Source organism: Podarcis erhardii, assembly GCF_964252035.2.
Source record: "Podarcis erhardii genome assembly, chromosome: 2".
Lineage (NCBI taxonomy): Eukaryota > Metazoa > Chordata > Lepidosauria > Squamata > Lacertidae > Podarcis > Podarcis erhardii.
The window spans coordinates 10,022,100-10,158,780 of NC_138498.1; the positions used below are offsets into that span (position 1 = coordinate 10,022,100).

The 136,681-nt window shown below is 45.7% G+C and overlaps 1 protein-coding gene and 1 long non-coding RNA gene across 6 annotated transcripts; one reads left to right on the forward strand and one right to left on the reverse strand.

Annotated features, from left to right (window-relative positions):
* Positions 1–4,352: 4,352 nt before the first annotated feature.
* On the reverse strand, positions 4,353–104,209 carry COL2A1 (collagen type II alpha 1 chain). 5 transcript variants are annotated; one of them, XM_081848922.1, is made up of 54 exons: positions 103,946–104,209; positions 99,238–99,444; positions 96,689–96,705; positions 95,873–95,905; positions 95,728–95,760; positions 95,577–95,630; positions 92,849–92,950; positions 88,196–88,273; positions 84,601–84,645; positions 84,428–84,481; positions 78,682–78,735; positions 77,030–77,083; positions 75,194–75,247; positions 75,044–75,097; positions 73,531–73,575; positions 72,552–72,605; positions 67,131–67,175; positions 66,677–66,730; positions 62,886–62,984; positions 58,613–58,657; positions 58,331–58,429; positions 55,067–55,120; positions 51,106–51,213; positions 49,146–49,199; positions 47,697–47,795; positions 44,568–44,621; positions 43,464–43,562; positions 42,551–42,604; positions 41,552–41,605; positions 38,883–38,936; positions 37,084–37,137; positions 36,431–36,475; positions 34,403–34,501; positions 30,434–30,541; positions 30,174–30,227; positions 29,614–29,667; positions 28,942–28,995; positions 26,769–26,822; positions 26,541–26,648; positions 25,562–25,615; positions 22,234–22,287; positions 19,265–19,426; positions 19,055–19,162; positions 17,071–17,178; positions 15,565–15,618; positions 14,543–14,650; positions 13,341–13,394; positions 12,232–12,339; positions 11,431–11,484; positions 10,736–10,843; positions 8,780–9,068; positions 7,576–7,763; positions 6,349–6,591; positions 4,353–5,018 (listed from the first exon to the last, which is right to left on the reverse strand). In XM_081848922.1, the coding sequence occupies exons 1-54, from the start codon at positions 104,190–104,192 to the stop codon at positions 4,872–4,874; spliced, it is 4,626 nt and encodes a 1,541-aa protein (XP_081705048.1). In that variant the 5' UTR covers positions 104,193–104,209; the 3' UTR covers positions 4,353–4,871. The 5 variants fall into 5 exon arrangements, with proteins under 5 accessions (XP_081705048.1, XP_081705047.1, XP_081705050.1 ...); XM_081848921.1 differs by having other exon boundaries at positions 99,235–99,444; XM_081848924.1 differs by lacking the exon at positions 103,946–104,209 and adding an exon at positions 103,386–103,755.
* Positions 13,403–15,282, forward strand: LOC309334643. Its single transcript, XR_014153221.1, has 2 exons — positions 13,403–13,569; positions 15,073–15,282. It is a non-coding gene; the product is annotated as an uncharacterized lncRNA (long non-coding RNA).
* Positions 104,210–136,681: the final 32,472 nt, after the last annotated feature.

The following is a 136,681-nucleotide window of genomic DNA, read 5'->3' on the forward strand; positions in this document are numbered from 1 at the left end:
TTTGGAGGAGGAAAATAAGAAAAGAAATATTCTGAATCTCAGAAGCCAGAACAGCAAGAGGGATCGCTGTGCAGTGAAAGCAGCAATCCCTCTTGATGTTCTGGCTTCTGGAATAGCTGCGCAGCCTGCATTCGCTCCATAAGACGCACACACATTTCCCCTTACTTTTTAGGAGGGAAAAAGTGAGTCTTATAGAGCAAAAAATACGGTAATTTGTTGAAGATGTAGGCAGACCTTTGAATTGTTCAGAGCTCTTTGCCAGATGGAATGGAAAGGCAGATGCATTTTCAGCTTATAAGGAGAGGAAAGATAGGCCCAAGTTAATAACTGAAAGTACAGCCTTTGTTTTGATCAAGAGTTAGAGCCAAAGCACTTGTACAGTTCACAACGATCGGCCTCCATAAAACAGCATAGTTGGGTGAAAGAAACAGCTAAGCATCCTTTTTGTAGTCTGTTGCAAAAGCTTGGAGTAGAGGTAGCCCTGCAGATGTTGTTTGCCTTTATCTCAGATCATTCCCAGCCAGCATGGCCAGTGGTCAAGGATAATGGGACTTCCAGCATCTAGAAGGCAGCACATTGGGGATTCAGTGGTCACTGAATCCTGAACCTTAAGGGGTGAGCAGTTGCCAAGATATACTGTGCTCACTTGCTGATAAGAATTTTGCTGGCATGTTTGTTGACATCTGACTGTCCTCCTTCCAGACATTTTGTTTTGCTTGCTTTTTTGTCCAGAAGAGGGCAACAAAGATGAGGAGCATGGCAGGAGACCAATTCCATGGTGGAAAGATTGAAGGAGCTGGTTGTGGTTTAATCTGGGGATAGAATGGTTAAGAGCCACAGCCATCTTCACATACTTGAAGGGCTGTTGCATGGAGTCTGTCAATGGCATGTTGCTCCAGAGGCTATCACCCAAACCATCGGGTTGGTATTACAAGGACTTAGGCTAAAAATTAGGTCTTTCCCAACTGTCTGAGCTGTAAAAACAGCTGGCTTCCTAAAAAAGACAACTGAGAAGGATTTATGCTCTGAGTCTTAGTTTGACCTTCTGGGGAACCTCCGCTAACACTAGCTTGGAATTAGCACTGCCTGTGAGCCTGATGCTTTGCTGCCATACCTGCACTTTTCCCAAGAATCTTACGAAATCATAAGCCAAAAACATCTTCTCTTTCAAATGAACAAGTTGGTGGATTCTCCTTCATTAGGGTTCTTCTCCCCCCCCCCTTTCCCTTTTGTCATTTCATAGTACTGTTGGGTTTGATCTAGAGAAGAGTAAGTTGAAATGTATGGCAGTATTTCAGATAGTCCTCCTGACTGTCTTTTAAAAAAGAAATTAGAAGGAGCTGCCAGTTACCTATTCATACTGCTGGTGCACATCGAGTCTGACTGATGAGTTCTCCAGTATCACAGTCAAAGGCCCTTAGATGCTTTTAAAGCAGAGTTGCCAGGGACCCAAAAGGTATTTCTCTGGACTGCCCATTTATTAACCTGTTGCCTTCTATGGTACCCTTTGCCATTCACTTCAGTTGAGGGATTGTTCCACTATCATATACTTCTCCTTGTGCCTGCACAGCTGTTACTGCCATTGAAGTGAATGGTGACTTATTCACACACAGTTGTGTAACCAGAGCGTACACAGTGTCCTAAACTGGAATGTTCTCTTATTCCATAAATTATAATGATATTTTTTAGAAGAAAGACTTTGGGAGCTACGAAATGGTAATAACTGGTGATAACTGGCAGAATGCGTCCTGTTGCCAATTTCGTTGTTTTTCTTCGTAAATGAATGTTTAGATATTTACTGAAAATAATTTTGTTAAAATCTTTGGATCTGGGGGAGGTAGGTAGTTTTCACAAGAGACATGTTTTGAAGTTTTTCATTCGGTTTACAAATAAACCAAGTTGCAAGGACAGTTAATTCTGTGATTCTGCTGATCTCTCAAGGAAATTGCTTAGCCAAGGTTGAAGACTGTGAGTTTTCAAAAACAGGTCGTGGGAGAACGCATTGTTTAAAGTTGAAAACCACAAAGGTTTTAAATTTTTTCTTTCAGAAAACTTGCACCATCACTTGGAAGCCTTATGCCATTGCTCAGTGTAGACCCATGATGGGAAGTCTGTGGCCTTTTGCCTATTTTAGTCTCAGACTCCCATCAGTCCTTGCCAGCATGACCAATGGTCAGAGATGAGTGTTATAGTCTCAGCTGGGGTGGGCTCAGTTGCTCACCACCCAGAGTATATACAATACTTGGCTACCTCAGTATAAGCCAGCTTTTTATCTACATACGTGCCCTCTTGAAGGAAAAGCCCACCTTTTCCTGGTTATCTTGAAATATTGTGGCCTTTGATGTTACTGGTTTTCTTGTAAGGTGCTTTGATCTTAGGCAAAGGAAAAGCTGTTTATTAGGCTCAGGCATAGTTACTTGCCTGGTTGGTTGCGACAAGTAAAAAATCATTTCTGGGTGACCAAGCAAGAGACTTTTAGAAAAGTTGGCTTGGTGTTTTCGGTTTCACTTTAAGTTAATAATGCTTTCTAACATAGTTTTGTGTGGCTGCAGAGCTTTTTCCCCATACCTGTCCCCCCTGGCCATGAGGTTGCAGGGCAGGTTATAATTTATTTATTTTTTAAATGCAGTCAAATCAGTGATTAAAACAAATCAGTGAACAAAATGTGGCTGTCAATTTTGGGGATTTACAACTCAAAACTTGCAAGCCTGCTAGGGTTGTAGTCAACCTACTAGCTCTCTGTGTGAAGGGACCTGCTTCTGCTTTCACAACAAGACTCCACCTCCCATCCTCCTGTGCACCCCATAAATCTCTTCTGGGGGTTCAGCCAACCATCTGGGGCAGATTGGTGGTGGCAGAGGAGACAACGGAGTGGTGGCAGTGGGAAGAAAGACCAATTGCACAAAAGGAAGTAGTTCCACTTGTGCAGTTACTTATTTGTATACTCTGTCCCGATGAATATTTGCTGTCCTGGGCTCCTTCAGGAAGAAGGGTGGAAAATTTGCCGAGTTAATAATAATGTAATGCACTGCTGTCCTATACATCTGCTAGGAAGTAAGCCCGTTTTTAATTCAATAGGCCTTACTCCTAAGTAAGCATGTATACTAGGATTGCAGCCTTAAATGAAGTTAGAGCACAATCCAGTCAAAGTAAAGGACTTGTATGTACGAAGGAAATTTTGTGTCTGAACTTAAATATCTCTCACTGAAATCAACAGAAGTTAAGAGTGCTTCAATTGGGCTTCTGCTTCAATCTTTAAATGTGGAGAAATGAATATTACCATTGAGAGAGTGAAGGAAAGCTGCCGCCAATGTTACTGTGCTCTTACCTCTTTGTAAGGTAAGAAGAATTATCTTGATTCAAAAACACAAAAGACTAAAATCCCCTTCCCCCCCCCTTTTTAAAAGAAATTCTGGTCTTTTCTGCTTTTCTTGGAAATGTTTCTCCAGGGAAGATAAACATTGTGTAATAAAGATTACCTCAGGGTGAAAATTAATACACACGGACCAACTTCAACAAAGATTTTCTTTATTTGGAATAGGAAAAGCATTCTACCTTGAGTGCAAGGGTGGGTGGGTGGGAGCAGAAATTAAGGAAAGCACCTGGTATTGATGGTGATGGGGGTGATCAGGATAGATTATGGGGTGTGTGATGTTGTGGGCCTGACTGTGTTTTAGTCATTTTACATTCCTTAGTTTTTAAAGAACAACAACCTGCTCTTGTTTGCTCCTTTCTCTTGATTTACTAACTCTGAAAGTAGACAAATCGAAGCAGAAGAGGTGGTAAGAGAGAGAATGTCAAAGTGGGACCAACTTTACAAAAAGGTTGTAACTGCATGTCAGTCCCAGAAATATAAAATAGGTAAGAAGCTATCCTTTATTAGGCCAACAGAGCTCTGTGTAACTCAAAAGTGTACTTATGCTTACAATCAGCCAAAGCTGGCTAACAAAAGATAGTTTCATCTACTCAAAAAAAAGAAAGAAGAGGAATTGGTAAAGTCAGCCAAGTCTCACTTATACAAGGGAGTTGAAGGGAGAAGCAATGTGTCTGAGAGCTGTAGTTCAGAAAGGCACCAGGTTGTTGAAGGCGGTCTTAAGCACCATGTGTTTCTGTGGGAAGGGGTGGTAGTCCCCAAACTTGCACCTCATCTCTTTTGTGGCTGGCGGTGAGATCATACTGACAAATGTTTCCTTAGTGTGAGGTAGCTTAAAAACCAGGGACGTTTGAGAGTTGACCCTATGACTTCCTTCATTTTGTAAAGAGGGAGTAGAGAGAGTAGATGAGGCTTGGTAGAATTCAGAACGGTGGACAGAAGCAAAAATAGTAAGAAAAACAACAAAAATCAGATCAACTTGTACTTTCCAACGAAGGTTTTTTTATAATCAATTGATGTTAAAAAATACAGACTTGTTTTACAATAATAATAGCACCATTTTTAGTATTATACACAGTAATCTTGCTTGTGATACACACCCAGGGTTGGATGGATGGGTGGGGGGGAAAGAATTGGCTACAACCTGTTATTTTGGGGCATCAGCACCTTGGAGCATGCTAGTTAGCTTCCAAGAAAGGTCTTACAGGAAGACAATAAATAAATAATACCATTATTTGTTGTTCCTTTTTTTTCCTTTTTCTCCTTTGCTTGCTTTCATGGTCTGCCCAAGTGATGGTTGCTTCGGAAACTGACAGAGTCCAAAATGTAAGCGTGGGGAACGGATGGAATTTTGGGAAGGGAAGAAGGTTTGGTTCAACTCTTCAGTGCAGAAAGTCCTACAAGGTGATTTGGGGAGCACTTGGGTTCCTTGGGTTGGTTTTGTATGGTAATGGACTGGTTTTTTAAAAAAATATTAATTTTCGAAACTTTTTTTTCTTTACAAGAAGCACACCGGGCCAATGTCAACACCAAATTCTTGATCAGCTCCGCCAATGTCCATAGGTGCAATGTCAATGATGGGCAGGCGTGAGGTCTTCTGAGAACGGTATTCAATGATTGTCTTCCCCCATTTACCAGTGTGTTTCTGGAATGGAAAGAAAAAACCCGCAAAAGAATGCATTATTTTAAGTGCCACAAGATCCCCAGCTGGGATCAGTTGCTGGGGGTGGCTGCCTGGAACAAATCAAAGTTCTGGAAAGCAGGGCAGGATTAACCATGGTACTAAACATACTAAAGCAGAAGAGCTTTTACTGTGCTGCTGTTATCTGGGGAATCTTAAGATCTGCATTCTGTCCTGCTCAGGTTGCTTTGCAACTTTGGAAGCTAGTACTAACAACCCACAGGGGGTGGCGCTGTGGTCTAAACCACAGAGCCTAGGCCTTGCCGATCGGAAGGTCGGTAGATCGAACCCCCGCAACGGGGTGAGTTCCCATTGTTTGGTTCCAACTCCTGCCCACCTAGCAGTTCGAAAGCACGTAAAGTGCAAGTAGATAAATAGGTACCGCTCTGGTGGGAACAGCGTTTCTGTGCACTGCTCTGGTTCGCCAGAAGTGGCTTAGTCATGCTGGCCACATGACCCGGAATCTGTCTGCAGACAAATGCTGGCTCTCTCGGCCTATAGAGTGAGATGAGTGCGCAATCCCAGAGTCGTCTGTGACTGGACCTAACGGTCAGGGGTAACTTTACCTTTACTAACAACCCACACGCTCATGGCCATTAGAAAGGATCACATCTGATTTCATGTGCCATGAGCAGAAGCTGAAATTGTGGATGGGGGTGCAGAATGCCAGCTTCAGCATGAGTAGACAGTGGCTGCCAGCATACACATCAACCAACTAAAGGAAGCAGAATGATCCTCTGAATCTGTTTTGAGATTCCTACGACTCTTGAGCATAATGGTGGTTTTCTTGCTACAGCCATGTCTCCTCTGTGTGTGTCTAATTTTAAAACACCCATATCCTGTCTACTTTGAGAAGTGCCGCACTATGGCTGATTTCAAGGGGGCGGGGCAGGGAGAGAGAATCACGGTCTCTTTGATCACTTCTGTGAAACAAGATCAGCAAATGATGTGGGATTTAGTGAAGCAAAAAAGCAACCCCGTGGGACTGGCTCCAGGGGTCTCTTAACACTGCTCTCACCCAACAGTGCCCTCCCAAATAGTGGCAATAGGGCCAAACAAAGGATTTTGTGGGTCCCACTCAGGCTAGGGCCGCACTTTTCAATCTAGCTGGTTTCTCACATTAAATGGAAATATTCCTGACAGTTTTCTCTGCTGATCCTCTCATTATGGTCGGACTGGGCCTTGGCAAGTGCCCAGCCTGGCTGGCTGCTACCGTCAGCCGCCATAGTTCTGTGCCTTTAAACCCAGCAACGTCGTATTGCTGTGGCAGCCCCAGCAAACCCCTCAAACTTACCGTGCAGCCATCCTGCAAGGCGCTATATGTGAACCTGCTATTGCCCTCGGCTCTGATCTCCACGTCGTTGGATCCCTGTATCAGGAGAGCTTTCTTAAGGTTCCCAGAAGCCTCGTCCATGTAGGCAATGCTGTTCTTGCAGTGGTAGGTGATATTTTGAGAGCCTTCAGTAGACAAGAGGCGCAGGAAGGTCATCTGGATGTTGGCTGTGTTAGGAGCCAGGTTCTCATCTCCGTAGCTAAACTGGAAAGGGACCAAGAAGACAGAGGTTGAGAGACACCTTTCTTAGAAAGACCGCAGAAAGCAAAAACACATACCGTATTTTTTGCTCTATAAGACGCACCAGACCATAAGACGCGCCTAGTTTTTGGAGGAGGAAAACAAGAAAAAAAATATTCTGAATCTCAGAAGCCAGAACAACAAGAGGGATCGCTGCGCAGCGAAAGCAGCAATTCCTCTTGCTGTTCTGGCTTCTGGGATAGCTGCGCAGCCTGCATTCACTCCATAAGACGCACACACATTTCCCCTTACTTTTTAGGAGGGAAAAAGCGAGTCTTATAGAGCAAAAAATACAGTACCTCTGTAGATTGTGAGTTTCCCTTGGGCCTGCCAATACCTCCCCCCTGTCTCACAGTGACCCTACTTTGGCTACTGTCCTGTCTGCACTCACCAGCTGAGTTTGCTATCAGGGTGATGCCTCTGAATATCAGCCATCATGGTTGGGTTTATCATTCCCAAATTTGTCTAAATCTTTTAAAAAGCAATCTAAGCGAGTGGTAATCAACGAAATGTAATTGCTGTGAACTCTAAAGTCTCCCTGTTTCCTTTCTGCTGCCTGGTCACAACACTCAGTGTCGCTTGATTTCTTCTCATTTCTCCCAAAGTTAGAGAATAAGCTTCACATAGACATTTCAAAGACAAGAATAGTGAGGTGTAAGTATAAAAACAGAGGGTCAGCGTAACGATTAATGGGCAAACGGAAAATTAAGTGGCAAGGTGAACATTCCATAAGTGCAAGGAGAATATTCTCCCTGTTCTGGGTTTCTCTCCCCACTGCAACTTTTCAGAGCAGATTCAGAGAATGGCATAGTACGTCTGTGTGTGTGTGTAATCCTGTTATGCTAGCACCAAGCCTTGCACGAATGCAACTGTTTGCACGGGTTCACATTGGATTTGCATGCCTTGGATGAAATATCAAAAGCGTTTATTCTAGCTTGGCCCACTTACGTGGAAACCTCCATTGATTGTCTCTCCAAACCAGATGTGCTTCTTGTCTTTGCTCTTGCTTGTCCACCAGTTCTTCTTGGGAATGCTGCTAGGCTTGGGGTAAACACAGCTCTCTCCCGTCTCCATATTGCAGAAAACCTTTATGGCATCCAAGGTGCAACCCTGGTTGGGATCAATCCAATAGTCGCCTGCAAAATTAAGAAAGAAGCAGCTGGTACGGTGTTTTTCCTCTTTCTCTCTCTCATCACACCGCTGTTCTGTGCTGCTGGGTCTTAGTCACTGACTTCCTGCAGTGACCCCACCCCCCAATCCCTTAGGTGGCATGTGCACATCAGAAGCTTACGCAATTATAATATCTACAGGAGAATGGAATTTATTAGTGTCAGGTTGCAAATGGAAAGTTAACTACGTGTTAAAATATAATTGCAAAATGAGGCTAAACAAGTCACACAGTAATCCTGCTCTGGAAATTATGAGGATTGGAAGTGCAATTCTTTGAACTTTAAAGCCTCTGCAAACGGTAGGTTGTTAAAACATTATTCAGGCAATTTTCATTCTGAAATACTGATCAACAAACATATGATCTAAAACCTTTGTTTACTTTATTAGGATGCAATAACATGAATATCACACACACACACCCCAATTTAGTTACTATGGTCCGATGTGTTTAATGAAACACATTATATATTTTGACAGGAGCTTAAACTCTCTGAGGTTTTGTTAATGACTTTGGGTCAGAAAAAAGGTTGTGAATTGGGTGCCCAAGGGAAGGGGTGGGTGGGTGGGTGTCCCTGTGGCTTCCACAGAGAGAGGAAATGTATCCACAGTCAGCTGTGTAGATTGTACAGGCCACTTTCATGCCTTCTGCTGTGTGGATGAGGCTATGTTTCCCATGTGTTTTGGTGGCAGGAATCAGAAGTGCTGAAACACTAGCCTCAGTCCCTGTAGATGCTCTGGGTTAAGGTTACCAGACGTCCCCGTTTCCCGGGGACAGTCCCCGGATTTACAAATCAGTCCCCCGACAAAATCCATCCATTTAGTAGGAAGTTGAAAAGTGTCCCCGGATTTGTTTTTAAAAAATCTGGTAACCTTACTCTGGGTGGTGAGACGCAGAGACCTCTCTGGGATTGTTATGCTGCAGAATAGGAAGTGAGGCTCCTGAGCCCAAAACCCAGGCAGTGGCAAGCCCCAATACACTCACCGCTCTTCCATTCAGGGTGGCAGAGTTTTAGGTCACGGCAGGTACGAGCTGGGTTCTTCCTACTGCCCTCGGGGCTCCGGATGCTTTCGATCTGGTTGTTGAGCGACTTCAGGGTGGCATCGACCTCGGCATCATGCTGCCTCAGGTTGCTAGAAGCCTGGTCGGATCGCATGTAGCGCATGGGATCGGGGCCTTTCTCCGTCTGACCCAGGCCGGCAAAGGCGGACATGTCAATGCCGGGTCCGGGTGGGCCAGGAGGACCAGGGGGTCCGGGGTTTCCAGGAGGACCCTACAGGGTTAAAGGAAAGTAGACAGCCCTGAAATGCTTGCTGTTGGACGAAAGCAGCCCCCTGCTGTATGGTAGGTGCATTGATGGAGGTAGCCCATCACCTGGGCCCTCACGTTCCATTTTCTTTCACTGACATGGGACTAAGTTGAACCGATAGGACCTACAGTTTAAGTTCCAGAATGTCCCACTCTTGGGCAAGAGGGGCTGAATCAGACATCTCTTTCATGCTTTCCAGCTCCGTAGTACATCTGCTGCTGGAAGATGACTTAACAGAAGCTATCATACTTGCTGAGACATCAGCAAAGACTTCACCTTGCCGACAAAGGTCCGTATAGTTAAAGCTATGGTTTTCCCAGTAGTGATGTAGGGAAGTGAGAGCTGGACCATAAAGAAGGCTGATCGCCGAAGAATTGATGCCTTTGAATTATGGCGCTGGAGGAGACTCTTGAGAGTCCCATGGACTGCAAGAAGATCAAACCTATCCATTCTGAAGGAAATCAGCCCTGAGTGCTCACTGGAAGGACAGATCCTGAAGCTGAGGCTCCAATACTTTGGCCACCTCATGAGAAGATTGAGGGCACAAGGAGAAGGGGACAACAGAGGACAAGATGGTTGGACAGTGTTCTCAAAGCTACCAGCATGAGTTTGACCAAACTGAGGGAGGCAGTGGAAGACAGGAGTGCCTGGCGTGCTCTGGTCCAGGGGGTCACGAAGAGTCGGACACGACTAAACGACTAAACATCATCATCATCATACTTGCTGCTGTTTTGGAGATGGATTATATGGTTTAGATCAGTGTTTCTCAAGCTTGAGTCTCCAGTGGTTTTTGGACTACAGCTCCCATCACCCATAGCTAGCAGGACCAATGGTCAGGGATGATGGGAACTGTAGTCCCAAAGCAGCCACAGACCCAAGTTTCGGAAACCTTAGTTTAGATGTTATTTTATGGTGCTCTTCCGTAAACTGCTCTGTTGTTTTTAAAGGAGAGTGGTATATATTTGATGATAATAATTCTCATTGATTTCAAATATTTAATTCGATGTGCTGGGCTGTACATGAGATCCAGCTCATAGAACCCCATGCAATTCCCACAGGGAGGCAAAGCACAGTCCTTCCGTAGCACAGAGAGCTGTAGTCCACCCTCAAAAGGAGAACAGTTTGAGCCACTGATTAATACCTAGGCAAGCTCCACGGAGGCAGTCAAACCAGCTGCGTAAAGGGCACAAGGGCGGGGGACTGCCTAGACACAGGGTGTTTTAGGTGCAGTTTGCAACAGGGTATTTCATTGGCGCTAGCAGTTTCTGAGCTCTGGGCACAGTCCTGCGCCTAAGATTTCAGATTAAAACTGTGGAGTGGAAGGAAAGGAGGACCTTTTTTTTGCCTCCTCACTTCCAGCCACACTCTGAAGACTGGAGAAGAGACCCTCTTAAGAATATTAGGAAGGTGGGCAGGGGAAGGACTAGACCACGTGAAAAATGAGCATAATATTTTTGCTGCAGTTCATTCATTTTCAGCTTTGAATTGTTATAAAAAATCAAGCCGAGACATTCCATCGTTGCGCCCATAACCTTAAGGTGACATTTAGCTCCTAGCTTTCATATCTTAGTTTCTAACACTGGGGGTGCAGCTTCTTGTACTTCATTTATGCCATTCCTTCAGTCACTTACAGCTTGGCCGGTTTCTCCACTACGACCACGGGGACCGGGAGGGCCAATGGGGCCAGGCATTCCGTTAGAGCCATCTTTGCCAGAGGGGCCAACTGGACCTGGGGGACCCTAGGAGAGAGGCAATGTGCATGAGTTAACACCAGGCTGCCCATGAACATTAGCAAGTACTGGGATGGGCTTCTTAAAAGAACCATATAGTAAATTCTACAAGTGGTAGTATTGCAGTGCAGTAGAATTGTTTCTGACACTGTCCCCCAGATCCCACACTGCGTATGACATTTACCATATAATCGACCAAGAACCTTCTTCAGTTATCAGCCATGTACGCACTCTGACAACATTTCAAAACCCACCAGGCCAAAACAAATGTCCATATCAACACAAAAAAGCAGAGTTCCTCAGATTTCTGATCACTAAAATTTCTTTGTAATACAAAAATACTGAAGATCAGTCTTCTCCCTCTTAAAGTTCTCTCCTCCAAATACATTAATTTCTCCCCAAATCAGCTGGCACCCAGAAATTGGGGCCTGGAATTCTGTGTATAACAATCCCACATCTGCCAGCTGAAAAAACTGAGCAACACACAAGACAGTGAATAAGGTTAATGTACACAGCAGAGTCTAGCATCCAGCCACAACACTCCATGGTCTTTGACCAAAGAAAGGAGCTCTTCTTATCAGGGAGATTGGACTTACCCTGGGACCAGAAGGACCAGCTGGACCTGATGCACCTTGATCGCCAGAAGGACCCTATGGAAAAAGGTGAGGGGGCGGAAGAAAGCAAAGCCATAGTTACATACCAGGCATGTAACAGCCTCTCTGCAGAAGGGCCTAAAGAGTTTAGGAGTTGTAGAGAATGGCTTCAAGGACATTCCATGCCAGAATTATTTTCTACCTCCTTAAGTTTTTACTTTACTGCTTTATCTTCAACTGTATGCTGCATTTAACCAACTAGTAAAGGTAAAGGGACCCCTGACCATTAGGTCCAGTCGTGGCCGACTCTGGGGTTGCAGCACTCATCTCGCTTTATTGGCCGAGGGAGCCAGTGTACAGCTTCCGGATCATGTGGCCAGCATGACTAAGCCGCTTCTGGCGAACCAGAGCAGCGCACATACGCCGTTTACCCTCCCGCTGGAGCGGTACCTATTTATCTACTTGCACTTTGATGTGCTTTCGAACTGCTAGGTTGGCAGGAGCAGGGACCGAGCAACGGGAGCTCACCCCGTTGCAGGGATTCGAACCGCCGAGCTTCTGATCGGCAAGTCCTAGGCTCTGTGGTTTAACCCACAGCGCCACCCGCCCAGGGATAAATACCCAGGGAAGTTAATAAATAAACATATACTAATTAGACAGGCATCCCTGCAGGGAGAAATTGATTCACATCCCTGCTGCAGCAGATAGGCTCAAACCCAAAACTCCCCTGAGCCCATGACAAGCCTAGAACAGAACACCATGGACCGAATTCAACTCTGTAAAGATACAGAAACCAAAACTTACGGGAGGCCCAGGAAGACCCTGCAGGCCAGTGAATCCCCTGTGACCCTTCAGACCTCTCTCTCCTGCCTCACCAGCTTCACCCTTGTCACCACGAGGACCTTGTGGACCCTAGGAGGAGAGAACACAAGCGGCATTCAGGGCAAGAGAGTCATGCGCAAAGTCTGGCAACATAGTACAGGGTGGAGATGCTGCCTGCAGATCTGAACACAGCGTCCCTCCTGGCAGCCCTACACTTGGCCAACATCTCTCGACCCTGTTGCTATGTTTTGATGTCACAAAGGGCCTCTGTTTCTCCTGCAAGTGACCTGGCTTCAAGGTCCTATGCTGGCAAGGCCCTCTATGACGTCAGAGGGCCTGAGGGGGACACATTCCCTGTGACTGCCTATAACTCATTTGCCTAGTGTATTGTGCAAGACCTGAGGCAGCAGCTGACCAGTTAGCGGAAACCAGTTAATTTCTGGTTCTGAATCCATGAGCATCTTTGAGCTGAAACAGAGTGCAGTTACACCATGGGATTAAGAACTACGCCCGTGCAGATGAACTGGTTGATTTTAGAACCTTTATGCGGAAACAGACATATAACACTCGGCACTTTGAAGGGGTGTGTGTGTCGGGAAGTGGCACTGACTAATTACAGAGAAAGATGTTCTCCGTTGCTCTCTGGTGGAGGCAGTAAATAAAGCAGAAGTCCCCAGGGCTTTTACCTGTCCCTTAGGGCTGCAATTGCAAGGATGACTATGCTTTCTTTCTGGAAAGCAGAGGAAACCCTCACAGTACTGTAGCTAGGACCCTCTTCAGGGAAGGTGGGCAAAGTACTCCTGTGACTACTACAAGTAAGAGGCAACTGCTCCTGAATGACCACACACAAGAGTACTTATTGCTCTTTGCCTCTGGGTCAGATGAATACAACATTTTTGTTCAAATGGCAGGTGGTCGTGTTCTAAGAGCCAGAACTTCAAGCACTCATTCATTGTGTCAAAAGCACAAATTGGAAGGAAGCTTTCCTCTTTTGGATGTACACAGTAGTGACTCGGGGGATGCTCAGTAAATGCAACAGCCTCTATTGGGAGCCCAGGAAAAATGAAAGTGGGTAAAGGAGAAATACTCACGGGCATGCCACGTGCCCCTGCAGGACCAGCAGGACCCATTGGACCTTGAGCACCCTGGAGAAAGATGAAAACAAAAATTATAAGCTGACTGGCCACCCTCTCCCTCCATGCTAAGATGAGATCAGAGGCCACAGCTCTCCGTGTTGACCAAGAGGATTCGAATCTAGTACGGTACAGCTGTGCTCAGGGCTCTCCTTCAAGGCCTGACCCAAACCACACAGCAGCTGAGGTATGGATATTTGTAGCAGAAAGTCCCGCTAGATGGGAAAGGGTTGAGAAGTGCCTTCCTCATTCTTCTACTTATGCACTGTAAACCATTCAAAGGGGGAGGGATTACATGTGACTGAGCACAACATGCTGTTTGGCCCAAGCTAAGTAGCTGGATAGCTCAGCTGGTTAGAGTGCGGTGTCGGTAATACTAAGGTTGCAGGTTTGATCCCCATACGGGATAGCTGTATATTCCTGAATTTCAGGGGGTTGGACTAGATGATCCCTGAGGTCCTTTTCAACTCTGTGATTCTAAGTTTGGCCCAAACTGGGAAATCCTGTAGATTCTAAATATTCTGGAAGGATAAAAAGGTAAAGGACAGATAAGTTCAGTCGCAAACGACTCTGGGGTTGTGGCACTCATCTCACTTTACTGGCCGAGGGAGCCGACGTTTGTCTGCAGTCAGTTTTTCCGGGTCATGTGGCCAGCATGACTAAGCAGCTTCTGGCGAAACCAGAGCAGCGCATGGAAATGTCTGGAAGGATAGGATTCAGCAAAGCCATAGGAAAGGGAAAACCATCTAGCAAGTCAGGGCAATTCAGTCAACCTCTTATAGCATTCCATTAAGAAGTCCCCTCTAGCCCAGCATTCTGTTCCAACCTTACGTTTCAGGAAGTTCACAAGCTATCATGGCTAATAGCAACCGGTGCACCAGTTCCCAACCTTGGGTCCTTAGATGTTGTTGGGCTACATATCCCATCATCCCTGAACACTGGCCATTCTGGCTGGGGATTATGAACACTGTAGTCCAACAACATCTGGGGACCCACCTAGTGCACGGTGTGTTTTTCTTTTCAGCCAATTATTTTTTATTGATTGTCCAAATTACAACAATTTTTTCACAAATAATTACAAATTAATACCAAATCAATACAATTTTAATTAAATGGCTTCCCGCTCGCCATCATGTAGGGCATGGTTACTGGATACTCACCGCTTCCCCTCTATCTCCTTGTTTACCAGTTGGACCAACAGGACCAGGAGAACCAGGTGGGCCGGGAGCTCCAGGACCACCAACAGCACCAGTCATACCACGATCACCCTATCGGGGGACAAAGCAGATGCATTAAATACCAAATACAGTGGTGCCTCGCAAGACGAAAATAATTCATTCCGCGAGTCTCTTCGTCTAGCGGTTTTTTCGTCTTGCGAAGCACGGCCATTAGCGGCTTAGCGGCTAAGCGGCTATTAGCGGCTTAGAAAAAGGGGGGGAAAGGGGGAAAAACTCGCAAGACTCGCAAGACGAAAACGTCTTGCAAAGCAAGCCCATAGGGAAATTCGTCTTGCGAAGCACCTCGAAAAACGGAAAACCCTTTCGTCTAGCGAGTTTTTCGTCTTGCGAGGCATTCGTCTTGCGGGGCACCACTGTATGTATATGAGATGTGGTGAGGGACAGCAACCCCATTGATGGGACATTCCCCCTCCTTTCTCTTTTTCCCCTGACTGGTTCCATGCTCTTAGAAGATATGGCAGGTGCTGGGGCTGAAGGAGCAATCTGAGAAGGATCTTGGAAGACTTTGGTGAAGAGGTGTGGGAAAACCTTTGGTTGAACAGCAAGGAACAGACTAACAAACAAGGCACTGCCCTAGGACATGGGGGTAGAGGGAGAGAGCAGCCTTTCTTCCAGCCTCCCAAAATGCATGTTATGTGGCTGGAATAAATTGTGTAAGTAAGGGTAATGTTAATGGCTTATTCCACCAAATGTTGCTGCGTTACTCAGATTTCAGGGAAAGAGGTGGAAGAGATGCATGAGAAAATTGTGGGGCTAAGAACAAGGAAGGTAAGGGCTAAGAACGTGGACAGAAAGATTAAACAGGTGAGCTGCTCCCACCTGGATTATGCCCTGAGATTATAACCACATGGCTTTATATTTTGTACTCAAGCGACACATGTTCCTTGAACAAATCATATTTAAATACAGCAGTGGTTAATGCTCCTTTGAGATGGGACACTCACCTTCACGCCAGGGGAACCATCTCTCCCTGGGGGACCATCTGAGCCAGGATTGCCCTGAGAATAAGAATGATAGGTGTTTATCCTTAGGAGCCAAGGAAGTGGCGCTTTGTGTCTTTCTGAGAAGGCATAGCCAACCGCCCCAAACAGTGAGTTGCATTTCCTAAAATCATTCCCGATTCACAACCTTGGCTTGACAAGCAGCCTTAGCCAATATACACTCATCGCAGTCATGTATGCCCCTCCTCCAAGGGACTTTGGAGACTGTTCCTTCTTGGAATCTACTTTTGCAGGAAACTGCTCCCAGCAAACTTGGGCATCAGGTTTAGCAGATCCTAGTCCAAGCATTTGAAAGAGCTCCTTCGCAGCTCCTCTTGCAAAACCAGCCCTCAAGCCAAGCCCAGGCACCACTGGCTGGCAAAGGTGAGGAGATGGTAACCCAGAACTGGAAGAAGAACTGCTTTCTTGAATTGCCGAGGAACCACCTTTCAGCACTCCCCAAATTCACCTCTTTTAATTACTGCTTATAAACTGTACCCCAAGTTGCAGTTACAATTAATTGCCCGTCACCTCTACCCCGTGGAATCCCACTTGCAGAAAAGCCCAGCCCACTATAGGCAGGAAGCAATCAGTTCCTTGAACGGCTGGTAACTTTTTTGGCAGATGCCAGCATTTTAATGCCAGCATTTTAGAAACACTGGGTTTGTTTTCAGGGAGCGGTGGGGTGTTAAGTGGAGGAAAATTACAACATGGATCGTAGCTTTAGATTCCTGATCAGCAACAAAGTTTTTGGAAGCCTACTTGGAGAAGAGAGGGGGGGTAATCTAAAGCTTATTTAATCACACCCCTCCCTGACCCCCAATGGGCTGCTGCTAAATATAGCCACCCCTTACCAACCTCAAAAGCAAAAGGGGTCCACATGTAAGAAAAATGTAGATTGTATCCCTTACAAGGCAGTTGATGACTTCTAAATGACATTAATGGCTATGATTTTAAAGTAATTCCCTCTAAAGGCCAAGAAGGAAATATGTTTAGGATCAGGGTTGAAGAATGATGCATGCACTCTTTAGAATATTCCTGGAAATGCATCGCTAAATTGAGGCTGCTGCAGCATAAATCAAAACCAACAATCACTGTAATGGGAAATGCTACAAATACAGTATTGGAAATGCCATCACATCAACCTTCTCTAACCCAGCGCTTCCATGCTAGACTACAATTCCCATCACCTCCTGACCATTCACTATGCCAACTGATGGGAGTTGGAGTCCAACAACATCTGCAGAGCAACAGGTTGGGAGAAGGCTGATTTAAAATATCATCAGGGTGTTTCATTTTTAAAAGTTTGTTCCACTCTGGGGCATTTAAAGAAAGTTTTCATCCCCCCACCCCCCACCCCGCCCCTCATCCTCTGGCCCTTGACATGTTTTGCTGTAGGAATGCAGTTTTAAAATAGGATATGTTACTCTTTTCCCCAGGCCACACATAAAACAAGTTGAGTACGCTCACCTCACGTCCAGGTTCGCCAGAGGGACCAGTCAGGCCTGGTGGACCAACTGGGCCAGGTGGGCCTCTGTCTCCAGGGCCACCGGGAGCTCCTTGTTTACCAGGCTCACCCTGAAAAGAAGAGGGTGGGAAGAAAATATCAGCTCAGGTAAAGAACAGGTACTTTGCTCAGAGCAGACCTGGCATTATTTTGACTGTCACCTAAAGGTAAAGGGACCCCTGACCATTGGGTCCAGTCGTGGCCGACTCTGCGGCGCTCATCTCGCTTTATTGGCCGAGGGAGCCGGCATACAGCTTCCGGGTCATGTGGCCAGCATGACTAAGCCGCTTCTGGCGAACCAGAGCAGCGCACGGAAATGCTGTTTACCTTCCCACTGGAGCGGTATCTATTTATCTACTTGCACTTGACGTGCTTTCAAACTGCTAGGTTGGCAGGAGCAGGGACCGGGCAACGGGAGCTCACCCTGTCGCGGGGATTCGAACCGCCAACCTTCTGATTGGCAAGCCCTAGGCTCAGTGGTTTAACCCACAGCGCCACCTGCGCTAGGCAAAGTGAAAAGGGAAGCCTCTGAGCCACGGGTGGGAAACCAGTGGCCCTCCACTTATTTTGGACTTCAGCTCCCATTATCCCTGACCATAGGTCACACTGACTGGGGCTGATGGGAAATGTAGTCCAAGGACCCTTGGATTTCAAGGTCACAGGTTTCCCATTCCTGCTCTATGCACCAGAGTGGAAACTTCAGTTTCACTCCACAATCCTAGGGGACTAGAATCCTGCTTATCACTTTAAAAGTTTCTGTGCACTGAACTCCCACAAAAATCCTGCAGAACTGTGTTTATGCCTGCACTAGAATCCTGCTATCTGAAATAATATAGTATATCAGGGAGTTTGTCTTACACGACTATGGGCTTATCCTCTTGTCCCACTGCTTTCGTCCAGGGAAAGCTGCTCTTTAGCGCTCAATCGAAGCAAATGGCAACTTGGATTTTCCACAGATTGCTGTTTGTTCCAGTTAAGAGCCGAAAGAGTGAGTTTTCCCTGGGAAAGGAGCGGGCCGAGGGGGAAACCGCTCAAACCCAGGCCTACAAAATGTGTGTCAAGTGCAAAGCAGATGGTCCACGTAGCGCAGTACGGCCAACCAGCAGCTCTCCATGATCTCAGGGTGTTTCCTATGGAGGCAATCTTAACTCCTTTAACTGGAGATGGTAGAGACTGGACTTTGGGAATCAGGTCTCTCTCTCTCTGCGGGTCTAGATCTTTCCGCCCCCCCCCCCCCCCGGTTTGGCGCCCAAACATCAATTTCCCCCCAAAACCTTTCCATTTTCATACTTGGTAAGCTAAAGAGACTTATTTGTGATGTCAACTGGTCATTTATGAATCTGTAAAACAAATTCTCCTAACACATTCGGCGTTTCAGAATATGGCAAAAATAAATAAATCCTACGGGATAACTGTGACTTTAAGGATGAATGGGAACCCTTTACAAAGTATTTGAAGACGCAACAAAGTGAACTGGACTCCTTGATAGGTTTTGAATAAACACCCACAATTTTTTACTGATAATAATTAGCTAAACAGTTGGAGGATCTATACAACTCTGTAACATGCAGAAAATAGCATTATTGGAGAAACCAAAGACTGGAACTGAGGGAAGTTGGGGGGTGGGGAGGGGGGAGGGGTTTTGTGGGGGGTGGGGGAGGAAAAATGGGGCGGGGGGAATAAGGATATGTTTTTGGAAAATATGTTTTGTTATAACTTTGAATAAAAAAAAAAAATCCTGATGCCGATTCTACAAAAGCCCAAGCACTCAGAATGCGATAATTTGCACCTCTGACAGGTTTTGTAGTTCTATCGCCGATGGATGGTGCTGAGGCCACAGGCTCAGTATATACTTGAGAACAGACACACATCTCCTCGTACTTCAAGCCCAAAAGTACTGCCTGCCCCTCCACATTTTTGCTAACTTAAGCTCCTCAGATCACTTACGGAAGGACCCGGCAGACCAGGGAAGCCTCTCTCACCGCGCTGACCAGGGAGACCAACGATCCCTCTCTGACCTGCCAAGCCTTGAGGTCCAGGTGGGCCGTCAGCACCCTGCAGGGGAAAGATAAAGACAGAGATGGGTGTTCATTTGCAAATGACAAAGCAGCAAGCCAGATCCATTGTACATGCAAAGAAGGCAAGAGGAATACATACAGGAGGACCATCTTCTCCCGATTCTCCCTTCTCGCCTGGGGGACCAGCAGGACCTTGCAAACCAGGATCACCAGCACGCCCTGTGGGGCCTGCGTCGCCACGAGCACCCTTGGGACCATCTTTACCAGGAGCACCGGGAGGTCCTGCAGAACCGGGATTGCCCTATGGGGAAAAGTATATAAAAATATATATATATACTTATATACAAATATATAAAAGGATGTCACATAGAGGAGGGAGAAAGGTTGTTTTCTGCTGCTCCAGAGAAGCGGACACGGAGCAATGGTTCCAAACTACAAGAAATAAGATTCCACCTAAACTTCCTGACAGTAAGAGCTGTTTGACAGTGGAATTTGCTGCCAAGGAGTGTGGTGGAGTCTCCTTCTTTGGAGGTCTTTTAGCAGAGGCTTGACAACCATATGTCAGGAGTGCTCTGATGGTGTTTCCTGCTTGGCAGGGGGTTGGACTCGATGGCCCTTGTGGTCTCTTCCAACTCTATGATTCTATGAAAAGGGAGAGCCAGTAAGATCCCCAGAGACTGATTCTCTGCATTAAAAGTTATACTGTTGAGAGAAAACATGAATCCACCTTATCTGCAAGTTGTTAGGCTTCAGGACACAATAAGATTCTTTTGGGTGCAACATGAACTGAGATAAAAGCTTCCCGTCAGCCTCCAGATTTACTTATACCTCCCCAAAGTTAAAAATCTCCCCAGAGGTTTACATTTTTGAAGATGTTCCATGAGACACTGCTTTTTCTTGCATTCATGGCAACTAAGGTTACCACCCATCCCTCAAAAAACGGGACTGTCCCATTTTGGGGCACAAAGTACCCTGTCCTGTTTGGGCCCCAATCTGTCCCCTTTTCAAAGTCATAAAAAGAAAAATAGGCATTTGTGTGCTCACCCAAACATGCTTATCTTGCATGCAACCAATATCAAAATGGCTTTGAAGTCATTTCATTCTGCACCAGGTAAAGTAATTTTTAGCCCCCCCCCCCAATTCCCCCAGACTTGTCCCTTATTTCACCTGACAAAGGTGGCAACCCTAATTACAATGTAGCCTGAATCCATGAGCAGGTTGGTCATCAATTTAATCAGAGAAATGTCCTGATGATCCCACCTGAAAGCATCTAAACCAGACACCTGGAGTGAAAAACAAACTCCAATTGCAGGAGATAAAATATCACATCAGTCATTTAAGACCGATTGAGTTGTCCTCCCCACCTGCCCCAGACTCATATTAAAGGAAGTGAAAGGAGAACTTAAATGCATTTTGTAAGCTCCTAGGGTTGAAGGTATTCAAGGTTAGAGCCCCACTGGTTGCTGTGCAAGTAGAAGTCAAGTGATTTAGAACTTGGCAGGTCCCAGATTGCGGGGAAAGGAGGCGCAGGAAAAAAGGCCTCTAACCAATTAATACAGGTCAGGTTCAAGGGACTATTTCCATAATTCCACCAGAAGTTTCTGAATTAGAAGGTTTTTGCAGCAGAACAGAAAAAAGAAATCTGAGGAATAAGAGCTGGACTAAACTCGAAGTTGGAACATTTGGGACATCCAGACTTTAAAAGGATCAAGAAACAGAATCTGAGTTATATTCTTAAATATAGAGGTCTGGATGGAAGAAGAATGATCTTTTCTGAGAGTTTCTCCGAGATTGGACTTTCTGAAATTAAAAGCTATCAAAAAGACGGCAAAGTGGACTCGAGAGAGAGTTAGACATGGACGTGGGACCTCCAGTCTGGCAGCAGACAGATGGATGGATTTTGGGGATCGAAACCGGGAAAGGGCGGGGGGGGGGGAGATTTGGAATCCAAAGGCTGTAAAACTACATTCTTTTTATTTTCTTTTTTTTATTTTCTCTTGTTGTGTGAGAAAAATAGGGGAATTCGTGGAAGGGAATTGGGGTCGATCTTAGGGAAGTATAAAAATATAAAGAGAAATGGTTAAATAAGATAAATTAATTTTGAATAAATGGGCTAATTATAATTATAACAAGGTTTTAAAATTTGGGGTAAGAATTTGTGGAATCAATCTAATGGATATGGAATACAAGAGGGGGAGGGGGGGGAAGTCCTGGAAAGATGTCAATGAAATTAAGTGTAAACTTTATCCTTTTCTTTCTTCTTTCTTTCCTTTTTTATTCTGGAAACTTTAATAAATATTATTTTTAAAAAAAAAAATATATTTCCATAATTCCAGGTGGAGTATCAAAAGCATCAGAGCTTGTAGGTGAAAAAACCAGACTTGTTAGGAGGTCCACTCAGGTTACTAGTCAGATCTTTGTTGTTTTTAACTAGGTAAAATAATAGACCATGGAAGAAGGAACTTTCATGTGACTTAAGTTTTAGGGCTTTTATCAAGGCAACCCAACAGAAGTGTTTGATGTTTCTACCCACCGGAGTCCTAATTCTGAGTAGGCTTGTACTGTAAATGTAAGTCTAACTGTTCAATAGGGCTTACTTCCACGTAAGTGGGTGACTGCAGCCTCAGTTTCTGCCACTTTTATATCCCTCTCCTGCGGGATTTTATATCAAGTTATCCCTTATTAGCTTCCATGTATTTATGATTTCCTCTCTTTTATTCCTAAAACAATTTATATAAACACATAAAGCACATTTTAAACACCATATATACACACACACGCACGCGCGCACACACACACACACACACACACACACACACACCATATATATATACAGTGTGTGTGTGTGTGTGTGTGTGTGTGGCCTTTGCCACATTTAACCTGAATCACCCCAACACTGTTGTCAGTCTACCCACTCTTATCTCCTAAATATTTTGTTTTATTCACAATCCCACTTGGTTCCTGCTTCAGGCTTTTAGCTACCTCTTTGGTAAAGACATAAATCTATTAAAAAACAAACAAACCTGAACACATTGAATACCTCTTTCTTGGTTGCCTATAATACAAATTTAAAACAAAATAAATGCCTTTCAATGACCAACAACTTACGTTAGGGCCTGGTGGTCCAACTCTTCCTGCTGCGCCAGGGAATCCAGTAGCACCCTAGGAAGAAATAAAAAGGATTATGAACAGAGCACCCAGGAACATTTGAGGCACCAGCGGGTGGTTAGGGAAACTGCAGGACCACCCACTTTATTTTCAGCCTGTTTCACTGAAGACTCAGTTATACAGCTGCAAATAAAAGGTTTCAAGTGTGTTTTAAGTGCAATATGCAATGTGACACCAGATGGCGATGGTGAGCTTTTTGGAGAATTCAATGTATTTTCATAAACGCTTTTTAAAAAAGCATTCCCCCCCCCCCCCCGAAGATTTTTTTAATATGTGTGTAGATTCCACCTAAAAAAGGTTTCAGTTTGGTGAAGTTTGGAAGGCATATAAGAAACCCTCTTTGGCTTTGAGAATTACCTGTTGAGGTCAAAAAAGAGGCCAGACTGAATGAGGGAGTCCTTCTATTTCCCCCCTGCTGCGTGTCAGTGCTGACCCTTCACTAAAACAAGGTCAGTACTGATTCCACCAGCTGACCATGCTCTCAAAGCCCAGCTCACCACACAACCATCTCTTGGGCCGATGTCTGTTCTAGATCGTGGTTGCCCACGGCACCCATAACATCCAAGCTTGTTAAAAGCATCAAGTGAGTTAGCTGGCCCACAGATGGGCAGGAGACTAGGCTGTACAGTGGTGCCTCGCAAGACGAAATTAATCCGTTCCGCGAGTCTCTTCGTCTTGCGGTTTTTTCGTCTTGCGAAGCACGGCTATTAGTGGCTTAGCGGCTATTAACGGCTTAGCGGCTTTAAGAAAAAGGAAACAAACTCGCAAGAACTCGCAAGACGTTTCGTCTTGCGAAGCAAGCCCATAGGGAAATTCGTCTTTCGGAACGACTCAAAAAACGGAAAACTCTTTCGTCTTGCGCGTTTTTCGTCTTGCGAGGCATTCGTCTTGCGGGGCACCACTGTAGATACTTTGCCTCTAATAAAGCAGTGCAAATCTTGATGGTTCCCTGGAAGACCCATTTATGAAAGAGCCCTTCCACTTTAGCTTCTCCACTTCTTGGCCATCATGAAAGAATAATCAAGTTTGAAAAGCCTTTCTGAAGACAGGAGCTAGCTTGGCTTAGACTGTGATCCTTGTGTTTTTTATATTATATTATTATTATTAACAACAACAACAACAACAACTTATTTATACCCCATCCATCTGGCTAGGCCTCCCCAGCCACTCTGGGCAGCTTCCAACAGAACATTAAAAACAATACAGCATCAAACATTAAAAATTTCCCTAAACAGGGCTGCCCTCAGATGGGTTTTAAAATTAAGATTGTTGTTTACAGGCATACCTCGGGTTGAAGTTGCTTCAGGTTGAGCGCTTTCGGGTTGCGCTCTGCGGTGACCCGGAAGTAATGGAATGCGTTACTTCTGGGTTTCGCCACTCGCGCAGGCGCAGACAGTCAAAATGACGTCACGCCCATGCGCAGAAGTGGTGAATCACGACCCGCGCATGTGCGGATGTGGGGACGCAGGTTGCGTTCGCTTCAGGATGCGAACGGGGCTCCGGAACGGATCCCGTTCGTATCCAGAGGTACTACTGTATTTCCTTGACATCTGATGGGAGGGCATTCCACAGCGCTGGCACCACTGAACAACAGAATAAGGTACTGTCTTACAGTGACAGTCTCCCCCAGTCTGTAGCCTTCCAAGTGTTGTTGGACTACAAGTTTTATCATCCCTGACCACTGGGCATGCTGGTTGGGGCTGATGGGAGTTGTAGTCCAACAGTATATGGAAGGCACTAGGTTGAAAAAGGCCAATCTTATACTAACTGGCAGTGGCTTCCCACGTTTCCCACCCAAGAAACTTAAGCAGAAGCAACAGAGGCTGAACCTATGACATTATGTAGACGAAGTATTTTTAATGTTTGTTGGAAGCTGCCCAGAGTGGCTGGGGAAACCCAGCAAGACGGGCAGGGTACAAATAATAAATTATTATTATTATTATTATTATTATTATTATTATTATTATTATTATTATTATTGCTATATGCGACACAACAGCCCAGGGCTGGCCCACCCATGAGGTGGGATGAACCAGCCGCCAAGGCGATACTGCTATGAGCTGTCTGACTACCCTGCTGACTCCCACATCAGTGCCAATTTCCAGCAATATCTTTCCAGAACCTGTCATTGATGCTGCCATTTTGCACCCCCACCAACCCAGGTGAGGATTGTGTGGTGGACCGGCACTTCCTGTTTTGCCTCAAGTAGGAAAACAGTGAGGTAAATTGCCCACAGCAGAGTGTGGAACCTTTTTTGCCTCGGGTCCACATTCCCAATTTTAACCCGGCCACTTTTCTCACACAGAAACACACCTCAACATCCCCTCCTGTGCACATACTTTTAAAAACACATCTTCTCTCGTTGAGTTGATGCGGCTCGTGAACAGAAAGTAGCTATGGCATAAGCACATGGGGAAGTTTTACAGTTACCAGATAAACTGAGGGAGGGTGGCAGGCTAAGGTTAATTGCCAGTAGTCTTTGGAGCAAAGCTACCATATTTACATGAATCTAGAGCTGGACCATAAAAAAGGCTGATCGCCAAAGAATTGATGCTTTTGAATTATGGTGCTGGAGGAGACTCTTGAGAGTCCCATGGACTGCAAGAAGATCAAACCTATCCATTCTGAAGGAAATCAGCCCTGAGTGCTCACTGGAAGGACAAATCCTGAAGCTGAGGCTCCAATACTTTGGCCACCTCATGAGAAGAGAAGACTGCCTGGAAAAGACCCTGATGTTGGGAAAGATGGAGGACACAAGAAGAAGGGGACGACAGAGGACGAGATGGTTGGACAGTGTTCTCGAAGCTTCCAGCATGAGTTTGACCAAACTGCAGGAGGCAGTGGAAGACAGGAGTGCCTGGCGTGCTCTGGTCCAGGGGGTCACGAAGAGTCGGACCCGACTAAACGACTAAACAATGACAACAACAATGCGCACTTCAGTTTTCAAGACCTTGAAACCCAGGAAGTGTTTGCTATGTCAGCGGCGTTTTACAAGCTTGCGATAGAATCTAATTTGCCATCAAATCTAATGTGCACCCTAATTTTCACGGCGTAATTTGGCCCAAAAAAGGTGCACATTACATTTGAGTAAATATGGTATTTATACGAGTGGCGTAATCACCGACTTCTGCTATCCAAGGTACTGAACAGGGTGATCTACAGGAGAAGCTTCAAGTCAAGTATGATTATTTTAAAAACTATCACAGCACAGTTATCAGAGGTGCCAGTAAAGGGAAGGAATAAAGCAAATTATCCATAAAATACTTACCGGAGGTCCCTGTGCACCACGTGCTCCTTTAGGACCAGTCACACCAGTTGGACCCTACAGAGACACAAAACAAAATCTGGATTAGGCAAAATCACTGAGCTTCTGCTAGAGATCTCTGTAGCACAGATCTGAAAGAAGCAACCAGCCTCCTTTCTGACAGACCTCTCCCTCATCTTTCAATGTTTACTCTCTGCCACTCTTTTGCACTATGTGAACTCACGTGTGCCACACAGAGCAAAATCTCTGCTTTACAGGGTTGGGTGTTCTTTGACTTTGTAAGAGTACATGAAAATAGGAGCAACGCCCCTGGCACATGAAAACATGCTACAGAAGCCATTCCTACCAGTTCTCGTGCAGGGCAACATGCCCTGGTTGTTTGTACCCCAGAAACTAGTATTCAGAAGTACACGTCCTCTGAACTTGGAGGTACCACAACCATTAGCTGTCTGGCAGACTCGTCCTCCGTGAATGTGTTTAATTCCAGTTGACTAAGTTGGGGGAGGGAGGTTAACATAGTAGACAGATAATATAAGGATGTATACAATTTTACAATATGCAGAAGTTAACATGGGTTGAGAAATCAGAGAGAGGAGCTGAGGGAAGTCTTAGGGGGGAGGGGGGAGGGTTTGTTGGGGAGGTGGGAGGGAAAAAATGGGGGGGATAATGAAGATGATTTGTTTTGACAATTTGTTATATTGAAATTGTTAATTTTTTTTAAGTTAGGGGAGGGACATAGCCCCATATGAATGACGTTCTATCCACCTTATGACTCTGCTCCAATACTTCCCTCATATGAACCTTAAGCCCCAATCTTCTTTCAACGAGGAGACAGGTCTCCTCCAGCATCTTAAAAAAAGCCCCCACCTGGCTCTTGCTAGTCACTGGCTACCATCCCAGGAGAGGAATCCTAGAACTGTAGAGTTGGAAGGGACCCCAGTGGCCATCTAGTCCCACCCCCTGCAGTGCAGGATTTACCAACCTGTGGGCCAGGAGCACCAGATGAACCTTGTGGGCCTGGGGCCCCAGCATCTCCCTTCTGTCCAGTTTCCCCTTGCTCGCCTTTAGCACCAGGTTGTCCATCAGCACCCTGTATTGGAGAGGGAGGCAAAAGCATCCATGGTGAGAGAGAGAGAGAGAGAGAGAGAGAGAGAGAGAGAGATGCAGGCCAATGGGAGGAAAGAGGTTTAAGAGTCTGAGAATTACTCACAGGAGGACCAGCGAATCCAGCAGGGCCGGGAGCACCAGGTTCACCACGGTCCCCCTGAAACAGAAACAGTCGTCAGCTGCGGAAAGAGTTGGAGATAAAGAAAACACCATCCACCAGTGGCGTAGCGTGGGTTGTCAGCACCCGGGGCAAGGCAAGTAATTTGCGCCCCCTAACCCTAACCCCCAGATGTTGCACCCAGTGTGGCCGGCCCCCCCTGCACCCCCCCCCACGCTACGCCACTGCCATCCACCCTGTCATGTGGATACCCTATGCCAGGTATGGCCAATACCTGCATTCTCAAAGTCAGTTTTATTCTCCAGGAACTAGTCTAGTCTAGTCTAGTCTAGTCTAGTCTAGTCTAGTCTAGGGCTGGAACTTCCCAGGCCTCTCAAACATAATGGTAAAGGTAAAGGGACCCCTGACCATTAGGTCCAGTCGTGGCCGACTCTGGGGTTGCGGCGCTCATCTCGCTTTATTGGCCGAGGGAGCCGGCGTACAGCTTCTGGGTCATGTGGCCAGCATGACTAAGCCGCTTCTGGCGAACCAGAGCAGCGCATGGAAACGCTGTTTACCTTCCCACCGGAGTGGTACCTATTGATCTACTTGCACTTTGACGTGCTTTTGAACTGCTAGGTTGGCAGGAGCTTGGACCGAGCAACGGGAGCTCACCCCGTCACGGGGATTCGAACCGCCGACCTTCTGATCGGCAAGTCCTAAGCTCTGTGGTTTAACCCACAGCGCCACCCGTGTCATAGTGATCTGTAATTAAGTCAGCATCACCCACTGGTAGAGGATTCCTTCCACCCAATGGGATGAGGTCATTAACTGGGAGCCTTAGGAACAAACATGCTCCCCAAGGCACCCAAGAGAGGATGGGGAGAAAAAATGACTGCTAGTGCCACTTTGAATATGAAATAGCTGATTTTCCTTATAAGTAGAACTGTGAACAGTGTCCCCTCCCCCGCCCAGTTCCACACCTTGATTAAGGTTTGCTAAGGTCACCAAAGAAATGGCTGGCCTGTAGGCAGGGCTGGATTTAGGTTTGATGAGGCCCTAAGCTACTGAAGGTAATGGGGCCCTTAAAATGTCCAGCTATCCTTTGTCAACAACCAATTGTTGCTGTTTTTTGTGCTGAATATATGCTATATGGTAATGTATGGACCTAATAGGTATCTAAAGCCATTTGCCACTGTAGCTGTATGTAGGTTTTATTTTATTTGTTTTTTATCTTATATTTTGGAAATGTAGTTCAGGTTTTTTTCCTTTACATTTTTTGGGGGCCACCCAAGAGAGTGGGGCCCTAAGCCATAGCTTGTTTAGCTTATACATAAATCCGGCACTGCCTGTAGCCCACCAACTCACATTCTCTGCCCAATGCAAACAGTCCCACAACCTTACATTGTTGGGGCACGAAGTTGGAGTCTGTCTTTTCTACACTTAGCATAGCGAGGCTCACACGTTCAAGTAATGAGAACTGTTTATGTCAAAGATGTAAGGTCAAAGATTCGTGAAATGTTAAGCGGCACTAATTCATAATTGCTCTATTTAAAGAAAATGTGACTCCAGCTAAGGACTGCTTTGCTAAATGCCGGTCAAAGCAACAAAGGTCCCTCTCTTGAGATGATATTCACACACCACAGCAGCACACAGTTATGGAAACAGCAAGAAATGTGCTTGTTTGCCCCTCTGTGCTACTGATAGAAGCTGAAGGAGACCACTATTAGGGTTTCAAAGATTTTATAGGCCAAGCTGAATCTTTCCCCATTCAGATAAAGGTAAAGGGACCCCTGACCATTAGGTCCAGTCATGGCCGACTCTGGGGCTGCGGCGCTCATCTCGCTTTACTGGCCGAGGGAGCCGGCGTACAGCTTCCGGGTCATGTGGCCAGCATGACTAAGCCACTTCTGGCGAACCAGAGCAGCGCATGGAAACGCCGTTTACCTTCCCACCGGAGTGGTACCTATTGATCTACTTGCACTTTGACGTGCTTTCGAACTGCTAGGTTGGCAGGAACAGGGACCGAGCAACAGGAGCTCACCCCACCGCGGGGATTCAAACCGCCGACCTTCTGATCAGCAAGTCCTAGGCTCTGTGGTTTAACCCACAGTGCCACCTGCGTTCCCCTCATTCAGATACCCTTCTATAAAAGAATTCATAATTGTATCAAACTTACGGGGCCACCACGGGCACCTGCAGCACCAGCTGGGCCAGGGGGGCCAGATTCACCCTGGTGGAATTAAAAAAAGAGAAAAAGGTGAGGCAGTGGAGTCTCCAGTTCATAGCTCAAATCTTGCATAAATAGAAGATCAAGGATTTTATAACTTCCACATTTTTCTCAAACCAAATTGGTGCAATTATCTTCTTTTTGTTTGTTTGTTTTTAAAAACTTTTTCTTATTTTGAAATACAGTTCTTAGATTTTTTTTAAAAAAGGATAAAAATATGTATTTTAAGATTAAAATGCATACAAAATGTACATTTTTTTGGATCAAGTATGTAGGAAAAATGCATATTTTCTGAATATCTGTTTTAAAATGTAGCTTCCTTCATGCTTTGCAGATCAGTGAAGAAATTCAACAAAACAGAATTAGGAATAGAGGTGAATGAAACGCCATGGACCAGAAATAGACTGATCCATCGTGAAACGCATTAAAATATGCTAGAAGCAACAACAGACAGGAAATCACCATTAAACCATTTTTAGTCTGTAGTGAAATACGCCCATTTTTGACACAAAATGTGGAACAGGCTGTTACTGAGACAAATATACCTACAAGACTTAGAAACCACCTCTGCCTGCTGCGTAGCCTAACCAAGGACAACTCGTTTGCAAAAGACTTTCTTACCTTCTCTCCATTGGCGCCAGCAGGGCCAGGAGGACCAATGGGACCAGTCAAACCCTGGCAAAGGGGAAAAAAAGAATTAGGTGTGCTGGTGAAAAGCATCCCATTTGTATCAAAGGCATCCCTGCTTTACTAGCAGTTTCAGAACTGAGACATTAGCACAGAGTTTCCTAAAAATGGGGCACAAACGTTCCCCCCACTCTTTCTGAAGCTCATAGAAGATGGGGCTGGATGCACTTTCGGAAGAGTAGCCGGGAACGCCTGACACTTATTCATCAGTACTGTTTTTCTTACCTTGACAGCTTGAGAATATTCTGTGGTTAGGTCTTTGACCTAAACTGTATTTTGGCCTTGCCAAGTTTTCAGAGGCTCAGCTCTAACCAAAAGCCCACTCTTGCCTTGATCACAGTTCCCCAACGGTCAAGTCATTTCCCTCTCTTCTATAGAGGAGGTACTGTAGGTAATTTCCCAGTAGATGTGTTTTCCCCCACCAACAACCTCTTAATTGACTAAACCGGTTGCTTGATGTCTTAAGAAAGGAAAAAGCTAAGTTGGCCACTTACTCTGCCGCCATCTTTGCCAGGAGCACCTTCTGGTCCCTTCTCACCAATATCACCCTGTTGGAGGACAGCAGAAGGAAAGACGGTAAGTAGGTGGCAATTCTGAGAACCCTCTTTGTTTATGATAATTGCCCCAGAGTGAAAAGATTAAAAAAGTGATTTTCAATTCCACCCGGCTAATTGGCAGGTGGCAACCAATCCCTGATAAAACAGCCCTTCAAGTATTCCATGAAGAAGAGGAGGAGAAGAAGGTGACGACTTACCCTGTCTCCCTTTGGTCCAGAAATACCTGCAGCTCCTCTCTCACCAGGCATTCCCTGAAGACCTGGGGGGCCTTGTGCTCCAACGGCACCAGCAGGACCAGTTGCGCCCTGGAAAAGAAAAATAAGGCTCACCATTAAAGCTTGGCAATAGTTCCAAATATCTTCCAAACTCGGTTTGAAATCCGTATCATGGTATCGGTTTCATAATTTTTGACCTGGTAATATATGGCAAGTCATGGTGTGTGGGTGTGTGTGGCAATATTCCCATATATTTTCCAAGCTCGGTTTGACATCCGTATCGTGGTATCGATTCATAATTTTTGACCTGGCAATATATGGCAAGTCATGGTGTGTGGGTGTTTTGTGCAAAAATCAAATGCGGGGAAAACCATGAAGCCACCCAGTGCTGCTCTCAATTCCTGCAGCACCTGTTAACTCTGCTGGCTCAGCTTTCCTCTGTCTCCTGAAGAAGGCAGTGACTTACAAGAGCAGGTACTGGCAAAATTCACAATGTAGGAAAAAACATGAAGCCAGTCAATGCCTCTACATAAGTTAAAGGGACCCCTGACCATTAGGTCCAGTCGTGACCAACTCTGGGCTTGCGGCGCTCATCTCACTTTACTGGCCGTGGGAGCCGGTGTACAGCTTCCGGGTCATGTGGCCAGCATGACTAAGCCACTTCTGGCAAACCAGAGCAGTGCACGGAAACGCCGCTTACCTTCCCACCGGAGCGGTACCTATTTATCTACTTGCACTTTGAGGTGCTTTCGAACTGCTAGGTTGGCAGGAGCAGGGACTGAGCAACGGGAGCTCACCCCGTCGTGGGGATTCGAACCGCCAACCTGCTGATTGGCAAGTCCTAGGCTCTGTGGTTTAACCCACAGTGCCACCCGTGTCCCTTCAATGCCTCTACATAGCAACATCCTTATACTGATATATCACAATGTCTGAAATATCACAATGTTTAGCTGGTGATATATCATAGTGTTGAAAAGCAGGTATTGCCTAGCCCTAGTCACAATCACTATGCAGCTGCTTGGGCATTCATCACAATAGACTTGCAGGATTACAGAGAGAGGCACTATCATGTGTTATTTCACCAACATGGGATCAATGAGCTGAACGCACACCTCCCTTCTCTGGGAGAAGATGCCCCCCACATTACAAGATTGTCATGTACTCAACAAACTTGATAAAATGAATTCAGGATGCCAGACAAATGCAAGAGGCAGTGGAAAGCCAGGAAAGCATGACAAGAACTCTCTCAATCTTCTCTATGGAGCTACCTTTTCACAAGTAATAATAATAATAATAATAATAATAATAATAATAATAATAATAATAATTTATTATTTATACCCCACCCATCTGGCTGGGTTTCCCCAGCCACTATGGGCGGCTTCCAACAGAACACTAAAATACAATAACCTATTAAACATTCCTTCCAGTAGCACCTTAAAGACCAACTAAGTTAGTTCTTGGTATGAGCTTTCGTGTGCATGCACACTTCTTCAGATCTGAAGAAGTGTGCATGCACACGAAAGCTCATACCAAGAACTAACTTAGTTGGTCTTTAAGGTGCTACTGGAAGGAATTTTTTTATTTTGTTTTGACTATGGCAGACCAACACGGCTACCTATCTGTAACTATTAAACATTAAAAGCTTCCCTAAACAGGGCTGCCTTCAGATGTCTTCTAAAAGTTTGGTAGTTATTTTTCTCTTTGACATCTGGTGGGAGGGCATTCCACAGGGCGGGTGCCACTACTGAGAAGGCCCCCTGCCTGGTTCCCTGTAGCGTTGCTTCTTGCAATGAGGGAACCGCCAGAAGGCCCTCAGTGCTGGACCTCATTGTCCTGGCTGAACGATGGAGGTGGAGACGCTCCTTCAGGTATACAGGACCGAGGCCGTTTAGGGCTTCAAAGGTCAGCACCAACACTTTGTTTTTTTTTTTTTTTAAATAATATTTATTAAAGTTTTCCAATTAATTACAAATTAATATAACATCCAATTTCAAATCTTTTTCCAATTACATCCTTTCAGGACTTCCCCTTCCCTCCCCCCCTTGTATTCCAAATCTCTCAAATGATCTCAACAAGTTCTTCTCCTCAATTCAGACTTGTTATCCTTAACCCAAATTTTTTTTTTTTAAAAAAAACATTATTTTCCATTCCCCTAAAATCGGCTTATTCCCACCACGAGTTCCCCACTTTAGAATACCATGTAGATGTATATAGCCTAAATAAAACATAGTTTACGCCCTTAAGGATTCCACATTTCCCACCCCCCCCTTTTCCCGGTTGCGTTCCCAATGTTCCTCAATGTCCGATATTTCCACGTCTCTCTAAGTCATAGTCCTTTGCCAGTCCTCTTTAGTTTCGAATGTCCAATCATGGAAGGGTTCTGTCTCAAAGAGAGGCCCATTTTTTCCATCCAGATTTTTATATCCAGGAGCGAAAAACTCCAAATTATAATCCTTAAGCTTGTCAAATCTGGATGTCCCAAATGTCCCCACTTTTGACTTGGTCCAATTCTTGTTATTTTGTTGTTCTTATTGATCACACTCCTCTTTCTATTTCTTTCTGTCCCTGTTTTCCTGCACAAATGTCCTAATTCCAAAAGTTAGTTCCTTTACAGAGGCTTGTTATTCAGAAACAAAACATTACGTCAAGTTCCTTTCATTCCACAACAGATGATTCCATTGTCTTCTTCGGTGTAGTAGCCTCTGTAGTCATAATAATGTTCCATTTCTGCAGTTTCCCAGGAGATAAACAGTTCAGTTCCAATTTCCAGCTAAAACCACTTGTAATATCCCTCGGCTCCTCTAGGTGGATTGCAAAAACTGAGTTCTCTTCCAGATCGCGTCCATTAGCCCTAGTAACTTTATAATCCTTATTTAAAACAATTTGTATCCAATTTATAACAAATATAACCAGCAAAGTCCTTGTAACATAGTCTCTATCTTATTTTCCGCTTTGACAGCTCTTTGACAGCTGTCAAAACTTGCCTTTCTCCTCTCCAAGCTCCGTCATCGATCGCTCCCGGGGTTCCAGGGGGGGTTGTTTTTAAGTCCGAACTCTACTTTCCTCCTCCAGCTCAATCTCATATTCTTCACTCGTGAGGTTAAAAACTTGCCAAAATGATGTTACTCCGATCTTAGTTATCAGATCCTTTGCTTTGACCCTTCTACAATGGAGGGGGTGGCTGACTTCCTTTTTTGCGCCTCCCCCGCTCGCTCCGAAATTTTTAAAATTTTTGTCCCTCTTTTTAGTCCAAGTTCCAATTACTTACGGGTTGTTCTTTTAGGTCCGAATTTTCAAAGGAAAAAGCCAGCGCTCTCCGCCGAATGGCATGCGGCTTCGCACGGCAGGGATAGCAGAGGACTCAAAACACCACGCTTCTCCCCGGCACCCGATCCGTAGCCTTTAAAAAGGCTCCTTCACGAGTCGGGAGGGCGCTAACGGTGTCAGCCGAGTCTCCATGTCCACGGCCCCCGTGGCCGTGGTTTTTAAGGGTCCCCGCATCGCCGGTGCGGTAGGACCCAGCCCCTGCCGTGCAGGCTCCCTCCGGAGCTCGGAGGGAGTCCGCCATTCGGCGATGGCGCCGACCCGGAAGTCCAGCACCAACACTTTGAATTGTGCTCGGAAACGTACTGGGAGCCAGTGTAGGTCTTTCAATTAATCAGTGTAGGTCTTTCAATTAATCTAGTCCCTGCTGAACTCCGCTGCCCAAAGTCTCTTCAAAGAAGCAGCACCCTGACAAGGAAGCTTGCCACAATATCTTCCCCGCCAACGGTCCCTCAGCTGATTTCCCTATTATCCTCTTTCTCTGAAAGAAAATGAGCTCATAATGTACCTGGCGGTCCATATACTATGAGGCTCTTTCTGTATGGCAGCCACGGGGTTGGGAGGTGGGAGAAAGGTGTACAGGCTGCCCTGCAGAACAGGAAGTAATGCTAAGTTGCCACCTACCTTGGGTCCATCGGTCCCAGGAGTGCCGGGAAGACCACGAGGACCCTGCAAGCCTTGGGCACCTGGAGATCCACGCTCACCTGGGAAGCCGCGCTCGCCCTAGAGAGGAAAGAGATCATTTTAGTGCTGGGGTGACAGCTCAGGATGAGTAGAAGGCTCTGGTTCTAGAGTGGCATGATTATGGTAATGTGTTTTTGGGAATGGCTGAGGATTTTGTACTTTCCTCATTTTAAAGCAAACACCCTGTACTTAATATGCAGCCTGGAATCCTTCATTTATCACAGTCCTCTGAATTTTGAGTTTTCAGCTCAAAAACACACCAAAATACAAATAAAAATGAGTATTTTTGATAGGGTACAGAAGTGTGTATTTTAGGATAAAATGCATACAAAAATGTCCATTTTGTGGAAGAAAATTATATTAAAAACCAAAGCGTGCTTGTAGCGCCAAGCTTTTCCTAGAGTCTGTCCCAGATCAAAGGCCAATTTAAAATCCACAAAAGCTGCATATAAAGACCCCCCCTTTTCTAGAGTATTTGTCTGCCAGGTGTTGAAGGATAAGGGCCTGGTCTATAGTTGAACGCTTTGCTCTAAAACCAGCTTGAGCTTCTGATAGAATATGCTCTCTTTCCATCCACTCCACTAATTTATCACATAAATGAGCAGTGTACAGTTTGCTGATAATACTTAATAGACTGATTGGTCTATAGTTAGCTGGCTCAGATCTGTTTCCTTTCTTGAATATTGGAATAATGATGGCTAAACCCCAGTCCTCAGGGATAATAGCTGTTTGATTTATACTAGTGAATAAGGCAGCTAGCACAGGGGCCCACCATTCAACATTTGCCTTAAGAATTTCTGGTGGGATATTGTCAGCACCCGGGGCTTTCCCTGATTTAAGAGACTGAATAAGGCCAGTAATTTCTTCTGTGGTTACAGGGGGCCATTCCTTGCCAAATTCACTTGAAGCAGGAGGCAGAACTGGGACCAGTTGATTTGATGAATATAATGAGAGGAAAAAGGCCTCCCATGCTCCAGCAGGTATAGAATATTCGATTTCAATCGGGGAGTCTCTCCAGCTTTTTGCAATTGTTTTCCAAAACGTAGCAGAATCTTTCCTTTGGGAGGCCTCCACTAGGCACTGCCATTCCTCCCTTTGTGCCTGGAGCTTTTTCTTGTTAATCAAAGCTTTATAACTACGTTTTAACTCAAACCAGTCTAATGGAAGCGAAGATAAGGTTCCTGAAATCACGATCAATGTTGCTAAATTCTGTGTAGCCGCTATTAGGGGCAGGAAACAAGAGCTTTCCAATGTCAACATGCAGGCGAAGGCAAATACTTAATTTTATTCATGCTGTCTAATTTTAAATTGCTGTTATGGCCTAATCTGTATTGAAATTGTCCTTCGTTTTTTCCGGTGTCATGCTTCGCTGACTAGCTGTATGAGTTAATCTGGTCTGTGACCGTTTAATAAAATTTGATTTGAATGCGTGCTTCATAGTTTTTTTTTTAAGTGACAACTGATACAAAAATAAAATGGACTTACGATTTATTTTTAGTATTATTTAACTAAATTTATATACCACTGACTCAAACTAAAGACCTCTAAAATGGTTGACAAAAGACAATCCAAAATGGCAATAAAAGCAAACATTGAAACAAGTTACATTAATAAATTAAAACATAAAAAAAATCAATTAATTTAAAAACAATTTTGCTTACTAAAATAACACGCCAAAATTACATGCCTGGGTAGGCTTACTGGAACCATAATGTTTTTAGCAGGCACCAAAAACAATAGAATGAAGGCACCTGCTTACTAATTTCAAATGGCATGGCTGCTGCCACATTAAGATTTTATTTCTTGCAAGTGAGGAATGGATAATATGGGGCAGTGGTAAAAGTGCCAGTTCTGCAGATCTGTGTGGTCAAGTGGGTATCTATGAATTAACCACAATGTGAAAGTGACAGTGGATTTAGACTGATTCACCCACCCCAAGGCTCTTGATTTTAATTTTACGCTACTCACTCTGGGACCAACAAGACCGGGAGCACCAGCCTCTCCAGGAACACCCTGAAAGAAAGACATACATATATATTTAGGAGCAGGGAAAGAGGGAAGGAGAGAGGTTAGCAAATCTACAGTCCCCTGAACAACCATTAAGATTCCCCCTTGGATCAAATACTTCTCAACCGTTATACTTAAACATACTGTGTTGCTAAACTCATATTTGCAGAGAATAATCTTAAAATACCTATGAACAGAAGGGCAAAGGGGAGGTAGAAAGAGAATCTCAATGTTCAGGTGGGCACTCTGTGGCAGATCTCATGCAGTTTTTCCTCTGTGAACATTACTGCCAACAATTAAATGAGCCCAAGCATGCATCTGCTTCAAAACAACATTTGTTTATCTAGCTTGCTGCACTGAATACATATTGACCCTGCCTGCCCAGTTCAGCTGCCTGCCAAGAATTACTATCTGGAACAAGCAGGGCTTCACAAAATAAAACACCTGTGGCTGATTTATTCCTCATATACACAGAAACTATTGACTGGAAGGATTCCCTTTGCAGCAGGACACCCTTAAGGTTAGAAAGTCAACACTCTGCAGATGTGGGTTCTTATTCTGCCCAGATTATTCCAAGGGTGATCCTCAATGCCCATCTCTCTCTCATTACTTACCTGGTCACCTGGCTTTCCACCTTCACCCGGAGGACCTGGGGGCCCTGGAAGTCCCTGAAAACAAGAAATATAGTGTTAGCATGACACTCTTGGGGAAGTGCCAGTCTAGAAACACCAATAGTGTCCACGGTAGGAAGGGAAGTCTTGTGAGCCAAATTGATTGCCATTAAATTTTTATCAGTCAGGAAGTAAAATAACTTGGTTTAACTGTATACAACTGGAGCAATGGTCAAAGAAGTGGTTAAGGGAAAAGAGGAACTGCAAAGAATATACAAAATTTGAAAAAATGATTATAAAAAGGGGAGATAAAGAAGAAAATACAGTTATAAAAGGGGAAACCAGTGAAATTTATAAAATATTAGTAGAAATGGAGGAACAAGAAGATCAATTACAAGAAGTGTGGGAAAAGGAGACAACAGGGCAGATAGATAGTCAAAGCTGGGGGAAAATATGGGAGAAACATACGCTGAAAATGTTGCCTATAAGAATAAAAGAAAATTATTATAAATTAGTTTGAAGATGGTATTTAACACCAGATTAAATCAAATAAATAAAGGATATTCGGTGTTATGTTGGAAGGGATGCTAGGTAACAGGGAATTATGTTCATGTGTGGTGGGGGTGTAAATATGTACAATTTTTTGGCAAAGGGTGTTTAAGGAGATAACAGATTCCACAGTTCAGATAATGGAGTAACTGGAAATAAAATATTGGAATGAATACCCCAACCCCGAGACATTTGCAACAAAATTATGCCTGCCCACCCAAGCACCTCTGATTAATACAAGATGAAGCTTCTCCACGCTGGTGCCCTCCAGATGTTGATGGATCCCCAGCTGGCATGACCAATGGTCAGCGATGATGGGAGCTGAAGCCCAACAACATCTGGGGGACAGCAGCTTAGGGAAGGCTGACATATCTCAAGCAGCCCTAGGCTATCCCTGCAAATCTCAACTGAGGCACACCTCTTTGAGGAGCTCCTAAAGTGAGGCACCTTGGGAGGTGTGAGGAACTCAATGCAGCTTAAGACCCAAGTAGCTGGGACAGAGAGCTGGACCATAAAGAAGGCTGATCACCGAAGAATTGATGCTTTTGAATTATGGTGCTGGAGGAGACTCTTGAGAGTCCCATGGACTGCAAGAAGATCAAACCTCTCCATTCTTAAGGAAATCAGCCCTGAGTGCTCACTGGAAGGACAGATCCTGAAGCTGAGGCTCTAGTACTTTGGCCACCTCATGAGAAGAGAATACTCCCTGGAAAAGACCCTGATGTTGGGAAAGATGGAGGGCACAAGGAGAAGGGGACGACAGAGAAAGAGATGGCTGGACAGTGTTCTCAAAGCTACCAGCATGAGTTTGACCAAACTGCGGGAGGCAGTGGAAGACAGGAGTGCCTGGCGTGCTCTGGTCCAGGGGGTCACGAAGAGTCGGACACGACTAAACGACTAAACAACAACAACAACCCACCCACCCCCTGCAGGTTCATGGATCACTCTGCCAGAAAACCTGGTTCTGGGCATCTTGCTTAGCAGGTACTCACCACTAAGGCATGCAAGACCAGAGAACATGGATTCATTCTTCACAGACAGTTAAGAGTTTATGACAACACTGTGCTTTTCTGTCATATCCTTCCAACGGAGCTAGACAGTCATTTGGGATGGGGGGGGGGGTCCTTTCCCTAACTTCTCTCCACATTTTCAGTTCGTGTTACTTGTGCAAACAGTTGCACTCCCCAGCACAGGCAGAATTAACAATGGTGGGCACTGCCCTTAAAGAGGCACAAGAGAATCGCTCTACTTACTTGGAATCCAGAAGGTCCGGGGGCACCCTGTTCGCCTCTCTCTCCTGCTGGCCCCTAAGAAGAAGAGGAGGAGAAAACAATAGATTAAGGGCAGGCCTAACAGTGGGATGTGTTGTCTGGGGCAAAGAGTATAGCTCTCACGTGAAAAATCAAACACCAGCTAGTCAAACACATACAAGTTTTCTTAAGTCTACACTTTCCTCTGTTAGCAAAGAAGCTGCAGCCATAGAAAGGACCCCCTTCCATTTGCCTGCTAAACCTTGAAAAGTTGCACATTCCAGCACGTTCACAAGTTCCTATGCTGGCCCCAACATAGAGTACAAACTCAGAGCTGATTCATGCATTAAACTTTTAGGTCCTTTTTTGATTTAATGTGTAAATGAGGGGGGTTTTTTTGGGGGGGGGTTAAACAACTAGTAGGAGAGCTAGAACTGCCTACAGCTCTGTTAAGTGCACTCTCCATTTCCAGTTTTCAAGGATGCATTGGGGTGGGTTTTTTGGCCATTTGTTAAATGGTCCTCAATGGGAGCAACTTTTCTATGGGAGAGGGAACTAGGAAAAGCGCTTGCTAATACAGATAGACAGGTAGACTAGGAGGTTATAGCACTATTGCTTTTTAAAAAAATGCAAAGTGAAGCAATAGTTAAAGAGGGAAGGCTAGTAAGATAGCACCTCAGTTCTAAATATACAGTGGTGCCCCGCAAGACGAACGCCTCGCAAGACGGAAAACCCGCTAGACGAAAGGGTTTTCCGTTTTGGAGGCGCTTCGCAAGACGAATTTCCCTATGGGCTTGCTTCGCAAGACGACAGCCCATAGGGAAATCTCCGGGACAGTGGGGAAGCGCAGCTCGTCTTCCCCGCTGTCCTCGGACCTCCTCCGAAGCCTGGCGGCGGGGCGGGGACACCTCCTCCCGCCGCCGGGCTTCGGAAGGATGCCCCGATGCCGGGCGGCGAGGCGGGAAAGTCTCCCCCCGCCGCCCGGCATCGGAACGATGTCCCGAAGCCGAGCGGCGGGGCGGGAAAGTCTCCCCCCGCCGCCCGGCATCGGAACGATGTCCCGAAGCCGAGCGGCGGGGCGGGAAAGTCTCCCCCCGCCGCCCGGCATCGGAACGATGTCCCGAAGCCGAGCGGCGGGGCGGGAAAGTCTCCCCCCGCCGCCCGGCATCGGAAGGATGTCCCGAAGCCGGGCGGCGGGGCCGCAAAGCCTGGGCGCGCTGGCAACTCTCCGCAAGGAGCGCTCCCGCTGCTTGCGGAGAGGTCCGCGAAGCCTGTCCTGGACCTCTTCTGAAGGCAGGCGGGGGGCAAAAGTCTTTGTCCCCCCTGCTTGCCTTCCCAGGGGCTTTTAAATCGCCCGGACAGCGGAGAAGTCCTCCGCTGTCCCGGGTGATTTTAAAATGCCGTCCGCCAGAAGAGGTCGGGGGAAGGCGGTTTCCATAGGAACGCATTAATTGATTTTCAGTACATTCCTATGGAAAACCGTGCATCGCAAGACGAAAAACTCGCAAGACGAAGAGACTTGCGGAACGAATTAATTTCGTCTTGCGAGGCACCACTGTATTTGAAATTAAGTGCCGCAGATGTCACTTCAGAGTGGGGGATGTGTGGGCATCTCATGGACACAGACAAGCCTGAAGAAATGCACACAGGTCAGTTTAGCCATAATAGCTAAAAGGTAAAGGGACCCCTGACCATTAGGTCCAGTCGTGGCCGACTCTGGGGTTGCAGCGCTCATCTCGCTTTATTGGCTGAGGGAGCCGGGATACAGCTTCTGGGTCATGTGGCCAGCATGACTAAGCCGCTTCTGGCGAACCAGAGCTGCGCACGGAAACACCGTTTACCCTCCCGCCAGAGCGGTACCTATTTATCTACTTGCACTTTGACGTGCTTTTGAACTGCTAGGTTGGCAGGATAAGTACACACCAATTATCTCCACACAGGAAAAATGCAATACTAAAACTGCTCTGAACTTTAAAAAAAATTCCAAAAGAAATCACAATTATTAGAATGATTTTGCAGCTCAGTTAGTATGTGACACTAAGACAAACCATGACTTAGTACAAATGTGTGAATGTACCGGAACCCAGAGAGGAGACTGTAGCTGCCTCAATGTTGCCTGGTTCAGGTTTGCATCCACTTGTAACAACACGAGGCTCTCTTCTGTCTCTGCTCACTACTATGAGTGTGTGCAAGGCATTAAAGAAGGTATAATGGAAGAAAAAGAAGCATGATCTTATAAAGCAGGCATGTCCAACAGGTAGATCGTGATCTACCGGTAGATCACTGGATATCTGTGGTAGATCACCGGTAGATCAGTGGCTCCCCCCAAAGAAGCTAAAAAACTTTGGTTCCCCTAAAAAAAAGGTCAACATCTTTGCCCGGCACCCCTAAAATGACCTGAACCACCAAAAACAGGGCTTCTCTTCCTTAAAAAAAGCTCAACGTCGCTTTCCTCTTCCGTAAGGAAGCTCAACAACTTTTACGTGAAACCCCCCCCCAAACAGGGCTGTTATAAAGCAAGAGGAAGCACCAACACCCCAGAAAATGTCACCAAAATTCTCCAGACACCTGAATCTTTGGAGCATATTAAGTTCCTCCCTTATGCCTAAAAAAATGCAGGATTTCGATTCGGCCACCCTCCTGCCTGCCAGGAGAAAAACACTCATACTCACAGCAGGCCCTGGCGGTCCACCTGCTCCCGTCTCGCCATCTTTGCCAGGAAGACCCTAATGAGAAAAAGTGGTACATTTGAGACAGGATCGGAAAGTCTTGACGAACAATGCAATTTCCCCTCCCACAGACCAAAAAGTGCCCCCAAGTACAGGGAGCTGGCAGAAGGAAAGGGTATTCTTTTTGTATAAGTTTCTTACTAAGCTAGGTTTAAAGAGTAGCTGCCAGAAGTGCTCATTATGAAGGAAATGATTGCTGGTTGGCACGATTCTAGGGTGCAATCCCTCTTCCCCTGAGGGCAGTAGGTGTCTCTGGTGCAGGAATGCACAGGGTATGTCAAAACTGCATGTGAAGGTGCAATTTTTTTCAAGAGGGATGGGAGCCTCCAGGAAGACTCATGCCTAAATTCTGAGGTCTCTCAGATGCATGCACAGAGTTATTATTAAGTAAATTTTCCCTCTGCCATTCTGCATCTCATCCTCTAAAGGGCTCGTGGCTCTGAATTATTTTACTAACATTTCTGAAAGTCTGATTGCTTTATAGGTGTAATAGTTCCCATCGAAATTAGACTAGAAGCTATGTCAGGTTTGTCAGAGGTGAGCTCTCTGCAAAAGCAGCATTGAAGTTAGGAGACCCAGAGCTTAAACCCTTTTATTTCAATCGTTCTGTGGCCATGCAGCAAATTAAGTCACAGTCATTCAACAGACTGTATGCAACTGAGAGGGACCTTAACTGGGACTAAGATGTCACACGGTATTTTATGAAGCATCTGCCTTCAGTGGCTTCTTCACGTGGTTGGTTGTGAGCACTCTGCATTCCAAAGCACCATCCCCATGTCATCTGGACTGTACCCCAATAGCTGGGTGGAGGGAACCAAATAATGGTATCCTTTTCAGGCCAGGCAGAGAGAGGCTGGGTTTGTCTCTGCTGCAGGACAGGGTGGGGAGAAGATGGCTTCATAATGGCAGTGGGAGGAATAAACGATAATCAGCCCCACTTACTCTTAGGCCAGGAGCCCCAGGAAGTCCCTTCTCACCAGCTTTACCAGGTTCACCCTAGATGGAAAGAAAAAACGCAAGTCGTCACTGGTGTGCTTTTGGAAGAAATCTGAGCCCTCCAATCTGGTGAGGAGAGCCAGTTCTACTTCTCCTGTCCAGCTCTCCCCTTCTCTGTTGTTATAACCAAGGTATAAAGGTAAAGGGTAAAGTGACCCCTGACCATTAGGTCCAGTCATGGCCGACTCTGGGGTTGCGGCGCTCATCTCGCTTTATTGGCAGAGGGAGCCGACATACAGCTTCTGGGTCATGTGGCCAGCATGACTAATCCGCTTCCGGCAAACCAGAGCAGCGCACGGAAACGCCGTTTACCTTCCCACCGGAGTGGTACCTATTTATCTACTTGCACTTTGACGTGCTTTCGAACTGCTAGGTTGGCAGGAGCTGTTACTGAGCAACGGGAGCTCACCCCGTTGCCGGGATTCAAACCGCCAACCTTCTGATCGGCAAGTCAGTGGTTTAACCCACAGCGCCACCCGCGTCCCTTATAGCCAAGGTATAGGCAGTGCTTTTTTTCTGGGAGGGAGGACACATGGGGGAATGCATACCCCTAAACATTTTGTGAATCTAAGTTTGGCCTCATTGAGGGGCAGTATTTCAATATGAGTAGGAAAATGAGAGTACCCCTAAACATTTTTTTAAAGAAAAAAAGCACTGGTTATAGGTATATGATTTTTTGGGACCAGCAGAGCAAGCACATTACCCAGCCTGTACAATAACTAAGTGACTCTCCTGCTGTGCTAGTTACAAAATGGAACTATTCCATGTTACAACCTTGTACCATTTCCCCTCAAACATCTTCCCTAGTGACAATGCTCGGGTCATAGTGTCAATGGTTGCTGAGTGCAGATTTACTTACATTTGCACCTTTCGGACCTGGGAAACCCATGACGCCAGGCTGGCCACGGGCACCTTGTGGACCAGGTGGGCCAGGTCGCCCATCTTCACCTGGGGCACCCTATTGAGAGATAGAGAAACAGGCATGCTTTGTTAATGATGCTGGGAAGACAAGTAAAGGTAAAGGGACCCCTGACCATTAGGTCCAGTCGTGGTCGACTCTGGGGTTGACAAGTAACATATCCCATATAGAGTGGACCCAACTTTATGGAAGTGCTACTTTGACCCAAACATGCTGGATGTCTTTCAGAACCTCAAAAAGCAAAGGAAAGGCATCAACCCATAATAAAAATCTATTGTAGGGCAATGCCTTTATTATGCCAAGCAAAATGTCACAAATTAGTGAGCAAGTTTTTCTGTTTGTTCCCATGTGGAAAATCAGCATACTGGTGCATATTAGAGCTTTTTGTGCCCTTAGATAATTCTAGTTCCCAAGTGTGATTTTGATTTTAAAACGCTCACCACTGCAGCATTCACATCCACTTGCCATTCAGTAATGCTGCTCATATAAACAAACACAGACTTCCAGTGTTACTACTGTACCCCTACAATATTCAAGGTTCCATTAAGCATTCCTAAGACTCCACCATCCACTTCTCTTGCACACTCCATATTATGCATTGCCTTTGAAACGAACCCCAGAAATTCTGCAAGTCAGCACCCACCTATTTCCTGAATCCCATCTCCTCAAATTGTCTACCGACCACTGTTCCGCTCACCTACATATTATCCACTCGCTGTCTTTTACCTGGCATTGCTCAGGAATTCTAAGAAACAAAACAAAAACTATGTGGCTTTGAAATCAGTGGAGTTTTGAACAGTTCCGTCCATCATCTTGATTCAAAATGGTGTCCAATTGTATCCAAACATCAAGAAAAGCCTGCTCCTTCATCTCAAGAACCATCAAGCAAAATTTGGTTACAAGATCTTTAGAGGTGGCTAAATGCATAGCCAAGAAGCCAACAATTTCCCAAAATATATAGTACATCCATCACTCCTTTCTCAAAGCTCTCGGCGCCCCTATTATTTTGGATGACACAAGATGAAAATGATGGAATATACTTACAGATGGGCCAACTTTGCCTTGGGGACCAGCATCACCCGGGCGACCAGTGAGACCCTAGATGCAAGAAGAAAAAGGCAGACCATTAAGACCTTTTCCCAGTCTCTTTCCTTGAAGAGTCAACAATACAATTTATACACATAGCTGCAAAATGGTTCATCTAATCTATTTTTTGATGCAGGTTCAACAATCAGTTCTACTATTGGTTCAATAGAAGCCGTCAGCCAAATAAATTTTAGATCGTAATGGTGGTAAACAACTAAGTTTTACTCAGGGTAAACCCATCAAATTAATGAATATGACTAAACTAAGTCCATTAATTTCAATAGGTAAAAGTTGAACATGACCTTAATTTACTTTCTTTGGGACAGCTATAACAACACCTTTGCTGTGGTCAAAGGCTCAACCCAGGCCAGAGAAACTAAAGAGGCTTAGGACATGATAAAGTCTCCTCAAAGGATATTCCTAATCTAAATTTAATAAATCTGAAACATACCGCTTTTAAACTGAATTTGAAGCACCCAGAATGGGCTCAGAGAATAAAATGGTCAATGATGTAGTACCATCGTAGAAGCTAACAAGTCCTACAAGTTGTTTGGATGGGAAACTATCAAGAAGTATTATATTAGACACTCTGAGCTCCTCAAAGAGAGAGAAGAGCAAAAGTATGATAAAGTTTTGAAGGAGATAATCACTGCACACCATGCTAAAGTATAACGAACTGAGCCTTGGGAAACCAAGGAAATTCAAGGCTTCCTAGCAGTGCCACTGCAAGCTAGCTGCCCAATGCTTTTCCCACTCTCAACTGGATTTTCAGCTTACTCCACGAAATGGAGAAAATGCCATTAGTAGCAAGTCTGCGTGGGGAGAAGCTCCACTGGTAGAACATCTCCCAGGCTCAGATACTCTAAACTTGTACTCTGTCCTGGGTCACAGGAGGTAACAGAACTGTCCATCAGTCTAAAAAGAGGACTGAATTTTGCAAAAATGGGGAAATGCCTATTGTTCTCAGTGATGGGACTCTTTACTTTTGCAGACAAAAGGAACATTCACCACGTTATCCTAAAAGATTGTTCTTTCCTTCTAAGACTGTTAGGTGCTCTCCAACCCATCCAGTCTTATGGAATAAAGACAGACATTCCAAATACAGTGGTACCTCTGAATGCAAACGGGATCTGTTCCGGAGCCCTGTTCGCATCCTAAGTAGAACGTAACATGCAACTGCGCGTGCGCGGGTCGCCACTTCCGTGCATGCGCGCGACGTCATTTTGAGCGTCTGTGCATGAGTGGCAAAACCCGGAAGTAACGCGCTCCGTTACTTCCGGGTCACCACAGAGCGTAACTTGAAAACGCTCAACCTGAAGCATATTTAACCTGAGGTATGATTGTACAGTGGTACCTCTGGTTACGTACTTAATTCGTTCCAGGGGCCTGTTCTTAACCTGAAACTGTTCTTAACCTGAGGTACCACTTTAGCTAATGGGGCCTCCTGCTGCTGCGCCGCCACTGCACAATTTCTGTTCTCATCCTGAAGCAAAGTTAACCCGAGGTACTATTTCTGGGTTAGCGGAGTCTGTAACCTGAAGTGTATGTAACCCAAGGTAAGGTAAAGGGACCCCTGACCATTAGGTCCAGTCGTGACCGACTCTGGGGTATCGCTTTATTGGCCAAGGGAGCCGGCGTACAGCTTCCGGGTCATGTGGCCAGCATGACTAAGCCGCTTCTGGCGAACCAGAGCAGCGCATGGAAACACCGTTTACCTTCCCGCCGGAGCGGTGCCTATTTATCTACTTGCACTTTGACGTGCTTTCAAACTGCTAGGTTGGCAGGAGCAGGGACCGAACAACGGGAGCTCACCCCGTCGCGGGGATTCGAACCGCTGACCTTCTGATCGGCGAGTCCTAGGCTCTGTGGTTTAACCCACAGCGCCACCCGCATCCCTGTACAAATGTGCTTTAAATTGTTACTGCCATCTGCTGTTGGGAATGGACAGCCGCATGCAGAAAGAGTTTAATGTGGGCATCCTAAGAATAAGAGATAGTAGATGCAGGGGTAGCCAGTGTGGTACCTTCCCATACTCGCTGTGCTAGTTGGGGCTGATGGGAGTTGGGAGTACAAAACGCATCAAGCACTTTCCCCCTCCCCAAAGTCTAGCAGAGTTTACTCATGGTCCAGTACAGTTGCGGTCCAACTTTTCTGTCAGGCTTCCAAGTCTGTAAATGGCATGTGGCAAGCAGAAATTAAGCTGGTGAGGTTCCTCTCAGCATGCAGGTGCTGTGATGAGGAAATATTCACCTGGAGAATATCTACCAAATGTTAAAGGTATAAGAGTCCTGATAGAAGCGAGTTGGAATGCTTACTTGCAGTCTATCATTATTATTTCCATTTTACAGAATGTGAATTAAGCTGAGAAGTAGTGGCATCTCTTTCCTGTCACTATTACTGTGATGAAGGCTGAAGAGCCTGCGTGAAATGAAGGAAATCTCAAGAGACTTTAGAATAATGTAAAGCTTTTTCAAAAGGACTCCGTCTTCCTTTAGACATCAAAAACTGTCCCGTAATTGCAGAAAAGACAGCTACCCAACCAGCGTTAATGGTGGAGTGATTTGTGACACTTAAACATTTTGTCATTATTTGTTCAATTTATATATTGCCCTTTAACAAAAGTTCCCAGGGCAGTGTACAACATTAAAAACACATTACAGAACACCCATGATAAAAACATACTAAAAAGGATACTGGCAGACAGCCTAAAATATAACAGTCCCCTCCCCCACACTTTCACAGGCCGTAGGTTATTTAATAGTCATAGGCCTGGAATGTTTTTTCCTGGCGCCTAAAAATATGTAATGATGGCGCCTGGCAAGCCTCTCTGGGGAGAGCATTCCACAACCGGGGAGCCACCACAAAAATGGCCTGTTCTCATGTTGCCACTCTCTGAGATGGGGAACACAGAGGAGGGCCTCAGACGACAAGTGCGCAGCCTTGAGGTTCTCCCACACTGTTTATATAAACTTCTGTTAACAGGAAGGCAAGGCATTATACTGAGAATGAACATTCTGGTCAAAGCGGGATTTTTACAAAGCGACTGAAGCAAGAACCACTGTAACCCTCATGTGCGCAACGTCTTACCCTAGCGCCAGGCAAGCCAGGCTCTCCAGGACGGCCAGGATCTCCAGTGGCTCCTTTGGGACCCCCAAGGCCAGGAGGTCCACGTTCACCAGGAGCACCCTGCCCAGGAAAAAGTAAGCAAGAAATGCATTAACTCAGAGAAATCAGGAAAGCTAGACCCAGTGATGCTTGGGTCAATGGTTTACCATCCAATGGTTATCTCTGGAAATGGTAATAATAATAATAATAAATAATAATAATAATTTATTTATACCCTGCCCATCTGGCTGGGTTTCCCCAGCCACTCTGGGCGGCTTCCAACAAAACACTAAAATACAATAACCTATTAAACATCAAAAGCTTCCCTGAACAGGGCTTCCTTCAGATGTCTTCTAAAAGTCTGGTAGTTATTTTTCTCTTTGACATCTGGTGGGAGGGCGTTCCACAGGGCGGGTGCCACTACCAAGAAGGCCCCCTGCATTGTTCCCTGCAGCTTTGCTTCTCGCAGAGAGGGAACCGCCAGAAGGCCCTCAGTGCTGGACCTCAGTGTCTGCGCAGAACAATGGAGGTGGAGACGCTCCTTCAGGTATACAGGACCGAGGGCATTTAGGGCTTTAAAGGTCAGCACCAACACTTTGAATTGTGCTCGGAAACGTACTGGGAGCCAGTGTAGGTCTTTCCAGACTGGAGTTAGAAGGTTTGTAGGAGCTTTCATTTGTTTTAGTCTATTTCACTGTGGTTTTAAGCTTCTGTATGTTTTAAATTACAGTTGTAACTTTTTAAGCAATCATTTAATCATTTTCGTACACTGCTTTGAAGTTTTTCTACAATCAATCCCATCAGATGTCAAAGAGATGAACAATTACACGATTTTCTGAAGACAGTTTTTAATGTAATATGTTTCATTGGGGCAACCCAGTACAATGGACAGGGTATAATAAATTTATTATACTTATTATCATAAGTATATAATTTTTATGAAATAAATAAAATTTTAAAAAATAGAGCTCCAACATGGCTTTGATGAAATAATATTTGAGATTACAAAAACATTTAAAAGAAAGCTTTACTAGAAACACAGAAACTTATGCTCTGAGACCCAACTCAGGGGCTTAAAATTTCTTATCAAGTATCTCCAAATTCCATTTGTTACAGAATAAAGTTGACTTAACCTGTGTTCCGCCCCACCACCAATGTTTCTGGAATCCCAACTATCATCAGTCCAAGCAAGCATAGGTAATAGTCAGGGATGATGGGAGTTGTAATCCAGAAATACTGGAGGGTCACAGGTGTCCTATGTCTATTCTAGAGGAAAGCACACAGGGGAAAACATCGCTCTTTCAAAGAAGCAGTCAAAGAACCCTATACAACACAGAGCAAGGAAGCAGGAAAGGGCATCTAAATTCACTCTTAACCCTCCCAAATTTGTCCTTTCATTCAGATGGAAGCTCAGCAGGCCCAAATGCTCACCTTGGGACCAGCCAATCCATCCTGACCTGGGAAGCCACGGTTTCCGGGAGCACCCTAAAAACAAGAAAGCAATGATAACATAACCTAGTAAGTCAAGGAGTGCAACAGTTCAGGAAGCTGGGAAGGACACTAGGAAGCATTGCCAATAGCAAGGAGTAAACCAGGAACCGTGGACATCTTCAGTTTAAAAGGCATGGCTCAAATAGCACAAGGAAGCAGCACAAACAAGAACTACTAGGGGTGCTACAGCCACCAAGTGATCCGATATTATACAACCACTAGACAGGTGACACAGTCCTGCAGTATTTGCTAAGCTTCTGCACGGGCTTGTTCTGTATCCATATAATATAACCCATTCTAGGTAAAGAGGGTTTGTGCAACAGAATTCCTAATACTCTAAAGTCCACTTCAAATAAGGTCACTTCCTGTTCATTGAGCATTCATCCTGGTCTGCACAAGATTTGTAGGTAGGTGAGACAATAGAGCACTAGGCACACTTTCCCAGGACATTTCCCTATCACTTTCCTTCTTGCACAAAGTCCAGTTTTAAGAGGAAGCAGGCGAGTTGCACAAGAGCACCAAATCAGCTGCAATCGCGCAACTTGAACTTGTCGGTATGTGTCTGAACCCACCCCAAAACCATCAAATGTCTGGAAGTGTCCTTTGTCAATGTGAAGTGTAAACAACACACATATTTGCAAACAGGAGTGTTAGAGAGGTTCACTCTTCAAACAGCTGTGACTGGCTGCAGCTCAACTGCTGAGGGTATAAAGGTCAAGGGACCCCTGACCATTAGGCCCAGTCGTGGCCGACTCTGGGGTTGCGGCACTCATCTCGCTTTATTGGCCGAGGGAGCCAGCGTACAGTCATGTGGCCAGCATGACTAAGCCGCTTCCGGCGAACCAGAGCAGCGCACAGAAACGCCGTTTACCTTCCCGCCGGAGCGGTACCTATTGATCTACTTGCACTTTGACGTACTTTCAAACTGCTAGGTTGGCAGGAGCAGGGACCGAGCAATGGGAGCTCACCCCGTTGCAGGGATTCGAACCGCCGACCTTCTGATCGGCAAGTCCTAGGCTCTGTGGTTTAACCCACAGCGCCACCCGCGTCCCTGTTGAGGGTATACTCTGTGCCAAAAAGGTGCACAATGAGATCCACTGTGCAAGCCATTGGGCGTTTCATCAGGCTGGGTCTCGGGCTGTGCACTGCAGTGGTGGCAATGCTACAGTTCCCAAGGGACCGCTGCAATTTTAGGGTCAGGACTCACCCGCCCCCATGCATCTTAATGAAGAAATTGTTCAAAGTGTAATCATTCCTTGCTTGGCCCTTCAAGCTTCATTCATGCTCCACCTCACCTCCCACTTCCAGAGCCCAGGAGAGTCCCTCATCCATCTTTCAGCAGCATCCCACCATTCTGTGCTCAGCTCCTCACATCTCAGAGTCTGCTCCCTGCTACTTGTGATCCCTGCCTCTCTAATGGCTTCCTGGCACACTCTCTAGCTCTTCCTGGTCCTTTGAGCCCACAGGCAATTCTTCAATGCAGCTCTATACTAAGGTTACCAGATTTTTTTCAATGAATCCGGGGACACTTTTCAACTTCAACAGATTTTGTCAGGGGACTGATTTGTAAATCTGGGGACTGTCCCCGGGAAACAGGGACGTCTGGTAACCTTACTCTATACTCCATTACAACGACCACTCACCTTCCCCCTTACCACACCTGCTGAAAGCTGAGCAGGAGGTAGCAGCTTGCCCCTGGTATGCCACAGAGACGCCAGTAAAGCAAAGTTCTTCTGTCACTTTCTGCATTATGTTGGGCACCCCACAGGGCACACTGCAAGTTCCAAAGCAAGCCTATTGGCAGGGGTTCGAGCCATTTGGCTCAATGGCTTTCCCCCACAAAGAAGACATCTGCTCTTCATATAGGAAGGTTCCTTGCGCTCCAAACGATGTCACCTACCCTTTCTCCAGGTGGTCCAATGGGCCCTGCAGCTCCTGGCTCACCACGGCCGCCTCTCTTGCCTTCTTCTCCAGCTGGTCCGGGAGCTCCTTGTGGGCCTGAAGGTCCCTGGGGTCAGCGGGGAACAGAACATACAGGCTTCGTCACTCTTTGAGCCCCTTCATCATTTTATGCCAAGCCCTACCAATGGCCAGCCCACTATACTGTCTTATCCTCGTAACAACCCTGTGCGGTGGGCTACAATGAGAGATCCAAAGTTACCCAATGGGCTTCCTGGCTGTGGATTTGAACCCGGGTCTCCTCAGTCCTACCCTGACAACTCTAACCACTACCCCAACACTACCTCTCTTTCAGAGATTTTTCAGTGCCCAATAAACTGGGACCATTAATGGCGATCCCATTAAATTTTATCCTGACAAAGTTTCAACCCAAGAAGGAATTAGATTTCAACCTTGAGGTGCTGCTGAGTGAAAAAGGAGCATCAACTGAATTATTTTGGCCAAGATACACATGAAGCTTATATTATCTGCTTGCAAAGAATTTGCAATCCAATATCTATTGAGGGATGATATTCCCAAGACTACTGAGATTGTTTCAGGATATTTTGCCGAGATTTTTAAAGCCAAATTTAAAATTTTAATTTTACTTCATGGTGGCTATTGTGTCTTTTAGACAATTTAATGTATTTAATATGTCTGGATTACCAATGGTTTATGGATGGTTCCTTGGTATGTTAATTTATTGTCTACCTTATGCCAATAAAGGCTGAATAAATATGTATGATTCTGCACAGCCATGGGATGTGGAAGCCCTCCTGACATCCTGTTGGATGAACTGTCTCACATCTATGGAAGCTGATGAGCCAGAGAACCACTTGGTTTGTTTACACTGGCACAGCTTCACTAAACCCAGCAGGCCTTCTGCTGAAGCACACACACTACTGTAAGGGATTCTTTGAAGGCCTCTGATGCCAACCTGCTGAGCATTATCTCCTCATTTTCAGAATGGAAAATGAAGCGGTATTCAGCACAGAACGACATCAGTGCCAAGCATTAAAGAGTGGGGACCCAGATGCAACAGGGCAGCCATTGTTTGCCAAGCCCCAGGTCACCCATAGGACAGAATTTTTAGCCAAAGGGACTGGCAGGGGAGATGACCGAGCCTTATTCCTCCCTGAAAGCAAGCAGGGGAGATGGGCACAGAGATCCTTTATTATACCAGATAGGCTATAAAGAAGGCTGATCGCCGAAGAATTGATGCTTTTGAATTCTGGTGCTGGAGGAGACTCTTAAGAGTCCCATGGACTGCAAGAAGATCAAACCTATCCATTCTGAAGGAAATCAGCCCTGAGTGCTCACTGGAAGGACAGATCCTGAAGCCGAGGCTCCAATACTTTGGCCACATCATGAGAAGAGAAGACTCCCTGGAAAAGACCCTGATGTTGGGAAAGATGGAGGGCACAAGGAGAAGGGGACGGCAGAGGACGAGATGGTTGGACAGTGTTCTTGAAGCTACCAGCATGAAACTGACCAAACTGCGGGAGGCAGTGGAAGACAGGAGTGCCTGGTGTGCTCTGGTCCATGGAGTCATGAAGAGTCGGACATGACTAAACGACTAAACAACAACAAAGGCTATAAACTAGTGTTTACCAAACCTGGGTCTCCAGCTGCTTTCGGACTGCAATTCCTATCATCCCTGACCACTGGTCTTGCTACGTAGGGGTGATGGGAGTTGTAGTCTGAAAACAGCTGGAGACCCAGGTTTGGGGAAGCACTGCACAATTTGGGATGCATTTGCCCATATGAAGCGTCAGACCGTTGATCTACCTAGTCAAGTTTACTCTTTGACTAGCGTCTGTGGCGCTGCAAGGACTCAAGCAAAGTTCTTTCTCAGCCCTGCTACCCAAGACCTTTTTAAATGGATATGTAGGGACCATCTGAATGCAAGACATTTGTTTCGCCATTCAGCCAAGCCCTTGCCAAAGGCACAAGCTCCTGGTAAGGTAAAGGTAAAGGTACCCCTGCCCGTACGGGCCAGTCTTGACAGACTCTGGGGTTGTGCGCCCATCTCACTTAAGAGGCCAGGGGCCAGCGCTGTCCGAAGACACTTCCGGGTCACGTGGCCAGTGTGACATCGCTGCTCTGGCGAGCCAGAGCCGCACACGGAAACGCCGTTTACCTTCCCGCTAGTAAGCGGTCCCTATTTATCTACTTGCACCCGGAGGTGCTTTCGAACTGCTAGGTTGGCAGGCGCTGGGACCGAGCAGCGGGAGCGCACCCCGCCGCAGGGATTCGAACCGCCGACCTTCTGATCGGCAAGTCCTAGGCGCTGAGGCTTTAACCCACAGCGCCACCTGCGTCCCCACAAGCTCCTGGTAGCACCTGATTAAATCAGCATGCCATTTCAAAGTCACATGATACAATTGTGTGTCTTTGTCCCCCGTCCCCCAGATGACCTCTGCAGCAGTAAAACAGTTAACAATGAACTGGCCCTAATGAATTTACAATCTACATGTAGGTAGCTTGTGGCTATGTGTCCTCTGCTGGTGTCCTGTTCCATGTTTGGGTCTGCCAGACAGCCACATATAAGCATTTCATTTGCACAGAGAATAGCATGGGAAATCCACGAGTAGAACTGAACTGCAGTCATTTTCAGATTTTTATATAGGATTTCATAGAACAAGGCACCCACACATGAAAGTACAAAGCCCAGAAGGAGGAAAGGTGGGCATTAACCTTCTCCCTTGCCCCATGTAGTCTGGGGCAGTGGCGTAGCGTGGGTTGTCAGCACCCGGGGCAAGGCAAGTAATTTGCGCCCCCTAACCCCTAACCCACCGGGCGCCAGGTAGGAGCAGAGAGCTGCGAGTGCGAGCGGGCCCCCCCCCCAGATGTTGCGCCCGGTGCGTCCGGCCCCCCTGCACCCCCCACGCTACGCCACTGGTCTGGGGGCAAAGGAATTCTAATTTCTGAACCGTGCAGCTGGAGGGGATTATGATGCAGCAGAATTCCCCCTCTACCAGAAGCCCTGGGTGCACATACCATGACGTGGGCTATTGACAGGCTACCACAGTGTTCATGCTGGTAGTAGCTGGCAGATGGCCCTGAAACTCATATCAGATTGCTCAGTGCATCCACCCTAATGCCCAGAGCAGGGGTAGCTGGAAGGTGTTATTATTTTTTGGGAGGTGTTATTGGATTATTTTTATTTTATATATTATGATCTTTTCTGTGAACTGCCCGGAGACCTCCAGTTATAAGGCGATATATAAATTCAATAAATAAATAAAATAAATAGCCACACCCACAACTGGCATATGGCCCTTGGAGGGGTGGCTGAGAGTCAATGTGGCCCCCGGATCGAAAAAAGTTAGCCACTCCTAGTGTAGAGGATGAACAGGGAGCAACTGATACCATATTTACTCGAATCTAATGCTCACCTTTTTTGGCCAAATTACGTTGCGAAAATTAAGGTGCCCATTAGATTTGATGGCACATTTACATTTCATAGAATCATAGAGTTGGAAGAGACCACAAGGGCCATCGAGTCCAACCCCCTGCCAAGCAGGAAACACCATCAGAGCACTCCTGACATATGGTTGTCAAGCCTCTGCTTAAAGACCTCCAAAGAAGGAGACTCCACCACACTCCTTGGCAGCAAATTCCACTGTCAAACAGCTCTTACTGTCAGGAAGTTCTTCCTAATGTTTAGGTGGAATCTTCTTTCTTGTAGTTTGGAGCCATTGCTCCGTGTCCGCTTCTCTGGAGCAGCAGAAAACAACCTTTCTCCCTCCTCTATGTGACATCCTTTTATATATTTGAACAGCAAATACCTTTTTTTGGTTTCAAGGTTCTGAAAATTGAGGTGCACATTAGATTCGATGTTGCATTAGACTCGAGTAAATATGGCACATCCAAAGAACAGACAGCATGCCAGGCATAAAGGCACGTCAGCAAATACTTACAGGTTCACCCTTGGGACCTTGTTCACCTTTGAAGCCTGCAATCCCAGGTTCTCCCTACAGAGAAAGGAAAGGAAACATATTAAGAGTAGTCAAGCTCCTATTATCACGTCAAGCTACTTGCTGATCTGGTCAGCAGAACTTCCAACTCAGCATCCTCCGTGTTGAAACATCCAAAGGGTGCGTTCCTTTGAATAAAAGGGCAGAGACCCAAAACACCAGGCTGGATAAGTGGCAGAAGGACTGGGATGATACAGAGGATGGGAAGGGAAACACTGATGAGTGAAAATTGGGAGGCGTGGGAAAGAGAAGATTCTAAATGGAAAGAATCGCCAGTTTAGCTTTCAAAGTCTCCTAACAGCATGTGCTACAGCCGGTGGATTCTGTTGTTGTACTCCAGCTCGCTTCTGTTTCACAACCATGTGTCTAAGTCTTCAAACATGCACCACAAAAATCCAGAATTGACCTCATCCCCTAGCAGGTGTGGATATCCTCACTATCAGACAGATTTTCTGAACTTGGGTAAACAGAGCTGTACACAGAATTCCCAATGTGACCATATCCGATTCAACTTTTGACCCCTTTGCTAATAATCCCTAATTTGTCTTTTTTCACTGGCACATCACATTGTCAATATTTGCAGTGAGCTATTCATCATGACCTCAAGATACCCTGCCTGGGAAGTCATTGAAAGGTCAGATCTCATCAGCGCAAGAAAATATCTCCTCTTATCTCATGACTGCATACTTGTAGACACTGCCAAAGAGCTGCAAGGGGTAGGATTTCCCTTTGTAGAAGCCATGATTATTCTCTCTCATGCTTATAATTCTCTTTTTAAATAAAGCTTTCCACTAATTTTCCAGGACTGAAGTTAGGTTAATGAGCCTCTAATTTCTTGGATCGTGCATGAAAACTGGTGTGCTGATAAATATTTTCCAGTTTTTATGGCAAAGAAGCTGATTTTAGTGACAAGATTCATGTTTTTGCTAGAAGCCAAGTAATCGTCACATTCAAGAACTCTTTAAGAATACCTGGGCATCTGTCACCCAAAATCCAATGACTTGTGTGATTTTAGATGTCAAAGCACCTCTTTGTTTTCTCAGAAGTTGAGTCCCTCAGAGTTCAGCTGGCGGTCTGCTCCTGTATACAGTATGTGTCTAGTACAGAAGCTTTTGTCCTTCAGATGCTCCCAACCCCAAGGTGGTTCAGATGTAGGTCTCTTTCTAATATCTTCCACAGTGAAGAGCAATGCAAAGCATTCATTTAGCTTCTATGCAATCTCCTCACATTATTTTAGTACAGTTGTACCTTGGTTCTTGAATGCCTTGTGACTCTAACGTTTTGGCTCCCGGAAACCCGGAAGTGAGTGTTCTGATTTGCAAAAGTTCTTTGGATCCCGAATGTCTGACGCAGCTTCCACGGCTTCTGGTTGAGTGCAGCAAGCTCCCGCAGCCAATCGGAAGCTGTGTCTTGGTTTTTGAACGTTTTCGGCATCCGAACAGACTTCTGGAACGGATTCCGTTCGAAAACCAAGGTACAACCGTAATTCTCCCATGCTGTTGTCACACCTTTTTCTCAACACGGACAATCCATCACTGGGGCTGCTTTGTTCCATCTCAGCTGAAGTTCCCCCACAAATTCTTCCATAATATACTCTCTATCTAGAAGCCGCCTGCTTCTAAAAGACACCTGCTTCTTGGGACAAAAGCAATGAAAAACCTAGACAGCATCTTAAAAAGTAGACATCACCTTGCCAACAAAGGTCCATATTGTAAAAGCCATGGTTTTCCCAGTAGTGATGTATGGAAGTGAGAGCTGGACCATAAAGAAGGCTGATCACCGAAGAATTGATGCTTTTGAATTATGGTGCTGGAGGAGACTCTTGAGAGTCCCACGGACTGCAAGAAGATCAAACCTATCCATTCTGAAGGAATTCAGCCCTGAGTGCTCACTGGAAGGACAGATCCTGAAGCTGAGCCTCCAATACTTTGGCCACCTCATGAGAAGAGAAGACTCCCTGGAAAAGACCCTGATGCTAGGAAAGATGGAGAGGAGGAGAAGGGGACAAGGAGAAGGGGACGACAGAGGACGAGGTGGTTGGACAGTGTTCTTGAAGCTACCAGCATGAGTTTGACCCAACTGCGGGAGGCAGTGGAAGACAGGAGTGCCTGGCGTGCTCTGGTCGAGGGGGTCACGAAGAGTCGGACACGACTAAACGACTAAACAACAACAACAACAAATCTAGAAGCCGCTTGCTTTTTGTTGCTCAGCACAGAGTGAAAGGTGCCTCTGCTTCTCTGCGTATCACAGAGAACTCTGAGGTTGAAGGACTCTCCCTTTGTGCTGGGCACAGAGAACTTAAAGGGAACTAAGGATGCAGTTAGCCAGATAGACCAAAATAATTTCTCACCACATCCAACATAGGAAGCTGCCTTATACCAAGTCAGACTGTTGGTCCATCTAGTTCAGTATTGTCTACACTGACTGGTAGCAGTTATCCAGGGTTTAAGGCAAGGAACCTTCCCAGCTCTATCTGAAGATGCTGGGGACTGAACTTCTACATGCAAAGCAGGTACTCTATAACTAAACCATGTCCTTTAACCCAAGTGTTTCTGAAGCCCCATGTGCACTGAAATACTGACCTCTCCACACGGCAAAAAAAATTAGGGGACTGGCAGGGTTAGGGCTGATCATCGATAATAACTGGCTACAAAAGCCAGTCAAAATTTGTGGGTTCCTAGCTGCTTCCACCTCTTATTATCCACTTTCCCAAAGCTTAGTTAAAATGTGAATATCAGCATTGGGGAGAGGTTGTTAGTTTCCGTTTTGCCACTGAGCAGCTGCATGGAGTCACAGGACTCTGTTTACATTCCAGACAGTCCAGGCTATTGGAAGTCTCACGGGAGACTAGAGACGGATGTGACGTTTCCTTTGTTCAGTTGCTCTCTGCTTTCATAGAGAGAGGATGTGTCTTTGCTCTCTGCGTAGTCAGGATAATAAAACTCTTTGCAATGTAGCCCAAACCTCTCGTCTCTTTCCTGTGCTGGAAACTCTGCTGAACGGAACGTGCCTTGGAGCCTTATCAAAGGCTCAGGTCGTTAAACACGTCGGGAGGCGATTCCGAAGGACTCGGGGGAAGAAAATGAGCTTTATCAGCTTGGCCGAGCGGAGATCCCAACAGAGGTTACGCCAAGTAACTTTGAGCACAGGATCATCAGTCTGGAGAGTCAGACACCTTAAAGTTTTGCATTGGTTTGGGTTTCTTACCGCCTGGCCTTTGGGACCCAAAGGCCCAGTTGCACCTTGAGGCCCAGGTGGTCCACGTGGGCCAGGAAATCCCGGAGCGCCAGCAATGCCAGGAGCACCCTATGGACAGAATCGAGAAAGCAATTAAGGACAGGAGGGGGAAAGTGCAGGGGGTCTGAGAAACAGCAAATTACTCAGCAAACTATTGTACAGGTTCTTGGTCGATACTGTTGATGTGATGGGCAGAGGTTATTGAACATTCACCAGATCTTCTGCAGACAACATCAGTAATGTGGCACTTACCGCTGATCCTTTGGCACCAGGGATCCCATCAGTTCCAGGGTTGCCCTAAAAACAAAAAGAAGGCATTGATCAAACCTCTTTCCAATAAATGGTTGACTTGCTCCCTACCATGTTTCCTTCCCAGAGGGCTACCCAATATATAAATGGACATATTATTAAAGCATGGGTCTTGGGGCAATGGTGTTTTTTTGTTTTTTTTTTCAGAAAAGGGATAAGAGTACCGAGAATGGTGAGCCTGGAAAGAAAGCACATCCATATTCTTCATGGGGAAAGTTAGCAGGTCACCAGACATTTAGTAGTCTTCCTGCATTATGTTTAGACAAACATATTTCACTTCCCTCATCCTGTCCACTATCAGAGCCATTTTCTTCCATCTTTTTAAAAAATATAGAACACGTTTTGCATATATCTACCAACTTTACTATAGACACTTTTCTAATTCTCTTGTTGAGGAAAGGGGTTGTTGTTGTTTGTTACCTTGCACAGCCCCAGCAATTTCACAACCACGTGTCAAAATTCTCTGCTTTGTTCAATAATAATAATAATAATAATAATAATAATAAGCCGGTATCAGGGCAGCTAACATCATAAAACTCAGTATACAAAGAAGATAAGAGCAGAAAAACAGGCAATCAATTAATTAAAATACATCATAAAACTAAAAGATCTACAAAGCAAAAATTTTGATGTGCACATGCTAGTGTCACGATCCATGCACAAATTAACTTTAAAAGGGGGAAGGGGGGGAAAGCAAGACCCAGATCCACATCCTTGAGAGAAGGAAGCATATTTGAACGACAAACATACAAGGAGAAATTGAGGGCAACCAGGCCCAAAATGGGAGGGGAGCACAACAGAGAGGTTCTGGTCTAGACAGATATCATTTAGAAATCTAGACAGATATCATTTAGAAGCATGAATGAGGACAGTGTCACTGTAGCAGCTGGGTGGGGATTCCCTCCTAGCAAGTAGAACACGACAGGCTCCCCTTATGCAACAATTTTAGCACTATAGGGTAGCAAATTGTCAATCGTCAAGTTTACAACTGCAGTTTAACCAGGTGGGTGGGAAAAAGAGACACCCCTTCTTCACATGACCTTATTGATGCACAGCTCACTTATTATTTACCTATCCTAGCAGGTGAAAAACACTGATTACCGGGGGAAGAACACGTCAAGGTAGAACATGAAACTCAGAGTTGTGAGTTTGAGCCCCACGTTGGGCAAAAGTTTTGTGCATTGCAGGGGGTTGGATGAGATTACCCAAATGTCCTTTCCAGCTCTACAATTCTATTATTCTAAGGTTGTAGCAGCAAAGAGCCCTGTAGCGCCGTAAAAAGCCAGCAAATTTAATTATGCTTTCGTGAATTAGAGTCCGCTTCACGAGATGCATGAAGTGCAAACCTGCAACCGAAGATTATATTTAATGCATTTGATGAAAGAATCAAGAACTATGATAATTTATGCCATAATAACATTGGTTAGTTGTTAAGGCACCAAAAGACTCCAGCACACTGTCTTTTGATCCACTGGGTATGGTGTTGAGTTAAGTTTGTGTCCATGCACAAGGGCTCAAATGGCAGATTCCTTAGGGTCATCACACCAAATATAGGCAAGGTCAAGATTAATCATCATGCCAAATACCCTGCAGAATATGGCCCAGACAAAATGTTACAACCTAATTGTCTAGAATTTCCCAGTTGCAAAAAAGGGGCATTCTGTCCTCCCTTTCCTTAATATAGTCTTGCCATCCATAATATGTTGATTGCCCCATTATCAAAAGGCAAGTAAAAAGTGGCTAGCTGTAGTTAACTACGTGCATGCGTGAGTAGATGGGCTTTTTGTACCCACATTTTAACAGGTGACGCATGGAACGTGTGTTAGTGAACACATGGTTCAGCCTAGGGCTTCCCAGGTCCTTTATTTTTGTGCCCGATTTTGGCTGGTGGCCCACATAGCAGTTGAACTAGAGAGGATCTTTTGGGACTCTTTCAACTCTGCAAGTCTCTATTCCATGAAACATAAGCAACTACCATATTTTTCGCTCTATAAGACACACCAGACCACAAGACGCACCTAGTTTTTGGAGGAGGAAAACAAGAAAAAAAATATTCTGAATCTCAGAAGCCAGAACAGCAAGAGGGATCACTGCGCAGTGAAAGCAGCAATCCCTCTTGCTGTTCTGGCTTCTGTGATAGCTGTGCAGCCTGCATTCGCTCCATAAGACGCACACACATTTCCCCTTACTTTCTAGGCGGGAAAAAGTGATTCTTATACAGCAAAAAATAAGGTAGTACTCATGCAGAGAAAGGTTGTGCAAATCCTGACTTAGCACTGCCATCTGCTGGTGGTTCCTGTATTTACACCTAGTTCACTTCCCATTGCTTGCTAAAACACAAGCAGCTGGGAAATCAGGGAATATTTTTGCATATATCTACTGGGGGAAGAAAAAGAGTAAATAACCACAGAATAATCAAGCTGAACCCTATACCTGATTAGAAATAATCTGTCAGTTAAGAATGAGGATGATTTCTCCCTCAAGGATAATTTTGCCCTCACACCACAGCTACAAGTACTTGCTAAATGTAAGGTAAAGGGCCTCTGGACAGTTAAGTCCAGTCAAAAGTGACTATGGGGTTGTGGCGTTCATCTCGCTTTCAGGCCGAGGGAGCCGGCATTTGTCCACAGACAGCTTTCCGGGTCATGTGGCCAGCAGGACTAAACCGCTTCTGGCGTAACGGGACACCGTGACGGAAGCCAGAGCACACAGAAATGCCGTTTACCTTCCTGCCGCAGTGGTACCTATTTATCTACTTGCACTGGTGTGCTTTTGAACTGCTAGGTTGGCAGGAGCTGGAACAGAGCAACGGGAGCTCACCCCATCGCGGGGATTCAAACCGCCGACCTTCTGATCGGCAAGCCCAATGGGCTCAGTGGTTTAGACCACAGAGCCACCCACGTCCTGGTAGAAGTACTTGGACAACACTTTTATTCAGGTGAGGTAAGACTATCTAGCAGGTGCCTTTCTCCACTTGCTAAGTGGAATGTGTCATCCAAGTCAGTCACAAGGAAAAATGCAATCACGGCACTGAAGAGGACTGGATTAGATGCCTCTCAGGGTCCCTTTCAACTCTACAGTTCTACGATCATAGAGCTGGATTACCATTATTCTATATGCTCTACAGAACAGTGCCCCAACCAAATGGCTAGGCACATTTTTCCCGGTCAAATTAGTTCATACACTGTTGAAACAATGTGGTTTTGTCATTTAAAGGCAACAATTATTTTTGAGTGCACCAATGCCAATAGGTGTTTTTTTGTGGCTCTCAATGCTCCTCTAAAAGATTTCCGTATTTCAACTCTTCTCTCTCTCTCTCTCTCTCTCTCTCTCTCTCTCTCTCTCTAAATTACTGACTGCTCCCATAACCTCCCACTGTGACACTGTAATGCAGCATGAATAACTGGATCTGGCCAGCCCAGCTGTCGGTCACCTGATGACATCAGGTGACCCATTTGCACAACATGTGGTGTGCATGGCACTTTGACATGACAACCAGCTGACAGTCTGGGCTTCAAAGCACCACCATGCTGTTTGTTGACAGCACAATCAGCTGAAAGGCTTTGTGTCCTGCCTCCCCTTTGCCATTTATAAAAATAATAACAGTAATACTTCTTTTAAAATCAAAACATTTTAAACTTGGCATTCCCCCTGCTCCCCTGCTGTGGTTCTGTGACGTGAAAATGTTGTTATGGCATGCCCCCAGGGCACCCAAATTTGTTTCTGAAAACAAAATTACAGTCATACCTCATGTTACGTTTGCTTCAGGTTGTGCATTTTCAGGTTGCGTCCTGTGGCAACCCAGAAGTAACCCGTTTCACCACTCGCGCAGACGCGCAAAATGACATCACACGCAAGCACAGAAGCGGCGAATCGTGACCAGCGCATGCACAGACACACAGACACGGGTTGCGTGTCTTTTCAGGTTGTGAATGGGCCTCCAGAACGGATCCCGTTCGCAACCAGAGGTACCACTGTGATGCTTTTGGTCACAGCCATGTTTTACACTTTGGCCATGCCCAGTTTGACCCACAACTTCTGAAGGGCTAACTATGGGTCAGTATGGCCCTCAGCTTGAGAAAGGTTAGCCACCTTTGAGTTAGGGGGCCTCAGAAGGAAAAGCTGTGGAAATCTTTTAATGATGCCCTAATAAAGCTAAACCATCTCCATGCCCCCCTGGAAATTCTGGTTCTCGCCGGAAGAAACAGGTACTTACAGGAGCTCCTGATGGTCCAGGGGAGCCGGGGGTTCCAGATTCACCTCGAGAGCCTTGGGCGCCCTCAGGGCCACGAGCGCCAGTGGGACCAGCTTCACCCTGCGAAAATATGAGAAGGAACATTAAGAGGTCAAAGGGAAACATGACAAAGTATCCACTAGGATGCCACAAGAAGTAGAACCGGATGCTTCATAACTTATGGTGACCTTCAAATGCTGGACTAATGTCCAAGCAGCTTGCCTAACGCTATCAGTCTTTCAGCTATGTGTCCTTGGGGCCTGGCACTTTTCGTTCCACCTTTCTGCATTTCCAGATTTAACACCATTGGGACTCCATATTAATGGGGAGTGGTGCATGCTCTAGTTATCTCTCGCTTGGACTACTGCAATGCGCTCTATGTGGGGCTACCTTTGAAGGTGACCCAGAAACTACAACTAATCCAAAATGCAGCAGCTAGACTGGCGACTGGGAGCGGTCGCCGAGACCATATAACACCGGTCTTGAAAGACCTACACTGGCTCCTAGTACGTTTCCGAGCACAATTCAAAGTGTTGGTGCTGACATTTAAAGCCCTGAACGGCATCGGTCCAGTATACCTGGAGCAGTGTCTCCACCTCCATCGTTGTGTGCGGACACTGAGGTCCAGCACCGAGGGCCTTCTGGCGGTTCCCTTGCTACGAGAAGCCAAGTTACAGGGAACCAGGCAGAGGGCCTTCTCCGTAGTGGCGCCCTCCCTGTGGAATACCCTCCCACCAGATGTCAGAGAGAAAAATAACTACCAAACTTTTAGAAGACATCTGAAGGCAGCCCTGTTTAGGGAAGCTTTTAATGTTTAAAAGGTTACTGTATTTTCGTGTGCTGCTGGAAGCCGCCCAGAGTGGCTGGGGAAACCCAGCCAGATGGGTGGGGTATAAATTATTATTATTATTATTATTATTATTATTATTATTATTATTATTATTATGGGGAGCCGGTTTTAAGTGGCCGCCACTACATGCTATCTCCTGCTATTGTTACAAGGACGAAGAGTTCACTGAACTGTACAGAAGATGGACAGCTCCTTCCTTTACTTTTCACTTTATTTTTATTTTGTTCAGTATTGATTCCTGCATTAGCTGCTCTCAGAAGCACCCTCAGTGAAAACATCTATTCCTTGTGGAATACTTGTACTCTGATCTTTCTCTTGCTTTGCGCATCTTACTAATGCGCGGCCCTCCTCTTCAGAAGGCTCCCCACTTCATCTTTTTATAATGAGGACGTTGATTGTGATTGAAGGCCCACTGTCAATTGCTGTCAGGTATCCCACAAAAGGCCTCATTCCCCCTCTCCCCTACTGCCTCTTCACTGTCTGGTTACCATAGAAACCAGTCCTCGGGGAGCTTAGCAACCCAAACCCATACTCACCAGTGGCAATGGGAATTCCCAAAGGAATCTCTCTCCCATCTCCCTCTTTCCCGTCTTACCCTAAAAGGCCCCACCATTAAGGAAACCCGATATGCTGTCTTGAGATTTTGAAGCACATACCACTCATGCCACAGACAGAGGAGAAACACAGCAGTGCCAACGCCCCCCCCCCCCTTGACTTGACCCTTTGGACAAAACCTGAGCCCCTTTCAAGACCATGGCAAAATGCAATCGGAATTTGACTGCCACAATATCTCTTGCCCAGGTAGAATTTTAAGCAAGAAGGGCTTCAAACATCATCAAAACAAGCACTGCTAGGTGCTAGGCCAGGGGTAGGCAAACTAAGGCCCAGGGGCCAGATGCGGCCCAATCGCCTCCTCAATCCAGCCCGTGGACAGTGCGGGAATCAGCGTGTTTTTACATGAGTAGAATGTGTGCTTTTACAGTGGTGCCCCGCAAGACGAACGCCTCGCAAGACGGAAAACCCGCTAGACGAAAGGGTTTTCCGTTTTGGAGGCGCTTCGCAAAACGAATTTCCCTATGGGCTTGCTTCGCAAGATGAAAATGTCTTGCGAGTTCCTGCGGGTTTTCCCCCCCCTTTTTCCCCCTTTTCCTAAGCCGCTAAGCCGCTTATCAGCTGATCCGCTGATGAGCCGCTTATCAGCTGATCCGCTAAAAGCCGCTAAACCGCTAATAGCGCTAATCCGCTAAGCTGTCAATGGGCTTGCTTCGCAAGACGAAAAAACCGCTATATGAAGAGCCTCACGGAACGGATTAATTTCGTCTTGCGAGGCACCACTGTATTTAAAATGCATCTCTGGGTTATTTGTGGGGCATAGGAATTCGTTCATTTCCCCCAAAAAATATAGTCTGGCCCACCACATGGTCTGAGGGACGGTGGACCGGCCCACAGCTGAAAAAGGTTGCTGAACTCTGTGCTAGGTGCACTCATTACTTAAATCAGGCAGTGGGGCTTCTTGTAACATTTGAAGGGGAGCGTGCACAGACAAAAAAAAAAAAAACACAGAAAGAAGAATAAGAACAAATCATACAAATAAACACCGCCAGCTGAATGTGGGAGTGACGAGGCATTCAGTTGCCAATGTTTCTTTGATAACATACAAGACCAGATATATTGCTTGTATGTCCTTGAATCAAAGTCAATCGTGGGCAAGAGAGGCCGGGGCACTTCTCAACATGTTTTTCAGACCACATGTGACTTACTATGGAAGCTACTAGTTCCACATATTGATTACTATGTAGTAAAAACAGTCCTGTGTGAGGAAAGCAGAGGAACAACAGAAATCCCTTTGCAAGAAGAAGTGACTTTTGGACCTATGCTCTCTTAACACATCAGTTTAGGTTGCAAACCTACACATATACACCTGAGTTTGTCCCACTGAACTCAGTGGAACTTACTTCAGTGTGGATATGCATATGGTTGTGCTTTTCATCATTAATATACCTGAGACTTTAAGCTGTGCTGAGAATCTTGCTCCCCTCCAACCCAAAGCTCTTCTCTTTCAGTACTCTGAAATAGCACCCCTGCTCCTAGTTTAAAGCAATATATAAGCATTTTGCCCTCCAGGGAATTAACAAATTTTATACTAGCCTCCATCTCAAATGGTTTCACTAATAGCAGAACGGTATTTCTGACAGCCTTGGAAATTACACAGCCCTCTGGGCATGATGCACATATACTCTGTGTGTTTTCCTTGCAATGGGTTTGTTTTGGGGTCACTGGGTTTTCCCTACTTTCACAGCACTAAATAATGGTTCACAAAAAAGTAGGTAAATCTCCAGGGAATGATGGATTAGAAGCCCAAACTGCTTCAGTGTAATTCAGTTTTCTTTCGAAGTGGAAGCAATACATCTGAAGAACAATTCACACATGCCATTTTCCCAAAGAGATCTACAGGCAGTTAATTTGTCAAGATTTAACAAGACGAGCGCAAACAGGAGTGTTGTTTTAGGATTACACTTTCTGCAACATTGCTCCTACAACTTGTGCTTCTCTCTACACACTCAGCTTCCATTTTCCTTCACAGTTGCCTATATGTTGATTTCTATCCAGGCCTTTCCCAGACCTTCTGAAACTCCTTTTCCTAGTCTCCTTTCCTCTCACACAGATGTTCACAGACATGTATTTACAGGCTGCTGTTTCTTGGGGGCTGTCAATCTCTCCACCTTTTTCTTACTTTGCAGGAAGGCAGACCTGACGAAATGCTTCAGGCCTCTTTCCAAAGCGATAAAAGGAGCAAAATACTCAGTGGGCTCTGGGAGGAGAGTGTTTCACAGTTGCTTAGAAAAAGCAGTTGTGTGTGTGTGTGTATCATAACAAGCCAGCGGCTGCAAACACACTCATTGGGCCTTGAAGCGCTACTTACCTTTGCGCCTGGTGCACCTGGGAAACCTGGAGCTCCAGCGGGGCCGACAGGTCCCTGAAAAAAGAGAAAAGGGTTTCAATAAGTTTGAGAAAAGGAAGGCAGAGTTATTTTAATTATTTAGCCTCCACAGCTTTTATGACAGCCATACAAGTTATGTAATGGCTCCTTATGCCTGAAAGTCTTTTGCAGAACATATACATGACAGCTCTCTTTTGCCTCCCCACTTTTTTTTTTTTTTGTAAAGTTTACGTCTTTAAAAAAAAAAAGCCACAGAATTTAGGGGAGAACAGGAATTCTTTTTTAAAAAATAATAATTTTAGAACTATTTAGTATTTCAGTGATAACATATCCAATTTGCAAGTTTCCATTTTAGCAGAAAAAAACTAAAAATAAATGCATGTTCAGAAATCTTTTAAAAAGCAATTTCTAATCTTTCAAATAGCAATTTACTTACGGGTGGGCCAGCTGGACCAGGGAGACCATCGTTACCACGAGCACCCTGCGGGGACAAGAGATCACGAGTGAGAAAAGTGTTATCAAATAGCATTGCAGCTGTGCTCCCAATTATGCCACCAAATGGAACTGGAGCCCTGGGAAAATCTATCTTGCAGAACATATAGAATCCACTGCATAGGAGTGTATCAGGAGACATAAATGGACTAACTATTCTGCTGCTGTGAAAACAACCAAGGTCTTGTGTCACCTTAAGGACTAATATGTATTGTGCCAAGAGCTTTGTGGACTGGACTACAGATGTATGAAATGGAATCCTCAGGTGGCAGGTTTACACAAACATGACCATAAAGGAGGAAAATATGTAGGAGTTAAATAGCAATGGAATTAAAAAAGGACATTCTTTGACAATTCAGTTAGAGCTTGAACGGAATGTTTTCTGGTGTTAACATGCATATAAACAAATATAAATACAGGAAAAACAGAACTGAAAGCATGACAGCAAATCAAAGTGACAACATACAAAAATCAAAACATAAATCCAGAAATAAAATACTAGGGTAAATGGGTACAGGCCCCACTAACCATCAAAGGTGTGGCAAAGAATTATAGGTGCCAATTAAGCACATTTTTTAGAATAGTGCCTGCAGTCACCTCTGGTGAATGAGCATCAGAAAAGGCTTTGCGTTGTGCATAAAAAGGTAAAGGGACCCCTGACCATTAGCTCCAGTCATGACCGACTCTGGGGTTGTGGCGCTCATCTCGCTTTATTGGCCAAGGGAGGCGGCGTACAGCTTCCGGGTCATGTGGCCAGCATGACTAAGCCGCTTCTGGCGAACCAGAGCAGCGCACAGAAACGCCGTTTACCTTCCCGCCGGAGTGGTATCTATTTATCTACTTGCACTTTGAAGTGCTTTCAAACTGCTAGGTTGGCAGGAGCAGGGACTGAGCAATGGGAGCTCACCCCATCGCAGGGATTCGAACCGCCGACCTTCTGATCAGCAAGTCCTAGGCTCTGTGGTTTAACCCACAGCACCACCTGCATCCCTTCAATGGGATAGTTAATGTGGCATAATTCTTCCTATAGAAAAGCTTTGCTAGAAATTAAATCTGTGACTCACACTGCTTACTCAGATGTTCGAGATAACTTTTGTCTGTGCACAGAAGCTTTTCACTCCCGCCCCTGCTGTGCCTGTATCAAGAACCACTTCTGAGCTCTCCCCCCTCCCCGATGAAGTTGCAAACAGACAGAAATAGCTTGTCAAACAGGACACAAGGCTGCTATTTGGAGTGGGGGGGGGGAGAGAACAGCTTCACTGCATATAGGAAGTTGGCTATGTGTATGCCTCTGGATTAATGCCATTTTTATGTGAGACCCAACACAACAGGAGCAGACATCCACTCAGGCAACAGAGCATCTCCTTCCTCTCCTCAGCCCCCTCCGCCACTAAATTGTAATTGGATAAATTGTTTTCCTCTTCCCCACTAATTGGAGTCTGGCTGACACTTTGAGGCAGAAAGGGGAGCCGATTCCTTCCAATGGGTGCTCACTGAACATGTTTAGAGTTGCTAAGTTAAGCCTGGTTACTTCAAGGCTCTTAAACCGTCTTGGTTACTTTATCTCCTTAATTCTCTCAACTATCTGAATTTGTAAGGAATATGAAGACTGGAGCTTTGAGCTAAAACGCTCCCGCGGAGCTTCACAGCCAGCCCTATGGGGGCTTTGACATTTGTTCAATAAACAGCCAGAGGGAATTTCACGCTAGGTTTATTACAGTATCAAGTGAAGGCTGAAATCTCTGGAGACGTAGAATGGAATGCTGGAAATAGGCCCAGGCACGATGTCTCTGGCTTGCTAGTTTGCTAAACTGAGCACAGCCGTGCCTGTTAGCTTTGCTTCACAAAAGACCCAGTTTCAAATAGCCATGCAACCGCACAGTTTATGGGTTGACACAGGATCAGTAGTTAACTCTCAGCCTGATCTATCGTGCAGAGTAGCTGTGAGAATAAAATTAGGGAAGCCGTGTAGGACATAACTCCCTGAGCTTCTTGAAAGGCAGGACAAAAGCAAAGTGAATCAACGAACATGTGGATGTTCACATAGTTTTGCTAAGGAGGGTGTGACACAGCAGTGGACAGCTGCACTACTCACCTGACCGCCCACCAACTGGGTCGCTGCTGCGAACCAGGATGGAGAGGGGGATGTAGCAGAAAGGTCAGCACAGGGCTAACATGCTGGCAGGACAGCAAGATTGGCTTTGGAGTGTTTGCGCCGCACTGACCTCGCCACCCTCTCGCTCCTCTTGATCCCAATACAGTGGTACCTCGGGTTAAGTACTTAATTTGTTCCGGAGGTCTGTTCTTAACCTGAAACTGTTCTTAACCTGAAGCACCACTTTAGCTAATGGGGCCTCCTGCTGCCGCCGCAAAGTTCTTAACCTGAGATAATATTTCTGGGTTAGCGGAGTCTGTAACCTGAAGCGTATGTAACCTGAAGCATATGTAACCTGAAGCGTATGTAACCTGAGGTACCACTGTATGTAGTAGCGACTCAGCTGGAGGGAGGTCAGGCGAGCAGCACCAAACACTACCGGTGTGACATTTCTCAGCATCCACATTTTCCCCCATGATCCAATCAATACACTAATCTTTCCAGTTTAGCCAAACCCCCTGAATTTTGCACCCGAGCATCTAAACCAGAGTTTCCCAAGCTTGGATCTCCAGCTGTAGTTGGACTACAACTCCCATCACCCCTAGCTAGCAGGACCAGTGCTCAGGGATGATAGGAGTTGTAGTCTAACAATAGCTGGAGACCCAAGTTTGGGAAACTCTAGTCTAAAGATGGCCTCTAGGGTAGTGACTTCTCTTATACCTGATGCTGAACTTTAGATTTACAGGGGAAGTACCGTAAGTGGGAGAAGAGGCAGGCACAGTTCCTTCCGCCTCCTCTTCCCCTCTCTGGCACTATATGGCTCTGTGCATATGGCACACCTACAGATTTGAGGAACTGTCTGGATGACAGAATCATGCAACATATGGGCAGGAGGACCTGTTTCGGCTCCTGCCTTAGCCACTCATCTGACCTCTAGTCCATCATGTTATTCCTGCTTATCCGGAGCTGGAGAGGGAGGGGCGAGGTAGCAGCGAGGTCAGCACGGCGGAAGCTCACCAATAGGAGCACCAGACGGGGTCTGCCGGTGCACTTGCACTGCGCTGATCTCACCACCACCCCCTCATCCATCACCCACTCCTCACTTCCAAAGTAAGTAGCAGCAACATCACCAGTCAGAGGTCAAGTGAGCAGAACATAGCTCAACTGGTAGAGCATGAGATTCATAATCCCGGGGTTGTGGGTTCGAGCCCCATGTTGGGCAAAAGATTCCTGCATTGGAGGGTTGGACTAGATGGGCCTCGTGGTCCCTTCCAACTCTACAATTCTATGAGTGGAGGCACCCTGCCACACTATCCGCTCCATCTGATGCCCAGGTTACAAGGTTTTGTGTTATTTATTTAAAAGCATTTATATACTGCTTAATAGTCCAAAAATCTCTAAATGGTATAGCATGTAAAAAAACAAGCTATATATCAGTAAAACAAAAATGCAACCTAAAACCAGTAAAACAGCAATAAAAATAAAAATAAAAGCACATGCCAATGAATAAAATAAAAATTCAGAAGGTTTGGATATGTAAAACAGGGTCTGATCTTAAGACTCAGGGGAAAAGATAAATTGACACAAGGCGTCTGAAGCCACTGGTGGCTGCTGCTTCACGTATGGCAGAGGGAAGGGCATTCCACAGTAGAGGGGTAACAGCAGAAAATACCTGCTTTTCAGTCACCATCCTACAATATTCTGTAGAGTGTGGTGCCACAAGTAGAATTTCTCCAGATGATCTAAATCAGTGATGGCCAAACTTGGCCCTCCAGCTGTTTTGGGACTACAACTCCCATCATCCCTAGCTAACAGGACCAGTGGTCAGGGATGATGGGAATTGTAGTCCCAAAACAGCCGGAGGGCCAAGTTTGGCCATCACTGATCTAAGTGGTCTGACAGTCTTTGACTTAACATTTAAGGTCCTGAATAACTCAGGACTAAGTTAACAACAATATGATGAACGTGGCCCAATAGCTGGCTGGTATCCAAGGCATACAAAACGTTGCACCTCAGCACAGGTGTAATATGTGTGCACCCAGGTGCTCTAATCAATAACCTGGTCTCGGGTTTCTGAATCAGCTGCAGCTTCTGGACCAGTCCCAAGATGGCAACTCCAGTTACTTCCTACCCTTTGAAAAGCATATCTTCCTGAACAGCCTATCTACAACTTTACAGCATGAATGGGGAACCTGTGAACCTTCAAATGTTGTTGGACTCTGGTTCCCATCAGCCCCAGCTAGCAAGGTCGGGGGGTCAGGGATGATGGGAGTTGTAGTCCAAGGGCCACAGGTTCCCCACCGCTGCCTCTATTTGCATAGGAAAAAAGATCCCATTTAAGCAAATGCAAGTTTCTCTGCAAAGCAAACAGCAGCTATGCGGAGGGGGACATTCCGGATTGGGACCACAGCAGGGGGCAAAGGATTAATGCCCCCGAATTCCCATGCTAGATCCCCACCACCATGTTCACAGCAATGTGTGTAGAAGAAATTCTGCACTTAACAAAAGTTTGGTCCCCCCTGCAGCAGGCTGGATTTAAACTAGAAGTTAGCCCCATTCGGTGCTACTGATCAGAGGCTGCTTTCTGCTTCTCTCCTCCACGGTCAACATAATAAAGCATGCCATGTCCTTTGGGGAGATGCCCACTGCCATCTTTTGAGATATGCCCACTGCAGTAACAATCTGCTGGCTGACGGGTAAAAGACCTTTACCATGCATCTTAGGGCACAGCAACTTAAACAGCCTTTGCCAACTCATGCCCTCCAGGCATTGGAGACTAGTCCATTGGGCAAATGGGGCACTGCTCCACCAACCTTGGTTCCACCAAGCCTACCTGCCTTCTTACTTACAACCAGTCCAGGGCCCTGGCTTTCTGTTTCCTCCTCCTTAGTTGTCAGAGTTGCTGTAGCCAAACCCAGCAGGGAGGTGGATGGGGAGGAAACTATAGCTAACTGCTGCTGCCTGCCGCTGGCTATAGCGCCTCCTACTGTTGGCCTCCTTGCCTTCTGCCCTACCAGGCCCAAATAGGCACCAGCCACTTCTGCCTCCAGATGTTCAAAAACCAAAAGCCACAGCAAGTATACTGAAAAGGGCAAAGAAATCTCATTCCATCCTTACTTTTATGGAAATGTGGTAGGCCATGACAAATGGGGTAGGGAGGCAAGGGGCAGGAGGTTTTCCACTAAAGTCACGGGTGTGTACATTTTGTCTGCACTAGCAACATTTCCAAGATACAGGACTTGCAGTGTTCAAGTTAATGCTGATACTTACCGCAGCACCAGATGGGCCAGGACGTCCTCTCTCACCTGGAAGACCACGGGGACCCTGGGAAATAACAATAACAAACGTGAAAAGGGCATCACAGCCTAATCTCCCAGAGTGCAGATTTCAGAGTGCAAAGGAACCTACTTTTCAACATTATGGCTAGTGAAATGTTCATCAGCACAACAGTGTGGTGTAACAGTTAAAAGGGTTGCAGTAGGGTCTAGTGGTAAAAGGTGAAGGAGCCCTGACAGTTAAGTCCAGTCGCGAACGACTCTGGGGTTGCGCGCTCATCTCGCTCTATAGGCCGAGGGAGCCGGCGTTTGTCCGCAGACAGTTTTTCCTGGTCATGTGGCCAGCATGACTAAGCCGCTTCTGGCGAAACTAGAGCACCGCACAGAAACGTCATTTACCTTCCCGCCGAATGAGTGTGGAGTCACATGTGAACCTGGCACAATTCACCGCGAATTCCAGGGAGGTCCTGAATATGTACATTTAAGTTGCACAAACTCTCAGGACTATTTCCGAGCACAATTCAAAGTGTTGGTGCTGACCTTGAAAGCCTTAAATGGCCTCGGTCCAGTATACCTGAAGGAGCGTCTCCACCCCTATCGTTCTGCCCGAACACTGAGGTCCAACTCCAAGGGCCGTCTGGCGGTTCCCTCACTGTGAGAAGTGAGGTTACAGGGAACCAGGCAGAGGGCCTTTTCGGTAGTGGCACCCGCCCTGTGGAACGCCCTCCCATCAGATATCAAGGAAATAAACAACTACCTGACTTTTAGAAGACATCTGAAGGCAGCCCTGTTTAGGGAAGTTTTTAATGTTTGATGTTGTCGCTTTATTATTAATATTCTGTTGGGAGCCACCCAGAGTGGCTGGGGAAACCCAGCCAGATGGGTGGGGTATAAATTATTATTATTATTATTATTATTATTATTATTCAAATACAGATGGGCAATTCCCAGATAGGCTAAGAGCGGATACTCACCATCGGACCTGGTGATCCAGCTTCTCCAGCAGCGCCAGCTTCACCCTAGAGTAAGAGAGACCATGGTAATTATGGAAGCAAAACATGTCTTTGCTACCAAACCCCATATCTGTGTGGATCAGGGGTGGGAGATGAGACTCTGAAGGTGCTTCCAAATGACCACTTTATTGTGATTTGTTTGTGAGGACAACACAGGTTATCTCAAAACTGTTCGAAAACCAAGGCGCAGCTTCCGATTGGCCGCAGGAGCCGCGATGGATGTTTGGCTTCCAAAAAATGTTCACAAACTGGAACACTCACTTCCGGGTTTGCGGCGTTCGGGAGCCGATTTGTTCAGCAACTAAGCAGTTCAAGAACCAAGGTACCACTGTACAACTGTAACAATGGCAAACAATTGCCTGCAGATGCATCTCAACTGGCAACCCCATTTCTGGCAGAAGTGGAATAGAGTGGGATGGATGATTGCTGCCAAAGAGGAGGCTGCACAACTGTAAGGAGCCTACGCAGTTTCAGCACCCATACAAAGCCGAGTGCAAAGTCCTCCAAGTTCTTGTGATACTTGCTGGCTGCAGAAAAGGAAGACCTCTAGATGCCATGCAATGAAATGAGCATATACTATAAAAAGTGGGAAAGGTCCTAAGCTACCGTTAAGAATCCTAATACAGCTTCCCCCCACCCCTTATTGTCTTAGGCTCCTAGGCATGGGGGGGGGTGCAGGGGGCTTCCAGGCAGACTAGGAAGCTTAGAGATGTCGTGTGCGGTGGGCATCCATGATGCTACAACAGCAGTTAGCAAAAGACATACCGGTTGGCGGAGACAAGTGTAGTGATAGACTACGGCTGTTCATTGCTCTTAAATAATGCATGCTTAATTACTACAGGAAAACAGCAATCTGCTAATTATGCACTTGGGTGCTAAGAGAACATGGTCATTTTCAGCATCCACTTTCTTGGGTGCTGCTGAAAACCAAAACAGCTCCCTGCTTTGAAAATCCTGCTCTCGTTGCACCGTTTATATCCCTGGAGGACGGATTTTTAACACCAACTAAAGGAAGCGTTTTCGTTTCCTGACACATCTACATCAATTGGTCTACCTGTCATGATTTCTTTGGGGCGGGGGGAATACAGTGTCGTTTACTTTGAAAAGTCTACAGGGAAATTTTAAAACTGTACACTGTAAATTCACTTAAGAACTGTTAATTTCACCCTGGCAAGCAAATTTACATTGGTTTTGATGTGCAGGGCTTCTGTTTTAAAGGAATATAAGCTCTCAGTCAGCTTAAACTGCACACCTTGGATTTGCAAGGATGTGATTGAATCCCACCTGAAAATAGTGATAGCCTGGAAGTGCCTACAGTCTGAAACTTGGTAAGGGGGCGTTGACGGGAAGTTACTTGAGGTTGCAAAGGGACCTTGACAATATTTAGAAAAACTAAAATGGTATTCATTGGTTGGAGTGGGAGGCATGGGAAAGCCATAGGTGCCCATGGCTACTAAAATCGAATGTCCCTTACCTTAGCACCTGCAGCGCCAGCTTCTCCCTTGGAACCATCTAATCCAGGATAACCCTAGAAAGAGAGAGGAAATCATGAAGAGGTTTCATTGCATATCCTTGGCAGAGACTTTTACTAAAAATCCAGCCTATTTAATGCTTGCATACTTACTCTGTGACCTTTTACGCCGGGAAGACCTGGGGTCCCAGGGAAACCTCGAGCACCCTAAGAGTCAACGAGAGATCAGTTCAGGTAAATAAATAAAGTTTCTCAAACAGATGCTGATAACTGCACAAAAGCTGGAATACTGAACAGCTCACTGCAGAAGCTAAAGGGCCAAGTTTCTGGCCTATCAGCCATTTATATTTAAGGAAGACCTATCCAATACGCATACATGGATGTACTAGAGTATGGAAACAGGAAGCAAAACCAACTTGCTCATGTTAAGCTGTGACTTCTTTAGCCCTTTATTCCATCTCTATCTATACTCAGAATGTAAAGCTCTCTGTTCCCCATCACTCTCCCTTTTCAGCAGGCTTTGCTTCAGTGACTTCAGTGGGAAGGCAAGCAAAATTGCTGACATCATAATGCCAATTCATGACACCTCTACTGACTGCCAAGTTTCAAGCATGCCCTAACCTTTTCTCCACACACAACCCAGTCTCAAATTAATACCATCTGCAGATAGGTTTGTGCAATTCCACACTAGTCGCAGAATTTAGAATTTTGTTTTAAACCAAGCTTTCTACGGCTGCAAACATAGGCTTCGAAGATATATAGATATTTGCTGTTGCAATTTGTATACAAAAGTCCAAATATATATGGTGTAGAACAGATCAGATAAAATTGCCAAACAAAACAAAAATGTTAAAAAGTATACAATTTAAACCTCAGAGAACAAAACTGTGGGCCTTATTTTAATGGTAATAGCTAAAAAAAATTGCAGCCTTTGCTGTCACCAGCTTATCTTGTTCCTCCAAGAGAAAAGTTACCGTATTTTTTGCTCTATAAGACTCATTTTTCCCTCCTAAAAAGTAAGGGGAAATGTGTGTGCATCTTATGGAGCGAATGCAGGCTGCGCAGCTATCCCAGAAGCCAGAACAGCAAGAGGGATTGCTGCTTTCACTGGTCAGCGATCCCTCTTGCTGTTCTGGCTTCTGAGATTCAGAATATTTTTTTCTTATTTTCCTCCTCCAAAAACTAGGTGCGTCTTGTGGTCTGGTGTGTCTTATAGAGCGAAAAATACGGTACTTAATACCCCAGGTGAGATAATAACAGTGGGGTGATTAACCCTTTACGCAAGTCTCTGTATGCAGAGCAAAATAACTGCATGCAGACCAATGTTTCTTTTAAAACATGTTTCTTATGGCTTCAGAGTTGGGCTTCAAAGTGCTCAGGCAATGATGGCAGGGGAGAATTTTCTAGGGATCAGGGAGCAGAGTTTCAATGGCTAGCAGAAGCAGAATAAAATTCATAAAAACGTAAAATAAACATTGATGTATTTAATTTGAATAACGTAGACAGATTGGAGAATTTAGTTTTTAATGAGATACAGAATTTGGTCTTGTGGGTCTTAATGTTGCTCAACACTGATAATTTTGTTTGCAATGCGTTTCTAAACGCAATAAAAGTCTTGGTCACCAGCATATGGCTATGAGCTACAGGAGTTAGTTATTCTCTGGCTCTCTAAACACCCTGAGAGCCAGGGTGGTTTCAAAGTCAAATTCAGCAGAGACTCCCACATTTACCCAGTAGTCTAAGCCAGAAATCCAACATACTATTTTTATTTTTAATCAAGGCTTTGCTCTGGTGGGGAATCCTGAAATTCTAAGCCCATCTTCAGGAAGAGTAAGAAGATCCCTTCATCCAAAACCACAGAATATTTCCTCCCAAACTGTGCCTGTTTATGTCAACTAAACGTACTCTCAGAATAAAAGTGCATTCTGCTGCATTTCTTTATCCAGTCGTATGTGCACAGATATCTGAGATTGCTGGACAACGCCATACCTGAGGCCCAGGTGGCCCACGCTCTCCCGATTTGCCAGGTTTGCCAGATTCACCCTGAAAGAGACAAAAGTGATCAAGTGGTTAAAACATACCCTTTAAGAAAAGGATGACATTTATACAAAAGTCAAGGTCAGAAGAAGACATCAAAATTGAATAACTTAAAGCTGCTGTGTACTTCCTAGTTTGCTGTTCTGTCTCCAACAAAAACTACAGTTGTACCTTGGATCCCAAATGCCTTACGACTTGAATGTTTTGGCTCCCAAACGCCGCAAACCCAGAAGTGAGTGTTCCGGTTTGCGAACGTTCTTTGGAACCCAAATGTCTAATGCGGCTGCCGATTGGCTGGAGGAACCTCCTGCAGCCAATCGGAAGCCGCGCCTTGCTTTCCAAACATTTTGCAAGTCAAACAGACTTCCGGAACGGAATGGTTGTTATGATGAGAGATGCAGTCCAAGAACATCTTGGGACACCAGGCTGAGCAGGGAACTTTTGGCCCTTCGCTCCCATCAGCCTTGACTATCGGCCATGCTTGCAGGGGCTGATGGGAGATGTAGTTCAGCAGCCTCTGGAGGGCAAAAAAGGTTCTCTGCCCCTGACATAATAGCAGATTAGAAATCTGCATTAAAAATAGGTAAAGGTAAAGGGACCCCTGACCATTAGATCCAGTTGCGACCGACTCTGGGGTTGTGGCACTCATCTCGCTTTATTGACCGAGGGAGCCGGCATAGAGCCAGCATGACTAAGCCGCTTCTGGCGAACCAGAGCAGCGCACAGAAACGCCGTTTACCTTCCCGCCGGAGTGGTACCTATTTATCTACTTGCACTTTGACGTGCTTTCAAACTGCTAGGTTGGCAGGAGCAGGGACTGAGCAACAGGAGCTCACCCCGTCGTGGGGATTCAAACCGCCGACCTTCTGATCGGCAAGCCCTAGGCTCTGTGGTTTAACCCACAGCGCCACCCGCATCCATTAAAAATAGTTGGTTCAAATAAACGATGTAAGTAAAAAACTCCCTGCTTAACAGCAGCTACCCAAAAAAACCCACAAGAAAACAGCACAAGTAGTTTCAGTTCTTTTGTTTTATACCTCTCTTGACATATACCGCCCCCCCAAAACCTTCTCATTAAGGTAAAAAGCCCCCAATCCTTGCAGGTCTGTTACAAAGGACATGTCAATTTTATACCAGTTTAACAAGCCCTTCGAAGAATCCTTGGAATTGTAGTCTGATAAGAATGCTGAGATGTCTGTAAGAAATTACAAGCCCCTTATCACAGAACTACAGCTCCCAGAATTTCCAACTGCGAAGCAATGACTGTTAAAGCATTTTAAATCTGTAGTGTTTCTTTTCCTCAGGTTTTTTTTATATACTTTTGCAAACCTTGAGTTTTCCTACTTGATACCTTTCCTCTTGTATGCAGAATGTGCTATTTCGGCTGTACATTCCGAGAATGACTTCCATATTAGCCTGAGTGATACTGTGTGTGTGTGTGATAGGATGAGACATAAACACTCTGTGCCTTAAAACGTCAACTGTTTTGTATTTCACTTTAGCATTCACTTTTGCAGCAAACTCCTCGTTCTGCTATGTATGTGCTAAGCTGCTCAAGTCCACCATCATCGTGATGGGCAGATGTCAAAAGATAGGATACTCACATCATCGCCAGGTTTTCCGGGTGGCCCAGGTGGCCCACGGGGACCCATTGGACCCTAGAGAGAGGGGAAGGGAAAACAAAATATATTAGAAGTCTGAGATACAGCCTCTTGTATATTCTACGCCACCTGCTGTCACCTGTTAGTGGCTAGGGCGTCTTAATAAGGTGAATATGTTGACAGTATACGTAGGGATCCATCCTTTCTGTAACTGTGGACTCCCCAATTCACTGGCCATGCTGGTGCTTCCTGTATCCCCATCTGCGGTTTTATGTAGCTTCTTGAAATCTGTGCTTCCATATCAGGAGAAAATGATTCTAGAATAGGCTTTGGCCAAGAGATTTCCATGACAATTACCGACGAAAGAAGAATGGCGTATGAAAATGATGGACTATGCAGAATTAGATAAACTAACAGGAAGAAATTGAAACATGTGGGACCAGAGATTCTCAGAAGACTGGAGTAAATTTACGGATTATTTGAAAAGTAATTGGGATGAACAGATTACGCTAGTAGGTTTGCAAGATGTTTTGTAAGGTGAATTATTTGAAATATTGCAAAAAAAGACAATGAGGAGAATTGTTAGTTAAAGATAATTAAAGGGAATATGAAATTAAGAAATGCATAATAAGCGATAAGAACGGAAAATCATCAGAGGTGTTGACGGAAGTCCAAAAATTATTGTATAAGATGAGAAGTTTTGTTGTATGAATGATAATTAATATGTTAAAAACTAATAAAAAATGTATTTTTAAAAAAGAGAGATTTCCATGACATGTGGCTGCTAATACACCACTGCAAAGCTCAGGAATGGGACACCCTTTTGGGGGGTTCAAGGGCCACATTCCCTTGGGGAAAGAGTTCGGGAGGCAGGCAGAACACTTCATTCATCTCCCTCACTTTTCATTCATATATTCATTCTCTTCCATTCATTATATTCCTCAGCAGGCAGAGCAAAGGATCCAAAGCGTGTCATTTGCCAACCCATGGCAAAGCTGATGGTCAGTTCCAGTGGCCAACAGCACAGGTCAGAAACTTGAGGAAGCTTCTAAAAGAAGGCACCATATGCCTTTTGCTTCACCCCCACTCTTAACTAGGCTTTCTAGTTATCATATTGCATTCACAATTAGAATGACGAAAGCGTTGGGGTTTTTTTTCCCCTTCGCACACATGCAGTGCATCCCTCTTAGGGAACTAATCTCAATTTCATGACTGGCAAAAGGCAGTTCTTGTGCAAAACAATAAACCATGGTTTAGCGGGGGGGGGAGCAGTCTGTACTGGGCCGGACTGGGCCGGGGGAACCACATAGGGAACCACGTAGATCTTTAGGGTGGCTCGGGGATCTGTACTGCAGCACGGTGGCTGCTGTGCATCAGGTTATGTGATTCTAGGGTAGCAGGAGAGCTTGAAATTGGTGGCTGCCCTGTAAAAAGGTGTAGTGTGTGAGATTAAGGCTCACGGCAACTCCTTACAATTTATGCATAAATCACTCAACAGTGATTTAACAGAACATGCAACAAGGCCCCTGGCGTTGTGCTATACTAATGCAGGATGTGCAGATAATATTCCTGAGCAGCACTGATATGAAATACAGTTATAAAGGTAAAGGGACCCCAGACCATTAGGTACAGTCATGGCTGACTCTGGGGTTGCAGCGCTCATCTCGCTTTATTGGCCAAGGGAGCCGGCGTACAGCTTCCGGGTCACGTGGCCAGCATGACAAAGCCGCTTCTGGCGAACCAGAGCAGCGCACAGAATCGCTGTTTACCTTCCCGCCGGAGCGGTACCTATTTATCTACTTGCACTTGATGTGCTTTTGAACAGCTAGGTTGGCAGGAGCAGGGACCGAGCAACGGGAGCTCACCCCATCACGGGGATTCGAACCGCCGACCTTCTGATCAGCAAGTCCTAGGCTCTGTGGTTTAACCCACAGTGCCACCCACGTCCCTCATGAAGTACAGTTAAGCTGTATTTTAATTACACCCCAGACAGTTAGAAAATGCTTTTTAAAAATTGGCGAGAGTTATCTTCGGCAGCTCCTGAGTCTCACACACACAACACACTGGTTAAAGAGGGCTCATTGCTGCACTCTTTCCCCCATGAGCCTCCAAAAACTCTGAAATCATAGTTCTAGCCACCAGCAGAAATCTGCCCAATAAAAACATTTTACTATTTTACTATTCTACCCTATCCTACCAGATAGAATAATTGTCTGGACTCCTTTGGGAGCAAGGGCAAAATACAAAATTAATAAAGAAAGTAATACATTGCTATTCAGGTATGGTACCAGATTGTGGAATGGTCTCCTACAGGAGACATGCCTTCATCTCCCATTTTTTAGACAAAGTCTGAAAATGATGCTGTTTCAAGAAAGCATCTTTAAAGGTCTTTAAATTGTGCCCTACTTCACAGCTGATTTTGCTATTGCTTTAAACTGCCATTCCTGATGCTTGGATTTGTTCTTTAGTGTGTCATTTTTTTGTTTGAACAAAACAAATTCCTTCCAGTAGCACCTTAAAGACCAACTAAGTCAGTTCTTGGTATGAGCTTTCGTGTGCATGCACACTTCTTCAGATACACTGAAACAGAAGTTTCCAGACCCTTCTATATAGTGAAACAGAAGTTTCCAGACCCTTCTATATAGTGATTTTTTTGTTTGCTTTTATTAAGGTGCGGGGAAGAAATCTGAGGCAGAAAATCCCACAAGTGCCTCTTCCCCGTCCTTGGCAGTAAAAATGGAATAATAGCACCGTTATGTAACAACTTGATGCCCTTTTGCAACACCCCACATCTGCCTCACACTGCCTAATGATAGGGCCGGCCCTGACTAGATGTGATGCTCAACACAGAGCTGCTGATCGAAACGGCAGCGTCATGTCAAGTTCCATCACTGTGACAAAAGTCAGATAGTGGACAGCGCAGTGAGGCTGCACTGCATCCTTGACCTCCCTCTGATTGTGCAGTTACTATAGGCTGGGATGGAGAGGGGTGGGGCAACTGTGAGGTCAGTGTGGTGCAAATGTGCTGGTGGAGGCAATCCAGCGCTCCTGCCAGCGCATTTGCACTGCGCTGACCTCACCAGTGTCTCACCCCATCCATCTCTACCACAGTAGGCAGCACATCGTACCATCGCTACTGAGACTCACCCATGTATTCTCCCTACACATCTCCACCCCCAGGAGTGGCGACCAGGAATATTGAGTGTAACAGGGAGATAAAGGTACCCCTGACTGTTAGGTCCAGTCACGAACGACTCTGGGGTAGCGGAGCTCATCTCGCTCTATAGGCCAAGGGACGCGACGTTTGTCCACAGACAGCTTCCGGGTCATGTGGCCAGCATGACTAAGCCGCTTCTGGAGGACCAGAGCAGCACACGGAAACGCCGTTTACCTTCCCGCCAGAGCGGTACCTATTTATCTACTTGCACTTGGCATGCTTTTGAACTGCTAGGTGGGCAGGAGCTGGGACTGAGCAACGGGAGCTCACCCCATCGCAGAGATTCGAACCGCCAACCTTCTGATCGGCAAGCCCTAGGCTCTGTGGTTTAGACCACAGCGCCACCTGCGTCCCTTAACAGGGAGATAGCACAATACAGCTTTGCTTTTAAATGCAAATGGAGGTGAACTTCTTCCCCATAATTATACACAGCTGACATATTCAGTAGCAGACATGTGTCAAGGATCACTTCTTGTTCCTGCGCATCAGGCTGTTTCCCACCACAACATTGTTCTCATATTCAGTGTAGAAGTACATTAGAACCCTGGGTTAATTGTAGGACACCACAGACCTTCCTACAGAAACCACTATCTATTGATGCTCTCCCAGAAAACAATCTCCTAGCAACTATAGATGTACCAGCCCTGTGGACCAACATCCCACTCAGAGATAGACGGAGGGTCACAACCCACAATGATACAGAATAACTGCTATGTCTATTCCCTTATGCCAACAAGTTCATAGGCCAACTTGGAACCTTTTAAGCTGCTCTTTGCTGCCTAAACTACATCAGTGACATTTTTATCTGCTGGATCCATGGGAAGAATGCTCATGAACAATTTCCACCCCTTCCTACACCTGAGCCTGGAAACAACTAAAGCAGGAAATCCACTCTGCAGTCATCACAATGCAACTGTGTACTGGATACCTAAGTCCACTGGTCGCTGCACATAAGTGGCCAGCTACTACCCTGAGCACATCAAATGGTTGACAGTGGTGGGCCAAGTTGTAAGGTTCAAGCACATTTGCTGCAGCCAATCAAGGCCTCTCACCTGGTGGATATATTCAGGTAGGAGCTATTGTCTTTGTTTGTTACTATGGTATGCATTTTTGTGTTTTTACATTGCAAACTGCCCTATGATCCTTGGATGAAGGCCGGTATGAAAATTTAGCAAGTGATGATGATAATAACAATAATATTCATTAAATTAGAATACATTTCCAATGAGAACATTGATTAAAAAACAGCAACAGGCTGGCACCAGGGTCATGAGCCATGCTGAGCCACATGCCTTAGGACCCTCGTACTTATGGGACCGCCCCTCCCGGTATATCCTACGGAGAGCCTCAAGGTCCATAAATAGCAACACCCTAGTGGTCCCGGGCCCTAAGGAAGTTAGATTAGCTTCAACCAGAGCCAGGGCCTTTTCAACACTGGCTCCGGCCTGGGGAAACGCTCTGCCTCATGAGACCAGGACCCAGCAGGATCTGATTTCTTTCCGCAGGGCCTGTAAGACAGAGTTGTTCCACCTGGCCTTTGGCTTGGAGCCAATTTGATTCCCTCCCCCTCTTTCTTTTTTCTTTTTTCTTTTTCCTTTCTCCTGTGATGAGGCTGCATTTTAATATTTTAATGTTTCAATATTTTAATGCTGTATTTTAATTTTGTTCTTAAGTTGTATTCATTCAACTTGTTTTTATTATTGCTTGTTAGCCGGCCTGAGCCCGGCCTTGGCTGGGGAGGGCGGGGTATAAATAAAAATTATTATTATTATTATTATTATTAGGTGGCAGATCAGAAGGGAACCAGATCATACACAGTTCAGCCATCACATGTCTACCTGGCTAGCTTTCCAGTAGGGCTGGGCGATATATCGTCCAAAACTGGTTCGAAGTCCATATCGCGATATCGGTTTTATAACTTTTGACCTGGCAATATAAAATGAATCACGATGTCTGTGTGCTATGCAAAAATCACATGGGGAAAACTGTGAAGCCAGCCAATGCCTCTACATAGCTCCATCCTTATTTCAGACATTGTGCTATATCAGTGTATTGGGATGTTTAGCTGATGATATATCATGATGTTGAAAACCAGATATCTCCCTATTGCCCACCCACAGCTGGTGGGAACCCTGTACGGCTCTCCAGAACATCTGTCCTGCTTTAAACCTGATCAAACATGGCTCTTCTTATCTTTTTTATGTTCCTCTCCAATCCACTAAAAGCCCATCATGTCCACTCTTAGTCATTCTCCCACAACTAAAAAGCTGCAAAGTCTCTCCATGGGATAACTGTTAGACCTGACTTCAACTGCAAAGCTCAATAAATCTTTTCAGTTTGCTCGTGCCCTTACTTTTTGAGAACCCCTAAGCTAAGAGCTTTTGATTGATACTTTATAAACAGGCTTTCTCCGGACGTTGAGGATCCCAGAAGTGAAGAGGGGATTTGCAGGTGCATCGTGGCAGGAGGGAAAGGAGGAAAACACGAGCGCATGAATTGTGCCACAAACATGCGCACTTCCTAGATACTCACGCCAGTTCCAGGTTCACCAGGTTCACCAGGGCTGCCTTGAAATCCTTGAGGGCCCTGAAAAGAAGAGCACAGATACATAGTGGTCCCCTTGGGAAATTCTTCCATCGGCCTCATTTTTTTCTTCCAAACATGAGAGATCATCCAAAAAAGAGGGGAAAGGTTTTGATACTTACAGGAGATCCTGGAGGTCCCGGAGGGCCTCGTGGTCCCATAGGTCCCTATAATAGAAAAAAAAATTAAATTAAGCAATCGTTACCCTCCCAAAAAGAAAGGAAGATACAATCCCAGCACAAGAGATACACTAGGCCCTGGCTGTACAGGCATTAAGAACCAGAGCAGGGCTTCTTCAATGGCTGCTTCTTCTTTAATTCTCCCTCTTTCTTTGTAGCATCCAGGGCTATTTATATTTATAGAAGTCATTCGGCGGTGAAAACACACACACACACACACACACACACACACACACACACTCGCTTTCTCTTGGAAACTGTCCATGTTTACTAAGCCCGAATTTCATTTACTGCTTGCCAAGAAATGCTAGAGATTAGAAATTTCCTGCTGGAAGTCTTGTGGGATCTTGAAGAACAGTAGCTGCTGTCTGTCTTTGCATAATTCAGCTCTCGGTCCAAGTGCAACAGTGACCCGGCCCCTTAAAACAAATCTCTCTATTACTTCCCTGTCCATAATCATCTGTTTCAACTCTTTTGGCACATGGCTTGGGAAGTTCTGGCAAGTGATGCAAAGGCCCAAAGACCTTCTCTCTCTCTCTCTCTCTCTTTAGAAGTCAGTCTTTCCGTTATAGCGGCTTGCTTGAACAATCTTGGAATAGCAGGTCAACAAACGTTTATCAAGTAAGTTAGGCAATAAAATTAATTGATAATGAAAAGAAACGTGGTTTTCTGGAACTCTGGGTACAAAGGAAGGTGGCAGCGATGAGACTTTGATGGCATCAGTCTAGCTTAACATCAGGAATGGATTGGACTCTGTGGGCCTCAATAAAACTATGCTGTTTGGGGTGCAAGCAAAAGCTGTAGTTCCTTTGGGCCAAATGTAGCTATGCTGGTGACTCAGCTACCCTATTTTAAGGGGACAGAAACAGTCCCAGTGTTATTGCAGTGCAGGGATCAGGAAAAAGTGGCCCTGCAGATGTTTCTGGACTACAACTCCCATCATCCCTGACCATTGGCCATGATGTTTGGTGCTGATGGCTGTGGGAGTCCAACAACACTCCAGAGGGTCACAAGTTTCCCCTTCCCTATTGTAGTGTATTATTTTATGCAAACCATCTTGAGCATCCTTCTGAAAATATCAGAAGAGATTTTTTTAAAATAATTTTTTAAAAATAAAATAATCAAATGCTATCTAGCTATCTATCGATAGATCTATACACACGTTGTCAGTGTTACCTTGGAACATTTTATTTACTTTTCTTAACATTTATATATCCCACTTTCCGTCCATCACAGAACCCAAGGCACTGTACATGCGGCTCACATGACCAAACCTAGGTGGTGGCCTCAGGTGGCTTCAAATTGTACCTTGGGAGAGCCTAAATGGTACACGGGGTGTCTGCTTGTCTGTTTTACTGTAGCCATCAGTCAGAGAAACTAATATGGGCTATTAAACACTCTGCATGTCTGGAGTGGAGGTGAGGAATCAAACACATATAGCACCATACCAGATCTACAAATTTAGGGCCATTTGGAAGAGCTCCTGTAACATTTACTCATTGGAAGTCCCACCACTTTCAATGCAACTCAACCCCAAAATGTGCTAAGGATTATGGCCCAGGTGTACATCATACCTAGTTCTCAAGATGGCTGAACTCTGACTGGTCTCACTGATGTCTTTCGTAATTTCTCTATTTGCTCTGCAAAATGCATCTTCTGTCAAGCATTTTCCAATGTAAAACGAGGCTCTTGGCCTAGCCTACAGCACATATCCCTCACAGGTTTAACAGAAAGCAGGTGTGGCGGTTAAGTGTGTTGGACTAGGATTGGGTTCAAATCCACACATGGCCACAAAGATCACTGGTGACCTTGAGGGTTGTGGCTGAGGTTAAAATAGAGGGGAGAGGAAGAGGCATGTATGCTACCTTAAGCTCCTAAGAGGAACAGTGGGACATAAATATAGTAATTAACACAAATAAAATATCCATTAGTAGTTGGTCACATTCCAACAATCAAATGTTGTCTTAAAAATCCAATATTATGAATAAGTCTCAGACACCGGCATAAGGCAAGAAGCTGCCGTTAATCACAGCTTCCTATTACATCTGAACAAGAAAACTGGGGTCAACGGCTTTCACACAAGCCAAAATGCAAAGCCATCATTTGAAGATGGTTTCTGAAGCCTGGCTAGCTTGGAAGTCATTAAACGTAGTCCTGGCTCGGACATGACCTGAAGCTATGGTTGTCTATAGCTTCTTGTTTCATCACTCACGCGAAGGAAGGAGTGACACAGCTGTGTGCAGGTACTTGAAGCTCATACCTATCTCTGTTTACTAGAGCAATCTCTGATCAACTGAATGTGACAATTCCCTCTCCGCAGGATAGAATGGCTCCAGAGGGTAGCATTTGCGAAGTTCACAGGACCAATGGATGATCCACCATCAGCCCTAATCAACAGTGTCACCATTCTGTATGGGACACCCACCCAATAAGCCCCGAAGCACCCACCATTTTCAGGGTAAGGCCCAATGAAGCCCTGAGTCTTGCCTGAGAGCCTCAAAACCCTGCAAGGTGGGCACTGTCTGCAGGGAACCTAGGAAAATACCGTTGTGCAAGCGGAGCTAAAAGTCTCTTAACAGACTGTTCTCACCATCACTAAACTACAATCAGTGACACAGTATGGGAGGAGCCACAGGGGCGGTTGCCCCAGGTGCAAATTTGTTAGGGGCGCAAAATTTCAGCACCTGGTGCTGCCTCATGCTTTTGCTGCTGATGGCTTCTCCAAGCGAGCCAGGAAGTGACCTCTCTAGACAACGGAACAGCTCTTTTCTTACTTCCGTGGCTGTAATCTCCTGGGTGACGCGGATGCTATTAGTATGCACATGCATACTCCGTCCATTTCCCTGCCTTCCACCCACCTCCTCTGCATGGGCCCCGGGCGCTGGCAACCCATGTTACGCCACTGACTACAATTGCCAGGATTCTTAGTGGAACATCATCCCACGGCAGCCAACTGCCATAAACCCAATATACCAGGTATATCTGGGGTGAGGAACCTATGGACCTCTACGTCAGAAATTGCCAAACCAAAAGGCTTCCAGTGGCACCCCTGGGCAGGTGCCCGAGACTTTGAGCTTTCATTTTTTAAAGAGCTCTAGCCCTTCGAGAAAGAAAGTTATGAGGTGAAATGTGCAAGTACTTTCTAAGCAATTTCTGTGTATATATTTCATGATACCGAGGAATGCTTCTGGTTGTTATTAGACAGCAACAGCATCTGTGTGTGTGTGTAAGAGAGAGAGATCTCCACAATCAGGGCCAGCAGGACATAGCTGACTTTCCACAGTAAGCATAAGATTGCCAGGAGTGGCTGCCTAGCTAATTTTGTGTTATGCCACACTCCTTCCATGGCAGCCATTTTGTGTCTAGCGCCCACTAGTCCAAAAAGTTGGGCAACTCCCATTGTTGCTGATCATTGGCCGTGCTGGCTGGGTTGTAGTCCAACAATATCTGGAGAGTCACAGCATACCCACCCCTGCAATATACATTTGTCGCACAGACATGAGCTCAAACGACTTGGGGAGACTCTCCTGCTCCTTACCATTGGTCCTTGCATCACTCCCATCTGAGCGCCGCCTGCTTTCTCGTCAAATCCTCCAGCCATCTGAGCACCAAAGTTCTGCAAAGATAAAGCACGGAGAGAATGTGGTCAGTTTCAGTAGAACGTGATGTGATGTGATCTGATGGAGAACATTCACACAATGAGGAATACAAGAAGTCTTTTGAAAAGTCCAGAGTTTCCCGTAGTATCTGATGGGCAAGCATGCCCACATCACAGAGGAAGAAATTAGGGCAAGCTCGTTTTACATTTTTTTACGCTCCTTGGGGACTATACCTCCAGACATAGGGTGATATTTTTAGGCAGAATTTCATCTGGAGAGAAAAAGGAAGGGGGCTTTCTAAGTAGCAAGTTGTATTTTTTTGCCCACCCTATTATCAAGTCATTGTTTTGGTGTTTTCCACAGCAGTAAACAAGCGGGGGGTCGGTCTGCAAGGATAGAAATCAACTTTGTGGTACACAAACTTTCCAACAAGTTATCGAAAACACAAAACACTGTTCATTATATCTAGAGACAGGGTGTCTGGAACACAGAGCTACATCACTGAATCTAAACAATATTCAAGTGCACTTGGAATAATTAGAAAGTGTGGCTTTAAAATGGACACCGACAGGTCAAACGTAGCTCCAAAAAAGCACTGTTATGCATTCTGAAGAGACATCACCTTGCCGACTAAGGTCCGTATAGTTAAAGCTATGGTTTTCCCAGTAGTGATGTATGGAAGTGAGAGCTGGACCATAAAGAAGGCTGATCACCGAAGAATTGATGCTTTTGAATTATGGTGCTGGAGGAGACACCTGAAAGTCCCATGGACTGCAAGAAGATCAAACTTATCCATCCTTAAGCCCTGAGTGCTCACTGGAAGGACAGATCGTGAAGCTGAGGCTCCAATACTTTGGCCACCTCATGAGAAGAGAAGACTCCCTGGAAAAGACCCTGATGTTGGGAAAGATGGAGGGCACAAGGAGAAGGGGACAACAGAGGACGAGATGGCTGGACAGTGTTCTGGAAGCTACCAGCGTGAGTTTGACCATGGGGTCTCGAAGAGTCGGGCACAACTAAATGACTAAACAACAACAATGCATTCTGAGGAGAGCAGAACAACCCCATCAGATTTATTTATTAATCCTATTATGAAACCATTAAATACATCTCTATACAAGGATGCATGTCCAAAGGCAGTGGTGGAGCGTCTGCCCACCAGTTTGACCCAGTGGCAGAGCTGGGTGCAAGGTGTACAGCAGCTGAGGAGGGTGGATGGCAGTGTTGGCGCCCATTCTCCTGTTCAAATCCCCTGGGTCAGGCCTGAACTGGGGGCTGAGCTGCGGCCGAGCACAAGCGCCCAGTCAAGACTCAGCTCCTTCTCACTCAGAGCCAGGCTCTGATGAAGGAGCCTGCTGCGGGGGCCCCTGTTTGCACCCCCTCACAAAATTGTGCTCTGAGCCACGGACCCCCACAGACACCACCCCACGCTACGCCTCTGTCCAAAGGTGCAACCTCAAGATCAGTTACTCCTTAAAACATTTTAACTCTACCTCCGTGTCCACAAAAGACTGAAATGGGAAGAACGGACCTTTTTCACTCTTTTCAATGGGTGTTTTCATACAGAGTAGGAACTCTAATGTTTACCAGTAGTGACTCAGTAAATAATGTGTATTGTTGGCTACCCTATAGGAACCTGGAGTAAAGGAATATGACTTGGTGAGTGTGGAGTAACATTCAAAAATCAGGGTTAGTTACTGCAATCAAAGAACAAGAACACATTCTACACATTAATATCCTCCAGTATGCCAGTCTTTGATATTGTTTAGGTAAAGGGACCCCTGACCATTAGGTCCAGTCGTGACTGACTCTGGGGTTGTGGCGCTCATCTCGCTTTATTGGCCGAGGGAGCCGGCGTACAGCTTCCGGGTCATGTGGCCAGCATGACTAAGCCGCTTCTGGCGAACCAGAGCAGTGCACGGAAATGCTGTTTACCTTCCCGCTGGAGCGGTACCTATTTATCTACTTGCACTTCGTGCTTTTGAACTGCTAGGTGGGCAGGAGCTGGGACCAAACAACGGGAGCTCACCCTGTCGCGGGGATTCGAACCACTGACCTTCTGATCGGCAAGCTCTAGGCTCTGTGGTTTAACCCACAGTGCCACCCACGTCCCACATATTGTCCCACATATTGATACTGTTTACATGCCCCTAATAGCAATCAAGTGTGGGTTGCAAAAAATATATACAGTCATTAAACTACGTTAGTGTAGTGTACCTCAAACATGGGCCTGCAGATGTTTGACTACAAATCCCATCATTTCTGACTACTAGCCAAGCTGGCTGGGGATGATGGGAGTTGTAGTTTAGCTCCACTAAGTTCCCTGGGACTTCTTCCCAGGTAAGAGGATATAGGATTACAGCTTTAGCGACTCTAAAATACAACCTTAAGGAAATGCACTAATGGAATGTCTGCCTTTGTCCAGACCTGCCACTGTCCTGATTTGATTCATAACCTGACACAAAATCAAAACCTGCTCAGTCCTAGCAACACTGTCACTGCAACCCATTGCTAACTGGCTTCCTCAGCTGAAAATTACAGTTCCAAAAATTTCCCTGAAATAGACACAACTGGTTGGTGTAGCCATTAATCTGCTGGGGCTAATAAAGGCCACCAGACCTAACGGCTCTCAAAACTAGAGTTGCCTAGACAAGTTGGGTGTAATTAACTAGGAATGAATTTAAGGTGCTTTGCAGAGGAATTTACAAATGTATTTTGGACCTACAATGGAGTGTGGAGATAGGTATGCTTAAGACTACAGAAATCAGTGGACTTATGAACATCTAATTATATATTGGGCTGTCGATCAAAGTCTATAGACAGTGGTGAGCCCTGATGATGATCCTCCTCCATTCTCTAGCACAGTAGATTTCTACCTTGAGGGAACCTTTTCCACATCAGCTGATTGTAGGGGGTTGGACTAGATGACCCTTGGGGTCCCTTCCAACTCTAGAATTCCATTATTCTATTATCTCCTGCGAAATTATCTATGCCCCTGCCACAGAGCCCCAGTGCATTAAAAAGTATTCTATGACATCTCACAGTTAGGAAAAAAGCCGCAGCCCAGCCTGTTGAGCAAACTATCAGTCTTGCATGAACTGAGAATGTATTGCTATGAGTCGGGGGGGGGGGGCGGGGGAGCAGGCTGTATGCCAAGACCCTTCTAATTCCTAGATCCAGCAAGTGTTAATATCTAAGGAAGGATTCAAATGGTTGGAATGGCCAGAAAAGTTTTTTTGATAATGGCCCTCTAAATATAGGTCATTAAGGTATCAAAGGAAGTCGCTCTGTGCCAGACAAATGGGGGGGGGCTCCCTCAACTCACTATTTGTTAGTTAGAAAAGACAAAGGCCAGAAATGAGTTGTGTAAGGGTAAGATAGAAGCTGGAGGAAGAAGCAAGCTGAAGCCTATGAAAGAGAGAGATGCCTGATTTCTGTGGCTACAGAGAAGCAAGACCCGCTTGGGGTGTCAGTGCTGTGAACCCATCCATCACAGGCTCAGGTTGTTTAAATAAAGCATATGCCACAGGGTCCTCGTATCTACAGGACCGCCTCTCCTGGAGTGCCCCACAGAGGACCTTAAGGTCCATGAATGACCATAGTTTAGAGGTCCCAGGCCCTAAGGAAGTCAGACTATCCTCCACCAGGGCCAGGGCCTTTTCAGTGATGGCTCCGACCTGGTGGAATGCTCTGTCCCATGAGACTAGGGCCCTTCAGGATTTAACCTTCTTCTGTCGGGCCTGTAAGGCAGAGCTAGTCCACCTGGCCTTTAATTTGAATTCAGCCTGATCTTTTATTTCCCTTCTCTTCCTTCCCCCTCCCCCTTTTATGAAGATCACCCGCTCTGAGACCCCACAGCTAATTCTCCCCTGGCCTCCTCTCTGGCCCAAGTAGGACCAATTCAGCCAGCTAGCCCTGGGGATTATCTGATTTTTGATTTTTGAATTTCATTGTTATTCATGTTTTTATACTGTATTTTATGCTGCTTTTATAATTAAGTGTTTTAAATTTGTTTTTAGCCACCCTGAGTCCAGTTTTTGAACTGGGAAGGGCGGGGTATAAATAAAAAAATAAAAATAAAATGAAGACACTGTACCTCATTCCAAAGCAAACACAAATGCCTGGGTAAATGCCTGGAACCCCTGGAATCTCGCACCGCTCAGAGATAGGGGTGGCGTTTTTCTAGAGAATACCCAACACTCCCTTGCAGATGACTTCTGGCAAAATAAGCTTTGCAGTGAATAGTTAGGCAACGTTTCAAGGGATTCTGATTTGTTACAGAAACGCGTGTTATTGTGGGGAGGGGGTATTTCCAGAGGACACCCCAGAACAAGGTTTGAAAACCACAACTCTAATGGCAAAAGAAGGTAATCTAGGCCATTGAAAACCCAGCAGTCTGTTGTACTCTGAATATGTGGCATTTTTTAGGTAGCATATTATGCATGCTGAACTGAATTAAGGCTTATTGCAGAGTTAGAACACCAGGAATTCTTGGTAGGTAGCACAGTGAAAGAGCTCTTTTCATTCTGTAACCACACATGAAATGTGTGTGTGTTTGGGGGGGGGGGTTGAATCTAGCAGAGGATACTCACTCCACCAAGGCCAGGGAGACCTGGAGGTCCAGGAGGTCCTGGGGGTCCAGGGTTGCCAGGTGTACCAGGTTCGCCATCTCTGCCACGTGGTCCAGGAGCACCCTATTTGGAAAAAGGAAGAAAAACGTCCCAAGGAAGTCAGATCATAAACCACTATATCATCTCATCCAAGATTACACGGGAAAAACCATGTTTTAAAACGACAAGGGCACACGGTCCAATTAACCCTCATAATTGGTGTCGCGCATCTTATACAGTCCGAATCTAGACACGTCTACTCAAAAGTAAATCTCACCGAGTTGGCCTGAGGGTTCACAGGATTGCGAACTTGGTTAAAATATTGCTAAGTCTTCTCTGTGTATTAACAGCCCAGTCCAAATAATTGTTATGCTGACAAATGTAAAAATGCTCAGCAGTGAGGCCAGTACATGCTACTGCTCTGTGTATAGTTACGATGGCACAACAGTCAGTTTTTCTAGGGAAAAAACTGTTTAGGATGCAGGAGATGGCCCTAACGGACCCTTCGGTTGTGCGCATTTGCGTCAATTCCAAACTGCTTTGGGAAGCCCCTTTCTTCTTTAAAATTGAAAAAGACTGATTTTTGAAACTTCTAGTCTAAGCCCCTGCCCAATACACTGAATTCAAAGCTAGAGACCCTCTCACTACCTGACAGGTGTCTCTCCTGTCTCTGCTGGAATATCTCCAACAAGAGAGAGGCCACCTACCGAACCTGGAGCTGGTTCCACTATCAGACTGCTGTGACCATTAGCAGAATCTACCCCCCTGTAACATAATCCTATTAGATTGCAGAGTGGTTTAACAGTCAATTGTTCTTCCCAGGGAACTCTGGGAATCTGTAGGCCCTGTGAGGTGAACAGGGGTCTCCTAGCACCCTTAACAAGCCACGGTTGGGGGAAGCCTTGACTGCTTTAAAGTGGTGTGATGCTACTTTAAATGTATAGTGCAGATGTGACCCTAGTCTTGCCCTTTGGGGCAGCAGAGAACAACCCTTTGCCTCCTTCTATGTGATTTCCACCCCCTCATCACTTTTGCTGCCATCCTCAGAACCCATTTCCAATTTGTCTACCTCCTACTTAGAGTAAGTACCCAACATTGGGTGCAGTAGTTTAAATGAGGCTGGGACAGAGCAAAGCGGAACTATTGCCATATTTTTCGCTCTATAAGACGCACCAGACCATAAGACGCACCTGGTTTTTGGAGGAGGAAAACAAGGGAGGGATTCTGAATCCCAGAAGCCAGGACAGCAAGAGGGATCGCTGCGCAGCCTGCATTCGCTCCATAAGACGCACACACATTTCCCCTTACTTTTTAGGAGGGAAAAGTGCGTCTTACAGAGCAAAAAAATACGGTACTTCTCATGACCTCAAAACTATGGGCCTATTGAGTCATGCTAAAATAGAAACATGTTCTCCGACCAAAAATGTGATGCGTACAGGGACTTGTTTCACATGCTAGGGATGGCCCCATCCATTCAACAGAGACGGCCAAGGAACAAAGATGTACAAAAGAATACTACAGCCCTGGACGCTCAACGAAAGGGATGCTCGACAAAGCGTTGTTCTGTGCATGCGCGAAGCGCGATTTAGCACTCTGTGCATGCGCGAGCAGCAAACCCGGAAGTAACCCATTCTGGTAATTCCGGGTTTGCCGCGGATGTTAGACGAAATGGACCCTAAATGGGGCGGACTCAAAACGAGGTACCACTGTACTTCCTCCCTAGGGTGGGAAGAAGAGGGGAACTTGTTCTGCCTAGCAAGCTAAAATGCTTACACTGATGGAATGATCAGCATAACACAATGCTGAATTCCTCCAAAAATATTTGCCTAGTTGCCTATGGCGAGCAAGCATTGTCTCCAGGCAACAAGGCAGAAAAGCTCTTCTGAATTCAGAAACAAGTTGTATTTATTTCTGCTTCAGACCTTCGATGTACCACAAAGAGCCGTCATAGTTGTCTGTGGGAAGGTGAGGCAGTAAGGCAACTGTGTGGGCATGCAACTTTTGCAGATTGGTTTATCTCACATAGGCACAAATCTTATATTTAATACTCCAGGTACACTGCTCAAGGTGGCATAGACAATCCTCTCCCACCATGCTCCACTCCAGCCTCTCCCCCCCCCCAATTTTACCACCACAAAAACCTTATGAGGAATGTTAGACTGAATGATAGCAACTGGCCAAAGGTCAGGCAGCAAGTTTCATGGGTGAGGGGAACTTGAACCCAGTTCTTCCCAGTCCTAATCCAACTAACCATTTCATCACTCATTCTCGTTTGAAAAAATACTCCCTGACTCAACTAAGCACAAAAAGCAGACTATTAAGTGCTCATCTTGTACCCTCTATAACTAACTTTCCAAAATCAACACTTTAATGTGCATAAATCATCAAGATACCCCTGACTTGAAGAGATGACAGGTTTGGTATTTTAAAAACTAGCAAAGCCAAGACTTGAGAATGGAAGTCAGGTGCTTTCAGTCGTGATGTACAATGCAATCCTATACATGTTTCCTGGAGAGTAAGTCCCATGGTGTACAAAGGGACTCACTCCCTGGAAAGCATGCATAGGACATAGCTGTCAACTTTTCCCTTTTCTTGCGAGGAATCCTATTTGGAATGAGGGAATTTCCCTTTAAAAAAGGGAAACGTTGACAGCTATGGCATAGGATCTCAACCTTAATCCTTTGCCCAATGTGTGAGAAGTTGGCATTACCTTTTCTCCTTTATCTCCGGGTTCTCCCCTTGGTCCTTGTTCACCTGAAGGTCCCTTAAGCAGGTGGAGACAAGAGACTCAGTTAGTTATTTTGGTGAACATTTCCCTCCAAAACATTTAAATATCGTAGCAGAAGAGCTCAGTTCCCTACCTGTGGTCCAGGGGGTCCTCTTGGTCCTACAACCTGGACAGGAAAGAGCGAGAAAGAGAGAAAAAGCTGGTTATGTTGGAAGCACATTTTGTTTTGACAGCATTCAAGGGATGAGAAAGGCGGACACAGAAAGTGTAGCACTTACATCTTTAATATCGCCAGGTTCTCCTTTTTGTCCCTGCAAAATGCAAAAGTGTGCACAAGGTTTAACAGGACAACGGAACAAAACACCAAAGCCAGTCTTCCCCTACACACAAATGAAGCCCTGTGTTCAACTCATGCACAATGTTGACATTCTATCTAGATTCCCTGCTTGAAACACTGCGCAACTGTAAGCAGGCCTGTGTACTTGAAAGGGGTAAAGAACATCTGGGCCCCAATTTTGCACAAGAGGTATGCATAAACTTAGCCTAAGTTTTGAATGGCCTTATTTAAGTCAATGGAAGTATTCATTGCTTTTAAGTTAAGGAAACATTTCGGCTTTTTCACTAGGTCTGGGATATGAGAAGCGCAGTTCACATTTCATGCCCATGAGACAGCTCGGCTCTGCAATAATTCACAATAACCATCTGTTGCAGTAGCTCCACTGGCTTCTCCAGATTTCTTTCTGTTCTTCGTGGGGGACGGGAAATGAGGTACACCCTACATGCCAAATGAATGCGTGCAGCAAGCGACTGACAGGGCAGCCGACTGACAGCCTCTTGATATTCAGAAATCAGCAGGCAAATCATTTTAGGACATCTTGAGCAGTAAGAATTATTGCCCTGTTAATGCCCTCCACTGATATGCCACCTTTTTAAGAAAAGCAAAGGCAAGAGTCGAAATACTGAAACTATAAAAGAAATCTACAGGTCAGATCGCTGTCAAAGGCAACAGGAGCTGACGCCACAAGTAAAATTTGGCACCTCCTAGGGGGCAATTAAATAAAGCCATGGTTATTAACAGCATTCAGTTGCCTCACCTTGGGGCCAGGTTGCCCTGTTAAGAAAAAATGGGGGGAGGGGAGAGAAAGAAAGCATCAGAACTATGTTGCCATAAATCATATGAACATTATAGTACTTTCAGCCATACGCATGAGATGCACACAATAAGACAAAGGGGAGCCGGAAAATAAGGAAGAGGCTCTGTGACTCGGTGGTGGTGGTGAGGAGATGCTGTGCTTTTCTAAACCCATCCGCTGTGCTGGAGATGCTGCCGCCCCAGGAAAATTATAGGCACAGGACTTTTACACTTGGAACGAAAGCCCCATGCAAAGTGGCAGAGCAGGAAAGCACAGACGGAATAATAGGATTCCAAACCAATCGCTGCATGTTCAAAGCCATTCTGCAGGAGCACTCAGTTTAATTCCATTTTGCCCCATTTGGAATTAAGTGTTCTGTTTATCGAAGCAGCAGCAGCAGCAGCAGTGCACATTCGGCCATGATCCTGCACACAAGTATGCATGCCTAAGGCTGCAAGCCTATGCAGACATATTTGGGACTAAGTCCTACAGAACTTAGTGGGAGTTTCTTCCAAACAAATGTGCCCAGCGTGCAGCTGCAAGTCTCACTGAGTGATATGAGACGGATTCCAAACCTAAGCTCACTTCCTTGGAAGAAAATCCTCACCGAAATTACAAATCAGTTGGACTCGTCATCAATTAAGCATGATTAGGATCAAGCTGTTAAGCCATCGCAAATGTGCACAGAACAACAAGTTTTAGAGGAAAGCATGCTTTTCATGTTTGTCTGTTTTTTAAAGCAAGAGTGACACAAAATGCAGAAGTTAAAAGCCACATTCAGCTTAATAGCAAATAAACATTTTGCAGGAAGGGACACAGTTAACTTTTGCAAGGCTCAACCCTTTACTCATTCTGGCTGCCTCACACTGTCATTTGTTTTACTTTTTGAAGTAGAGGAGCCTCAATGGTAAAAGGGTTAAAAAAGGCCACTTCTAATTGTAACATGACTCCTGGGATAGAGAGAAGGCGGTCACATTACACACACATACAAAAAGAACACAGTTTTGGGAACCTGAAATAATGCTGGATTCTTTCCTTGCATCGACTAAAAATCACAGTCACTTTGCTAACCATGCCTCCTGGGCAGCACTTTTGAGACATAGCAAAGCACTATTAATCACCCCCAGTATCTCAGGTATGAAAGCTAGCCCCTACCCCCTCGCTTCCTGACTGTCTATTTTCTCACAAGGCTAAATCTTCTGAGAAAGTGGTTCTGAGACCACTTTTTTTTAAAAGAAAATAAAATCTCAGAGTCCCTTAAGGCAGTAGCATCAAGGGGCTCCAAAGGCAGAGGGAGTAAAACGTGGTTGGGGGGGGGTGTATCTGCCAACATATTCCATAGTTTTACACTGCAGCTGGTTCCCCAAAAAGGAGGATAGTGTTTCACTCCTACTAGCTCCAAGGCCTACACTCTGCAAGAAGTTTTTTCACATCTCTGGCCAGCACATGAAATGGAAATGGCTGAAGAGCAGTGCACGATGGGTGCAATCCAGAAAAAGCAGGCATGCCAAAGTCACGTTGACATTAATGGGATTAAGAAATGCTCAAATTCCATTGATTTCAATGGGATTTAGGTGCATATTACTTGGAGGGGTGGAATGTACTGGAGGCACTTATTTTAAAGCACTATAATTTACCACCAACATTCTTATTATCACTACTGTATTTAGCTTTCTCTGGATTGCACACAATAAAGTTTGTGCAAATCCCACTGATTTAAGTGGAGCTTTACATGCCCCTAATGTGCTTAGGATGGGACAACTCACGTTTAGAAGACCCCATTAAGGGGGGAAAGGTTTAATTTGGTGGTTTAATGACACCTTTCTCGTCTGAGTGAAACTGTAAAGGAACTTTCCTTGTCCAGCTCACCCTGTAATTTCTGACACTGAAATCACAGCTAAACACGGTGCAGTTGGGGGGAAGACTTCTCATTTCCTTCATGCTCACAAAAATATATACAGCGATGGCAAGTGGGCCACAGAAAAGCTTGATTCAAGGCTGCATGTCTGAGGATCTGGTACTTTACCAGACCAGCCTTTTGAAAATAAAAATAAACCATTTATCTGGTCACTTCTAAGGAGTAAAACTTTTCTCCAGGGGACCAGACAGGAAATGTTTTGTAAACTGGCAGATTTTTTTTTTTTTTTCCTTTTAGCCCATCAGTGTGTCACAAAGACAGATACACGCGGCTAGTAAACAACTGTGGGCTACCTATTTTATGGGCTTGCTTACACGGACAAGTTAATCTTTTGTCAATACTGCTATCCATCCAAGTTCCTTCCCATAAACTATGACTCGAATAAGAGGATAAGCCATATTTTCTGCACCTGAAACTGCTTTACCAACTATGAGAAGTAGCCTTTCCTAGCAGTTGCCTTCCCATGGATGCTGCAGAGCTTTTTGTGGTTTGCATCCATGGCCTTTAGGAAACATCCCCCCCACCCCACCCCCTTTTGCTATTATCTCTCAAGTAATTTATTTATATGGAATGGAAATAAATAAATTACGACCACTGGCGGCGGGCTGGTCAGTTGGGCAGGTGGGGCAACACTCTCCGAAGCCTAACTCAGGGTTGGGACAGTCTCTCAGTTCTTCGCAGATTATGTTGTCGCAGAGGACAGTCCCAGTATCACAGACACAGATCCGGCAGCGCTCAGGTTTCCACACATCTTTATCGCTATACCTCTGCCCATTCTGTACACAGCTGCCTGCCTCCTCTGTGCCAGAAGGGGAGGGAAAGAGCAGGGAAGGGTAGGGGGACAAAGGAGGCAAAAAAAGGAAAAAGAGGAAAAGAACCAGAAAGGAGGGGAGAGAGAAAGAAACAGGGTAATAACATCAGCATTGGTTATAGCAATCCTAAGTAATGAGCACAAAGGTGGCCTCTTCTGTTCCAGACTGGCTCCAGTCAAGGAGCTCTCTCCATCTTCCCCAGATTTATGATATTTTGGCAGTGTTATCCAGAAGCAAAAAAAAAAGGGGGGGCTTAGTAATCTGCTCTCTCTCTCCCCCCCCCTCACACACACACACAAATACAAAGACCCCTCAGTTCTCACAATGCTGGTTTGAGATCCTTTACAGGACACTACAGAACAGGGATGGGGAGCATGTGGCCTTCTCAACAGCCCAAACTAGCATGGCCCCTTATGGTGATAAAGGATGATGGGAGTCGTAGTCCAACAATGTCTGCAGGGCCAGGGGCTCTTCTGCAACCCTGCTGTAGAATCATGGAGGTTTTCTTCCTATAAGATCTCTGGAGCTCCAGACAGGACATAGCTTTACTTTGGTTGCTCCTCACAACACACCCTTTGTGAGGTAATTCTCATTGAGGTAAGGGCTAGGCAAGGGTCATAGCTACTCGCCCCCCAGTTGCCTCTCTGAGAGATGAACGGGATTTTGAACCTGGCTCTGCCACAGTGTGAAACAATAACACTCTGCCCGCTGTGCCACTCTGCCTGGGTGCGTGTGGAATGCCACTTTCAGAGAGGGCACCTGGCAAATTCTAGACCCAATTCTGCCTTGGCCTCAACGTCAGCGCATCTTTTAACAGTTGTCATACACACCTCTGTCCACAGCAGCACGAATGCTGAATTGGAAGATGATGGGGATGCAGAGGAGAACAAGTGTCCCAAACAAAAAAAAATCTGGTGTTTAAAAGTCTCCGGAAGGCCTACATGCTTGAGCCCGGTCTGGCACTACTAGCTCTGCAGCTTGAATTCTTGGGTGCACTTCTGGTGTGCAAGAAATTCAAACCGATCGGCCATTTCTTAGTCTGAACAGCGTTATACTAGGCCACACAGTTGATTTCAGGTTTGAAACCTCTGGCCAAAATGGCAACTGCCGCCACCTGGCAATCGTGAGGAAGGGGTGATGCTAGAGACCCTTTCAAAATGCTACTCATCTGCTTCTCATCTGGAACGCAGACAGCAGAGTGCGCCTACAAAGAGCAACGACCCTATCTGACTCTCTGTACGTGCAGAAAAGGACTAAAGCTGTTTTTCCAATTAAAAAAGAGTGAGTGGTTTGGGTTTCTTTAAGCAGCAGTAGACAAAATTGATGTGAGATCTTGAAACTGGCAAGGGGAGTGCATTTTGGAACTGGAAGGCACAAGTAATAGATGGCAGAAACCCCGGTGCTCTAACCAGAAGAACTGACCATGTTTATCCCCCATTAGGAGACTTAAATAGAAATGATCGTGGTGGGGAAGAGGTCACTAGAAACCCATTAAAAATGTGCCCCTTTGGCACATGCTTTCCTCTTCCCCACCCCCCACTTTCTAAAACACATCCTAGTGAAGGCTTGACAGCACCAGCAAGATGACAGGGGGCTTATTGTGCCCTGAGCAGGGGGAGCCTGCAGGAGCCCAAGGGACCCACGCACTCATGAATGGCCCTTTTCTCGAGTGCACAGAGAGCGCGATTCACATGGCTCAGTTAGGGACTAGTTTAAATAAATATGGGCAGCATTTCAGCATCTGGAAGCTATTGCCGCCAAAGGCAAACAAATGGTTCATAGAGCGGGAATTGAGCTCGCTCCCTGACCTGGGAGCACACTTTAAAAATAAAATAAAAGACATAAATACAAGACGAGACTCCCAAAAGGCAGGCTAAGGTAACAGTGAGCGAAAAAGCAATGCTACAGGCAAATCCACTCTCGCCTTAGCTCATAAGAATGCAACAATAGGCCCTTTTTAAAAAGGTAAAGGGCGATATCTACGCTCCCTTACTTGCCCACACACCTCTGAAATTCAACGCTTGACCTGAAATCGCTGGACAGAATGAAGGGAAAATGCAGCTAAGCTGCACTGCTGTGCGGTCAGGCCAGCTGATCACAATTGTCTAAACTTTAAAGAGAAGCAAAGGCACCTGACTGACATAACACAGCACCTACCGAAGAGATGGTCAAGGACAACTCTCCACAGGGCACCCCAGCTCCTGGCTGAACCCAGAACCTTTTCAAGGGGAGGCTGGTCATGGGGCAGAGCCTAACCAGTAATCTTCTCACGGAGGATGAATGGGAGAAAACCAGAACTGGTGACACCACCGCCGCTTGGCTGCCCTTACCAGGTACACTGCCCCACCTCCCGCAACTGGCCCTTTCTGCTACTAACTTGGAAAACTAAACTGCAGAGATTTGCTCCACATGACCAAAAAGGAATTCAACTCCTTGGCCTCCCCCTGTCTTTTCCCCCCCTTCTTTTTCTGGAAGCTCGAGCTGAGAAAAATAAAGCATGGCCTGTGATCCAAAGCAAGAGGCCTCCCTCCACCCTCACCCTGCTTTTCGAGCTCTATTCCCTGCAATTGATTTACAGTCTGGAGCATACGGAGGCAGGCGTGGAATTCGAGCAATAGGGAACCTACCCAAAGAAATGAGCTTTTTTTAAAAAAAAAAAAAGGAAAAAGTTCTTTCTACCTAATAAAGTTTCCATCTTCTATCCCTGAATAATATCCCAGACAACAAAAGCTTTCTGGGTAGGGGGGAAGGGAGAGCCCTGATTGTATGGTTGCTGTCTTTCATAGTATCACATTTTGCGATTATTTTGTAATTCATTCGAATATATATATATTCTAATATATATATATATGCAATGTGAATGGGGGGAGCAGGGAAAGGACATTGCCACAAGGAAGAAACTGCTGTATCTTCCACCACCTAATTTAAGAGAAACCATTTTTTCCCTGGGTTTAAATTTTGCATGCATGTGCTGTTCATGCATATATTGGGGGGAGGTAGGAGAGGGGGAGAGAGATGGAGAGAACAGAGCAAACTAGACTGATGTGTCTCTGGAATGCTTTGCACCCTTCAGGTGGCCTCTTGAGTGGGGGGGGGGATTTTTCCCTTCTGCTCCTTTCAACAACAACAAAAAAAATCTGTTAGCTATCAAATTCCCCGGGCTCTCCATCTGCACCTTACCCCAGCATCCCTAACTGAATTGGGGGAGGGAGCAAAAGGGGAGGACAGATTTTTTTCTGCACAGAGATCTTTCTTTGTAAAAAAAGAGAAAAAAGGGGGGGGAAGGCAAAGAGTCTTGCTTGTCTAACCCCAATGTTCTCTTTTGTCTGGATCCCCCTTTGAACCCATCGCCACCACATTCAGTTAACTCTTTCGCTGCCGCCACAGGCAGAAAGTGCATTTCCGCCACTTTCTCTCCGTCTTTCTGACTTAGGAGGATAGAGTCCTGGATGGAATATAATGGTTTGGCCGGCTCTTTAAGTGACCTTATCCCCACGTCACCCCTTTCCCCGAAAGGCCAATGGCAGAAGAAATGGGGAAACCCTGGGATTGTGCTAAGTGGAGCTCTCTTCTCAACCAAGCAGGCAGCACAGTGCAGCCTCCCCCTCAACAGGCATATCAGTATCTCATACCAAAGGAGATGATGGAGAGAAGCTTTTTATGGGAAGGAAAGAATCTGGTGAGCAAAGGGGAGAAATCCAAGCACAGGAAGGCTGTCAAGGCCAACTCGGAACAGAAAGTTTAATTGTGCAAACCCTCAAAACTCTCGGTCTTTGCTCCAGATCTTTCTTTCTGAACACCTCTTCCCTCCCTGTTATTTCCCCACCTCATCCGGATAGGTTTTCTTTTCGCCCTCTTTCAGAAGGAGGAGCAGCAGCAGGAGATGAAGAAGATGGAGAAGAAGAAGAAGAAGAACGGTGCAACTTACGTATATCCTCATCCTGACATTTGACAACTGCTAATAAAATGACTTGCGTGGCTGCTAGGAGCACTAGAGTCCTTGAATCCACAAAGCTGAACATGTCTAAATGTTAGACATGCAGGACCTTTGCGGGGAGGAGGGAGGTGGTGCTGGTGGTGGTGATGGTGGTGGTAGTTCCCCCAGTGGCTACCGAGCCTTCATGCAGCCGATCCTCCCTTTTCTTTGGAAACAGCAGGAGAATCCAAAGTCCCCCCCGGAGGCCCAGCAGAAAGTCCCTCTGCTGCTGCCGTCGTGTGCTCCGGGCTGAGGCACCGCGGCTTTATGCTCCCCTCTGCCTTCTAGCAGCCAGCGTATATGCCCAGGTCCCCGGTCCCCCCCCCCCCTGCCCCCCAGCTGAGCTGTAACCTGAGCCCCGAGCCTTGTCCCCGACGGTAGAGACCCCTCCCCTCCTGGCCCATCTCAAGTGCAGCAGGAGCCCTGCAAGCCAAAACGGGTGGCAACCGGGTGGGAGGGAGGGAGGGGTCTGTGGCTCCTTCCCCCCCCCCTCGAAACACCCATCTCGATACCTCGACGGCGGGCGGATCCGAAGTGAATCACTCCCGCCACCGGGAGAGTGCAAGTGGCAGAGCGCTCCCGGGTCGCTCCGCTTCTCCACGCGCAAGAGCCGGCTGCTTCTGGACTTTCGTCTACTGCGCTAAGCTCCTCTCCCTCCGCCTGGGAAGAAGCAGGGACCAGGATGAGTCCCCCCGGGGTAGTTGGGGGGGGGGGTCCGGGGAAAAGCCACGCAAACGGAGCCAGGATCAAGAGGGGCATCGGGGAACACCGGTGGCTGCGCCTCTGCACCTGCTCCAGAGTTTGCAGCGGGTCCGGTTTCACTTCGGATTCTCCCAGACGGCGCGGCTCCCCGGCTTTTCCGCCAACGAGGAGTGCGGGGAACACCTGCCGCCTTCGTGGTGTAGGTTTTCTAACGCCTAACTACACAAATACACCCCGTTTTGCAGCCCCCCCACCCCCCCAGTGGTTTCACCCCCAGCCTCCAATTGCACCGTTGCTCTCTTCGCTCTCACAATTCGGAGCTGATTCGCGCTATTTCCTTTTCCTCGCTTCGCTTTGCAAACTATACCGATCCAACCCTCTCCTCCTTTCCATCGACCTTTCTCACTATGCCTTTCTCGGGATTTTTACACACACACACAAAGTGCATGGTGGCTCTCCGGCCTAAAGGTGTGAGATCGTTTTTAAAGATCAGGTCGCGCAAAGATTCCTGGACAACTCTTCCCACCAGAAGCAGGAAATCAGTTTGAAGACAACCCATTGCAGCGCCGCTACTGCATGGCGACGGGTGGAAGGGTTGTGTCTTTGGCAACGAACCCGAGGCCAGACAGGCGGATACAAGTGTGTATTATTATTATCAAGAGGCTCGGAGTCCTCTTGATAATTGGGACGGATACAGGATTCCTCCGTTAATGCGCAACGCTAGACAAGGGGCATCGTGCCTTGATTCCGGCGTCTGATTATTGATCGATTTCCCATCCCAGCCCGCCTCTTCCTTCTTTACCCCCGCCCCGTACTGGAATCTCCTGGGGCAGGAAACAGGAGGAGAGGTGCGCAAGTCTGGCGGGTGGAGGAGGAAAAGACGGTGCAAAAGCACGCGCCACACCCCTATGCATGGGTTTACTCGGAAGTAAATCCCCCTGAGAAAGGGGCTTACTCTCGAGGAAGCGCGCGCAGGATCGCACCAGGATCGCATCTCTTGCAGGGCGCAAGTGCTTACTAAAGAAGCGTGCGTCGCGCCCTGCTTTCGGTGGCGTCGCCGCGCAAATGCCCTAAAAGGGCGCAGCCGCCAAGGAATCCCCTTGCGCACGTGGCTGGCGCGTAGGGATCCAATGAGAGCGCTCCAAAAGAGACCCGCCTTTGCGGATGGAGGGAAGATTCCCTCGTTAGGAAATGCTGAGTGAATAGGTCAGTGGTTTTCAGCCAGTCTGCCGTGGTACCCTGGGGTGCCTTGAATGTTGGGCATGGGTGCCACGGCAACACTGGCCTCTGTCCCTCTTTCCTTCCCTCTTCCCCTGATGCCCTCTCCTGTCTCTACTTCCCAAAGGCTTCCCAAAGACTGGGAGTGGCCACTGGGACCACATAACACCGGTCCTGAGAGATCTGCATTGGCTCCCAGTACGTTTCAGAGCACAATTCAAAGTGTTGGTGCTGACCTTTAAAGCCCTAAACAGCCTCGGTCCTGTATACCTGAAGGAGCATCTCCACCCCCATCGTTCAGCCCGGACACTGAGATCCAGCGCCGGAGGGCCTTCTGGTGGTTCCCTCACTGCGAGATGTGAGGTTACAGGGAACCAGACAGAGGGCCTTCTCGGTAGTGGCGCCCGCCCTGTGGAACGCCCTCCCTTCAGATGTGAAGGAAATAAGCAGCTATCTTATCTTTAAAAGACATCTGAAGGCAGCCCTGTTTAGGTAAAGGTAAAGGGACCCCTGACCATTAGGTCCAGTCATGACCGACTCTGGGGTTGCGGCGCTCATCTCACTTTACTGGCCGAGGGAGCCAGCGTACAGCTTCCGGGTCATGTGGCCAGCATGACTAAGCCGCTTCTGGTGAACCAGAGCAGCGCACGGAAACGCCGTTTACCTTCCCGCCGTAGTGGTACCTATTTATCTACTTGCACTTTGACGTGCTTTCGAACTGCTAGGTTGCAGCCCTGTTTAGGGAAGTTTTTAAGATTTAATGCTGTATTGTTTTTTAACACTCAATTGGAAGCCGCCCAGAGTGGCTGGGGAAGCTCAGCCAGATGGGCGGGGTATAAATAATAAATTATTATTATATTATTATTATTGCACAGCTGTTAGTTGCAGCCGCCCTGGCTACCAGCTCCCCAGGCAAATGGTGCCCCATAGGGCAGTGTGAGGAGGCCCAGGGGATTCTTAAGGAGAGGGGAGAAAGGAGGCTGAAGGAAGACATCACAAGGGGTGGGGGGTTGCCTCTGCAGGCAAGGGGTGACACAACTGGGCTCCTGAGACCCACAGGAGTGCCGCAGGAAGAATGCAGTTGGTCAAGGGAGCCATGGACGCAAAAAGGTTGAAAACCTTCGGAATAGGTTTTTGGCATCCGTCTGTCTAGAGAGGCAATGGAGTGTGCCTCTGGGGGTTAAGTCAAACCACAGCGTTAGCAGCACCAAAGTCACCTTTGCAGGGTGCAAGCCAGGGCAGTGTGTGTGGAGGTCCTCGGCTGCCCAGACCGCAAGACTCCACCTCTTGGCCTTGCCAATGTGTTCCAAAGGAAAGCGGAGCAATACATTTCGCACCAGCTTGGCTGCAGGAGTTGCCAGAAGGAGGCATACAAGCAGTGTTAGAAACTGAGATATGAAAGGTAGGCGCTAAATGGCACCATAAACCTAGGTTGTGGGCGCAACAACAGAATGTCTAGGCGCCCTTTTTTAATAACAAGAATACAAACCTTAAAATGAATGAATTGCAGCTGAAAAAATATGTTCATTTTTCACATGGTCTAGTCCTTCCCTCCCACTCCCCTAATATTCTTAAGATGGTATTTTTTCCAGTCTTCAGAGAGTAGCTGGAAGTGGGGAGGCAGAAAAGGGTCCTCTGTTCCTTCCACTCTGCAGTTTTCATCTGAAATAAGTACAGTGGTACCTCGGGTTAAGTACTTAATTCGTTCCGGAGGTCCATTCTTAACCTGAAACTGTTCTTAACCTGAAGCACCAATTTAGCTAATGGGGCCTCCTGCTGCTGCCGTGCCACCGGAGCACAATTTCTGTTCTCATCCTGAAGCAAAGTTCTTAACCTGAGGTACTATTTCTGGGTTAGCGGAGTCTAACCTGAAGCGTATGTACCCCGAGGTACCACTGTAATTCTCAGGATTTAAAAATCCATTTCTTAAAAACCGAGCAGATAAAATTCCAGTGGTTGCAGCTTGACATATTCACCACAGTGGGGATGGCGACAGAAGGGAGAGAACCAAAAACAACCCAATGGGCACACACAGTGCTGCCTTAACTGTTGAGAACATGGAGGATAGAGTATAATAAGCAGCGCTTTTCTTCTAGAATAAAAAGTGCCCTTAAGTACCCCCAGAAAAAAGTACTTCCAAATTGCCAATGCATTGCACACTATGCCCAGGGAGTGAAGAGGTCTTGCCTATCACATCTTTTTGGCAAGTGTAAAACACTAGCAAGGTGGCGCTGTGGGTTAAACCACAGAGCCTAGGACTTGCCGATCTGAAGGTTGGCAGTTCGAATCCCCGCGACGGGGTGAGCTCCCGTTGCTCGGTCCCTGCTCCTGCCAACCTAGCAGTTCGAAAGCACGTCAAAGTGCAAGTAGATAAATAGGTACCACTCCAGCGGGAAGGTAAACGGCATTTCCGTGCGCTACTCTGGTTCGCCAGAAGCGGCTTAGTCCTGCTGGCCACATGACCCAGAAGCTGTACGCCAGCTCCCTCAGCCAATAAAGAGAGATGAGCCACAACCCCAGAGTCGGCCACGACTGGACCTAATGGTCAGGGGTCCCTTTACCTTTACCTTTAAAACACTAGCAACACTAAGCCAACTAAGTCATACAGCAGGCCCACTGAACTTAATGGATTTAATTCCACTGATTTTAATAGGTCCACTCTGTGACTAACACTGGAAATCACCTAATGCATTTATTTTGATCTAGCAGCAGAATGCACAGTTCAGTTATTCTTACAGACCAAAGGGACACTTTCAACCCAGAAAAATAAGATGTTTCATGCCTATCAGCACCACAGCACTCCGCAATGTGCAAATAATCCCATATATGCTGATCAGATCAAAATAATAGCCAGTCCACTGCTGCCTAAAAGCTGTGCTGTCTAACCTGGAAGTTATGCTCCCTAATATGCAACGTACTGTTGCTGGCTGTGGGCTTGTTCCGTGGTTTCGGAAGCACACTCTGCACATGCCCAGAAGCGCTCTCCCTTACTCATAACTACAAATTCCAGAGCAGAGTCCAGAATTAATGGGTGGTTCCAGAGGTGGCGAGCACAGCCTGATATTACGCTGCAGACTCACGAAATCAAAATTTCTGATACCTGCCAGATCGGATACAACATGGCTGAGCAGTTCATTATGGATCCAGGGGCAGAGCCCAACACAAAACCTTTGCATCTGGCACCACATCTGGCTTGTGGCCCTCAAGAGATTGCACAGAAAGGAATGCAGCTCTGAGGCTGGGACAGATTCCCTACCCCTGACCTAAAGCGCATAGCTTTTTTTAAAAAAAAGGCTGGGACAGAAAAAAATAATAACAACAGCTTTGCTCCTTGTTTTCTAGCAACTGACCTCAAAACAAGCTAACAAAACAAGCCAGGCCATTTTTTTTTCCTCTGGGGAGTTGGCAGACATGGGCACCTGTTCAGAACTCACTGAGAGATGCCCTCTTGCCAAGTTCAGCTTTCTCAGATTGACCTGAGTCCATCTCTGCTATCAGCATGTGCGTGTTGGCACAGGGCTTGTCCGCACCTGAATCTAACGTGCGCTCGAAGTAGTTTGCATTCAAATCGGATGGGAGCTGGTTGTGGGAAAACGCATGAAACAGCAGCACACCACAAGAAACTCCGGGATAAGATATGGATGGTGGCTTAATGTCATGTATATTCAGCATCAAACACCAGGGGTGGGAGCGCACTGGAGCCAGAGTTAAAAGGTATTTATTTAGTTCCCGACCCTCTCTCACAGCGTCGATCAGGAAGTGAGCAAAGCCCTCTGGTTCCAGAATTTGGAGCTGGCCGTCTCCTTGCCAGGGGACGTAGTGAGTTAATTGGGGACATCTTAATGACAGGCTGCAAGGGATGATAAAAATAGGAGGCCCAAACCACACATTGGCTTGATGTCCTATCAAAGGCAGCTGCACTCAGCAAGTGCTATGGTTATTTCTAAGCCTTGGCAGAACAGCTCGCTTGTTTAAATTCAGTGCGGCGAGAAGATCCATCTAGCTGTGTGCAGAAGAATGGGATAGCTTTGCTGCTGGTTTATCGATAGGGCACATTTTTAGCATCCACGACCAAACATGGGCGAAGCAGCACACTGGTCTTTTTTATGACAAGCCCTGTGGGTTATTTCTGGTGAAGGTTCGCACCACTCCATAGCAACGTTTGCCCACAAGGACACACTTCAGCTTTTCATGAGTTGCTCGCACTCTCTCTCGCCTCTCTCTCTCTCTCTCTCTCTCTCTTTTTTCCTTTGGCCAGTTCAGATACTTCCACTGTCTGCAGTAGGCAAGCAACAAAGTCATCCCTTTGTCCTCCATTTTGCAGATCTGGACTGAATGGAATGTAGGACTCTGAATAATGTGCTTTGTGGCAACGGCTTCCAGAGGTAGCGGAAGGGTGCGTGCGTGCGTGCAAATCCCCCCTCCCCGCTAACAAAGAATGAGATATTATTTAAACCTCTAGAAAAACCCAGTGTGAGGGTTTCCGAGCACAATTCAAAGTGTTGGTGCTGACCTTTAAAGCCCTAAACAGCCTCATAGAATCATAGAGTTGGAAGAGACCACAAGGGCCATCGAGTCCAACCCCCTGCCAAGCAGGAAACACCATCAGAGCACTCCTGACATATGGTTGTCAAGCCTCTGCTTAAAGACCTCCAAAGAAGGAGACTCCACCACACTCCTTGGCAGCAAATTCCACTGTCGAACAGCTCTTACTGTCAGGAAGTTCTTCCTAATGTTTAGGTGGAATCTTCTTTCTTGTAGTTTGGACCATTGCTCCGTGTCCGCTTCTCTGGAGCAGCAGAAAACAACCTTTCTCCCTCCTCTATGTGACATCCTTTTATATATTTGAACATGGCTATCATATCACCCCTTAACCTCCTCTTCTCCAGGCTAAACATGCCCAGCTCCCTTAGCCATTCCTCATAAGGCATCGTTTCCAGGCCTTTGACCATTTTGGTTGCCCTCCTCTGGACACGTTCCAGTTTGTCAGTGTCCTTCTTGAACTGTGGTGCCCAGAACTGGACACAGTACTCCAGGTGAGGTCTGACCAGAGCAGAATACAGTGGCACTATTACTTCCCTTGATCTAGATGCTATACTCCTATTGATGCAGCCCAGAATTGCATTGGCTTTTTTAGCTGCCGCGTCACACTGTTGGCTCATGTCAAGTTTAGTGGTCAACCAAGACTCCTAGATCCTTTTCACATGTACTGCTCTCAAGCCAGGTGTCACCCATCTTGTATTTGTGCCTCTCATTTTTATTGCCCAAGTGCAATACTTTACATTTCTCCCTGTTAAAATTCATCTTGTTTGTTTGGGCCCAGTTCTCTAATCTGTCAAGGTCGTTTTGAAGTGTGATCCTGTCCTCTGGGATGTTAGCAACCCCTCCCAGTTTGGTGTCATCTGCAAATTTGATCAGGATGCCCTTGAGTCCATCATCCAAGTCGTTGATAAAGATGTTGAATAAGACCGGGCCCAAGACAGAACCCTGTGGCACCCCACTAGTCACTCTTCTCCAGGATGAAGAGGAACCATTGATGAGCACCCTTTCGGTTCGGTCAGTCAGCCAGTTACAAATCCACTGAGTGGTAGCATAGTCAACTCCGCATTTTACCAGCTTCTTTACAAGAATATCCAGTATACCTGAAGGAGCGTCTCCACCCCCATTGTTCAGCCCGGACACTGAGGTCCAGCGCCGAGGGCCTTCTGGCGGTTCCCTCGTTGCGAGAAGCCAAGTTACAGGGAAACAGGCAGAGGGCCTTCTCGGTAGTGGCACCCGCCCTGTGGAACGCCCTCCCGCCAGATGTCAAAGAGAAAAATAACCACCAAACTTTTAGAAGACATCTAAAGGCAGCCCTGTTTAGGGAAGCTTTTAATGTTTAATAGGTTATTGTATTTTAGTGTTTTGTTGGAGGCCGCCCAGAGTGGCTGGGGGGACCCAGCCAGATGGGCGGGGTATAAATAATAAATTATTATTATTATTATTATTATTATTATTATTATTATTATTATTATCAGCTACTTTACCAACCTCCTGGTGGTTGTGTGCTTTTCAAGCAGTTGAACCTGCAGAGGTTAGCATAGCAGGTGACTGTGCTTATTTCTATGCTGCAGAAAGCTTCACCTTTTGACATTTGCACATCCGCATGTGGTGCAATTTCTATTATTATTATTAGTATTAGTATTAGTATTAGTATTATTTTCTATTTCCCATCTGGGCAGCTTCCAACAAAATATTAAAACACAAAAAACTCAAACATTAAAAACATCATTGTGCCTTCAGATGTTGTTTAAAAGCCAGATAGATATTTATTTCCTTGACATCTGATGGGAGGGCATTCCACAGAGTGGGCGCCACTACCGAGAAGGCCCTCTGCCTCGTTCCCTATAACTTCACTTCTTAGGAAAGTCTTTAATGTTTGATATTTTATCGCTTTTTAAATATTCTGTTGGGAGCCACCCAGAGTGGCTAGGGAAACCCAGCCAGATGGCCGGGGTATAAATAATAAATTATTATTATTATTATTATTATTATTATTATTATTATTATTATTATTACCACCAGAGAGACACATGGCACAGGCCAGGCCCCATGGTACGTGGCGCGCCCCCATGGGGTGCCATTTTGTCACCCCCCCCCAGGGATGACACCCAGTGTGGACCACACACCCCGCACACCCCTTCCTACCCTGTGGGTGGGGTCTCAGCTGGCATACCAGAAGGAGCTGGTAGACAGTTGCCTTGGACACAGAACTGACCTCTCCCTGCATGGACACCTATGGGACCAAAAGGACTTCCAGACTGCACACCTGATCCTTTAGTGACACAGTTACACCATTCAGGACCAAGGAATCCCCCACACCTGCCCGCCCCCCTGAACCACAGAAACAGTACTTCTGTCTTGTAAGGATTCAGCCTCAATCTGTTGACCGTCACCCACATATACTCATGTTTGCAAGCTGTATAATGCATCACATTCGATACATTGTTTTCGCTTACATGTGCTTGGTATTGGTACCATAGTATGTGCACTGGAAGGGACGTGGGTGGCGCTGTGGTCTAAACCACAGAGCCTAGGGCTTGCCGATCAGAAGGTCTGCGGTTCGAATCCCCGCAACAGGGTGAGCTCCCGTTGTTCGGTCCCAGCTCCTGCCAACCTAGCAGTTTGAAAGCATGAAGTGCAAGTAGATAAATAGGTACAGCTCCGGTGGGAAGGTAAACGTCATTTCCATGCGCTGCTCTGGTTCGCCAGAGGCGGCTTAGTCATGCTGGCCACATGACCCGGAAGCTGTCTGCGGACAAACGCTGGCTCCCTCGGCCAGTAAAGCGAGATGAGCGCCGCAACCCCAGAGTCGTCCGCGACTGGAATTAACAGTCAGGGGTCCCTTTACCTTTATGTGCACTGGACAAACATTCCTTTTTGTTGTGTAGTCTTGGAACATGGCTGTGGGAAGTGGGGAGGTTGTGCACCTACAGTTCTGAACGCATTACAACAGCACTGGCATGGAAAATCTCTGCAGATGCAGCTGTAGGCAAATGGACATCTACTAAATAGGCACATATTAAAAGCTGGAGTAGCACCCACATGCACCCACAGAGAGGACAAGGGAAAGGGTGCCCGAGTCTTGCGATGAGGTCCTTTTAGCTTTTCATCAGCCTCTAGGAAGCTGAGCCACACTCCAAACATCCCAACAACTTTCCTAAAACAAAGATGATACCATAGGCAACGTACTTCTTTTGCATTCTCTCCCAGTAGAAGAGTTTGGATTTGGTATCCCGCTTTATCACTACCCGAAGGAGTCTCAAAGCGGCTAACATTCTCCTTTCCCTTCCTCCCCCACAACAAACACTCTGTGAGGTGAGTGGGGCTGAGAGACTTCAAAGAAGTGTGACTAGCCCAAGGTCACCCAGCAGCTGCATGTGGAGGAGCGGGGAAGCATAGCTGTCAACTTACAGATTTGAATATAAGGGACCAGCAGCCAAAATAAGGGACCTGCAGCCTCACCTGTTCCAGGCACTCCAGACTTCCTGTCCTCCTGCAATCTGGTCAAACTCATGCTGGTAGCTTCGAGAACACTGTCCAACCAACTTTGTAACCAGAGGTTCAACTGAATAGAATCTGAATCACATGCACCACAAGGCCTATGCAGCCTCAACTTAAGATGGCTCCCCGGCCTGGCTTTGCACTGCAAAGTTTGCAGCAGCACGTGCAACAAAATGGCGTCCAGCATTCAAAAACCCCCTCAGCTTGCATTAACTAGCCACACACAAGGCATGCAAGCTCCACCCCCCCAGTCGTTCTTAGACTTCTTATTGGGTGAGCAACACAGCCAAGCAACACAGTTGGAGCCTCCCTCCTCCCTGGCCGGCAGGGAGAGGAGCTGCTTCCTTTGAAATTTAAGGGACATCATTTAAGGGATGTTTAAGTGACATCCATCAATAAGGGAGAGCAGCGGGACATGGCACTGGAATAAGGGACTGTCCCTTCAAATAAGGGACACTTGACAGCTATGTGGGGAAGTGAACCCGGTTCGCCAGATTACGAGTCCACCGCTCTTAACCACTACACCACACTGGCAAACCAAGCCCACCTCAGGCAAGTGAACTGCATGGAGCAGCAGAACTCCTACCCACTTGGGCTGCTTCTTCCCTCCAAAACATAAACACACATGTTTTCAAGGTGGCAGGTTAAAAAATAAAAGGCAAGCTTTCTTCGAGGCCTAGTAAGGGTACCGAGCCAGCTAAGGGCAGCTGTAGTCTTTCATTGGCGGCGGTGGCCTAACACAGTACAGCACATTCAACACTGTTAAGGGATAAAGTGAAAAGCTGGAGAGACATCATGTGTCTTTGGCCAGTTTCTGCTGAGTGGGTGGCAGCAGCCAGAAGCTGGGTGTTTGGTCTGTTGGCTTGTTTGCCCAACGGCATCCGAGGAGCAGAATAGCAGGAGCAGTCTATCTGTCAGTGTTGCCTTGGAGTTTGGGAAGCCATCTTCTTCAAGCTCTGCACCATTACCAATCATTCCCTGTAGGGGTCAGTCCAGGGTAGCTGCTGTTTCTACTTCTTAATTTTGTTTTTCACTTCATCATGACCTATTATATATCTATATCAAACATAGGTTATTGTCCCAGACCACTTTTTTTAAAAAAAAATATGGTGTGGTGCTGGGCTGTCCCATGTGTACAACATCTAGTTGTGGCACTGTCTACTCCGCTCTTGGGAAGGGAAGTGCCACCTTGGTTGAGTTTTGAGCAATGCTTCCTCATGGTGCAAAAAGGAGTATATCAGACCAAATTGCATACAAGAATGCCAGGTTAGGAGAACTGTCCATAACAATGTGTAAAGCTTTTTCTGCGGATTTAAAAAAACAGATGTAGATATGGGGTGAATTGTATATCAGACTGGAAAATTTATTATTATTATTATTTAATAATATATTTATTAAAGTTTTGCAGAAAGACACATAGATGCATACAACAAAAAAAAAACAGAAAACAAACGTAATCAAAAATACAAAAAATTACAGAAAAGAGAAAATACATCAAAAAGGATACTAAAAAACCTAATAAATAAATAAATAAAACAAAACCCAATTTTTAACTTCATACTTATTTAACCCTCTTTCTTGACTTCCTCACACCTCCCTTTTTTGTGTTCCCTTTTACCCAATCAAGTTCAGCAAATCCTTACCCTCTTTCAAATCTCATTTATAATTATATAGTTCAACCTATTATGTCTCCAATCTTTCTTCTATTTTTGATTCAATTCTTACCTATTCCTTATAACTTAATCCAGACTGGAAAAATTAGAAACCGACTATAAACAGAAATTGATATTCATCCAGTGCTTTTTTTCTTAAAAAATTGTTTAGGGGTACTCTCATTTTCCTACTCATATTGAAATACTGCCCCTCAAGGAAGCCAAACTTAGATTCACAAAATGTTTAGGGGTATGCGTATCCCTGTGTCCCCCCAGAAAAAAAGCACTGGATTCATCCATTTCTAACATCAGGTTTCTCCCATATCATTTGCATCTGCCCTTAATACATGCATGCAATTTGGTTTGTCCAAGCTATTCTTGCCCAGTAATTCCTACAGCTTCCTTAGAAACTAGGCTCTTAGTAAAACTTATTTGTGAAAAAGTAAAGGTTCCTTTACTGGCTCACAGTCCTGGCAAAGAAACAGCCCCCAGGCAACCCAGCCTAGGTTTTGTCTAGATGATGTAAAGCCATTTAGAAAACACAGATATTTCTGTCCCAAGGGGAGTTCTGAAGAGGGTTTCTTTCCCCCCCAAAATTGACCTGAATGAATGTGATTTTTTAAAAAATAAAAAAATGTTGATGGCTCAGAAATTGTGAGTGTGTGAGAGAAAGCCTAATGAGTAGCATTTTTAATGGGAATGTAATTCTGGGCATCGTCAAACAGAATCTGACATTTGCAGGGGGGTCAACTTGAGCAAAATATTGTGGGGGCTCAGGTTAGGCCTGGCCTGAATCACATGACACAGTGATCACATGACACAGTGCACACACACCATTTGAATGGGAATGCCCATCAACTTTGTGGGGGACTGGACCCCTCAAATATTTTATTGTGGCTGAAGCCCCCACAATCCCTAGGGGTTGGCTTGAGCCAGAGCAGGATCAGATACAAAAAAAAGCACCCATAAATCACAAAACTACACAGTAATAAATTTAATGCTTTCGAAGTCAATCTTAGCAATCTGGAGATTGTGAAGGCATTGATTTTTGAACAATGTTTGTGCTCCAGGAGTTTTGTGCATTTCTTGATTTTTGAACAATGTTTGTGCTCCAGGAGTTTTGTGCATTTCTTGACAAACATTTTTCCGGGAGAGGAAGGCGCTTTCTAAATATTATACCTACATAAATTTGAAAAAGAAAAGAAATCTGAACGCTGGTATAAAGGCAAGATGCCACAGCTCCAAGCCGCTGTGGGAAAATGCATGAGCCTCAGACCTTTGCCCCTGCTTAAGAAAGATGAAAGCAGACTGAAAAGGAATGTGCTTCCCAGTTCTTCTTTCTCTTGGGTCTGCTCCGAGCTCTCGCTCACCTTTGGGAACCTTGGGGGACGTGTGCCCATCTGGGATGGATCTGGTATTAACGATGAAAGCCATAAAACACGGAGGGTGCCTAAAAATGCACAATATGTTTCCTGTGCACCCTGCACGGTAGCGGAACATCAGCTGCACACAACGATTTGCAGCCCATTGGTGGGATCTGCCTGTCTCAGCAAGTCATAACCCACCAGGCAACTGAGGCCAGGTTGCCTCTGGGGCAGGCCCAGCACGACTCTTGAGTACAGAGATATTTCTGATTTTTCCCCAGATTTCAGCATCACTTCAGAGGTAATGCTCTTACTAAGCAGCACCCACCAGGAGTCAGTCCTAGAACTTGCTTTCTCTTCTTCTTCTTCTTCTTCTTCTTCTTCTTCTTCTTCTTCGACTTCTGTATATATTTCATAGAATCGTAGAGAGTTGGGAGGGACCCCAAGGGTCATCTTGACCTACCCCCAGAAAGACAGAAATCTCAGCTAAGGCATCCATGATGGACACCCATCCAATTTCCGCTTATAAACCCCCAAGGGAGTCCACAACCTCCCAAGGGAGACCGTTCCGTTTCAGCAAGAATGTTAAAAAACCAAGAATGCAACTTTTAGATTTGTACTATGATAGAATACTAAAGGCATATGTAACATTAAATAAGAGTAACAATAAGGCTTCATCTTGTTGTTGTTGTTTAGTCTTGTCCGACTCTTCATGACCCCCTGGACCAGAGCACGCCAGGCACTCCTGTCTTCCACTGCCTCCCGCAGTTTGGTCAAACTCATGCTGGTAGCTTCGAGAACACAGTCCTCTGTCATCCCCTTCTCCTTGTGCCCTCTATCTCAGGGTCTTTTCCAGGGAGTCTTGTCTTCTCATGAGGTAGCCAAAGTATTGGCGCCTAAGCTTCAGGATTTGTCCTTCCAGTGAGCACTCAGGGCTGATTTCCTTCAGAATGGATCGGTTTGATCTTCTTGCAGTCCATGGGACTCTCAAGAGTCTCCTCCAGCACCATAATTCAAAAGCATCAATTCTTCGGTGATCAGCCTTCTTGATGGTCCAGCTCTCACTTCCATACCCCACTACTGGGAAAGCTATAGCTTTAACTATACGGATGTTAAAAGGTGTCAATTTCTGTTCCGATCTGAGTTCATTGCAAGCAGCACTGTTTCCGTTCCACTTCAGTTTGGTTTTCAACAAAGACAACATTATTCTGTCTGTTGTAGTGGAATTTTATATGCTTAATTACACACTTAATTACATGATTGTTACATTATTCCAAGACATTATTTTTAATGTAAAGGAAAAAACAATTCAAATTGGGGGGAAGTAAGCAATTACTTGTTTTTTGTTTTATAAATGACAACAGTGATTACTGATTATATTTCCGGGATTGATTTCCATTTCAGACATGGGACAAATAAATGAACATCGTCAATTTCTGCTCCCAATTCTGGTAAAATTCTCCAACGTCCTTACTCCCATCTTCCCTCATCCACATGGTGCTTCTGTTCTGCAAATGGCAGCTTCCAAAATTTATTTTATTTATTTAATGATAATGTTTTTAATCTGTCCTTCATCAACACCAAACTGAAGTACATTCAGAATAAGTACACTACAACCAACCAAGTCATAGAAGAAGAAGAAGAAGAAGAAGAAGAAGAAGAAGAAGAAGAAGAAGAAGAAGAAGAAGATGTTTATACCCTGCCTATCTGGCTGAGTTTCCCCAGCCACTCTGGGCGGCTCCCAATCGAATATTAAAAACACAATACAGCATTAAACATTAAAAACTTCCCTAAAAATCTTATTCCCTAAAAATAAGCAGCAATGCACTCTAAAATTTACCATCAACCAAATAATATAGCTGAAAACAACAGAGCAGCTTAGAGCAATCGTTAACGAAACTTACAATGTCTGGGCATATAACTAAGTATTAATCTGGTGGCAAACCTAGAGCAATGTGGGTGCTTGTCATACTTATAAGGAGATTAGAGCTGTGAGTCACTAGTCTTTTCTGTTTCCTTTATAGTCTGAATTATAGTGGGTCTTGTTAATCCATACATCACTACTGGGAAAACCATAGCTTTAACTATACGGACCTTTGTTGGCAAGGGGATGTCTCTGCTTTTTAAGATGCTGTCTAGGTTTGTGAAATTGAAGCTTCAGACCCTCGAAGTGTCCCTATTACACCTTGTTTAATTTCCCTTTTATTTACAGTGCAGTCCTGGGTGTGTCCACTCAGAAGCAACAAACTCAGTGAGACTTGCTTCTGAGTGGACACACCCAGGACTGCACTGTAAATAAAAGGGAAATTAAACAAGGTGTAATAGGGACACGGGTGGCACTGTGGGTTAAACCACTGAGCCTAGGACTTGCTGATCAGAAGATCGGCGGTTCAAATCCCCGCGACGGGGTGAGCTCCCATTGCTCGGTCCCTGCTCCTGCCCACCTAGCAGTTTGAAAGCACATCAAAGTGCAAGTAGATAAATAGGTACCACTCCGGCGGGAAGGTAAACGGCGTTTCCGTGCGCTGCTCTGGTTCGCCAGAAGCGGCTTAGTCATGACCCGGAAGCTGTACGCTGGCTCCCTCGGCCAATAAAGCGAGATGAGTGCCACAACCCCAGAGTCGGTCACGACTGGACCTAATTGTCAGGGGTCCCTTTACCTTTAATGGTAACACTAATTTAGGCTTTTATTTTATTTTTATTTTTATTAAAACCCTCATATGCCACTTATTCATAATTTTATATAAAGCAATTCACAATGAACCTAAGACCATTCCAATCAACAAGCAGCAATCCCCAACCTGAGAACAGTGGGAGATTTAATTAGAATTAGAATATGTAGCTCCACAGTCAGCTTGCATGGATTTCTGTGAGAAATAGAGTCTCAGTACTGAGAAAGAGAGTGTCTCTGAGCACATGCAGAGTGTCTCTTTCAGAATCTGGAGTGAAGGCCCAGATGGTCTTGCCTGCACCCTTATCTGAGCTGCCTGTGTACACAGCAGGCAAAAGTTTAAAGCACATTCACACACCCCTAAGGACCTTGGGAACTGTAGTTTACCCCTCACCCAGTTACAGTTCCCAGGCCTGTTAACAAACTACATTTCCCAGAATTCTTGGGGAGGGGGTAAATTCATGGTGTGAGGGCAACTTGAGCCATCCCAGATCATGCTGCCTATGATTTAAATATACCTTTTTAAAAACCTAGATTGCTAGGAGGGTTCCCCAAATTTTTGCAGCCGCTGTATCTGTGGGTATGATCATTTGGCAGCCCTCGCTGCTAACCTTTCCTGCTGCTACATTTTCACTGTATTCTCAGGAATGCGTGATCCAGGTGCATGGGCTTAGTTACACTAGACAGCAACCCTGGAAGAAAGCTCTGCCCATCACTAATAATTAAAAGCAAAGACAGACGAAGATGTTGAGGAACATTATTCCTGACACAGGGGTCCAGGTGCAGAGCTTTTTCGATTATTCAAGCCATCCTCCTTGACATACATTCAAAGCAGGCAAGAAAATGCGGGCTTAAACTTGCTTGGCTCGAGGTAAGGCTGTCAAGAGACTGAATTTTAACTGATTATCTACATTTTAATCAATTAGGATCTGTTACTTGGAGTCAAGTGTGGATTTCATGCTCTTTATTCAGCTCATAGTAGTGAGGAGGAATGGAAGTTCCCCCAGACTGTCTGCTTTATATACATTATTTACACAATGGGCCCCACGTGATTGGCTAATTCTGGGATTCTCCTGTAGGCCAATCAGGATTCACTTCCACCTGGAGCTGGATTTATTTCCTCAGACTTTTAAAGAAGAACAATCTGAGTGAGAGACTGCTGGTGTCCTTCTACCGAGGTTCCATAGAGAGCGTTCTTACATACTGTATTTGTGCCTGGTTCTCCAGTTGTACAGCTAGGAAGAGGAAGGTGCTCCAGAAGGTCATAACCACAGCCCAAAGGATTATTGGTCATCCCCTCCCATCTTTGGAAGAACTGTACGGTTCCCGTTGTCTTAGGAAAGCAAACAATATCCTGCAGGATGTATCTCACCCGGGATACAGTCTGTTTGTACTACTGCCTTCTGGCAGGAGATACAGAAACATCAAGTCAAGGACAAACAGACTGAAAAATAGTTTCTACCCAAGAGCTGTGGCCTTCTTAAATGCTGTAACTCGATAGTGTGACCTGGGAGTTTGATGGGTGTGGGTGTGGGTGTGGCTGGAATGTGGTTTGTTTGGTTGTTGTTGTTGTTTTGCTTTTGTTGTTTTTAAGGGATGGCATCCAATTTCGTTGCACTTGTGCAATGTTGCACTTGTGTAATGACAATAAAGAATCTATCTATCTATCTATCTATCTATCTATTGGGTGGCTCCTGTGGACCAATCAGACTGCTGCATTATGGATCCTATTGTTCTAGGATCAATCAGACCGCTGCATTCTGATCCTATTGTTCTAGGACCAATCAGACTGCTTCATTCTGAATCCTCTTGTTCTAGGACCAATCAGACTGCTGCATTTTGGATCCTATTCAACTCAGTACATAACAGGATCCAAATATCAATAAAGGTGCATTTCTGAGCTACGTCGGGAAGTGCCATGCCTTAGTTTACTAAACAAAACAATTCCTTTGATTGTTAAAAGGGGGGGAAAACACTTTTTGTATTTCCCCTCCCCCACTCTGTCTTAGAACCCAAAACTAGTGTGAACTTAATATGAAGCATAAACATTTAATTTCCCCCCCTTTCAGGCCAGTCAAGTAAAGCAAGTTCAAAAATGGCACAGCCAAGTAACCTCAGGCCTTCTGTCTCAACTGGCCCTCGCAGTACCTTGCCCAGGTCTGATAATTGTGGCCATTTAGCTTTGGGCACGGAGCTCCATCTGAGGCTTGTAAAAGCTCCATTTCAGCTCTTTACTTCAGCCGTGAGCTGGTTTCCCTTTTACAATCAGCCTTATCTTTAGCAACTGGTAAATCAACGAGGCCTTCTTGCTCTCCTCCGGCCTAATTAGTTGGCACGGACATCAAAGACTCTGCCACGGCACAGAAAAGTCTTGCTTTTCCCCGCATACCTCTCGCAGTCTTCAGCAGTCTTACTCTCTGTAAGTGCCGTGAATCTGGGCCCATAACCTGTTGTTGGGATACTGCCAGGGAGACAGAGGCATTAGGCCTCCGCGTCATCTCCGAACAATCTCCGATCTCCCGTTGGAACAGCATCAGTCAATTAGCAACACAAGCCTCAGACACATTCCAAGACTCGTGCACACCCTTTTCAGCAGTCTCCACAACAGAAGATTCAAACAGAAGAGCATATTTACAGCTTTATTCAACGTAGGTCAGAACAAAGGAAAAACATGACTGCTTGCATCCGTGTCGAGGAAAACAGCCGGAACAAAAGCTATATACAAAATGGAAGTTCCCGCTATAAAGATGAATGTATTGCCGAAAATGCTATTTCTGTTCCAGGCCCTACAGATCGTGGACAAAGTGGAATGTTTTGGAAAGTGGCAGAAGGATATTTCCAAGTTTGTTTGGCAGGGCAAAAAGCCCCGAATAAAGTTTAAAATACTAACTGATGCGAAAGAAAGAGGGGGATTTGCCCTGCCAGACTTGAGGTTATATTATGAATCTGCAGCCTTCTGCTGGTTGAAAGATTGGATTTTATTGGAAAACACTGATGTCCTAGATCTGGAGGGGTTTGATAATGCTTTTGGGTGGCATGCATATTTGTGGTATGACAAGGTTAAAGTTCACAAATTATTTAAAAACCATATTGTCAGAAGAGCAATTTTGATGGTCTGGACAAAATATAAGGACTTATTGGAGAGTAAGACTCTGAGGTGGCTCTCACCGGTGGAGGCCAAGGCACGTAAGAGACTTAACATGGAAGCCTACTGGCCTAAATATTGGGAAATAATTGAAAAAATTGGAGACAATTGGAGGTTGCTGAGCTTGGAAAAATTGAAAAACAAGGTGCGAGATTGGTTGCACTATGCTCAAATTCAGGAGGTTTTTAAAGTGGATAAAAAGGTTGGATTCCAGGTGGAAAAATCGAAATTAGAGACAGAACTGTTAGAGCCAAAAAATAAACTACTTTCGAGAATGTATAATTTGCTGCTTAAATGGAATACACAGGACGAGACAGTCAAATCCGCCATGATAAAATGGGCACAGGACTTGGGACACAACATTATGTTTGAAGACTGGGAAAGGTTATGGAACACCGGAATGAAATTTACGGCATGTAGTGCCTTGAAGGAAAATATTATGAAAATGATATACCGGTGGTACATGACCCCAGTCAAACTTGCTAAGATATATCACCTGTCTGACAATAAATGTTGGAAATGTAAAGAGGCGGAAGGGACATTCTTTCATCTCTGGTGGACTTGCCCGAAAGTGAAGGCCTTTTGGGAGATGATTCATAATGAACTAAAAAAGGTACTTAGACTTACCTTACCTAAGAAACCAGAGGCCTTTCTTCTGGGCATTGTGGACCAGAGAGTACTTAAGAAAGATAGAATTTTTTTTATGTATGCTACCACAGCAGCAAGGGTCCTGATTGCTAAGCATTGGAAGACACAAGATTTACCCACGCTGGAGGAATGGCAGACGCAGTTGATGGATTACATGGAACTGGCCGAAATGACTGGCAGAATCCGAGACTTGGGAGAAGAAACAATCGAGGACTGGGAAAAATTTAAAGACTATTTGAAAAAACATTATAAGTTGTATGAATGTTAAAAAAAATGCACTTTTTAGGAAATTCTAGCTTCAGCAATTGTAAATTAATGAAATGGAAATTAAGGTACAAGAAGTCAGAGGTGGAATAATGAAATAACTTTATTATGTTTAAGCTAAAACGTATAAGATTTGGGTTACAACACTTTGGAAATTAGGCAACATGATAAAATGAAAGATACAATAAGTTTTGAAATAAGTTAACAAATTGCTGATGTTTTGTATCACAGAGAACGCAGGGTTTGGAGGATGCGGGGAAGTCCATTAGATGTGTTGGAAAAAAGGATTATGGAAATTTGTAATTTCTCTACCTTATTTTCTTTATCTGTCTTTATCTCTTTTTTCTGTATTTCATAAACTTAATAAAAATATTATAAAAAAACAAAAAAACAAAACAGAAGTTCCCAGTGAGCAGGCAGTAAACAGGCATGTGACACACAACAATCATGCCTGACTCTTTTAAGGTGGAATGGTGGAACGGAACTATATCCTAACAATTCATGCATGCTTCCCTTGCTCAATGTAGATGCATAGAACAGGTCCGGATGCATCAAAGGGTAGATGTGCATCTCTCCTCACTGCCTTAGTTTCAGTACGATGTGCATTTGTAGTATGCACATGCTGGTACGAGGTGTTATGTACTGAAGTTCTCACCCTGGGCCAGCAGGGGGATACTGTGGATAGTTTTCACTCAGGTCCACATATGCAAATAAGGAATTGAAAGTGACGTTCAGTGATTGGACGGTTACAGAAAGTTGTTACTGTTGCTTTGTAGTTGAGCTCTATATAAGCAGGTTGGCTGAACCCTTCAGTTCAGTTCTGTTCTGGCCTGTGAATAAACAAGAGCTGTTTGGAGAATCGCTGTGTCGTCTGATATGTTCACCCACAACTTAACATGAGTGGACACACATAAATAGCTGTTTAAAGCCTGATTTGATCTGAACGAGCGTGGTAATTCCATTGCAGGTGGCTGGTATGCTGAATCATGGCAACAATCACTTAAAATGCAGAAGTCACTGAGGGCATTACTAGATAGTCTCAGCTTTCAGCCATGCAGTGGTGCACACTGTTATTCATAAAATCACAGAATCATAGAGTTGGAAGGGACCCCAAGGGTCATCTAGAGCTACCCCTTGAAACGCAGGAATCTCAGCTAAGGCATCTATGATGGACATCCATCCAGTGTGGTGTAGTGGTTAAGAGTGGTGGACTCGTAATCTGGTGAACCGGGTTTGCTTCCCCGCTCCTCCACATGCAGCTGCTGGGTGACCTTGGGCCAGTCACACTTCTCTGAAGTCTCTCAGCCCCACTCACCTCACAGAGTGTTTGTTGTGGGGGAGGAAGGGAAAGGAGAGTGTTTGCCGCTTTGAGATTCCTTCGGGTAGTGATAAAGCGGGATATCAAATCCAAACTCTTCTTCTTAAAAATCTCCCAGGAGGGAGAGTCCACAATTTCCCAAGGGAGACTGTTCCACTGTCGAACAGCTCTTACTGTTAGTAAGTATTTTTGTATGTTTAGTCAGAATCTCCTTTCTTGTAACTTGGAGCCATTGATTAGTAGGTTTAAGGTATTAGCACTGAGAGTTAAAAGGTCCAAAGGGTACCCGTAATCTTAATGCCCTTTTGTGCACCTGCAGAAGGTGGCTGGCACACAACGTTGGACTGGATAAGTACAGTGATGCCCCGCAAGACGAATGCCTCGCAAGACGGAAAACCCACTAGACGAAAGGGTTTTCCGTTTTGGAGGTGCTTCGCAAAACGAATTTCCTATGGGCTTGCTTCACAAGACGAAAATGTCTTGCGAGTTCCTGCGGGTTTTTTTCCTCCCCCCCTTTTTCTAAGCCGCTAATCTGCTTATCCGTTAAGCCGATAAGCCGCTAAAAGCCGCTAAAAGCCGCTAAAAGCCGCTAATAGCGCTAATCTGCTAAGCCGTCAATGGGCTTGCTTCGCAAGACGAAAAAACCGCTGTACGAAGAGACTCGCGGAACGGATTAATTTCGTCTTGCGAGGCCCCACTGTAGACTTGATAGACCTCAGTCTAGCCCAATAAGGCAATAGTAAAGGGTAAAGGGACCGTTGACCATTAGGTCCAGTCGTGGCCGACTCCGGGGTTGCGGCGCTCATCTCGCTTTACTGGCCGAGGGAGCCGGCGTACAGCTTCCGGGTCATGTGGCCAGCATGACTAAGCCGCTTCTGGCGAACCAGAGCAGCGCACGGAAACGCCATTTACCTTCCTGCCAGAGCGGTACCCATTTATCTACTTGCACTTTGACGTGCTTTCGAATTGCTAGGTTGGCAGGAGCAGGGACCAAGCAACGGGAGCTCACCCCGTCACGGGGATTCAAACCACTGACCTTCTGATCGGCAAGTCCTAGGCTCTGTGGTTTAACCCACAGCGCCACCCACGTCCCTAAGGTAAGTAAGGTAAGTAAGGCAAGACTTATATTATAATATTATGTACAGCAAATGAGGGGGGTAAAATAATCACAACCTTTTTTTATAGAAGAAGAGTTAAGTGTGGGCTCAGAGAATAGCTGTAACGTACACTCCTTTGGGGAACAGAGCTGATCAGAGACCCCTATTCTTGTCACAGAGCATTCCCAGCGTTCCCGAGGAAGAAGAGTTGGGTGGAATAACAACTCTCAGCACCCATAACAACCGTTTCAGTTAAACACATTGTAAACTTTGTGTGAGAAATTGGGTTGGCAAAAACGGATCTCCACACCGCCATCTGGTGTCACAGTGTTATAATGCATATACAATGCATATACTGTAAAGCACTTTTTATTTGCTAGTGTAGCTGAGTCCCATTGGTCTCACTGATGTGGTCCAAAGGAAAGCAGAACAGTAATATTATAGTACAATATTATTGCATATTATTATTATTATTATTAACCTTATAATAGTTATATTCTTATAGTATAACAACAACAACAACAACAACTGAAATCATTATAATGTGGATTGAGCCTTAAACTCTATTTTGAGTTAGTGGAATATCTTAATTGTGTATCCCCGATTGGTTGTAGTGTTAGTATTGCGTTTCCTGCAAAAGCATTTGGGAATGGAGGTATGGAAAGACGATTACATCAACTAAGTGTTCATTTAAATAAAAATTAAAAATTACTGTATCTTTGTCTCTCACTGACCCCCACGTTAGTTCCTTCAAGTGTAACAGAGCCCTCTAGTGGTAAAGACCTATTAATTACAACATTTGCAGGAATACCACTTACGGCAGTGGTCAGCGACCTTTTTCAGCCATGGGCCAGTCCACTGTCCCTCAGACCATGTGGGGGGCCGGACTATATTTTGAAGGGGGGGAAATGAACAATTTCCTATGCCCCACAAATACAGTGGTGCCTCGCAAGACGAAATTAATCTGTTCCGCGAGTCTCTTCGTCTTGTGGTTTTTTCGTCTTGCGAAGCACAGCTATTAGCGGCTTAGAAAAAGGGGGGGAGGGAAAAAACTCGCAAGAACTCGCAAGACGTTTTCGTCTTGCGAAGCAAGCCCATAGGGAAATTCGTCTTGTGAAGCACCTCAAAAAACGGAAAACTCTTTCGTCTAGCGAGTTTTTCGTCTTGCGAGGCATTCGTCTTGCGGGGCACCACTGTAACCGAGAGATGCATTTTAAATAAAAGGACGCATTCTACTCATGTAAAAACACGCTGTTCCCCGACCGTCCGCAGGCCAGATTGAGAAGGCAATTGGGCCGCATCCGGCCCCTGGGCCTTAGGTTGCCTACCCCTGACTTACGGTCTGGTGGAAGAGAAGAAAGACTTGCATCCGTTGAGCATAGACCCACGGAATTATGTCATGTGTCAGTATGGCAGCTCACACCAAAGTGGCCCCTTAGCATTTCAGAGAGATCATGACAAGTAATTTATTGCTAGCCATCATTTTTGAAGAGTAAGAACATAAAAATAGCTGTGCAGGAGCTAGTCCAGAATCTTGTTCTCACCAAAACTGGCCAGGGAATGTAATCAATATGATGATGACACTCATCTCTCTTTCTCCTTGCCATTTGGATCAGGTGAAGTCTGGCAGATGACAGACCAGTGTGTGGAGACAGTGCTGGGTTGGGTGAGAACGGAGCTGGTTTTAGGGTGGCACCGCTAGTTTGGCCACACTGGGTAGGGTGCCAGAACAATACTGCAGGCCTTCCAAGTGTCTCTATTTTCCCGCGTCCCTCACTTTTCCTTAGGATGTCCCTATTTTCAAGGGAGAAATGTTGGAGGGTATGGAGTTATCCACCACCCGAGCCATCTGAAGGCAATCCTGTATAGGGAAGTTGTTGTGTTTTTTTTTTAATTTTGAATGTTTTAATATATGTTGAATGGGACATCCCTATTTCCATCGGAGAAATGTTGGAGGGTATGATGCTGTAGAATGGAGTGCGAAGGGGGGCGCCAAATTTTAGCGTCGCACAGGGTGCTGTTGAAATTTGAGAGCTCAAAGTCTGCCACTGATGAGAGCCAATAAACAGATTCTGAATCTTGACAAGGCAGAGATTCTGTGGATAGGTGCTTTCTCGAATCCAGGAAATAAGAGTTTAGCATTGGTCACGTCAACCAAAACATCTGGAGGGCTTAATGTCAGAGAAGGCTTCTTTGGAGCCTGATAATGGAATATAGTGAACTGCCTTTCATAGGGAGCGAGGGATAAATCCACCTTTGTATTCTCCGGGTGCCGTCCACCAGCTCTGAGATTGACCACCTATTCATTCAGCAATTTCCGCACTGTCTTTAAATGCTGTGTTTTAAAACTTGCCTTTCCTGGCATGGGAGACCACATGTTGTCCACAGTCCAAATTTCCAGCCTCTTCTTCCTCCTCTTCATCTAAGTAAGATGCTGGCTGCTTGGTTGCTTGCTACGATTTTCAGCCTCCCGAACCTGCTTGTTTCTTAAGCTTATTTTACATCACTCTTTCTGGTGCATACATTAAATATTTCCCTTCCGAGAAGATGAAAAGAGAATGAAAGAGATAGATAGAGCGGGTTTCAAGGACCGTGGTGGCGGTGTAATTTGCTTACTTTTAAGAAAGGGGATTCGTGCGATGAAAATAGCCCGCTCATAAGAAAAATGTTTGTTTTTGGAAGCAGAGAGGCAGATGAAAAGAGGCTTCATCTGGGCAAAAGTGGCTGCTCTCTCCTGCAAACCGCCCCCCTCTCCTCAGTGGCAGGCAAAAATCTGGAAAGCTAATCAAGCAAGGTTGGGTGGGACAAAACAGCTGTTTCTTTAAGGAAAGCTAGCGAGAGCATTACAGGCCAAGTCTGGAATTTGACACTGTGACAGTGGAAGGAATGACATTAAACGGAGCTTCTTTCTATAGAACACTGATGCCTGTTGACTCCACGGGAGCCTGATATTGCTTTTGGTGCAACGGATGATATATTGGACAAAGAAGGTGACCAGATGCCTGATTTTTTCCCACCTCTCTGTGACAAATTGTCCTTGCACCCCATTGCAAAGACAATTAAAATCACAGAAATTCCTGACCTCATCTGGTACAGTCACCTCTTGTGCAAAAGGGATATTGAGGAATTCTGATGGGAGCAGAAATTGCTGATATTCACTTCTTCATCCCATGTCCACAATGAAAATCAATCCAGCAAATACCACCAACATTCTCTGTTGTTGCTTTCAGCACTTGACCTGGGTTTGTGTTTCCATTGGAAAATTAGGCACAGTGGAGACTGTAGTGCCTTTATGAAATACGGTTTATATACACCTGAGTCTGGATGGAGAGAGGGTTCTGAGCATCACATCTCAAGAGTGGCTGGCTTCCCACAGTGGCAAACCATCAAGGGCAGCCAAAACATCTTTGTGTCTCTGACCCCACCCTTCTTCTTCTCCCAAGCCCTTGCTAAAATGCAATCCAAGCCTCATGCAAAAAGGACACTTTTTCCCGTGGTCACATCATGCCCCCTAAACCTTAGCAACCTCTCCCTCCCAACTCTACTATTGTCTTTTGCTAACTAACGCTCAGCTGGGAGATGGACTCCATCCCTCCTTCTTGTCTGACACTGAATGTCCCACCTTTGCTCAGGGTAATGACTTTGCCATCGCTTGTTTAATGGCACCATTCTCTTGAGGAAGTTGGCTTGATGTTTTTAAGGCCTTATTAAATCCATCGATTAAGCCCCACATTTACTGATTGCAGAAATTATGGGGAGAACCTGGTGCTGGAATTTTAGGGGATCCCTTCCCCTTGCAAACTCATAACAATATTAATGTAAATAAACAGTTGCCAACTGCTATGATTTATAATGAATACATTCCCTAATTAACCCCTGGTTCTTTCTTCCAACCTCCAATGTACAAACGGCTCCTTTAAAGCTTCCTTTAAAGGACTCTTCCTGAGACAAACATTGCAGGCTGAATCCAACTAACCTGGTAAGATGGTAGTAGCCAGCACAAGGATTCCCACTATCGCAAAGGGGCTTTCCCATCTTCTCTCCCCCTGCCCACACACCATGTGCCCCCCATGCCTCCCCCCAGTGTCCTATGGAGGGTCACACAGAAAGAAAAAAAAGTTTGTATGAGGGTTTTAAGGACATGGAGAAAATCCTCGTAGTTGCAAATGAGCCACGGACCCTCCAAGTGACCCTATTTTTCAGGAACAGTCCTGGATTTACAGAAGTCATCCCGGTTTCTGATTTGATCGCGGAATGTCCCGCTTTTCCTTATGACATCTCTATCGGAGAAATGTTAGAGGGTATGGAGTTATGCGACACTCAAGCCAAGGAGATAAGTAACTATGCAACCTTTAGAAGACATCTGAAGGTAGCCCTGTATAGGGAAGTTTTTAAATGTTTAATGCTTTATTATGTTTTTATATACAGTGGTACCTCGGGTTACAGACACTTCAGGTTACAGACACTTCAGGTTACAGACTCCACTAACCCAGAAATAGTATCTTGGGTTAAGAACTTTGCTTCAGGATGAGAACAGAAATCACGCAGCAGGAGGCCCCATTAGCTAAAGTGGTACCTCAGGTTAAGAACAGTTTCAGGTTAAGAACGGACCTCCAGAACGAATTAAGTTCTTAACCCAAGGTACTACTGTATGTTGGAAGCCACTCAGAGTGGCTGAGGCAATCTAGTCAGCTGGGCGGGGTATAAATAATAAAATTGTTGCTGTTGTTGTTGTTGTTGAATAGGACGTCCCTATTTTCATCGGAGAAATGTTGGGGAGTATGGAGCCATAGAGAGGGCGGTTTCCACAATTTAAAGTCACCTGTGCATCCATCAGAGATGGAGAATCAGCACCGAGACCCCTCCATGGAGCCCCACACAAGGGCAGCGGAGGCTATTTACTTTCCTTCCTTCCTTCACGCCCCCCACCCACCCACTGCCTTATCCAGGTTGGAGTGATAATAAAGTCTTGTGCTGCTTTCAGCTTCGCATGCAGAGGACAGGAAACAAGCCGTCTGGCTGACTGACTGCCTCGAGTGTTCCAGCAGGCGCCTGGGCCGTGTAGGCTCCTTTTGAAAGATAAAGCTGTTTGGAGGACTGGGTAAAACTCCAGCATGAACTCCAGCTTGGAGGAGAAGGAGAAGGGGGTGGGGAGCCCATAAATATTAACAAGCGCTATGTGTCGCTCGCTCCATCCCCATAAAATGAGATTTGGGAGGCTATTATTACACTACTCTCACTGTTTACAGGAGGAGGGGCCAGAGCTGTGCTATTTGGGGTGGGGCAGGCCACCCTCCCCTAAGGAGACTCGCAAGCGAATGATGTTTTCTTGCTTGCACATCATTTTAGAATAAGGTTGCCACCTTTCCATCTGGCTTCTGCAGCTGGGTATTTAACAGTGGCCAAATGGTGCTGTGGGTTAAACCACAGAGCCTAGGACTTGCCGATCAGAAGGTCAGAGGTTCAAATCCCCGCGACGGGGTGAGCTCCCGTTGCTCAGTCCCTGCTCCTGCCAACCTAGCAGTTCGAAAGCCCGTCAAAGTGCAAGTAGATAAATAGGTACCACTTTGTCGGGAAGGTAAACGGCATTTCTGTGTGCTGCTCTGGTTCGCCAGAAGCGGCTTAGTCCTGCTGGCCACATGACCCAGAAGCTGTCTGCGGACTAACGCCGGCTCCCTTGGCCAATAAAGCGAGATGAGTGCCGCAACCCCAGAGTCGGTCACGACTGGACCTAATGGTCAGGGGTCCCTTTACGTTTACTAAGTATATTTGTTGTTTAGTCATTTAGTCGTGTCCGACTCTTCGTGACCCCATGGACTCAGCAAACAACAATGCTGGGTTTTTGCACAACAATGAAAGCATAGCCGTAGTGACAATGAAAGCATAGCCGAATGTGCGTTGGGGTGGGATGCCAAACTAGATCTTTGACCCGGATGAAATAAAGTCTAGTTTCGCTCCTGATCAAAGCAGAAGGGGGGCCCCTCCTTGCAATGGCAGAGCTTTGCTTGCTAGGGGCCAAGGTCGGCCAATTCAGAAGCCTCAATAAGTTAAGCTGTCTCTGTTTAGTGTAGTTAATTTATTACAATTCTTAAACGTCTGATTCTAAAAACAAAAACAAAAGAACACTCACCTCATGGTATCTTACAGCAGATTAAAATGTATAAAAATTAAAACAAAATAATAATAATACAAAATAGTGTAAGCAGTATCGTAATATAACAATCACAGTACCCCAGCAGACAAAACATCAGGGATTATCCCCTCATTGAAATCAACCATCATAGCCTATCAAATGTGGGAGGGTAGTATTATTTTAATATGTTGCAAGTTAAAGATCATTTGCTTAATGTGTTGCATATCACTTGATTGAAACGCAGAGTGTCTGCAGCAGTCAGGAGGGCGCCTGTCTGCCAGTTGTTGGTGGACTCCAGCTCCCATTAGGCCCAGCCACCCTGGCTAGAGGTCAGGGATGATGGGAGATGGAGTCCCAAAAACATCAGGCTGGCACCACATTGACAACCTGAAGCAGCACAAACAACTCAAAGGAAAACAGAAAATGAAGCAGGAAGGGAAGCAGTGACTGAGGGTTTCTTATAGTGATGTCCATCACATCAACCAAGCGTCCCTAATTTAGAGAAGCCATCCTGGTTTCTGATTTGATCCCAGAATGTCCCGCTATTCCTTAAAAAGGTAAAGGGACCCCTGATCATTAGGTCAAGTAATGGCCGACTCTGGGGTTGCGGTACTCATCTCGCTTTATTGGCCAAGGGAGCCGGTGTACAGCTTCCGGGTCATTATTAAGCTGCTTCTGGCGAACCAGAGCAGCGCACAGAAACGCCGTTTGCCTTCCCGACAGAGTGGTACCTATTTATCTACTTACACTTTTGACATGCTATCGAACTGCTAGGTTGGCAGGGACTGAGCAATGGGAGCTCACCCCGTCGCGGGGATTCGAACCGCCAACCTTCTGATCGGCAAGTCCTAGGCTCTGTGGTTTAACCCACAGCACCACCCGCATCCCCCACTATTCCGTAGGATGTACCTAATTTCATTGGAGAAAGGTTGGGTGGTATGGAGTTACCCAACCCTTAAGCTGTCTGAAGGCAATCCTGTACAGTGGTACTTCAGGTTACATACGCTTCAGGTTACATACACTTCAGGTTACAGACTCCGCTAACCCAGAAATAGTGCTTCAGGTTAAGAACTTTGCTTCAGGATGAGAACAGAAATCGTGCTCCGGTGGTGCGGCAGCAGCAGGAGGCCCCATTAGCTAAAGTGGTGCTTCAGGTTAAGAACAGTTTCAGGTTAAGTACGGAACCCCCCCAAAAATTAAGTACTTAACCCAAGGTACCACTGTACTGTATAGCGAAGTGTTTTTAAAAAATGTTTAATGCCTTATTATGTTTTTTATATATGTTGGAAGTTGTCCAGAGTGGCTGGAGCAAGCAAGTGTGAGGCATAAACAGTAAAATTATCATTATGGAATGGAACGCCCCTATTTTCATCAGAGAAATGTTGAAGGGTATGATCTTCTCGTTCCCAAATGGAGAGGGGCATTGCTGACATATGAGATGGGCAGCTGGGTGGGCCTACTCAGGTTAGGTAGACTGGACCTACCTGCTGGGCTAGCCCTGAAATTAATCCCCGCGGACTGTCAGCATTCACAGACATCTCCTGATCCCCCCCAAAGGCAAAAATCTCTTCCAGTCTAGACGAAATTCAGTGTGCAACATGCATTTGATTGAAAGGTGGACAAACAGTGGGTGGGGTGGGGTGGGGAATTAAACTTTTCATCAAGTGCAAAACTGTCTCCTCTCCCCCACTGGCTTCAGCGATGCAAGTCCAAAACGACATCTCCAATTAACCTCAGACTTTCCCCAAAAATATTTCCTCTGGCTTTTAATGGGCAGGCATGAGAAATGGCTGCAAGAAAAGATTCCTTGTCAGAGTGGAGCAGAGAGGTTCTAAAGGCAAGCGTGTCATGGTCCTTAAAAGGGGGGGGGGCTCTACCACAGCTCCACAAACAACCCCACTCCGAGCCGCTCTGCTGTCCAAGAAGAAATCCCATTCCAATACGACTTCGGCAGCAGAATGGAATGTGCTTCTGCATCAACAGCGGCCTGTGCTCAGCTTCTGAGCAAGGAAAACGAAACGAGGAAACGAAGAGGAGAACTATCTTTGGGACAGGAGACTGTCATATCGGACACCTCCTCTGGTCCTCTTCACTAGTTGGTGGAACCAAAAGTTTCCATTTTCTCCCAGTTTGTTGCTCCATTACAGCAACCCAGAGCCAGTGTGTTTATTCAGATCAAGCTATTCCTCAGAAATACAGCCCATAGTCAACCATGTCTTGTACATACATCAAGCAGTTTCCAATCTTTTCCATAAACATTTTTTTTTTGAAGCTGGACACTTTTCCACATTCTATTTATTTATTTTCTCACTTTTACACTGATGTTCCGAGCTGCAGGTTCAGTAATTGCATTGGCACAACTCCAGAACACGGTCTGTTCCAGGACACATTACTGTACTGGTTCTCAAAATATGGGGGAGAAAGTTAATGGGCCTAATTAATTGCAGCCGATTCCTTACATACGCCCAACGGAACAAGACCCACTGAATTCAGCAGGATTGAATCATACAGAGGATTGAGCACCAAGTTCCAGTCTAAACCATTAAGTTCAATGAAGCATGCAATAAGTGCAATCCTTCATGGTAAAAGTATGTTTACAATATGTAATTATTGTTTACAATATGTAATTTACCTTTGGACAGTGTTCTCGAAGCTACCAGCATGAGTCTGACCAACTGCGGGAGGCAGTGGAAGTCAGGAGTGCCTGGCATGCTCTGGTCCATGGGGTCACGAAGAGTCGGACACGACTAAACGGCTAAACAACAACAACCTGAAAAAACGGAGCCTGAAGCGTCTGTAACCTGAGGTATGACTGTATAGTCCGGGGCCCCCCACAAAGTTTGAGGGACAGTGGACCGGCCCCCTGCTGAAAAAGTTTGCTGACCCCTGCTGTAGTGCCTCAGGCTGGGGGAAAGCACCAAATCATAGAACAATGCCCCTTGCTCTCACTTTCCCCTTCCTTCCAGATTTACTGAATGTGGGAAAGGGGGGGGGGGTTGAGCAAGGCCAGTGGCTGCAGTGCACTGGAGGGTTAACTTGCGATTCCCCTTGCAAGCGGTCTAGGCAGAGCCTAATGTATTGTGATCCCCTGCCCTGGAGCATCTGAAATGGGATTGTGATGGATGCAGGGCCAGCAGTCGTCCACCTGCCTGTGTATCTGATTAAGCAAGGGCCCTCTGGAGGTTAAGGCACCATACTCTGCTCTTATGTTTTGAATAGAAAAAAATCAGGCAGACGCTGCGATACACTCCACCCACCCCACATATACACACCTAAAAAACCCCGGAGGAATTGCAGGACAAATAATACCACGCCAGTTTTAGGATATACTCCATAAAATATGTGGCCTGCACTATAAAAACATAAATAAACCTGCACCAAAGTAACCCAAATTCCATGCCAGGAAATGCTACGTTCAGCAATCTGTATAAACTATGCAAATGGAGCAGGTTTGCATAATGCCTCTTATTATGCCTCCTTTATTCTGAAGTTGGTGCATTTTAATTTATTCCATTTCTGCTAATCATGGGGAGAGGTGGGATGCAAGATACAGAAGCCCCAACACTTCCTAACTTATTCCTTCCAGTAGCACCTTAAAGACCAACTGAGTTAGTTCTAGGTATGAGCTTGAAGTGTGCATGCACACGAAAGCTCATACCTAGAACTAACTTAGTTGGTCTTTAAGGTGCTACTGGAAGGAATTTTTTGTTTTGACTATGGCAGACCAACACAGCTACCTATCTGTAACTTCCTAACTTATGTACATCGTATGCATCTCATATTATTGTATACTGCATTTATTTATTTAATAGAATCATAGCATTTTTGGTTGGAAAGGTAAACCAAGGATCATCTAGTCCAATGACCTGCAATGTTCTTCCTGATACTTTTAGAGCACATTGAACTGGCTAGATTAACAGAGGCAATTAGAGATCACACTAGACAAGAGTTTCAAAAAGCATGGGGAAAATGCAGAGAATTCTTCACAAAACAGTGCCCTAAAATACATACCTGGACTTGTTTCAAATAATGTCTGCAGGAGACTTTGTGGGTATTTAATTAGAAAAATCTTAATAATTATTCATAAAGGAAACCGTTTATAAGAAGTAAATAAGGAGGCCAGATACAAGATAAAGGAAGTCTTTTATTTGGTTGTTTGTATTGTTATATGTTATGTTCACTGTATGTTATGTTCACGTTTAATGAGGGTGGATTTGTGTATTGGGGGGTGGGGGTTTATGTTATGTTGTAAATAAAATTCGAATAAAGAAGAAGAAGAAGAAGAAGAAGAAGAAGAAGAAGAAGAAGAAGAAGAAGAAGAAGATTATCCCTGATGTTTAGTCACAAACTCCTTTCATGTGACTTGAAGTCATTGCTTCAAGTTCTACCCTCCAGAGTGAGAGAATGCAAGCTTGCTTCATCTTCCATGTGACAGCCCTTCAGATATTTGAGGATGGCTGTCTTATCTCCTCAGTCTCCTCTTTTCCAGGCCAAACATACCCAGCTCATTCAACCATTCCTCATAAGGCTTAGTTTCCAGACCCATGATCGCCTTTATTGCAATTATATACCACCATTTTTCTCCAAGAAGAAGAAGAGTTTGGATTTGATATCCCGCTTTATCACTACCCTAAGGAGTCTCAAAGCGGCTAACATTCTCCTTTCCCTTCTTCCCCCACAACAAACACTCTGTGAGGTGAGTGGGGCTGAGAGACTTCAGAGAAGTGTGACTGGCCCAAGGTCACCCAGCAGCTGCATGTGGAGGAGCGGGGAATCGAACCCGGTTCCCCAGATTACGAGTCCACTGCTCTTAACCACAACACCGCACTGGCTCTCAAGGTGGTGTACATAGTTCTCTTCTTCCTCATTTAATTCCCAACAACAACCGGGCAAGGTAGGTTTTAGGCTGAGAAGCAGTGACAGGCCACCCAGTGAGCTTCATGGCCAAGTGGAGATTTGAACACTGGTCTCCCAGGTCTTAGTCCAGCACTCT

Excerpts from the sequence above, each read along its gene's own strand:
- COL2A1 (XM_081848921.1), bottom strand. The coding sequence starts at position 104,192 with ATGCCCCTCTTGATCCTGGCTCCGTTTGCGTGGCTTTTCCCCGGACCC. Across the intron at positions 66,731-67,130 it reads CTGGTCCAGCTGGCCCACCC|GGACCTGTCGGCCCCGCTGG; the intron begins GTAAGTAAATTG and ends CTCTTTTTTCAG. Across the intron at positions 38,937-41,551 it reads GTGGACCGCCAGGGCCTGCT|GGGCCAGCAGGAGAGAGAGG; the intron begins GTGAGTATGAGT and ends TCTTCTTCTTAG.